The 140,318-nt window shown below is 39.2% G+C and overlaps 12 protein-coding genes and 1 long non-coding RNA gene across 18 annotated transcripts; 9 read left to right on the top strand and 4 right to left on the bottom strand.

The window, feature by feature from the left end:
• Positions 1-1,609: 1,609 nt before the first annotated feature.
• cdc23 (CDC23 (cell division cycle 23, yeast, homolog)) lies at positions 1,610-7,969 on the top strand. The gene is made up of 16 exons (XM_084942246.1): positions 1,610-1,753; positions 2,181-2,253; positions 3,294-3,431; positions 3,568-3,610; positions 3,701-3,806; positions 3,911-4,043; positions 4,258-4,435; positions 4,536-4,633; positions 4,838-4,919; positions 5,088-5,241; positions 5,371-5,490; positions 5,618-5,693; positions 5,793-5,854; positions 5,982-6,060; positions 7,257-7,376; positions 7,460-7,969. The coding sequence occupies exons 1-16, from the start codon at positions 1,641-1,643 to the stop codon at positions 7,610-7,612; spliced, it is 1,728 nt and encodes a 575-aa protein (XP_084798372.1). The 5' UTR covers positions 1,610-1,640; the 3' UTR covers positions 7,613-7,969.
• A 135-nt stretch (positions 7,970-8,104) lies between these two features.
• kif20a (kinesin family member 20A) lies at positions 8,105-15,893 on the bottom strand. Its single transcript, XM_084942245.1, has 19 exons — positions 15,688-15,893; positions 14,429-14,606; positions 13,828-13,938; positions 13,615-13,734; positions 13,295-13,433; positions 13,001-13,176; positions 12,680-12,773; positions 12,215-12,427; positions 11,707-11,818; positions 11,539-11,613; positions 11,289-11,432; positions 10,825-10,993; positions 10,578-10,730; positions 10,265-10,404; positions 9,976-10,078; positions 9,663-9,861; positions 9,485-9,576; positions 9,241-9,378; positions 8,105-8,767 (listed from the first exon to the last, which is right to left on the bottom strand). Exons 2-19 carry the CDS (start codon positions 14,594-14,596, stop codon positions 8,390-8,392), a joined length of 2,724 nt encoding a protein of 907 aa, XP_084798371.1. The 5' UTR covers positions 14,597-14,606; positions 15,688-15,893; the 3' UTR covers positions 8,105-8,389.
• Positions 15,894-15,987: 94 nt separating this feature from the next.
• Positions 15,988-17,733, top strand: LOC146379005 (uncharacterized). Its single transcript, XR_014801546.1, has 3 exons — positions 15,988-16,311; positions 16,469-16,609; positions 16,756-17,733. It is a non-coding gene; the product is annotated as an uncharacterized LOC146379005 (long non-coding RNA).
• A 2,255-nt stretch (positions 17,734-19,988) lies between these two features.
• Positions 19,989-27,078, bottom strand: LOC146379006 (cationic amino acid transporter 2). Its single transcript, XM_084941645.1, has 11 exons — positions 26,709-27,078; positions 26,435-26,590; positions 26,077-26,233; positions 25,852-25,985; positions 25,342-25,564; positions 25,024-25,160; positions 24,775-24,877; positions 20,797-20,930; positions 20,537-20,703; positions 20,241-20,349; positions 19,989-20,131 (listed from the first exon to the last, which is right to left on the bottom strand). The coding sequence occupies exons 1-11, from the start codon at positions 27,076-27,078 to the stop codon at positions 19,989-19,991; spliced, it is 1,833 nt and encodes a 610-aa protein (XP_084797771.1).
• Positions 27,079-30,180: 3,102 nt separating this feature from the next.
• On the top strand, positions 30,181-34,428 carry casr (calcium-sensing receptor). Its single transcript, XM_084941318.1, has 6 exons — positions 30,181-30,365; positions 30,448-30,754; positions 30,938-31,777; positions 31,870-32,100; positions 33,087-33,210; positions 33,293-34,428. The coding sequence occupies exons 1-6, from the start codon at positions 30,181-30,183 to the stop codon at positions 34,426-34,428; spliced, it is 2,823 nt and encodes a 940-aa protein (XP_084797444.1).
• Positions 34,429-37,190: 2,762 nt separating this feature from the next.
• b4galt4 (UDP-Gal:betaGlcNAc beta 1,4- galactosyltransferase, polypeptide 4) lies at positions 37,191-44,839 on the top strand. 2 transcript variants are annotated; one of them, XM_084942248.1, is made up of 7 exons: positions 37,191-37,535; positions 38,546-39,092; positions 39,269-39,501; positions 40,916-41,103; positions 41,248-41,370; positions 41,461-41,565; positions 41,644-44,839. In XM_084942248.1, exons 2-7 carry the CDS (start codon positions 38,831-38,833, stop codon positions 41,777-41,779), a joined length of 1,047 nt encoding a protein of 348 aa, XP_084798374.1. In that variant the 5' UTR covers positions 37,191-37,535; positions 38,546-38,830; the 3' UTR covers positions 41,780-44,839. The 2 variants fall into 2 exon arrangements, with proteins under 2 accessions (XP_084798374.1, XP_084798373.1); XM_084942247.1 differs by having other exon boundaries at positions 37,191-37,274.
• Positions 44,840-49,847: 5,008 nt separating this feature from the next.
• arhgap31 (Rho GTPase activating protein 31) lies at positions 49,848-64,191 on the top strand. Its single transcript, XM_084942249.1, has 12 exons — positions 49,848-50,708; positions 54,060-54,162; positions 54,537-54,681; positions 55,898-55,980; positions 56,082-56,189; positions 56,289-56,425; positions 56,515-56,722; positions 56,821-56,942; positions 57,173-57,220; positions 57,420-58,052; positions 58,152-58,300; positions 58,621-64,191. The coding sequence occupies exons 1-12, from the start codon at positions 50,609-50,611 to the stop codon at positions 60,619-60,621; spliced, it is 3,837 nt and encodes a 1,278-aa protein (XP_084798375.1). The 5' UTR covers positions 49,848-50,608; the 3' UTR covers positions 60,622-64,191.
• A 4,985-nt stretch (positions 64,192-69,176) lies between these two features.
• On the bottom strand, positions 69,177-70,794 carry gsx1 (GS homeobox 1). Its single transcript, XM_084942250.1, has 2 exons — positions 70,168-70,794; positions 69,177-70,061 (listed from the first exon to the last, which is right to left on the bottom strand). The coding sequence occupies exons 1-2, from the start codon at positions 70,544-70,546 to the stop codon at positions 69,709-69,711; spliced, it is 732 nt and encodes a 243-aa protein (XP_084798376.1). The 5' UTR covers positions 70,547-70,794; the 3' UTR covers positions 69,177-69,708.
• Positions 70,795-104,659: 33,865 nt separating this feature from the next.
• On the bottom strand, positions 104,660-110,421 carry LOC146379011 (cilia- and flagella-associated protein 100-like). Of its 2 annotated transcripts, XM_084941481.1 has the most exons (14): positions 110,338-110,421; positions 109,927-109,979; positions 108,730-108,867; positions 108,569-108,633; positions 107,693-107,856; positions 107,486-107,569; positions 107,219-107,358; positions 106,961-107,048; positions 106,616-106,658; positions 106,374-106,519; positions 105,985-106,114; positions 105,665-105,867; positions 105,352-105,445; positions 104,660-105,052 (listed from the first exon to the last, which is right to left on the bottom strand). In XM_084941481.1, the coding sequence occupies exons 3-14, from the start codon at positions 108,848-108,850 to the stop codon at positions 104,933-104,935; spliced, it is 1,398 nt and encodes a 465-aa protein (XP_084797607.1). In that variant the 5' UTR covers positions 108,851-108,867; positions 109,927-109,979; positions 110,338-110,421; the 3' UTR covers positions 104,660-104,932. The 2 variants fall into 2 exon arrangements, with proteins under 2 accessions (XP_084797607.1, XP_084797608.1); XM_084941482.1 differs by lacking the exon at positions 110,338-110,421 and having other exon boundaries at positions 109,927-110,324.
• A 2,406-nt stretch (positions 110,422-112,827) lies between these two features.
• Positions 112,828-118,899, top strand: wasf3a (WASP family member 3a). 2 transcript variants are annotated; one of them, XM_084942251.1, is made up of 9 exons: positions 112,828-112,997; positions 114,218-114,428; positions 115,809-115,943; positions 116,045-116,198; positions 116,296-116,413; positions 116,505-116,689; positions 117,148-117,369; positions 117,449-117,753; positions 117,889-118,899. In XM_084942251.1, the coding sequence occupies exons 2-9, from the start codon at positions 114,290-114,292 to the stop codon at positions 118,044-118,046; spliced, it is 1,416 nt and encodes a 471-aa protein (XP_084798377.1). In that variant the 5' UTR covers positions 112,828-112,997; positions 114,218-114,289; the 3' UTR covers positions 118,047-118,899. The 2 variants fall into 2 exon arrangements, with proteins under 2 accessions (XP_084798377.1, XP_084798378.1); XM_084942252.1 differs by having other exon boundaries at positions 114,225-114,428.
• A 542-nt stretch (positions 118,900-119,441) lies between these two features.
• LOC146379013 (V-type proton ATPase catalytic subunit A-like) lies at positions 119,442-127,208 on the top strand. 2 transcript variants are annotated; one of them, XM_084942253.1, is made up of 15 exons: positions 119,442-119,566; positions 120,104-120,212; positions 120,646-120,774; positions 120,938-121,152; positions 121,235-121,372; positions 121,452-121,603; positions 122,017-122,179; positions 122,307-122,415; positions 122,653-122,775; positions 124,014-124,128; positions 124,344-124,407; positions 124,511-124,714; positions 125,962-126,056; positions 126,222-126,393; positions 126,507-127,208. In XM_084942253.1, exons 2-15 carry the CDS (start codon positions 120,131-120,133, stop codon positions 126,597-126,599), a joined length of 1,854 nt encoding a protein of 617 aa, XP_084798379.1. In that variant the 5' UTR covers positions 119,442-119,566; positions 120,104-120,130; the 3' UTR covers positions 126,600-127,208. The 2 variants fall into 2 exon arrangements, with proteins under 2 accessions (XP_084798379.1, XP_084798381.1); XM_084942255.1 differs by lacking the exon at positions 119,442-119,566 and adding an exon at positions 119,763-119,968.
• Positions 127,209-128,501: 1,293 nt separating this feature from the next.
• On the top strand, positions 128,502-136,089 carry LOC146379014 (palmitoyltransferase ZDHHC23-A-like). Of its 2 annotated transcripts, none has more exons than XM_084942257.1 (5): positions 128,502-130,353; positions 131,438-131,565; positions 132,536-133,174; positions 134,742-134,822; positions 135,018-136,089. In XM_084942257.1, exons 2-5 carry the CDS (start codon positions 131,447-131,449, stop codon positions 135,289-135,291), a joined length of 1,113 nt encoding a protein of 370 aa, XP_084798383.1. In that variant the 5' UTR covers positions 128,502-130,353; positions 131,438-131,446; the 3' UTR covers positions 135,292-136,089. The 2 variants fall into 2 exon arrangements, with proteins under 2 accessions (XP_084798383.1, XP_084798382.1); XM_084942256.1 differs by having other exon boundaries at positions 128,504-130,353; positions 134,655-134,822.
• Positions 136,090-138,367: 2,278 nt separating this feature from the next.
• LOC146379015 (lipocalin-like) lies at positions 138,368-139,794 on the top strand. Its single transcript, XM_084941287.1, has 6 exons — positions 138,368-138,501; positions 138,894-139,033; positions 139,162-139,241; positions 139,346-139,459; positions 139,572-139,673; positions 139,775-139,794. Exons 1-6 carry the CDS (start codon positions 138,409-138,411, stop codon positions 139,792-139,794), a joined length of 549 nt encoding a protein of 182 aa, XP_084797413.1. The 5' UTR covers positions 138,368-138,408.
• The last annotated feature ends 524 nt before the right edge of the window (positions 139,795-140,318 follow it).

Genomic DNA, 140,318 nt, shown 5'->3' on the forward strand with positions numbered 1-140,318 from the left:
TGCTCACACTGCCCTCGTGTGACAGATGTGAAATGGTCTTGAGACAGTGTGTAAACTTTTTACTGCTTCCACCATTTAACCTCAATCCATGCATGTTTTTGGACTGTGGGAGGAGTACTGGGGAGAAATCATGCAGACATGGGGAGAATATGCATCTCCACACAGAAAGGCCCCAAAACTGGACTTGAACCCAAAACCTTCTTGTCTAGCATTAGGTCTAGTGGTGGTCTCGTATTCTTGGAAGGTCACATACACCACCACATGTTAGCCAGCAATATCCTCACAGTTTCTAGGTGCTGGGATTAAATCCTCATATCCACTGTCAGTGAGCCCTGGGGTCCTGCTGGTACAAGACAATGCCAGGATTCATGTGGCCAGAATATGTAGGCAGTTCCAGGACAGTGAAGGTGTTCAAGCCACTGACTAGTCTTCATATTCATCAGACAAGAATCCAGCTGAGAACCTCTGATATTACTTATCGGTGCCTCCAACACATTAAAATAGTCCCACAAACTGTCCAGGAATGGAGAGACCTCAGAACACCATCCACGTTTTCAACCAGACCATGCTCTGATGTTGTGAAGAGTGGTGATATGTGTATGATTACTGAGACGGATTGTGAAACAAGTTGAAGGGCCATGTGATTTCAATTTTTGGTAAACCTCCAGTCCTTACTAGGTCTTAAAATTACGTAAGCAGGGAATAGAACCTGAAATGAACTACATAACATGACATGTAACAGCATTTCTTTATTTGTTTGACAATAATGTTGCCAAAATGCAGAAATATTGTATGTCTAGGTACAGAGTAAATGATCTTCCACAGAAATTAAGAGATTAAATAGCATCCAGGTGCTTCTAATCAGCACTTGATTAACTGATCATCAGCAAGTGTGAGCACCTTTATAAAAATCAAGTCTTGGCAGTTTGCGGTGGAGCATTCAGTGTGTGTACTGAACTCAAACAGTGGTGGAACGAGTGTGCTAAAGCTCCTTCAAAATAATGTGAGAGACTAATTAAGTCATACCGAAAAAGATTTCTTCAAGTTAATTTGTTATTGCTGCAAAAAGTTGAACTACAAACTATAAAACCATGGTGTGTAATTAGTTTTTCAAATACCACTTTGCATTTAGCATTTTATTTTGTTATCATTAATCTTTCACTCTCTTCCACAGTGTGCCTTTTATCCTGCCTTCTTCAACTCACTCCTAACCGGTGGAGACAGATGGCTGTCCCTCCCTGAGATTTTTTCCTGTTAAAAGGAAGTTTTTCCTTCCCACTGTCGCCAAGAGCTGGCTTACTGGGGGTAGTATGATTGTTAAGGGTTTCTCTCTATTATTTTAATTCTTCTTTGCCTTGCACTATAAAGGCTTTATGTTGTTGTGATTTGAAGCCAAATAAATAAAACTGAATTGAATTTTTCTCATTTTAAAATCCAGGACAGATCCATTTTTTATGTCCTTTTAAGCAAAAACTTAGAAATGAACGAGGGTGTACTTTCCTTTTTACCAAGTTTTTACCTTTTTACTAGTTTTGAGACGGAATATTGACAGAGGGGGTTTTATTTTGGAGGAAAAGCGGAAGAGGAAGAGGGACAGCCTCTTTGAAACTTCCACCAATAGCGTACTTGCTTGGTAAAATATGAAAATGGCGGCTCTCTGTAGTGAGTTTGGGGATCTGGTACAAATAAAAAAACAGCTAATATCGGTGATATCGCTTTGCAAAGAAAGAGGACTTTTACACAGCGCAAAGTGGTGAGACTCCCAGTGAATAATGTGCCATTAGCTGGCTGTCTTTTTGCTCTTTACAGTAAGCGTTGACGTCTAGTTACGTGTTAGCTGCGTTAGCACTGATTAAAAAAAAACAGTCTCTGTATTAGCTAGCTGTTTATTGCCGTTAACTTTGCTGTCAGTGTCACCTTAAACATAAGCAGACCGTATATGTAGATTTACTAGTTGTGTTGACAAAGTCCACTATGTGTAACGTCAGTGTTGCCTGTGCCTGAGGCATAACTTGGTTCAGGTCGTCTCTCTAGTCAGTTGTTTTTGATCACTAAATTAAAACTGGAGAGTTTAGATGAATGGAAATAAACGAACTGATGTCAGATGAGGAAGAAATCTAATGCTAAATGTTGCACTTAGGTGTTAATATTAAAATTGCGGTTGTTCCTTTACATTTCAGGGCTTCTGAATTGGCATTTGCTTTGGATCCTCTGCCAAAGGATGAACTGCCACCAACATCCCCTTTAACAGAGGTTTGTAAAACTGTCATGACTGAGGACCCTTCTGGGTTTCAGTTGTTACTGATGTTTTTTTCTTATTTCTTCGTTCTTTCACATGCAGTACAGTTTGTTCCAGTTCTTCATTCGTGTCTGTGAAACGGTGCAAAATTGTCACTTGTAAACACGTGTTTTATAGCTCCATTATTACTACATTACATTGGAATCTGATATATTACCTGTGGCATGACTCCCGTCTTGTGGAGGACAACCCTTAATGCTTTATGGCTCAGGTCTAGTTTTATGTTTGGACTCCTCCAGAAATACTAGTGCAAGTGAACTGCAGATCCAGAGTGCTTAAGGTTTTGCACAAACCGGTCCAATGTCGTACAAACCTCCCTGGAGTATTATTTTCATAGAAAAACCGACACCCTGGTTGTGCAAGAAAATTGAACTCTAGGCTCATCAGTGAGTTTTAATGCCACTGGAGTATAATCGAGATTTTAACTGGGTGTTAAAAGGTTAGTACATTTACTAAAATGGATCGAAATAGCAATTAGTAATTAAAGTGCCGTATTTGTTGTATTTTCATTAATGACACTTGCGTGTTTGTGTATACACCTGAAGGATGTTGTGTAGGATCTCCAAATAAACCCCAGTGCCAGTGTCTATTGTGATAAAGGAAGAAGTCACTCAGTGGCATTGTGGGAACTCTGATGTTTTACTTAGTTAACAGGTGTGTGGAACAGGAATTGGCTATATCAAGATTTGTCTGCGCACACAATCTTTTCAAAATGTGTTTGTCTTTAATTTTGATCGTTTAGGATATGTGGATATGGGTGTGGTGATAATTTTCATACTATAATATAATATGAATAAATAATGATCTGGAATTTATCTAAAGTTTGATAAGAATTAAAAGACAATAAAGACAGACAGATTTTCTGGCAGGTGGCAGAATATTATTTTTCACATGTGTATATTGCCCCCTGTTGACAGTTCTTGCAATGTAGATATTAAGATGATCTTGTAATAACTTAATGTTATTCAAATGGCTCTTATTTGTCATCATGCAGGAAGATGCACAAGACCTGGATGCACTTACACTGGCCAAATCATACTTTGACCTGAAAGAATATGATCGTGCTGCTTACTTTCTGAAAGGCTGTCGCAGTCAGAAAGCTTATTTCCTCTATATGTATTCTCGCTATCTGGTAAGATTCTGTAGATGTCGAGCATGCCCACGTCCTTTTGATCCTTCCTTTTTATTTCATAGGAAGCCCGATTTTATTTTGATCGTTGCATTTGTAACACATTTTGTCATTGTCCTACTGTTTTTTCTTTTTTCAGTCGGGCGAGAAAAAGAAGGATGATGAGACTGTGGACAGCCTGGGTGAGGAATTCTTCTTTTAGACCCATAAAAGATAAAAATGAGGAATTGTATTCGTCTTTATAGCATATTTGTATATTTTCTGTGTTTTAGGCCCTCTGGAGAAAGGTCAGGTGCGCAATGAAGCTTTGCGCGAGCTAAGGGTCGAGCTCAGTAAGAAGCATACTGCAGGAGAGTTGGACGGCTTCACCCTCTATCTGTAAGATTGCTCTTCCATAGTGAAAAACATTACTGCCATTATGCAGACGTATACAGTGGATTACTTACAGATGATATCATGTTTGTGTCTGTGTGAACACACAGGTATGGGGTGGTTCTAAGAAAGCTGGATCTTCCGAAAGAGGCCGTGGACGTGTTTGTTGAGGGAATACATGCACTTCCACTGCACTGGGGCACATGGCTGGAGCTCAGTAACCTTGTCACCAATATTGAAATGGTAACAGGCCTTATGTTCTGACACACAGAAACTGTGGAAACTGATAGCATTTATTTCCATAAGCTAACTCGCCAAATCCACAGCAACAGTTTCAATTAAAAAATCAGTCCTTTTTTAAAAATAATTTTAAAATACAGGGTCCACATATTCAGTAAATGTTCAGAAATATTTACACCTTGAAGTAACTCTGTCTGCTTCTACCGCTTCCCCTCAGCTGAAGTCACTGTCTCTGCCAGACAGCTGGATTAAAGACTTCTTCATGGCCCACATGTACACAGAGCTGCAGATGATCAAAGAAGCATTGCAAAAATACCAGAACCTAATAGAGGCTGGCTTTTCAAAAAGTACCTACATCATCTCACAGATTGCTGTGGCCTACCACAATATCAGAGGTTTGTTTTTTCTCCACTTTTTCAGTGGAAATCTTGAATTTCTGATGAATGGCATGTAAGCGGGCCTAATCTTACAGCACGCTGTCTCCCCTTCTTTCAGATATTGATCAAGCTTTGGCTCTGTTCAACGAGTTGAGGGAGCAGGATCCGTATCGTATCGACAACATGGACACATTCTCAAATCTGCTTTATGTCAAAGTAAGTGTATGCCAATTGCAATGTGAGATCTGAAGAACATTAGTCAATAATCAGTAGGACTGATGTGGTTTGCACAAAGACATGGGGGCCAGTTTCTGCATTATTTCAGTGAGGGGTCAAAGTAAAAAAAATTGTAGAAAATAGGAAAGTCAGTATCATATCTGAAATTTTGTAGTGTTGCTGATTGTAATCATGTTTCCACAGAGCATGAAGCCAGAGTTGAGCTATTTGGCCCACAACCTGGTGGAGATTGACAAGTACAGAGTGGAGACGTGCTGCGTTATCGGTAAGCATTGAACTAATGAGATTAGAGGTCACCGGCTGCAAGAGGACGTTACGTATGCTAGTTTTAAAACAAATGGATCGTTCATTATGTACATGTAATCCATAATATATGTTGTAAAAGAAAACTAGTGTTTCCTGCACTGCAGTAAGTCGTGTGTCTGATCCACAGGTAACTATTACAGCTTACGCTCTCAGCATGAGAAAGCAGCTCTGTACTTCCAGCGGGCCCTCAAACTGAACCCTCGCTGTCTCGGTGCCTGGACACTCATGGGACACGAGTACATGGAAATGAAAAACACTTCAGCTGCTATTCAAGCCTACAGGTCAGTCTGGATATCTCATAGTCGCGCTCAGCATCTGCATCATCAGGATGTATTTATTATCAGGTGACACAGGTCTGGAGGTTTAAACGGGATTGATGATTTTAGTCTGGTGTTCTTTTTCTTCCTCAGACATGCCATTGAGGTGAATAAGCGAGACTACCGTGCCTGGTATGGTCTGGGTCAGACATACGAGATCCTCAAGATGCCCTTTTACTGTTTGTACTATTATCGAAAGGCTCACCAGCTCAGGTTTGGACTTAAGCTAAGCAGATGATATTTCATGCTGCTGTTATAAAGAATGGACGTTTTTGGAAGAAAACTTAAATATTACATTTAAAAATACATATATATAAACACTTGTTGTTTTTTTTCTCAGGCCAAATGACTCTCGCATGTTGGTTGCACTGGGTGAAAGCTACGAAAAACTGTCACAGCAAGCCGAAGCCAAGAAGGTACACATCTACCCATTGCCAGTAATTAGCAGTTTCTGTAGTCAGTTCCAAAGCTTTTGGCTTGATTCTAACTTGTGTCATGGATTTATTTTTGTGAAGTGTTACTGGAGAGCATATTCTGTCGGAGATGTAGAGAAAATGGCTCTGCTCAAACTGGCAAAGTAAGTGTTTATCACTATATTGAGCTGAACAACAGTGCTCTGAAGAAACGAGGCTCTGATCTGCTGCTCGATATTTATTTTCCTTTTTTATATATTTATTTTTCTGGTTGTTTGTTATTTTTGTCAGGCTCCACGAACAGCTGAATGAGTCTGATGATGCTGCCCAGTGTTACATGCTTTACATTCAAGACATTTTCTCTTGTGGGGTAAGCACTTTAAATTAAGCTCTGACACTCATATTCTCAGGGTCTAGGATTGCGATGATTTGCTCTTTCAAGTGAGATCACGATGCTTCAGCTTGCTATTATTATGTATTAGTTATTATGCATTATTATTAATTTGTTTCATGTGATAGAGCCTGACTGGCCAGCAAAGATGACTTGGTAAACTGTAATCCAGGTTTTGTCTCCCAGCGTCACTGAATGCAGCATCCTGTCATGTTTCTTCCCAAACAGAAGGGGCTTTAGATCCAGTCTATTAATGCGTGTGGATTTGGAATCGGCAATCATTAATGGGTTTCATTTTATCTACTACAAACAAAAATGGGCCAGCATGTTTCTTTTCCTGGGGACCAGACAGAGTTTTAGACAGTAAACAAAGGCCAGATCTTGAAAAAGGCATTTCACTTTTTTAAACTGTCTGGTTTACAGTGAAAAGGTTCATTAAATAAAATAATCCCTTTAAATGCTATATCAACTTTAGCCTACGTCCACACAGTGTCTGTCTGATTATCACTGCTGCGCAGGCAACTGATTTAACACAATGTTTTATGTTGTAAATATTGACTCCAGACAACTGTTCAGCTGTCATCAAAATCCAGCATTACCCTTACAGGACATGATCATAAATATGAAGGAAATCCAATTATGCTGTTATTTAGGTGATCTCTATAAACCGATTCTTTAATATAGAGAAACTGTTGACAGTGTTTTGAGCATTTGGACAGGCTTCAGTTGCATGCAAGTGAAGCCTGTGTAGAGGAACGTGTCACATGACTAACATAACTTAGCTATTGTTCTGCAACAATTTAGCTTTTAATACTTTGTGTGTATTAATAAATAATGACCAGAGCAATGAAAATCTTGACCCAAGTATTGGTTAAATTATTAGAAGGCCTCCAAAATTAGCTGTTGCCCCAGCCAGGGGCAAAGCCAGCAGATTGTTTTTGCTTGCAGAGATAACTCAGACTTAAATATCAATGAAATACAGAAATGCATCATTGCATTAGTTCATTTTCTGCTGTTTTACTCGTGTGTTAATTAGCCAAATGGGAACAATTAAGATGATGACATCGGTGGCTGGAGGTTCCAGCCCTCTGGCTCTGTTTTTCCCACTTGTGCTCCAGGTCATGTATTGCATTAATATAAAGGAATATAGTTCTAACCAAACTAAGTCTTGTCAGGAACAACTGGAGCATGCTGAGGTGAGCACAGCCCTGCGGTACCTGGGCCAGTACTATTTCAAGAACAAGCTCTATGATGAGGCATCCCTTTGCGCTCAGCGCTGTTGTGACTACAATGACGTAAGTGTTCCTGTACGATTTGAGCATCTTGTTTTAGTTGCTGTTGTGTGGTCTGTACTGATCGGTCATGCCTCGTCTTGCAGGCACGTGAGGAAGGAAAGGCTCTGTTGCGGCAGATCTCACAGGTCAGAGATCAGATTGAGACGCCTTCAGCAGACCTGTTTGCACCACTCTCAAACAACAACACTCCAGTCAGGAGGGTGTCTCCCCTGAACCTCATCTCATTTACACCCTGACACCAACTCTCTTCTTCATTGGCTTAAAAAAAATGGACAATTTATCTATCCTGTGACATGAAACTGCTCTGAAGTTTATCTTGACGAGGGCTGCGTTGGAGTTTACATAATAAACTGCATTTGTTTTTGTAAAACTAGCAATCCTGACCATTTTTGTCCAGCCCATGACATTGTCTTAGCTGGAAATGTGAAAACAATCAGCGTACCTGCAGTAAGCACTGGACAGGTCAGTATGCACGGTGCAGCATCGCATACAGTAAATACCCATTTCTTGTTTTTGGTAAGGTTTAATGGTCAATAGTGCAATAGTACAAAAAGAATCCCAAATAAAATGTTCAAGAGCAAACAGTCAGACAAGATTAACATGTATATATGAATGAACACACACACACACACGGGAATTTGACTTCTCACTTCATTGCTCATCAGTACGGTTTATGTCTAAATAGTTTACAGCACAGTCTTTGCAGGGACTGACTGGAAAGGGTAAAATAATTTACTACAGTTTTAAAGCATGATTATATTCAGGCTGCTCAAATGTGTTTGTAGGATTTATATTGAGTGGTGGAGGGAGAGTACAGCACAAAGGCACAAAGTGGAGTTGCAGAGGCAGAACAGGTTGATTAACACACATGCACTATTTTAACCATACAGTCACTAAGCAGCTTTACCTCAGCTTAAAGCATTAACAGTTCAGTTGATGCCAATAATATAGTTAAAGTAGAAAAACAACATAAAAAAATATAAAGACAACAGCAACTTAGTTTGCTTTAAAGCTCAGTACTTCCCCCTGAGATTACGAGGGGTGACGACCGGACTTGGAGGTGGAGATGGCTGACGGGACCGCAAAATCCTTGAGGAGGGGGTCAGATTTGCATCCTCGGCAGCACGGGTGTTGTATTTACGTGTTGGGGTGCGAGATGGGAACAGAGACTGGAAAAACTGTCGTTTTTGCGGCAGACGGTTTTCGGGGTCGCTCGGTGCGCCGGCGCCACAGCCTCTCTTTTTGCAGGAGCCCAGCATGCTGGGGGCAGCAAAGCCAGACGGGGGCAGCTGGGGAGGGAGGGACTGTGTTTGGGCCAGGGTCTGCGCTTTCCGCCTCAAGTCGGCTTTGACCAGCATCAGGTCGTTCTGGAGCTCCATAAGGATCTGGCCCTGAGAAGAGGAAGTCAGTTGACAGGGGGTGGGGTTAGACAGGAGCAGAGAGGGAGGGGAGGGCTGTTTAGTTTCAGAAGGTGAGGCAAAAAGCATCAGCTGAACATGCTCTAGCTCATTGACAGCTTTGTGCAGATGTTAGAAACCTTGTTTTAGTTTAAAATCTGCCGGTGCAAGTGAGTTAGAAGAAGAAAACGACAAAGAGTTTAAAATGAGAACTGCTCATAATATAATGCAGGTTTTTTTGAAAGAGTTTGTGCATTTTATCCTCACAAGCTGCTTCTAACTAGGAAGAAAAAGCGCTTTTAAACTCTGCACTGATGGAAATTTAACATGCAGTTTGCAAAATGTGTTCAATACTTTTTCAGCTGTTGCAGAAGGGCTGAGCACCCTGTTAAATAATTTAAAGAAAATCTTAGTTTACAAGTAAAACTGAATGTGCAAATTGCACACTGCACATTGCTTGACTCTACCTGTTTGGCTAAAGTCTCATCTGCAGCTGTTAAAGCGTGGCGCAGCCTTTCCCCTCCAGTGTTGCGACAGCAGGCTCTTTCACCAGACTGCAGGTCCACCCCCAGCCTCTGCAGATTGAGCCGCAGCTGACGCAGGTTCTGTTGTAAAAAACAAAAAATATATACACACACATACAAATTTTAATCTTTCAAACAGTCCAGAGACTCACATGCAGCAGTGAGTTTGTGTAGAGCATGTACTGACCCGCTGACCCTCCTCCAGCTTGCGGTCAGCAGCAGAGGTGAGAGTGCCAGCACTACCTGGCACTTCTAGCTGCATCTTAAGCTTTGTCACCTCTGCACAGACAAACAGAACAAATCAGTCAGCCATCATGAACAATATTCTTGTGCATATAATCAGAAATCTTCCAGTCAGACTGTACCTTGAGTCTTGGTGCACAGCTCAGTGCGGCACTGGTCGAGTTCAGTGTGCAGTCTGCCGAGTTCATTCTGCCTACTGACGCGCTGAGAGCGACGAGGGCCCTCAGAGTCTCCAGGTGGCACCGTCATGGGGGCTGCTTCATTTGCCTTCTTTTTTTCCTCAAGAGCAGCAGACAGAGCTTCAATCTCCTGATCACGTTCCTGGGAGAACGGAAATAAATTTGGTAGAGATTCAGGGAGAGCATCGCAAACCGTTGCGAATGCTTAATTTGCAGAGAATGCAAAGCATTACAAACTTTCAAGTCATTAACTGACCTTTAGCTCCTGGGTGTAGAATTTCTTCAGGTGTTTCTGCAGGCTATTTATCTTGTCTTCATACCTCTCTTCAATGAGCGCCCTCTCAGCATCCAGTGTCTCACTACAGGGTGAGAAGATATAAAATGTTGCTATATGTAGTCATTACGAAAACAGTTAAACAACACATTTCTCCTAAATCCCTGCTAAGAAAACACTATTAGATGTGCCTACTGCTCCTTACCACTAAAAAGTATTACAAAAAAAGCCTTTAAATTGGCATTTCAGATTCAAACAAGCACCCACACACCTGAAACCATCTTGCATTCTAGAGATGACCTCCATCATCTCAGAGACCACCTGCTCTCTCACATTTGCTTCTAGGACTTCTTTCTCTTCCCGCTGGCGCTGCACCTCTCTCTTCAGAACATCAATGGCCTGCAGCAAAGCCTTAATGTAGAACAGTCGGCTGTTAGAACAATAGACTTGACAGTTTTTGACACATTTAGGGTCTTAAGTTTATTTGGTTTAAGTAGTGTTTCAAAATAAAAGGTTGATTTATTTTGTCAGTGAAATAAAAGTGCTTAATATTTAGATGTTACATAGAAAGCAGAGGATGTTACCTTAGTATCTAACATGGTGATATCTCCATCGTCGACATCACTCTCATCCTCTTCCTCCTCCATCACTGTGCTGTCATTACCATTTCCTGTTGGATCACGAAGTAAAGACAAGATGTAGGCCACTCTGGTCTTCGTGGACGGGCCGTGGACGAGCTTAAAGAAGAGAAACGGCACATTTGATTGGTCTCACACAGGACGCAAAACTAAACCAGCCACTCAGGTACTCGTGTACAAATGAGTTTCTTACTTGGGTAGCAATAGCAGAGAATTTGAGGGCCTGGAGGGTCTCGTCATAGATGGATGCACATGGATTGATGTTGACCACCATGGTGGAGGTTCCTCGCCCACAGAAGAAACCCTGCAGGACACGGGTCAGCTTACTGTCCCTGAAAGGCACCACTTGAGGAGGCCGTGACCTGTTGATGCAGTAGGAAAACATTAAAACCCATTTGGTCATTAAATCTTTATATGTACACTAGCAAAAAACAAAAGCGCCCTACAAGCTGTAAAAGTTGATTTAGTGTAGGAAATCCACACGCCATAAATTAGCGGATCAATAATTTAATTACTGCAGAAGCTGACGTGAAGAAAATTTATAGCAATTTAGCATTTTCGATCTTGAGAGCAGAAAAGCAGTAAAAAGCTCCACAAGATGATCTGTTTCAACCATTTCTCTAATTTACTACACCACCTAAACATTTTAAAACGTACTTATTGCTCTGGTTGTGCCTCAGGGCAGCAATGCAGCGCCCCAGTGTTAGGAGGGAGGTGTTAATGTTGTTGGCCTCCTTCATCCTCTCACCATTACGCTGATCTTTACAGCGTTCAGACCCAGCCAAATCACACACAGTCAGCCTAAAAAGGAGACAGACTTACATTATCACCTTTACAAACCCTAATCAATGTAAGTTAAAATGACCCGAAACTGAAATCAAGACTGGGTAATTAAAAGCCAACTTACTCGCTGATGTGCATGGCCTGGCCTGAATTTGCTCCAGGGTGGACGTGCAGGACACGGAGGGAAAAGATGCTGTGGCTGTGTAAGCGATACGTTTATGATCAGAGTGTCCACAAGTGTAAATCAAATTGAGGTTTCAATATGTAAACACGTCATTTAACATGCTCCTACCTGCGACTGGAGTTCTGGTTGAGGTGAGTGCTGGCGAAGCTTTGGTTGCGACGCCCAACTCTCAGAATCCTCCAGGCTTCCTCGGCGCTGCAGATCTGGATCCAGGTCAGGTCTGATACAACAGGAAGAAGCACAATGTGTTGCACGTGAAGGAGCTGCAGCAGTAGTTACACATGCTGTTATACAGGAAACACATGAATAAAGCTAACGTAGTGTTTAAAGTCGTGACCATCTTTTGCACAGTTCTTTATTCATGCACTCATTCATTGTGGTGTGTTGTTGCACTCCCACAAACACAAAGTGTACAAAGACTGCAGGTAGAATTGAGGTACAGGCAGGGGGAAAATGAAAGAAGCAATTTACAGTTTTTAAACATCATTTCCTGCCTGATGAAGCGTAGCATACATCAGATGAGAGCGGCTGCCTGGTGGGAATGAGCCTCAGGAAGTTCAGGCCGACATACTTTGATCTAGTTTTAACTCCATTCCTGTGAATGAGCCACTGTTACCTTTCACGTAGGGGTTGCCCTGCTTGTCGTCGCTTAGCCGCAATGTGACTCTTTTCCGGGGCTGCTGGGAGGGCGAGGCGTCCAGTAGATCGTACAGGAACTCGTTGTAGATTTCATAAAAGGACACCCAGATCGAAAACTGCACTCCTTCCTTGAGATCTTCCCCTCCGCTGTGCGACAGGCTGTCCGGCTCCAGACAAACACTGTCCGTGTCTGCAGAGGCAAATTAAAAGTCACATGTTTGTTTGTTTTTTTTAAGGCAGTAATGATTTTAATATAAAGAAAGCGGTGTTTAAACTGGAAATTGGTATGTGCTGCACAAACAACGCTGATGTTGACTTCTTTTTGTGTTCTTATATTGTAAACAGTGCTGTGTACTCATCAAACACCAACTATTCTACTCCGAATACAGCATGTGGTGTGTTTAGCAGAAAGTTTACTCCATTTAGGAATGAAAATCCTCACCTTCCAGCTGAGTGCCAAAGGTAGTGGTAGCAGACAGTCCTCCGATGCCACTATCCCAGATTGTGGTGGTGCCAGTGCAACGAGAATTCCCATCCTGAAATCCACAAGAGGAAGGAGAATCAGAAGATGCACAATTCATCTGCAGGCAAACATTTAACCAAGTAGCAGTCTGCAAGGAAAAGAATATGTCAAATATACCAAAGTGTAGTCACATACGTTTGGAACACCACAATGTCCAAATGCATCCTAAAGTTCACCTTGTTGCTACAATGTGTTCCAGAGTAATGCTGTAAGGCCTTTAAAAGTCATATTTCTGTTTACCTCTTTGAGCAGAGAGTTTCTGCGGATTTCCTCTGCCTTGACCTCATTGGCACTGAGCTGCCTCACATCCTGGTACAAGACAGGCTTCAGGTTCATGCCACCGTACAGACGGCCCTGCAGTTTCCTAAACAGGGACACTAAAGCCCGGGGCAGCAGGCCTGCCTCTCGACCGCTGCCTGCAGGCAAAAGTTTGAGAAGCATGGTTTATGTTGTGCGATTACATAATAAACAAACCTCGTAATTAACCCTGGGATTTATGTCCAAGTAATATCTGCAGAACAGAAAATAACTCACCCTGAATGGTGTACGTCTTTCCAGAATTGGTTACACCATAAGTGTAGAGAAGTCTATTTTCTCCTCGAAGCACATCGTTTATCATCGCCTTCATTGTGCTCTCATAAAACTGTTGCTGCGCTGTCTCAGGACCAAATATCTAAGGGGAAATTTAAAGAAAAAACATCTTCACTGGTCTGTTTCACTCCAGCATTCTCATTTTCTTCAAGTTCTTCTCTGAAAATATTATTACGTGATTACTACAGTTTCTTTTTCTGAATGGGTTTTCAGTTTTGGAAACAGTATGTTTAAGTAAAGAGGAGCTACACATATGACTCTACCTTCGTGAAACTGAACTTGTGAATACTCGGAGTGATGCCTCGTTCTGCTGCTCTCATGTTCTGAGAGTCATTTGGAGCTTTAAGCAGCAGGGTCTCTTCGTCTTGAATAGCCACACAACCCTAAAAGAAAAACAAAATAGACTCATGTACAGTTACAGAGTACTGAAAGCTTTTATCCTAGAAGAAACAAAAATGTTGACCTTAATGTCTTACCTGCTCTTCCCCTCTGGATCTCTCCGTGTCAGTAAGTGGTCGGATGCGCAGGAAAACCTTCACCCTCTCAGTGGCCCCTTCATCGCAGCTTTGAGATTTCACTGCTACTTTCTAAACACACAAGCATCTTTGTAAATGTTTTGATGGTAGAATGGAAAAATATTAACAAGTGTAACACCACCAAACTGCAATCCCAGGGTTTAGAATTTTACATATTGCATCTCGCTCTACTGCAATACCCATCTGGGCTTTTAATGCCTATTTAAAGCCTGCCAGACTGAAGAAAGCAGCAGTGTTTAAGAATCAGAGAGGTATAGCAAGTGAACTGGAAATGTGTCAGAATGATGTAGTTTAAACAGAATGTTTCCCTGCCTCCCTTTCTTTTTTTTCTTTTTTTTGGGGGGGGGGGCTGTTATTCATCTCCTCTGAAGGAAAAGCGAGGTATGAAATTATGGCTTTGAAAAACAGTTACACCTCTGGCAATACTGATCAATTATATATATAGACACACACAAAAAACCTCATATAGATTTGTTCTGAACATGTTTTGTTATACCTGAGGGACATATGATTTTTTTTTTTTTTTATTGGGAACTCTTACCGGCCCTGTAATGGATGGCCTGGTGTCCAGGCCCGGGGAAATAACAGAGATCTCTGGTAGACGTGGTCTGGCCAAACCTCCGTGCTCTGCTGCTGTAGATTCAAACACAGCCATTTCCTCCTCCTCATCAGAGGGGCATCCACACGGAGATGACAAAGACAGCGCCATGCCCGTCTATCTGTTCCAAGGATAACACGTTTTCATTAGTATGTAGTAATTCTATTAAAAAGGGATTACAAAATGTTTCAAACATGGGCTTGACTGAGGGCTTGTGCACAAGTCACTTTGAAAGGATAATATAGGCTTGTGTTGGAAAAGCAGCAATATACAACGTAAAAGATGAAAAACTAAACACACTCACACGAGTGTGTCTGTGTTGTTTGTAATAATGATGTAATGATGTCCAGTAGTAAATGGGATTATTCTCTGTTCAAGCATTTCATTGCTATGAATTAGTTAAACATGGGTGTGTCGTCATCAAACAAGCTGACAGGTAAAGGAACACTAGTTTACTGTTTAAAGCCAAATTGAACCTACTTAAGTAGTCAAACAGGAAATATTTCCCAGGCTTTCACCAGACCAGGCAAGTTTGGCATTAGTGCTGATCAATACAACTGCTCTACAGCAGGTCCTGTCATGCTTAGTCTTTGTAGCTATTAAGATGAGCGAGTTTAGAAGTCTCGGTTTTTCAATTTCATTCCCTTTTTTTAATCTAAATGGTATTTCGTGTTACACTGAGAAGCATTTAAAAAGTATCAAATCCACGTTTAGCATTCAAGAATCACTCGAGCCATCTTCACCTTTCACTGCTTGTTACAGCAAGCCAACTTTGTGCTTTCAAAAGAAGGTGTCTCAGCACTGAGTGCAACTAAAATAAAAACCTCAGTGCTGAACCTTTACATGTGCAAGTAGCCATGTTTAGCCTCCAGTAAGCACGTAGTAAACGGAGCCTATATTGCAGTGAATTAAACAGAGTCACTTTAATGTTTATACTAGCTAACATACATTTAATAACAATGATTTCTACTACAAGTACCAATATATGCTAACAAAGAGATTTGCTTCCTGGTTTTAAATGGGAAAATCGTGCAGTCACTCAAAACCAAAAACAAGCACACAAAAAACGTAGATATTGCATTTAGCTTAACACACACTTACATAACTCCGTCAAACAGTTATAGTTACAATCTAATATTAATTTTTGTAACTATTACGTTAACTTGTTTAACGTCGTATTGCCCACATTTAAGTAAACTCACTTTAACTTTCCTGGAATGTCCAAAATGTGCCTGGTTTCCAGTAAGCTCGTTAGCTTAATGTTTACGATAGATCGCCAAAAGCCAACGTTGAGGTAAAACTGTATCAGTTCAGCAAACCCTCCTCGTCTCGAGCTCTTAGCACCAGCTGAGCCGCTTTACCCGATTGCTTTTTGGGTTTTTGAACAATGCGCTTCCCCACAGGGAGAGTCGCCGATTGGTTAAAGTGTATCGCCGTCTTCCCGTTGATTGGTTAACAGGGCCTCGCATGGCGCATGGGCTTTGGGACGTGACGTCGTGAGAGGGGGTGCGGCCAGGATTTTTGGTCGAGGTGCCATTTTAGTAGGCCAAACAAAGCGAGCGAAAGCACACGAATAATATCAGCTATGGTTCGTACTTGCTGTGTGATGGGTTGTAACGTTAGATCGCACGACCGGCAAGGGAATAAGCTTGAAAATGGGCTGTCTTTTCATTGTTTCCCCACCTGGAAGCAAAACCAGGGAGCTCATGTGTCGGATGTTACCAAAAGAAGGCGTATAGCCTGGATAGCAGCTGTGAGACGAGCTGATATCCAGTTCTCTACCACCCCCAGATATCTGTTGGTATGTTCCAGACATTTTCATTCGGGTAAGTTCTAAATAAGTTCATATTATTCTGTATAGCCTATTAGTTTTATTTGCGATGCGCTCTGAAGTCATAGCAAATTTGAACAAATATCTCAATGTGTGATTTTGCAGGACTGCGTTCTATTTACAGAGTTGCTAATTACTTAGCATAATTGCAGGCAAACCAGCCTATGAAATGGATGAAACAAATCCTGACTGGGTTCCAACGCTATACATGGGGCACTCCGAAATCCCTGCTTCAAACTTGGACCGTCACAGACGACGAATGCGACGAAAGCAACAAAGAGCAGCAGTCGGAGGTAAATACAACTCCCACCACCACCAACATAAAAAAATGCTCTCACTGTCCGGTAATCAGCTCATAGCTTTTTGATGAGTCATGCACTTTTAATTGGGCTTCTGGTGAACATTTGCCTTATATGTATGCACTCATTGTATCTGACAGGCTTTAGTAATGGAGGAGCAGAGTCTGAAGGTGAGGCCTGCATAGAAGTTACATGAAGAGCTGCCAGAGATGGACACGACAGAAGACCGACACCTTAATCACCACGTGATGGAGGCTGTGGCCAAGAGTGGAGGCTGAGGTAGTAGCAGCAAATGTAGAAAATGGAGATCGGACAGAGAGAGACGCAGAAGCTAAAAGACAGCCGATGGATTGTGTGTGCTGTGAACAGAGCAGAAATAAACCAGCTGTTGGAGGAGAACAGAACGCTTGAATCACAGTTGAAAAAGACAGCTGAATGGAAAAATGTTTTAAAGGATGACACCAAAAAAGTAAAATATTATACTGGAATACCTTGTTTTGCTATTTTACTCTCCTTATTCAAAAATGTAAAAGCTTTCCTGCCAGCATCAAAGAAACCGTGGCATTTCCAAATGCTTTTACTCACTCTTCCGCCTTACATTTGATCTTCCTGTCCAGCATCTTTGTGTGCAGAGGTTAAGATCCCCGCGTTTACAAAAGGCTTCTGTCAACTTGATGCCAAGGACATTGAAGGACATTGAAGATACAAGAGCTATTGCCCACCTAATAATTCATGTCGAGCGAGTTGTAGGTAGTTTACGCAACAGGTATAAAATGCTGCATACCACCATGCCATTCAATTACTTCTTTAATGTGAGGGTGAAAAGGAGGCCCTTCAGGATAAGATAGTGAAGGTTTGCTGCGTTTTGGTGAACATGTGCCCCATTGTGGTAGTAAAACCAAGGGAAAATGAAACTTGCTCTTAAGTACTATTAAAAGTCTTGTGCTGTGTATATGTAGTTATAATTTTTCAAAAGATACAGTAAATTTACAGAATGTTAGTGGGTGTTATTATGTAAATGCTGTCATTATTTTATGTAAAAATTTTGTCATTTGTAAACCATAAACGACATTGATTCTACATTGTAACTGATTTGATGTTCTATAAAGTGGTTTTAATAACAGGCAAAAATTTGTTTGTTTCTTTATTCAACTTTTAAACAGTGGTACTTAGTAAGTACATATTCAGTAAATGAAAATTATTTGCATGGCAATGCACTTCAGGCATCAATCTAGACCCCCTAAATAAAAGGTTATGGGGCATTCAGAACAGAACTATGCTTGGAGAAATATTTTCCCACCAGTTCTGGAAGGCACACTTTTCTTTTCTTTTTTTTTTGAAGAATTCTTGTGCTCTCTTCAAACGTGGTTCCCAGAAATCTACATCAGGGAAGATGCGTACCACAGCCATGTCTCTTTGGGTCCATGCAACGAGGTCACAGTGGTTGGAGCTGGTGACAAAGATTTGTGTTTGCACCTGTGAGTAGTAGGGGTGCGCCCTCTTTAAGTGAAGTCCATTTGCAGCTGACTCCAGGCAGAAGTCTTTATCCTGTGCATCCAATGCCTGCTTAATGCTGTCCGTTGTGTATTTAAAAGGACACTTAATCTCCAGGCACCCCTCCCCACAACAGTCACACATTGTGAGATGCTCCAAGTTCAGGAAAAATTGTGTTCACAATAAAACTGCATAAACGAACCTGCAGTTTGTAGTGATGTGCTGCAATTTTTTGGGTGTAGGCCTTTCATGCGTCCTCTTCATGCTCCACTCCCCATCTTTTTTGTGTAACAGACACAGTTTTCAGGGTAGCTCACACAATTAACAACACTTTGGGCTGGTGTTTCCAAACTTGTGGCAAATACAGCGTGCATCACCGAAGCTGTGATTCTTCCTGCACACCATCGAAACCAACTTCTTGTGCTGGATTCTTGTGTGTCCTTCAGTAGCTTCTGCCTGCTCTTCAGTCACTGTTGCAGCATTTTGACACTTTACACAGTGCAGCTGTAGATCTGTAAGGCCAAGGAACTGTGTGCCTTTGTTGTGTAAAAATGCCAGAGACTGGGGTAATGTAGGTGAATATACAGTGTATTTAGTGTGATATTTCTCAGTTCCTGACAAACCCACAGCTTTACTGTGTTCCAGCAGTGTATCCAATAGCGGTGACAACTCCTCCAGAGTAGCAGGTGGAATTTTTCTTTTTTGAGGACGGCTTCTTTTGCCTTTCACTACAGACGCCCTGTTTATGTTTTGATCGAGAGCATTTTTTAAAAACGGTGCCTGCTTAAACAAAGCACACATTTCATTGGTTCCTCTCATATCACGTGCTGTAAGTAAATGTGGCATTTGATCAGTGGAGGCAGCATGGCTGTGTATGGGCATGTTTACAAAGGTTGTCATAGGGAAGGTATGTAAGAAAGAAAAAACTAAAATTGAAAATAGGGAGACAGGAGTCATAAAGTGCAGAGTATCTCATTCAAAACTTATGCCTTTTTAATTTCATGCATATCAAATGTTTATGGCAATAGAAAATTATTACTTTAAAGTCCATTTAATAACACAGTATTGGCTATATTGGCAGTTAAGTACAAGGCAAACAAACTAAACCCATGCCATTACAATGTATTCTGTACAGAAAAATAAAATAGTTGAATTGCATTTAAACATGAAGGAATTGTGAGTAATATGACTCTGTCACATAAAAGAAATGGGCATCGTGAGTACAATTCCTTTTGAACAACTGTAACAGGATGATCACAAAATCCCCCTTTAGGGCTCAGCATAGGGGATCATCTGCCTCCATCTCACCCTGTCCCTAGCATACTTTTCTGTCCTCCTATTTCACTACATGAACCTTCCATAAACCCTCTCTGTGGTCTTCCTTTTTTCCTCCTCCCTGGAAGTTCCATCTTCAACATCTTTTGTCCAGTGTATCCACCATCCCTCTTCTGCACATGTCCAGGCCATTTTGGCTCTCTGACTTTGTGTCCAAATGGCTCAACCTGAGCTGTCCTTCTGTCCATTCTGGTCACTTCTACTAAAAACATTGTCATTTTCAACTCTGTTGTTCACAAAATCCAAATTTCTTTAGATTTTCTACCATTTAATATATAAGCTAAATGTTTTGGGTTTTTTTTTTGTTATATAATACTAATAACTATATGATTATACTTGAAATACTTGCTGAATCCTTCCTCATTCTTTCCTTTAATTATGTCTTATACAAAACAGTAATATAAAAGCAGAGTATTGCATAAAGCCTTGCATTGCTGGATGCTGCCAAATAAAAGTTTGTGAATTCCTGAGACAATCACCATTGTGAGATTTATGCAAATCAGGTATTCTTTTTAAAATTTATGTCATTAAATACACTATGTATTTATCCAGTTACATCTTGTCCGGGTTTCGTGCTTTGTTCCATAGCAGCAGCGATGCTGTGAATACTGACTCGATCGTGTGAATTTTCAAGCCTTTGTTTCTGCACACTGTGGCGAACACCATAACAAAAGTAGATGATCAAACCTGTTCAAAATTTTAAAAGAAACGTAGCGGTCACACATATAAAAAGAGATATTTTTGCACACGTATAATCTTTTTTATGTATTTTGTAACAGAAATGTGCTGCACATACCTACTCCCATCCACACTGTATAGCGGATCCAAGTGTCTGATCCAAGCTGAGCCATTAGATGGACATTGACAAAGGTACTAAAAATAGGAAGTAATGGGACAAAAGGAACCTGGGGATATAAAAGAGGAGAAGCATTGTTAAAAGATATTAAAGAAAAAAAAAACCCAAACCCCCCAAAATTCAGAACTTTAGAGCTTAAAAAATAAATAAACATGTAATGATAATACAGGTTGGCTAAATTTCTGTTTCTGTTTCTATGCTTTCATTAATCAGTCTTCACTGTCTTTCTTTCATACCATGAAAGCAGCTTCTGCTGTATTCTGCGGTTGCCTCCAGACGATGAGGATGATTAGAAAAATCATTGCTACTATCACAGAAAGAAAAAGTATGCTCCACCACTCCAGGGCTTGCAGGTAATCTACAGCCTCAGATACAAAGACGCTGAGAACAACTGCTAAAAAGACTGAGGAGAATCAATAAATCAATACGTTTGAGTTCTATTAATCAAAAATTAAATAAATAAAAAGTACAGTACAACAGAAAGATGATGACTCACTAATAACAAAAGTTAAAAGGGACACATTTTTTGATGTCCTTGTAGTGGCTTGGTATGGAGGACATAATATCCCTCCAATGGTAAAAGGTTCTGCTTTGCTTAGACTAGAATCATCACTGAGGTCAGTTTGATACCTGTAAAATTAAGGAAATATAATTTAAAAAAAAAGTGAAAACAAACAAGCACCAAATTATTATATTCCTGTTTTTTTTCTTGTTCACATCCTGGAGTCTATTTTTAATGTCTGAACAACACACATCAAGTCAACAGCACTTCATTACATGATCTTTTGTAATTATAAGTGACTGATTAAAGTAAAGAAAACCTGATGTCTTCATAAACTCTTCAAACAAGCAAACCCTGAGTCATTCATCTGTTTAATTTCATTACGCTCATTAGTGTGCATTGTTATTTCCCTACCTAGCGTACCCACACATTTTATGACAGTAATATGACCGTATCATAGTCAATATTTTGAGGTTGTTGAGCCATTTTGTGACCGACCTGTGTATCTAAACATATTATTAGGTATACTGTAAGCATCATAGAAGGCAGTAATAATATTAATTCATTTGTATAAACAACTTAATTCCGTCTCTTATCACAGGTTCTTCGTAACCACTCATAAAAGGTAAGCTTCTTTCAATAACAAATATACAACCTTGTCTATGCATATATGTCTTGAGTGACCGCTTATTTCTCTATACAGTGGCTTGCAAAAGTATTCGGCCCCCTTAAACTTTTCCACATTTTGTCACATTACAGCCACAAACATGAATCAATTTTATTGGAATTCCACATGAAAGACCAATACAAAGTGATGTACACGTGAGAAGTGGAACGAAAATCATACATGATTCCAAACATTTTTTACAAATAAATAACTGCAAAATGGGGTGTGTGTAATTATTCAGCCCCCTGAGTCACTACTTATTAGAACCACCTTTTGCTGCAATTACAGCTGCCAGTCTTTTAGGGTGTGTCTCTACCAGCTTTGCACATCTAGAAACTGAAATCTTTGCCCATTCTTCTTTGCAAAACGGCTCCAGCTCAGTCAGATTAGATGGACAGCGTTTGTGAACAGCAGTTTTCAGATCTTGCCACAGATTCTCGATTGGATTTAGATCTGGACTTTCACTGGGCCATTCTAACACATGGATATGTTTTGTGTTAAACCATCCCATTGTTGCCCTGGCTTTATGTTTAGGGTCGTTGTCCTGCTGGAAGGTGAACCTCCGCCCAGTCTCAAGTCTTTTGCAGACTCCAAGAGGTTTTCTTCCAAGATTGCCTTGTATTTGGCTCCATCCATCTTCCCATCAACTCTGACCAGCTTCCCTGTCCCTGCTGAAGAGAAGCACCCCCAGAGCATGATGCTGCCACCACCATGTTTGACAGTGGGGATGGTGTGTTCAGAGTGATGTGAAGTGTTAGTTTTCCGCCACACATAGCGTTTTGCATTTTGGCCAAAAAGTGCCAGTTTGGTCTCATCTGACCAGAGCACCTTCTGCCACATGTTTGCTGTGTCCCCCACATGGCTTGTGGCAAACTGCAAACGGGACTTCTTATGGTTTTCTGTTAACAATGGCTTTCTTCTTGCCACTCTTCCATAAAGGCCAACTTTGTGCAGTGCACGACTAATAGTTGTCCTTTGGACAGATTCCCCCACTTGAGCTGTAGATCTCTGCAGCTCGTCCAGAGTCACCATGGGCCTCTTGGCTGCATTTCTGATCAGCGCTCTCCTTGTTCGGCCTGTGAGTTTAGCTGGACGGCCTTGTCTTGGTAGGTTTACAGTTGTGCCATACTCCTTCCATTTCTGGATGATCGCTTGAACAGTGCTCCGTGGGATGTTCAAGGCTTGGGAAATCCTTTTGTAGCCTAAGCCTGCTTTAAATTTCTCAATAACTTCATCCCTGACCTGTCTGGTGTGTTCTTTGGACTTCATGGTGTTGTTGCTCCCAATATCCTCTTAGACAACCTCTGAGGCCGTCACAGAGCAGCTGTATTTGTACTGACATTAGATTACACACAGGTGCACTCTATTCAGTCATTAGCACTCATCAGGCAATGTCTATGGGCAACTGACTGCACTCAGACCAAAGGGGGCTGAATAATTACGCACACCCCACTTTTCAGTTATTTATTTGTAAAAAATGTTTGGAATCATGTATGATTTTCGTTCTACTTCTCACGTGTACACCACTTTGTATTGGTCTTTCACGTGGAATTCCAATAAAATTAATTCATGTTTGTGGCTGTAATGTGACAAAAAGTGGAAAAGTTCAAAGGGGCCGAATACTTTTGCAAGCCACTGTATTTTGTTAAGCCCTAGCAGCCTTTACTAATGAGCCACCACTGGTTGCCACTCAGTTTGGACAAGATCTCCAACAGCACTGGCTATAATGCAGCCCCACAACATGACAAGGTCTCCACTGTGTTTTAGCTGCAGACATCACTCCATAAGACCTGTTGCCACTGGTTTTTAGTCTAGCTCTTGTCTTGTGTTGAGGTATTTGGCAAAGCTCAACATTTACTCCTTGCTCCCTTCATTAAGAATCACTTTTGAAGGGGAGCCATCATTCCAGTGAGATCATCCATTGGCTGGAACAACTGAGGGGACAGATGAATCTCTCAAATCCTGTGTTGGCTCTTTGTATATTTTTCTATGTCTTAAGGACATGACTTTCAGATACTGTTCATTAGCTGTAGGTATTATTTCAAGCCATGTCTTCTTTTGTCCTCCACATTTCCAGTTTCTTCACTTATTAAGGACAAACTGGACGCCATGCCAAGATTGTGGTGTAGTGTTGTTTTTGGCATGCTGAACCTTTATGCAGGATTCAGAGGCAGAACTGGACTCAAAAAGCAGATTTATTGCTGGACTTACAGGAAAGCCACAAACTAGAAAACCTGGAAACTCAGAATGGAATTAATAATCAACTAGGCGAACAAAACACGAGGGAGACACAGCATGATGGTGGTTGGTACAAGGAACTAAGGAAACTGAGGTCTTAAATATACACTTGAGGCAAACAGGGAGATGAAACACGTAAGTGAACACAGCTGAACTAAATCAGGGAAACAAGACAGAGCAAAACTGACACAGGAGGTGAGACTATCAAAATAAGAGAGGAAGCATAAACACAGGGACGGAAACACAGACTCAAGACATACAACCCAAGACAAGGAAAGGGTAAACAAACACAGAGGCATGACTGAGACAAGGGAGAGAGAGCAAGCACGGGACAGAAAGAGAGAGAGAGAGAGAGAGAGAGAGAGAGAGAATGGACACGAGGGGTGACTAACATAACGAGAAATCAAGAACTATAACCAAACTGAGAAGCACAAGAGAACAATACACTCATTAACCATATATACATAAATCATCTTATACTTCTCCAAAGAAATAACTAACAAGTCCAAGCAAACTGTAATACTGGGTCAAAGACAAAGATGTGCCAATTTCTGGCTAATAGCTCTTTGTGTTATCTTTGGCATTAACTGGAAAAAAATAGCAACCAATGATGTTGGGGGGGTCTGACAGGCTGCTAGGAACAAAGCGCGTCAAAATACAGTTTTAAACTGATGCTTTGTCTGTTAGACATATTACCATTTCATCCTTTCAGTTAGAAACCCTTTTATATTTGAAGGATTCATAGGTTAGTGATTGAACAAACAAAAAACATTCCTCTGAAAATGGTCAGGTACAAGGACTGAACTAAAACTGAGTGAAAGCAGCCAGTGTGCAAAGAAAAACTTTGAAAGACCTTCAGAAAGCTGGACAACTAATGGTGAAGAACACTTTTAAAAAAACGCAAGAAAGTCTTGTTTGTTAGGTGCAAAATATAAAGAAATAAGTTGATTTTTTCCCAGTGCTGTAGCAATTATTTTGGATCAGAGTGATAATAAATGCTAACACCACTACTAATAATAAGCAGTAATAAGTGCAGTGCCAACATGCATACTTGTGATCATCTGTACCTTAATATGAGAATGCAAATGGCAACAAGTGTGTAGGCAAACAGGGTTCCAATCGACATCATGTCAACCAACGACTTCAGGTCAAACAATAAAGCCATGATAGCTGCAAAGAAGTAGGAGAAATTACATATGTTTATAAATTCTGCAACCATTTTATCAGTGTAGTAGCTGATGGCCTTAACAAAATCAAATAATTAAAAAATGCAATTTAAAAAATGATATTATAATCTCTTCTAAAGTTAGTTATACCTGCTACAACCCCTGAAGCCAGTGTAGCAATGACAGGACTTTGTCTGTCACTCATGTTACTGAGAGGTCTGAAGAGCAGTCCATCCCGGGCCATGGCAAAGAGAACACGAGGCATCGGGAACATTGATCCTAGAAGGCTTCGGAAAAAAGCTCATAGCTCATTAACAGCAATTCAGTTATTCTCGTGTCCCTGTTTTAATTCCTAGTAATGATCCCAGTGATTTTATTTGGTGTATGTGCTATAAATGTCACCAAAGGAATATTGTAATGTATAAAGAATTGTAGGTTTGTTTATACGTGATACTTCATGCATTATACCTTGTTGAGAGCGCACAGAGTGATCCCACAGCAACTGCATACTTTGCGGGGCCCCAACCGATGTATGTAAAGGCCACAGGCAGTGGGCTGTGAACGCTGAGCAAATAGTATGGCATCAAAAGAGTCAGGGTAGCAGACACACCAAAATAAGCCAAGAAGCAGATAAGGAGAGATGCCACAATCCCGAGTGGGATTGACTTCTGAGGGTTCTGAACCTCCTCTCCTAAAGAAAAACACAAAATTATCCCAGTGTGGTTTATGCCATCATTTAATCTTTAGATGCGTTTTTATGACATAGCACCATGTCTATAAAATAAACTATTTTACAAAATGTATATGCTGTAGAGAATATTCTAGTGTGCAAAGATCTCTGTGTTTTTCTGGACAATTGAAATTGCCACAAACATCTTCTGAAGTCATTGTGATGAAATTTTCACTTTCCTTATGCAGTGCATTATAATTACTGGCTTTGCACTTAAAGGGTTTTGAAACACAAATTCTAAAAGTTACCTGTCGTTGCAATGCAGTCAAATCCAACAAATGCATAAAAGCAAGTGGCTGCTCCTGCTAATGTCCCCTCAAAACCAAAAGGGAAAAATCCTCCACTGCCATATGTGGTGGTTTTATTCAGGGTCGTATAGTTCCTGTAAACAGTGATCAACAGTCAAGCAGCTAAAAAAAAAGAAAGAAAAATACAGCAGAAGCCAAAATAACGGGGGAAGGGGGAGGCCATACTCGGATTGGTTTGGGAGGGTGTCTTCATATCTGTACCAGTTGTTGATGTCCCCCTTTATGAACCCAGAGAGGATAACAAAGAGCAACACCAGGATGTTAACTGCTGTAAAAACTTTATTTACAATGGCCGATTCTTTAACACCAAATGCAAGAATCCCTAGAAAGAAAAATATATAAGAATTAATTTCACCATGTCAATGAACCTAGTGGAAACTCATTTGTCAAATATTTACTTTAGTCAAAAATATGTAGGACGCTTCAACCTCTTGTGTTTTTTATCATTTTCTAAACTTACAATAAACTAAGAGTACCTGTATTATGTTAATAAATAATTAGGTTTTTAGTATATGAAACTTACCTGCCAAGAGCATAATGATACCTGCTGCAAAGAAGTCTGGATAGGGAGCCAATCCAGGTAAATCCATTGCAACCTGTTTGCCTAAAGAGTTGGCAATGACATTTCCAATGAGATCATCAAAGGTCCCACTCCAGGCTCTGGCTACACTTGATGTCCCTTAACAACACAAGCCATTAGCAAACAGTACCTGGTGTTACTTAAAATCACTTGACAAATATTATTTTAATCTATGATTTTTCCAGGATTAATATTCATTCAATGGCCTTATTGTTACCTATGACATAAGACAGCAGGAGGTTCCAGCCCGTGACAAAAGCCCATATCTCACCCACAGTCACGTAGCTATAGAGATAAGCAGAGCCAGTTTTGGGAACACGAGCTCCAAATTCAGCATAACACAGTCCTGCAAAGATGGAGGCCACTGCTGCTATCAGGAAGGAGATTATGATACTAGGCCCGGCCACAGCTCTGGCCACTTCTCCTGAAAGCACATACACACCGGCCCCCAGTGTGCTGCCGACCCCAAGAGCCACCAAATCAAGGGTAGTCAGACACCGGCGAAAGTTGGACACTTCACCCTCAGGCTCCAGAGGTTTTCTACGTGAAATATTCTGCAGGAACTGCAGCACCTTTGCACCGGACATCTGTGATAATTAGGAATTATTCAGTTAATTGTGTGGGTACTAGAAGAAAATCAAAACTTGAGAACTGGCAGTGAGAAAATTGTGAATACAACCAGGACTAGATTTTAATTCTTTTTTTATGCTGTTATCTGATCAAACAAAGTAAATTTGTTTTGTTTTACAGTTCATTTAATCCGAGTTGGTAAATAATAAATGGACTAGTTCTTACGTAGCACTGTTCTGCTCTACTTGAGCACTCAAAGCCTTTATGCATTTAATAATAATTATCATTAGTGTATAAATCACCATATAATGAAGCTCACATTTCATACCATCTACCAAACTACACATACAGAAACTTTACTGAACAGTAGAAACTATAAGCACTAATTTTTACTTTGTTATTCATGCAATAATTTGACAAGTATATTTCATGGTCTATTTGCTGAGTAAATGAGGGCACATAGTGCTTTATCATAATAAATTTATGATTTTACAGTGTTTATATAATGTACCGATGATTCAACGTGACTCAGATAAGATGTCATTACAAAATAAGCCATGCAAACTAATTACACAAACTAACAAGCTGAGGTTACAGCTGATATATTAAAGCCACATCAATAAAAAAAAAAGAGAGAGACATTCCTTACCTTTCTAGCTGAATGCTGAACTCTGTGTGAGTCTGTTTTGATCTGTCCCACTCCACACTGTGTATGAGAATAAATTCATTCACCGTGAACTCTTCACAGCCCAACATTTTTTTACACATTATGTTACATTTCAGACTTATGTGCCATTTCTGAAAAAGAGTGGATCCGAATGATTTGTGTGAGCACTCACATATCAAGACTTTATAAAGGTGGGAGCAAGCGGGAAAAAAAAAATATTTTAGCTGTTTTTTGTGCGTAGATGACACTTATACTAAAGATGTTTTTACATTTGAATTAAACGGAATGCTATAAAAAAAAGCTATTGAAACCTTAATGATGAATTGCTCTTACTGATTCATACATTCGGTCATAAAGACGTGCTGGTGAATTTATTAATTCACTTTATAATTTATTTTCGCTTCAAATCTAGAAACACATTTACTCATTTATTGTCATTTCTTTCAATAATATGTGAACAAATTAACCATGCACTAATTTGCTGTAAGATTATTGGCCTCATTTACCAAATGTTACTGTTAATGGTTCTCACTGTACTTTATACGCCTGCTGATTAGCATGCCAAGGTCTGCATGTAGTATGACGACCTTCCTCTAGCTATAAAAAGTTGACTGAAACTTAGAACAGACTTATTAGACTTATTGTAACCTCTGGAGAGCTTCCGTGTGCCTGATGTCTCGTGAACACACAGTCACCTTGGGACCCTGGTAAGTCAACACGTTGTAAAGTGAAATGGTTTTCACTGGAGACATCTCCTCAGCAACAAATTGACTTGTTCATCAGAGCAGGAATCAACTAATTGTTTGGAGAACAATTAGTTGAACATAAGGGTACAATCCATTGCTTCCAGGAGTTCATGGAATCACAATGCAGATGAAATACAATAAAAATGTAAACGTGAAAAAGGCATTTAGTTATTACATAATAAAAATAGTAATACTACTACTACTACTGCTACTGCTATTACTAATAATAATATTACACAGAATCCTGTTCCAAATCCAGTTTAAAATACCATTTTTATCAAAGCCCGTACAGAAAGGCAATCTCCACAACTCGTCTTTTTTAATCCAACAATGAGGCTGTGTACTAGGAAAAACATTAATTTTCATTTGTAATAGCATAAACAAAAGAATAGATTTTAAGCCCCAACCTATCCTCTGCCACTTTAGATGTGATTTCTTTCAGGAGGAGTGAACTGTGAGCTGACTTCATTAGCTGAAGGAAATGGCCTATCCTTCTCTTTGTTAATGATTCATCTGCAGAAAGAGGTTCAGAAGCCAGCAGCACTGTCTAGTGAAATCATTCAGCAGTCAGGATATTTTGGAAAAAGTCCCTAAAATCGGTGAATAGCTGCAGATTGACTGTTTCACATGTCTTTAAGTAATACTCGGGAATTTGGGAGGTAAGTTTTATTTGAGTTTATATGCCATATTTTTGTTGTTTTAAATGGATGTTTAAAAAGCAGGACATTATTTTAACCAATAGACCCATAACTACTTTCTGATTTAGGTTTTTAATCATTTGAAACCAGTAATAAAACCATGGTTAGTGGCTTTATTGGTTTTAAAACGCTTTTGAATCAATTTTTAATCACAGTTTAGTTAAAACTGTTCTTTGAATTAACTGAGTTACTTTCTGTTTTTTTAACATTTAACTGCAAGATGTAATAAATCCTAATTGTAGAAAATTGATGTGTTTTTTTTGTTTCTCCTTAGTGCAATAAAAATTCTTCTTCTTCTCCGTAATGTGGCAAACAATGGCTCCTAGGGGTTGTAGTTGCTTCATTATCACGGCTCTGCCCCAGCATTTTTCCAGCAGTATTAACCAGCTGCAGCAGGGCCACTATGGCTTTTCTCCATGGTGACTGGGTTCACTGGCCATAGCATTTGCAGGAAGGTCATTAGAGTGTGACTTCTCTCTTGGCTCATGTATATCCTGTGCTTGTTTCAGTTTATCTAGGATATTTCAAGAACACTATGACACTGTTAGTGAGGTGTGAAATATTTAAATTTATCTCTTCTTAGAATTACAACTAAAGAAGTCAGCTCATTAAGAAAAACCCTAACTCTTAGAAAACTTCTGTATCTGAGTGGTCTGGCTCAAGCAAGAAATATAGCCTTAGGCCATGATGGCTCATTACAATATTTTGTCCCTGCTTAAGCTGGAAAATGAACTCAACAATTGGAGTTAAATCAGTATTACACACTTGGCATATTCCTGTGTTTTTCTGAATTAAAAACGGAAAACTCTAACGATTTCACCAGTGGTACTTATTTCTAACCAATAAGTTGTTCATCTCTATGTTTCAAACAGGTAGACCTTCATCAGCATAAACATGAATAACACAAAACAACCCAGCAGGCAGATTGATGGGAGAAGTTAATATTGAAATTTTCTTCACCCTGGGAAGTCACAGAAAACAATCGTATCCAATCAAAGACAAAAAAAGATGAGACTGCTTCTGTATTATTTGACACTGCTGGGGTCCAGTTATGTGATTTCAACGTACGGACCCCACCAGAGAGCACAGATGACTGGTGATATTTTACTTGGAGGTCTTTTCCCCTTACACTTCGGCATTGCATCCAAAGATCAAGACCTTGCAGCCCGGCCAGAATCCACCCAGTGTGTCAGGTAATTTATGCTCTGAGGTAACAAAAAAACCCTTTTGCAAACCAAGTGTGTCGTACTCATGCCTTTTTTTTTCTTTGCACAGGTTCAATTTCCGTGGTTTTCGTTGGCTCCAGGCCATGATTTTCGCGATTGAAGAGATTAACAACAGCAGTACGCTCCTTCCCAACATCACGCTGGGCTACAGGATTTTTGACACTTGCAACACTGTGTCAAAAGCCTTGGAAGCCACCCTAAGTTTTGTGGCCCAAAATAAGATCGACTCTTTAAATTTAGATGAGTTTTGCAACTGTACTGATCACATACCATCAACCATTGCAGTAGTAGGAGCTGCTGGATCTGCTGTCTCCACAGCAGTTGCAAACTTGTTGGGTCTATTTTATATCCCTCAGGTGAGTTGCTGGGTAATAGCTATGTCAACAACACATCATTACTTCATTATCTACATCCATAAAAATTAAGTCTACATATAATGATTTTCGTGTTTGTTCAATAAATGATTTGAAAGTGGTTAAAGATAATTAAGAAGATGCAATGAAAACCTGATAGATTAACTGAGCAATTTCCTGTTTCAGATCAGTTATGCCTCGTCTAGCCGCCTACTGAGCAACAAGAATCAGTACAAGTCCTTCATGAGAACCATTCCTACAGATGAGTACCAGGCCACAGCCATGGCAGACATTATTGAGTACTTTCAGTGGAACTGGGTCATTGCTGTGGCCTCCGATGATGAGTATGGGCGTCCAGGGATTGAAAAGTTTGAGAAGGAGATGGAAGAGCGAGACATCTGCATTCATCTAAATGAACTTATTTCTCAGTACTTTGAGGATCACGAAATCAAAGCTCTGGCTGACAGGATTGAGAATTCCACAGCTAAAGTAATCGTTGTGTTCGCCAGTGGCCCAGATGTCGAACCTCTAATCAAAGAGATGGTTAGGAGAAACATCACAGATCGGATCTGGTTAGCCAGTGAAGCTTGGGCAATCTCCTCCCTTGTTGCTAAACCAGAATATCTTGATGTTATGGCAGGGACTATTGGTTTTGCTCTAAAGGCAGGTCCTATACCTGGCTTTAGAGAGTTCTTACAGCACGTCCAACCAAAGAAAGACAGTCATAATGAATTTGTCAGAGAGTTTTGGGAAGAAACCTTCAACTGCTATCTAGAAGATAGCCAGAGATTCCAAGAAAGTGAGAATGGCAGCACTAGTTTCAGGCCTTTGTGTAGTGGTGAGGAGGACATCGCAAGTGTTGAAACACCATACCTGGACTACAAACACCTTCGTATCTCCTATAACGTTTATGTGGCAGTTTATTCCATTGCACAGGCGCTACAGGACATACTCACATGCACACCTGGACGTGGACTTTTTGCAAACAATTCCTGCGCAGATATTAAAAAAATGGAAGCATGGCAGGTACAATGTATTTAATTTATGTTTAATAAAAGGAGTTAAATATTAGATATGCCAATGTGTGAATCATGAAAGCATGTTCTTCTATTTCTCAGGTCCTTAAGCAGCTTAGGCATTTGAACTACACCAATAGCATGGGAGAAAAGATGCGTTTTGATGAGAACTCAGATATGGAAGCAAATTACACCATTATAAACTGGCACAGGTCTACTGAAGATGGCTCTGTGGTTTTTGAGGAGGTTGGATATTACAACATGCATGCCAAGAGAGGAGCCAAGCTGTTCATTGACAGGACAAAGATTCTTTGGAATGGCTATAGCACAGAGGTCAGTGAAACTCTTTTGTATGTCCGTTAAAACACTGTTATTTCTTGTCATTTTGCAGAAACAAGGGAACGCAGCTCTGACATATCAGTGTCTCAGCTGCTAAATGGTACTTTTTAAGGTAAAACAGCTGTCTGCATAAGTACTATCGGAGCAATAAGAGTGAACCAAAACTAAAGTTGTGATTTTATGTGAAGCTAAATACAGATGTCACCTCTGTGGTTGTGGATTACCATTTTTCAGCTCCGAGTTTTGCATTTTGGCCTTTGCCATCTGGGAAGTAGTCCCCCTGTTGGCCTCCTTTCTCTCCACCACTGGAAATGCAGTGTATGGCCCACCTTACAGGGCCAGTATTTGTTACCTTTCCACTTTGTATAAAATGAACATCACACTATATTTAACCCATTAGGACAGAGTAAACACTGAGACTCACATGTATGGTATAGTTTCCAAATCCATAAATCAGGTGGTGTCTGCTTCAGTCTCTGTTATGTAAGATGGTGTGTGAAGCCCCATGCCTTCCGCTTCTGTAACGTAGACTTCTTTTTAAATTAGTACTGGGGGATTTCTTTAAGTGCCATCTGCAGATTTCTGTGTCCGTGTCCACAACACAGTATAATCCACGCTCCAAGATAGTTCCACTGGTTTTACATTTCAGAGACACAGGCTACAACCATCTTTTATGCACGATTATCACACAGCTTTCCTGTCATCATTCAATATGCTATTATATGCATATTGATTCGTGACTTAAGGTAAAGAGCAGAACTTGGATTTGATAAAGCTGGACTGGTCTTTAAAAGGTAGACAGATGTACTTCACGTCTGTCTACCTTTCAAAGACAATAACTTTTTATGGTAATGTTAAAAACAGCTGCATACATAATATACATGATCACAGAGAAACATTTAAAATTTCTATTTTACATTTGAATGCCCATCTAAATCAATCCTTCTCATTAACCTTCCTGTTTGTTTTATCTTCTAAAGGTGCCATTCTCTAACTGCAGTGAGGACTGTGAACCTGGCACAAGAAAGGGGATCATAGACAGCATGCCTACTTGCTGCTTTGAATGCACAGAGTGTTCTGATGGTGAATACAGTAATCATAAAGGTATGTAGGTAGATGCAAAACACTCTCTGCTAATGTTAGACTTGATGAATGATAGAGTTTTAACACAGTTTCTCTTATACAGATGCCAGTGTTTGCGCCAAGTGTCCAAATAACTCCTGGTCAAATGGGAACCACACATTCTGTTTCCTCAAGGAAGTCGAGTTTCTCTCCTGGACAGAACCATTTGGGATAGCTCTGGCTATATGTGCAGTACTGGGTGTTGTCTTGACAGCCTTCGTGATTGGAGTCTTTGTCAGATTTCGCAACACCCCAATTGTGAAGGCCACAAACCGAGAACTATCGTATGTGCTCCTTTTCTCACTTATCTGTTGCTTCTCCAGCTCTCTCATCTTTATTGGAGAGCCACAAGACTGGACATGCCGTTTACGCCAACCCGCCTTTGGGGTCAGTTTTGTTCTCTGCATCTCCTGCATCCTTGTCAAAACTAACAGAGTCCTTTTGGTATTTGAGGCCAAGATTCCAACGAGTCTCCATCGTAAATGGTGGGGATTGAATCTGCAGTTTCTCCTGGTGTTTCTGTGCACATTTGTCCAAGTCATGATATGTGTGGTCTGGCTTTACAACGCCCCTCCTTCTAGTTACCAAAATCATGACATCGATGAGATCATTTTTATCACATGCAATGAGGGCTCTGTGATGGCTCTTGGGTTTTTAATTGGCTACACATGCATATTGGCAGCCATATGTTTCTTCTTTGCATTTAAGTCACGGAAACTTCCAGAAAACTTTACAGAGGCCAAGTTCATTACTTTTAGCATGCTCATATTCTTTATTGTTTGGATCTCTTTTATTCCTGCATACTTCAGTACTTACGGCAAGTTTGTTTCAGCTGTGGAGGTCATTGCTATCCTGGCATCTAGCTTTGGGATGCTAGCCTGTATCTTCTTCAACAAGGTCTACATCATCCTCTTCAAACCCTCCAGGAACACGATTGAGGAAGTCAGATGCAGCACTGCAGCCCATGCTTTCAAAGTGGCTGCCAAAGCTACATTAAAACACAGCACAACTTCAAGAAAAAAGTCCGGCAGCCTCGGTGGGTCTTCTGCCTCAACTCCTTCCTCATCCATCAGCGTCAAGACCAATGGCAATGACTACGACACTGCTTCAGGAAAGCACAGGCCAAGGGTGAGCTTTGGGAGTGGAACGGTTACTTTGTCCTTGAGTTTCGAGGAGTCCAGGAGGAGTTCTCTGATGTGATTGCTAGGTGTTGATGTGTCACCTTCACTGATCCAAATTAAGTAGGAGTGTATTTTTTTTAGACTTTGTTTTGGAATTTATTTTAATGTAGATTTTTTCTTTAAATTTTTTTCCCTCTCCATATTTTATCAGAATGATCAGTCGAAACAATATACTGTCTATGAATTCTGTTACTTTTAGTATTTCTGATTAATGTTAACTCTGCTAATATGGGAAAACACAGCATTACAAGCAAAATTTCCAATTGTTGCTTGTTCTTTAGAGGATTATCCACTTTCTAAAAGGCGTTCACACTGTTTTACGGCACAATGCTCCCTCCTCTGATAAATATCCTCCTATAATCCCTCTATTGTATTTTGTTATGACATTATGAGCTTGTAAAATACAAACTACCTATGATGTGTTGTATATAATAAAAATGAACCAAGATGCAAGTAAAACTTACCTAAATTCTCTTGGAAATAGATCTTATTACTAGAAAATCTGGTGAACACACTGACTAAAGGGGATTCTGATCTTTCTAAGAACTTGCTCTGTTTGTGGTTTGCTTATCACAAGTATCTGACAACTGCAAACAGTGCAGGCCTATCTCACATGTTAATGTCATTCGTGCAGTAATCCTGCCCTGCAGTCATTTCTTTACAATGTGTGTGAGATGTAAAGTGGTAGGAGGAGTAGCCATCTGCTTGCCAACTGTAAAATCTGTAACTTTTCTAAACTCTATGGGACGTGTTTATTTCAGGGCTGCAGAGATAATTTTACATATAAAGCTGTTTAACAAATCACTGAACATTTATTGAACAGACGATACAGTACACCCATAAATGTACATGTTCATGGGTGTACTGAGCACAAATAATAGTATAATAGTGGCTATGTGGAGTCTGCTCTCAAAAAAAAATCCCATCATTTGTTACCAGAATATTGTGAAAGAGCACCTTGTACCTTTACAAAGCTAATGATATTTTTTGTGAACTTACTTTGGAATGACCTCAACTGGTCAGTAAATGACAAACCACAATATAGTTGAGTTTCAGCAGTTCAATCTGAATATATAGTCAAAAATGTCTCTTGTCAGTTCATCAAGTCTGAGCTACACCAGAAGGAAGTGCATGTTTCAAATGAATACTGTTAATGGATGTTTGGCCGGTTATGAAATGAAATTGTTTCTTTAATTCTCCTGTTGTGAATGTTTAATGTGTGTATTTAATAAAGGCGGAGATAGCCACGATGGTTTACATATTATTAGTGTCAGTACACTGACGTTGTCTATTTTTCTGACTTAGATGAAAGTCCAGTCATATTTTATGACTAATTAAAACAGGAATTATATAGCCCACACTGTGTGAACATGAAAGCCAAGACTTGGAAAATTTATAGCTCAACACCACCATCTAGGAATGCAGCCAAGGAAATATTCCTCTGAAAAGTAGTGACATCTATTGTTTCAGTGCCCTCTACAACTGAAGTCAAAACCACAACCCCACATCCAAGTCTCAAAATATAATAAAATCCCACGAGCTATGTAATAGCATATTAATATAATATAACACATGTACACTATGTTACAAAAATAAGGTAAAAGGGCACCTCACAAGCACCAGACCTCCCACATGTCTCAATAAAAGGTCAGCGTGCTCAGTTATCCAGGACCACACTCGACCTGAAACTGACTGAGGTGCAGCTGGACAACCAACTCCTCTGTTGACGAGGAGAAACGAGCTTTATCTGTAGAGGCACAAATATAGCTCTGCAGCACGACCAGCATGTTGCTGACATCTGAACTCTAGGGTGGGATGAACCATAGACTGAACAAAATAACCAGGAAGCATTGCATGCTGTGCACATCTGTCAAAGCTTGCCCTAGCTGAAAAAGGAGAGGGTTTTGTCAAAGTACTGTAATTATTCAAATGGAAAACACTGGCACACCTGCAAGTGGAAATAGGAAATTTGACTGAATTTTAACTACAGTGGAGTAGAAATTTACCCTTTCACAAAGTTTATTTAAGCTAAATCTTTCATATTTTATTCACATAAAAATCTCACAAAATTAACTGTGGAAAGAGAAAAGACTTGAAAGCAAACTTTCAAAGGCTGTAGTGCAGTTGTATTTAGCTTTTCTACAAGCTGTTTACCTTTGACTCTCCATCAATGCTCAGAATTAGCAAGAAAACAAACAAAAAAACAAAAACAAATTAAAAACCCCGAGTACAAAATCCAAATTCAAATAAATAAACAAGTCAATATTATAGTCCATTTATACCAGTTTGCATAGGTAGAATAGACACAAATTAAGCTAGAGTCATCTTAAGTGGAAATAAAGATAAGATAAAACCTTTTAATCTTGTTAGAGATTCTTCTGCTTTTTTAGAAATATGAGCAGAATCAGAAGCACTGTGTGTAGAGCAATATTGCATAGTAGTGAAAATTTATGTACCAACGTAACAACAGCTAAAAATGTATCCGTGAGTTTTGTCCTCCAGTAGTTTTTGGTGTCATCAAAAGATCGCAAACTTCAATTTTGAAATTTTCACACCGGAAGTGTTTATGTGACGCACATCATCATCATCAACTCGCACACTTTCTGCCTCAACAGAAAAACAGCGCTTATGAGGCATAAACAAATAATATAAAAAGCAGAAATTAAAGAAGATTTACTCATAATAAATAATATGACCGTTAAACCCCCCGCCCCCCGAGATCTCTTCAAGCTCTTAAAGGTAAAACTTTATTATGAAATGCTTGGAACGGAAGTCCTTACTAATTTACGTTTACTTGACAGGTGGGCTTGTAGACGGGCTAATGACAGCGATGTTGTAGTCTGTGAAAGGCTACTTAAGTATCAGGTAAGGAAATTGGTGTTTTGCGCTAAATTTTAATAAGGCCAGACTGTACTCGGCTTCCAAGACACGTGTCTCTTTTAATGCTAATGTTTTATTTTTAATAAATGTTACATCCGCATTCGTCAGCTAGCTAGCAGGTAAGCTATAACTACAGGTGGAGTTTATGTGAGGGCATCAACGTGTAAGTTGTGAGCTTCTGTAATCATAAAAAGAACTGCAGTCAAAAGAGAGAGGAGCTGGCACCAGTATAAGGAAAACACAAAGGTACTGTTTGGTTGATCTGCACCTCGTGTTATGGACGAACTAGTCGACGTTAGCTTGACTGTGTTCTCAAAATTAACTCAGAGAAATCTTACTAAAAATGGCAGAACATTAATATTTAAATTGTAAAACGCTTTCCTGCTAACGATTCTGCTAGCATCCCAAGAGAGGACAACCATGCTAGCAATAGCATAATGGCTTTCATGTGTTTTGTTTGTCGCTGGTTGTGAGTTAAAAAACTTATCATAATAATGATAACGGAAAAAAGAGTTAGCGTTAATTGTTATGTCAGCTGATGGCATCTGTGTTTGATTTAATGGAGCGAGTGTATTATTATAGTAGTATGTCAATGAAACTGGAGTGTTTCTCTGTTTTACATGTTTTTGGTTTAAATAGGAGACCTGGAAAAAAAAAGCCCATTCATTAATCTCCTCTGTAATGGACATTTGTCTTTGGTCTATGTCTTTTGACTTATTTGAGCTACCCTACTAAATCCTGATGTACTCAATGGAGGGCATCCGGGGCTTTCAATTGGTCTCTCATGTGTTTGGCTGGGCTCTTTTAGTTCGAAAGAGGAAGGAAATCACAAAAAAGGTTCAGCTTTTTTTTTTTTTTTTTTCCTCGGTTCTCAGGAGGATCTAAAGAAAATTACTGCTATTAACAAGCAGTCGGCAGTTTTGATCAACTTATCAGCTGTTTTTATATCTTCGGGCATTTTCTGTTTTTGAAACGGGATAGTTTGTTTTATTATGCAGTCATTTTCTGTAATGAATACTTTACCAGCGAAACTACCATCTGAGCAATAATCTGCTCAAGTGGTAATACAGGTTCAGAAAGTAGAAGCATCAGTTCAAGTAAAACGGTAAACTGGTTCCTTAATGTGGCTTTTCCTGCTAATGTGTCACATATTGTTAGCTAAAACCTGCCCTCAAAATGTGTTGCATGTTTCCAAGAAAAAACGCACCCTCTTTTTTTGGTTCTAACATTTTTATTTTCTGTTCATCTATTCCCAGTTGGTGGAGTGCCCAAGCTTATGGCCGCCCCCCCTCTAAAAGTGGAGTTTTCTGATTCACCAATGGAATTTCACAAATAAGTGCTTGCTCTATATTATAGTGATTATAATAATTAGTTTCTATATAGTCAAGGAGCATGTCTCATCAGCATGGGATGACTGGTCAGCGAATCTATGGCTGTCACTGTTTTTGCTGAAACGTTCTTTGTGAAAGAAGTAGCGTAACTATAGCTTACAGAATCTACATTCACTTTTTCTGCCTTCACATCAGCAAAGTCACATAGCCATGGGCTATTGTTCAAGTTCGAGGAAGATTTCACGCAAGAGCAAGTACGTCATACTGCTGATTCTTGTGCTGTCAGTACTGGCATGGATAGCAATATTTTCAAGAGAGATGGTGAAACCTATCTGGCATTTCCCTGGCACTCAACAAACTCATGTCAAAGAAGAGAGTCAGAGGAACGAGGTCGACTTGCAGATAGAAGCAGCTAATGAAATAAATACGCAACCACAAAAAACCAAGTGCCCTCAGGAGTCACCATTGCTGAGTAAGTATAGAACAAAATGCTATTTAGATGCCTTTGTATAGATGAAAGAACTACCATGTAACTCAAGGAATCCATCAATCAACCCTTTATGTTGAACATGTTATGTCATGTTAAGAAGTGTTAATACACATTAAAACAAATGTTCACTGTTAAACATGTGAATGTTGTTTCTCTAGTGGGGGCTGTGAAACTGTCCTTTGAGTCGTCTCTGAAACTGAAGGATGTAGAGAAAGACAACAAAGAAGTAAATGAAGGCGAGTATGAGCCCTCGGATTGCACAGCGAGGCAGAGCGTAGCAATCCTCATCCCTCATCGCAACCGAGAGCGACACCTCCTCTACCTCCTGCATCACTTGCACCCCTTCTTGCAGAGACAGCAACTACACTATGCCATTTATGTCATCCAGCAGGTATTTGTCACCTTTGTGCACAGCTTTTATATAAGATCATGCTAATTCAGTTCTTATGCTTGTGGAACAGACATTTCTGGGTTATTTTGCATAAAGCTGTTGAAACTTCCTGGTTACATACATAGTGTTACTTTGTAACACTATAAACATTACTAGGAAAAATATAACCGGTAACACTGAAGGAACTGTGTTCCGAAAAACCAACAGGCAACAGTTCACACTCTTACATGATCTAATACTTTTATTCAGAGTTAACTTTAATTTAGCTCTTGAACTTAACTGGCAGAGTGAATCTTAAACTGCCTCTGCTCAGTTCTGCTGAGAATCATTAAAGCCATGGCTGAGACTTCCAGCCAATCACTCAATCAATTAAAAAACATTATTATAGCATTCAAAATCTTATTTGGCTTTCATATGTACCTATTTTCAGTGATATCCACTTTTAATAGCAAGAAACTAACTAGCCATATTATTATTTTTTTCTCTCTCTCTCTTTTTGCTATATTTTTCAAGTAACCTATATTTGACAACAGCATAATTAAACTGGAAATTCTGTTTTTTATGTGCCAGCCGAATGGCCCCATGTGCCCATCCCAATGAAAAAATACTAGAGGCACCCCTGCTAGTAAAGTACTAGAATTTCAATCACTAAAACTGAAGCACAAACCTCTTGGACAGTCAGTACCACACAGCAAGTTGTAGTGTTTGTTAACTGATTCCATTAAAGGTCCTCCAAAAGGGACTGGCATCTTGACATAGATTTGGTGGGTGTGTCTGCATGTATGTAGTGACTGCAAACAGGAAAAGCAAGTATGTCAGATTTGATCTGTTCTCTCATGTCTCCAACGTTTCTTACAGATGTTTCCGGATGTTAAGAATAAGTAAAGATGTTAATCTTATCAATGCTAATAATAGTTCGCTGTCCAACTTAATAGCCCCACTCAGTGGATTAAAATTTTATGGCCTATGCATGTGGTTTTTCTTTCTTTCTTTTTTTTCTTTTTTATATGATTAAGTTCGAGCTGGAGTTGGACAGCACAGTGGTTAACACTGTTGCCTCACAACATGAAGGCCCTCAATTCAAACCACCATCTGGCCGGGGCCTTTATGAGCAAAGTTTCTGTTGTTCAGCCTAACACTAACCCTCTGTGTTCCAGCTTCCTCTTACACTCCACAGTTAGTGGGGTTAGGTGAATTGGTGTTTCTAATTTAGCCACAGATTTGAATGTGGGTGTGACTGGTCATCTGTCTCTCTATGATAGCTCTCCATCAGACTGCCGAGCTGTCCAGTAAAGTACCCTGCCTCTTGCTCTATGGTAGCTGGGAATAGACTCCAGCCCCCCTGGATTACTGTATTTGATATGCATGTTGTGATCTTTGTACTCTCTTTTTCTTTTCTTTTCTTTTTTTAAAGGCTGGTGATGTAACTTTTAATCGTGCCAAGTTACTAAATATTGGATACTTGGAGGCACTAAAAGACTACAACTGGGATTGCTTCATCTTCCATGATGTGGACCTGGTACCTGAAAATGATCATAATTTATATGTTTGTGACACGCAGCCCAAACACTTGGTGGTTGGCCGCAATGTAACAGGATACAGGTAAGAATGACTAAGAGGAAATTTACTGTAAGTCATGAAAAAAGCAATGCTTTCTTTTTCCACATGTGCCATTCTCTTTCCTATGATGATGCATTCAGAGGTTTTATTGTCTTTAATTTTTTTCTCATGTTTGTTCACTTTCAGGCTGCGTTATAAAGGCTACTTTGGAGGAGTCACTGCCTTGAGCAGAGACCAGTTTTTTAAAGTGAATGGGTTTTCAAATGCATACTGGGGCTGGGGTGGAGAAGATGATGACCTTCGAATCAGGTGAGGCATGAATAAGTGAAAACATGACTACATTTTAAACATTGCTGGTAGTACGTATTCATTCAGCATGCGTGTTTTTGCCTCATGCAGGGTTGAGCTACAGAAAATGAAGATCGTTCGGCCGCCCGCTGACGTAGCTCGCTACACGATGGTGTTTCACAAACGAGACAGTGGCAATGAAGTAAACCGGGACAGGTCAGTAGTGGAGAGATGGCAATAACGTGTGTGTAGCATGTTACAGGTCATTTCATAGTATGGATTTGTGCTTTTCAGGATGAGGTTGTTGGGTCGAACACCACAGTCATGGAGGAAAGATGGACTCAACAGCTGCTCATATAAGACTTTATCAGTTGAGAGGATGCCTCTCTATGTGAATGTTACTGTGGACATTGGCAAGCCATTAAGTTGAAATCTTAAATAGAAAGCCTTCCTGTGACCAAAAAATACTTTGCTATATTTACAGATACCAGAGTGCAGGAAAACTGCTACACATGCAGAAGACAATATGTTGAGCATGCAAAATGCACATTGTTTTGATTTAGTTTAAATACTAGAATCAAATTAAACCAGCAGCTGCATTCAGAGTTAGCTGAAACATTTGAGTTACGTCTAATCTTCATGGTGTTACCAGCATGCAAAAAAACCAAAAGATTTTTCTGACAAGGAAAGTTTAGCTTTTGTCAGAAAAGTATCCAAATCCCTCATTTGAAATTGTCTAAACCATTTAAAAAGTCATATATGATAGTTAAAATCAGTGCACATTTTTCTTTCTCCATTTAAATAATCTTTGTGCCTTACAATGGCTAACTACGCATTTTCCTCATCAGCCTTTATGAGCTTATCTACTATAAATATGCAACTTAGTCCCGACCCCGGCATTTCACAGTTGGCTGCTAGGTTGGCAGTTGGCTAACTCTTGATTTATGAGCATTCCTCAACTCTGCTCTTGTGAGAGACCCGACTCGCGTCCACACCTCTACAGTCTGTCATGTTAAGAAGCAGAGTAAAAACAAATGCTTAGGGGAGAGAAAATATCATGGCGGACATCAGTATTGACAGTGCCAGGAGCACACTGGATAACTGCTTGGTTCTGGTTAAACTAAACTAAACTGTGTAGATGGATTTACAGTCATTGATATTTATTACACATTTATTACATGTAATAAGTTCCCATCAATTCGAGAAACACTTTCTTCACCTGTCTGGCCTACCCTCTGCTTTATCCGTGTCTCTGTAATACAAGCCGAGCTCAGCAGAGACACGTACACAGTGCAGAGGAGTGGAGAGGAGCAGTGGAGAGGAGTTGCGCAATTAAAGTAAACTGAAACAAGCTCCCACAGAAAACAAACTGATGGCTTATAATGTGCTGCTACTGCTGGATAAACCTCTTTTCTTATCTGCAGCTCTGCCTCACCCTACCTGGCAATTTCAAATATATTGATAGGGCTTCAGCTGCTTGATTAATTTACGCTCCTGCCTTAACATTTGTTAACGGCGTGTATCTTGTGTGTTTTTATTATGAGTGCAATATCATATAACTCTTCCTACAGTTACAGTTTGGCAGTTACGATTGTTATGATTTTTTTTGACATGCATCTCGATCTAACACCTCTTAGATGTTTGCTTCTGTTTTTCCACTCCACTAACACAGCACGTCACAGCATATTTTCCCCCAGCTTTAACTTTAACTTGAGCAACTGGCTCATGAGTCAGATAACTGAGAAGACATCTGACACGGTTAATGTTCAAGTCTGATAGCAGTTGATTATTGGATTATGAATGTAATGTGCACTAAAGCTGTATTATTAATTTTGATACATCCCCAAACTACAAACTAGCTTAAATTACTACTTAAAAAGTAATTTAAATACAAAAGCACAAAATGCCTAATAAACAGCACACATTTAAATCATCATTTAGTTGTTTATAGATAAATTACACCTGTATTTATGGGATTCAACACTTGGTTTCTCACTTTTCTAGCAAAAACAAGGACATGTTTGGAATGTTAGTAAAATCACAGTAATCATAGTAATGATGCTATCTAAGGTCTTCCTTATTCTAAATTTGGCAGCAGTATTCTAGCGTTCGTATGCTTTTTATGCTTGCTTTGTTCAGTGAGTGGTAAACAACCACTTTAAGTTCAGCATGATAATCGTCTTTTTCACCACTACTACATCAGATTAAGCAGAAAGATTAAAATCTCATGCAATAATAATATATAAAGGATTCCATTCAGATATGTTATTTTGAAATTGAAAGGACTTAAGAGTTAGGAGTTAGGAAAAAAACAGGGTGATGTAATAAAGGAATTCAAAGAGTTAATTATACCAGTCATTCTGAAAACAAGTATAGGACAGTAAGCTGTCTTATTATCACGATTGCTATTGATGAAACCTGTGCATTTTCACACCATAATACTGTGAATATTGGTCAATTAGAAGGTCAACTATGCTTAAGTTGTGTTTTTAGTGCACACTGTAAGCTCCTCTAGGATCACAGTAAATGATCCTACATTAAAATTGCTATGAAAAACAGCTTTGCTGCATTAATACACACAACTACAAAATTAGCCCCATGAGCCATGTTTTCTGATGCAGCGTGGTTCTTATAACGACTAACATGCTTGATTTTTATCTAGTAGAAAATGTTGGGTGGTGGATTATTTATTTTTATTATTATTATTATTATTATTATTATTATTATTATTATTTACTGGCATCTCAGACTGGAGCAAATTGCATACGTGCTTTGATCATTGCATTGTTTGATGCACAAATTTGTCATATGTTTTTATTTTAATGCAAGGTAGTATAGCTGTTAACTTGCTATTAAGATATGTTCTTATTTGTATCTTTTTCAATGAGCAATATTAGTAACTATACTGGGATATAGATTACTTCTGCTGTTACACGATTGTGAGTTACAGGTCGCAATGAATTGTGTGTGTGTGTGTGTGTGTGTGTGTGTGTGTGTGTGAGTGAGTGAGTGAGTGAATTCTTGCACTGTTGATCAACCAACTACTCTTTAAATCTGCGGTGTGTTGTAGCCATTATGAATACAAGTTCTCTGTGTTGGTGGCCATACTGTCTGTTATTGTAGTTGTAGTTCTATTTCCACTCCTTGATGAATGTTATGTTCGTTTGTTTGTTTTTATATGTACTGTGGTTTTAAATCTTTTATTTTATATGACTGAAACATTTGAAGTAGTTTCATTTTCAACTGTAACTTGATCAGGACTGACAAAATCATGTTGTGATATTGTAGCATTAAGAACCTTAAACTTAAATTCTCTCGAATTCAGTTTATACTTTGAAATTCAAAGTAGTTTTATTGTGTAGTTTTTGTGTTTAGAATTTTTTGTTTTTGTTTTGGATTATGGGATTTCTGAAGAAGAAAAGGGATACAATTTGATTGACTTGAAATGGTATTTTCTCTTTAGACAACGTAATAAAAATATTTTCTCTTATGAACAGTCTTATGATTTTGTGTTTCAGTGTTTTAAAATACAGTTTGGGATCATCTTGTGCAATATACTGTATTGTTTAATTTCTCTGTTTTAATATAAAAAATACAGTCTGGCTAAACTAATAATACAAAACCAGTTTTCTCATCTTTACTAAAAACACTTTTATCATTTACTGGCTGAAAAATTATAAAACCTTTAGATTAATGAGTTGTTTATTTCCAAGAAAGGAGGTGTCAAATAAGGGTGTGAGAGTGGAGGTATGGGTTATAGACAAGTTACTCTAAATGTAAAAACAAAAAACTGTCTGCTTGGAAAGCCAGAAGGAAAGAGTGATTCATTTATCAGAACTTAGAAATTATGTCAATATTTTTTGTGGTAATTCTATTTTAATAGAGAGAGAGCGAGAGAGAGAGAATATCAAATCCCCCCCAAAAATTACAAGGTTATGAAAAGATTTCCAGAAGGACACATCCCACCCAGCATGCACCTATTCCAGGAAGGCAGTACAATACAATAAAAGCTAAAACAAACAGACTGGGAAAAAAGTATATTTGCCAGGGCTGTTACAATAGTAAGTAAACAATTAATGAACATCCGTTTGTCCCCCTTCCACTAACCTGTTCAATCAACAATTACTCAAACACGCATGCATTTATTTATATTTTTATGTTGTATTTATTAGATACTCTTGATTTGTGTGCATGGAATGAAAGATTCTGATTCTGAGTTGCGTGTCATTGAGTAAAATAAGCATTTGATTCCCTACAACTTAGCTAGAATTATGGCTGCCCCACATTGCCACACAGAATACAATCAATCACAATACTTCTGATCTCAACTTGTGTTTATAAAGCACAGCTTCCTATAGAATCAGTTTATTCCAGTCCAAACTCAATTTTCATGGGTAGGGCCAAAGAGCTCGAGATCATGGAGTGGCCAGGCCAGTCTGCAGACCTCAGTCCCATAGAACATCTGTGGAGGAAGCTGAAGCTTGGCTAACAAAACTAAAGGATTTAGAGTTTCTGTGAAGAGAAGTAGACCAAAATCCTTCCTGAGATGTGTGCAGACCTGGTGACCAACTTATAACTTCTATGTATTGTTTTTTTCTGGATTTTTAGTTGGTTTAGTTTATTTGGTTTTTCTTTTTCTCGCCATTAAAATTAAACTAATACAAAATTAGAGACTGTTTATTTCTTTTTAAGTGAGCAAACTTACAAATTCACCAGGGGATCAAATAATTATTTCCCGCACCGTAAATATGCACAAAGCTGGAAAAGACTTCAAAGGCACGTCTGGAGAGCAGAGTGTTTATCAGTTTCACAGTAAGACAAATTATGTACAAATGAAGGGAACTCGGGCCTGCTCTAAATTATTTAGTAACAACAGTCTGCAAAGATCTTATGAAGTGCACGCCATGCACATCTGAGAGAAATGAAAAGCTGAACCTGAGGATAACAGGAAGAACAACTGTGGAAAATGATTAACCAAAAGCAAGTGTTCATCTGCAGCTCATCTCAGAGGACGAAGGAAGGAAGCTTTGCTTTTTGGAAATGATTTCTAACATTATACCTGGAGGAAAAGTGCACTGCACATCAACACAAAATACCAAAATGTCCTTGTTTGGGCCTCCTGTGATTACCACAGGACCCTGATCTTATGCACTTGTTAAAAAAAATTGGAACGGTCAAGTCAAAGTACTATTAGGCACTTAATGTTCATAATTAATAAGAAGGTAAAGAAAATGCAGGTTATTGATACTAGAGGTCTGTGAGTTACCAGAATCACTGCCCTACACAGTGAATGGTTACTGAATGTGTTTAGTAAAGACCTGCAATGTCCAGCTGTTTGTGACGCATTCAATTTTGAACATATCTATGCATATTTGTTGTAACTGTGCATTACATAAGAAGCACAACCTCACTGTGCAACTTGCTGTAGTGCAAAGATTTGACCAGAGGAGGGCGTGGAGAGCACAACTTCCAGCTTAAAGAAAATTGCATTTATTGCCAAACAACTTGGACAACAGTGGCCTCAATTCATTATAATAATAATAACAGGATTAAGTATTTTGGCTGTGCAAAGACACAGCTCAGACATGGAACATAACAATAAAAGAAAACAAAACAATAAATAATCTTTCTTGATGTTCAAATAATGTAAACTTAGATCTTATTTTCTAGGATTCTAATATTCCTGCTTAGTTAGAAAACATGGCCTAATCAGGTTTGGCATGAATAGGCTATGCAAACAAAGAGTTAGACTCTCTGTTGATATAGTTTAAGCAAATTGACATAGCACCTCACACCTATTTAAATCACTAAAGCCAACATAGCCACCTGTCTCGCATCAAATACAGCTGAAATATCAATCTTCTGTCTTGAAAACCTTATATCCTCATGCAAAATCAACAGTTTTTTGTATATGTAAAGAACATTTTCTCCCTAGTTGTGTCATTTCCCTTCTTCCACATTTAGCCGGAGCCAAATTGTGCTGCAGATCTACCAAAGCATTGCATCACTCTGAGAACATGTTCTAAAAGACTCAAAGTAAGGACAAGAATAACTCCTTATTAGTCGCACACACAATGAAATGGTCTCTTAGCATAGACACTTTTTTTTATTATTAACCAGTGCAAAGAAAGAGCGGGATGTCTGAGGCTTTGTATGAACAGCATGATGTCATCTCCTCTTCCTATGGTGCAGAATGAAAGCTTTGTCTTGCTGAGGCCAAGCTTGGTCATGTAGCTCACATGTGACATTCACAAAACACTCACAAAAATATCAACTCTGCAAGCTGTGATCTACTCAACAAACCACACAGTTCAGATATTTTAAAAAAAAGGTCCACAGCTACCTACAGTGTGTACCTCGTTGTTCTTGCTTTTAAATACTATATGGCTTGTGTAAGAGCTCCTTTGTCAGATGTTCTCATCTCTATTTGTAGCAGAACAGTCATTTAAGTATGTGGAAGTTTCCTCTTTTTGCTCCAGTTGTTTCAAACTGTTCAGTTACGCAGGTCAGATGAGTTGAATCTGAATTTTGTGTGTGTGTGTGTGTGTAGGTGTGTTTGTGCCTGAATGTCAGTATCAGACATGTCTGTTTGGAACAAATAGATCCTGGGAAAAGGATTCCTTGTTTTCATAAATACGTAGAAGTGAGAACAGATGGATGGATTAAGAAAATGTTCTCAGAGGAGAAAAAAAAAGAAAGACATGGAAATTGGCATTTTTGACAGCTGTAGTAAAAAGTGGTGGTTAATGTTTTATAGAAACAAAGGATTATTTGTATGTAAAGAATCCGCATAGAATCATCACCCAAGTCTGCCGTTTTCTCTCTGCTCTACTGAGAATTCGAGCTTCTGTCAACTCATTGTTTTGGTTTTCCGGCCTGTTATTTTACTTTGGTTCACTCACACTGCTCGTGTTAGCGACTGGGCGGGGGGCAGACAATGTCAGCAATGAGCTGGTAAACAGAGCCGAGCATTTAACAGCCAAGGAGCCAGATATTTCCCCAGGGAGCAGGAGGAGGCCAGAACACAGCTAAAAGAAGCATGATTATTAGACTTATTAGGCTTAAGTCATGGGGTGGACAAAAAGCAAAACTCTAGATTAATGCTAACGTTACTGCATATCTCCTAGACGTGCAAAAGGCGGCACTACTCCCTATCTGGTTTACCATTAAAAAGTGATACCAGGTTTATGTTTTTAATGTTTGGTTTGCAGCTTGTTATTTTATAGCTTTTTATTTCTGTATAGGAAAAAGTTGCTTTTACTCCAAATCAGTTTTTCAAGTTATGTAAGGCTGGTTTAACATGCTCTTTGGTGTCTGCATATGCATGTTTTTCTGGCAGGAGTAAATGGTTTTAATTCGATAAATGTCTACAGTTAATAAATCACTGCACTCGGTGGTTTGTCAGGGGGAATCGGCGATTATGTCCAAAACTGTCACTTCATGGAAAATTCAGTTTTTCACGGCTTTAAAATTCCAAGCCTCATTTGCGGAATATGTTTCTTGGGGTCTGTAATTTTCCCTGTTAAACCGTCAGAGTTCCACAACGCTCAAGAATACACTCACTGGCCATTTTATTAGGTATAATCATATCACAGTGACTCAACGCATTAAGGCATGTAGTCATGGTCAAGATGATTTGCTGTAGTTCACACCGAGCATCAGAATGGGGTAGCAGCTGATTTCAGTCATTTTGAACATAGAATGGTTGTTGTACAAATCGCTGATCTGGCATTTCGTCCCACACAATCACCTCTATGGGTTACAGAGAATAGTCTGAAAAACAAGAAATTGTGGATTTAGAGTTCGTAATGATGTCAGTGGTGTAGTGATCTATGGGCCTCTTAGTAACAACTGAGCATAAACACCACAGCCTACCTGAATATTATGCTGACCATGCCCATACTTTTATGGCTACAGCGTACTCATCTTCTGATGTCTGGAGAGAGGCAGGAGATTCACCTCATGGATGTACAGCTGACAAATCTGCAATAACTGTGTGATGCTGTCATATTTATACGGACAAAACCCTGGAATGTTTCCATGAAAAATTAAGGCAGTTCTAAAGGCAAAAGTAGGGCCTAAGCCAGTACATATAAGGTGTACCTTATATTGTGGCAGGTGAATGTATAGACTCACTATTTATGGAGTTGGGCATAATGACCCCCTGCAATTGTGTTTGTATTACATGGAAAATATTACATAGAAATCATTTACATTCTATAACTAACACGACTCAGTGTTTTAGCCATTAATTCATTATTTGTTTGAATAGAAACTGAAGTCCGGCTGAAAAAGACAAAGATTACATATGTAGCAGTTAGTAACAAGAACCATGTGTTGTCCATCTCGTCACGCCACCCCTCCCCATTTCCCCCCATTTCCCATCTGTGCCCTTCAGGCCCTTACTTCAGTCAACTCCCACTTCCCTCTTCCTTCAGAACCCGTCTGTTTTTGTTTTCGAGCCGGGGCTCTTTGCACAGGAAACTGTATACATTGGGAGCATTCAGGAAGGCAGAGAGAAGTTTTCCCGTTAGCTCCAAGTTTGGGCACATTAAAAAAAAATAAGGAGAAGAGGAGAGTAATTACTAAACTAGGAGAGAAACACAAGTGTCAGCTGTTCTCACTCCCTTAACTTCAAATCCCTCCCCTTGCATAGTCTCAGCATTTATAAAATCCCAGGCATACCACTGCCACAAATCAACACGTTTACGTGAATGTATTTATTTGTGAAATTAGAGAAATCTGTGTAAAACTAGGGCCATTCTTCATGGGGGGGTCTTGCCCCTCTTGACGCATGTTCGCCTTAGCTACAGAGAATCTGTGAAGAAAAGGAGACAGTGTGGAATGAAGGAAAAGAGGAGGAGAAAGAAGGAGCAGAGCGAGTCTGGTTGGGGGTTAAAGAAAAACGACAGGAAACCGACGGATCCTAACGCAGTTTCTGCAGAGCTTTCAGAGATAATGCCACATTCTAGAGAACCAACAGTCACACCGTGTCTTTTTTGTGTTTGGTCTTCTGTTGAAGTGACAACACTCTAAAGGACTTCAAGTTTAAAAAGTGACGTCACTTCTCCTCTCCTCTTCCAGCAGTGTGGTCAGACAGAATGTGAGCGGATGCAGATTTTTTGGGAGCTGTTTGCTGGGATTTCTATGTGGCTGCTTTTTGATCTACTAACTCAACTTTCTAGAGGTCATATGGATCATTCAGTGTGCTCTCAAGGAACTTTTTGCTTTAATCATCTGGACTACTAACTGGATCCACATGAAGAATAAAGGGACGAAGCAGAAGACCAAGAAGAAAGGAAGTGAAAATGCGTTCGGCTGTGACCTGATAGAACATCTCCAGAATTCAGGACAAGATGGTAAACTCTTTTCTTTCTTTTTAAAAATTGCTTCCTTGAAATCTAATTCTACTTTACCAGAGCTGTTACTAAACTTCAAACTATTCCTATTACTAAGTATTTCCCATACAGATAGAGGCTAATGAAGATAATGAGGGTAATAGGCTTTACTAGTCGTTTCTTATGTTGTTGTAGCTATTTTAACACAAAAAATTGTATGAGCAAAAGACAAAACATTCCTTCATGTAATAAACACAGTCTTTGTTCAGCGGTTACATATACACACTGTATGTATCCAAGTATTTTACATTTAGTAAGGTCATTCATTCACCCACTGACTAAATTAAATGGTCATTTGCGACGTTGGGTGTGGCTCTTACATTTTTGTGTCAGTTTCCTATGGTGACTATAGTTCCTATGAGTAATTCTGTGCCCACCAAAAGACTTGCTAGGACTGCGGCTCCCTGCTTCTGTGAGAAAATAACAAGCCAAGAAAAACAGACCAGAAACAAAGACTTCCTGACTCGTTCAACAAATTGTTCAACTAACCGGGTTTTCATTAGCTTTCTGGGGGTTTTCGTGTCCGTTTATGTCATCCTCGTTCTTTTATCACGACCGTCATATGCGAGGTTTGACATCATATGTTAAATATGAAAAGAGTGGAGAAAAAACCCTCCCACGTGCAGATATGAATAGCTACGCAGAGGGTAACTTTAAAGATGACCTGTTAGAGTGGACACACTGCAAGGCGGGGTATTCAACACAGGAAGTGAGGGAGGAGGTATAGGTTGTACTCCTATGTCATGGAAGCATATTGGGCTTTTGTACTCTTAGTGACTCTCCATGAAAGTAGCTACACACCCCTGAGAGCAACCAGCAAATTCACAGCAACACAACATAGATGATAAGTTGAGTAAAGGCTCAAAAACCTACATATTTTGACGCATTTGAAAGTGTTTTCTGCATTGCTCTTCTTGGTATGGTTAAGTGCTGAAACAGCTTTAAAAGCACAGCGTTGTGCACAAGTGACAATAATGCATTCAGCACACTTGTACATCTACAATAAATGGTATTTGACAGAAAATACTCTCAACTTTTGCATTTTTAAGATTAACTTTAATCTAAACTGTCAAAAAAAACCCCAAATGATAAATAATAGTTGATCATATTTAATGAATAAATATTGATTTGATGCCAAGAAAGTTTAAAACATACACTTCCTGTCTAGATGAAGTAAGGTTTTTTTTCAGTTTTTCACATTAGGAATGTGATGTTGGCTGTGTAAAATAAATATTGCCTGTGAAAAATCACAGCATCAAATACTTTGGTCCACGTACAACACTGTTTCTGTAACATGTTCAGTGTTTAATGAAACATTTAAGATGACAGTAGCAAGACATGCAACTGTTTTTTTTTACAAAGTTTTATGTATTGATTTGTTGCCACATGCTGTCAAATCCTGTTTCAGAGGCTTCATTGTAAAACATATGAAAATCAAATTGCATTTTGTCCTTCTGTGAGAGGCAGAAATCTTCTCTAAGTCGGGAAACGCGGAGGCACAAAATGGAAACTCCAGAGTGCCTCATCGTCCAGAATTTAACCACAAGCATGCTATTAAAAGTCCAATTAAGTCAGAAGGAAGAGAATTTAAATAGCAGATTGTTGGTGTCTGTGGTGATGAATGAGAGACTAACTCCTGCAAGTAATATTCAGGCATTCATTTTGTGGAGGACACAGTCTATGTTTTGTTTGCAAGATCATTCGTTTTGTACGAAAAAAACTGAAACATTACATAAAATTCAATATCTAAAAAAGCTAAATGTTGATTAAAACTTTTTAATTTGTTTTATATTCAAACTTTTATGTCAGGCAAACAAAAACATGGTATGCTTATTTTTTTTTTTTTACTATTTTAGCCCTTATCAGTCAGAGTCCTAAAAGAACACCTCCCAATCAACAGATATGAGTAGACTTTTAATTTGGAATGTAACCTTTAGCTTCCTGAGACCTGTGTTTATGTTTAAGTTGCATTTTTTTTCCAATGCTAATTTCTCTAAGCTATATGGAAGTAGTTAATGAGTGAGTATAAAGATAAGTATAAAGACTAAACTTTGTAGAGACTAAAGAAGTCTGTCCTTCTATGGGGCAGTGTGTTTATTTTACAACATAACACAATAATATCACAATATTGTAATAAAGTATATTATGGCCTCTTCTTTAAGTTTGTATTCAACCTAATAACGTAGTTTTGCAGCAATGGCAAGTGTGTATATGTAAGTATCTATGAAAAAGCAATTCTTCAGGAACTGTGGTGTTGAAAAATATGCATGGCTTTTTTCCAAGCTACCAGTTCCTTTGGCAATAAGTCAAAAAGTTGATTTCAGACACTGCTTTCAGTTTCCTGTCACACTTTAACTATTTAGCCAGGATGAAACTGACAAGACACAGTTAAACAGTTCAACACCTGCCACTATCATAAGTTTTCTGATAGGCTAACATCAGCAAACGTTTACACTACTGTACAGCCAATATAACTACAAATGGAATAAGTTGGGGACTGACATTCAGTCATAAGTAGCAATATACTTTTAAGACTTGTAAGCCAATATAGGAACCTTAAATACTCATTTAAAATAATAATGCCTTAATTATATTCTTTCATCTTTAAGTATGACAAATAAACATGTCAAATACATTCTATAAACCTTCATTAATGCACAGCTAATTAATGATAATAATTAATGACAGCAGTTTGCTGATCTGCGTGAAAATCTGATTAAATGTTGGAGGTCATTTCTATCATTCAGAAGTTTTTTAAAGCAAGAGTAAGCTGATCCAGGAAGTGACCTGCAGTCAATTGTTATTTTCATAATTAGTTAAAGGGAAGCTGCGATCGGATCGTATGGCTCAACAAACACTGGAAAATTGCAGTCCATTCTCATAAGGTTTTAAAATAGTGGAGCAAGACAAAGTTGTGTTCAGAAGGTGATGTGCCGTCGTTTAGAAAGCTGCGCAGGTCAGTGGTAACATTTCAAAAGCCGTTTTCTATTAGAGGAAATGTCGTAAGTAATCCCAGCTACAAGGACTGGGTGTGTCAACTTTCCTCTGAAACAAACAAACCATTTTTAACTTCCTGTCCACCTACAATCACCAGCCCCAAGGAGTCGAAAACAGTCATAGTGGCACAAACCACATACCATGAAGTCAACCGTATGCATTGTTACTGTGGAAAGTTAAACGTAGGGCAATTTCCTCCTCTTGCTTTTCAGATTAATGCAATGTGGATATGTGTAAAAGGAAAAAAAAAGGTGAAACACGATGAAATATAATCGTTCAGGTTTCTCTACGATTAACATTGTTTCTTTAATGAAGTTCCTCAGGTCCTCAAGAAATGTGCAGAGTTTATTGAGAAGCATGGGATTGTGGACGGGATCTACAGACTGTCGGGGGTTACCTCAAATATCCAGCGTCTCAGGTACTCCTACCATACTTTTTTGAAGATTTGCAACAATTAGACATGACATGCTAAGAATTACGATTTAAAATCTTAGACTAATCCTGATGGTCTGTATGTATCGCTTCTGTTTATATGCAGCTTCTCTGAACAGTTACTGGTGTATGTATTCTTCTTGAAAGAAACAACACACATAAATCATCTGCGTTATGCAAGTGTTTCCTTAGATCTTTTTTGCATCTTTTTTAGCATCTTTGCTGGTGATTTTCCCCCCAAAATAACACAAGTCAACTGAATAGACTTAAATCTTACCAGCTACATTCTGCAACCGTAGTTAGCAGGGGTGTTAAACAATCAAAGCATTCAGCTAAGTCTGTGTGTGTGTTTGTGTGTAGGCAGGAATTTTGTTCTGAGGCGTGCCCTGACCTTACAAAGGAAGTGTACCTCCAGGACATCCACTGTGTGGGTTCCTTATGTAAGCTGTACTTCAGGGAGCTACCCAATCCTCTGCTCACATATGAGCTTTACAGCAAATTCACCGTGAGTACATTCAAGTCACATCTGCTGTCGTGATGGGGGAGGGGGGATCCTGTGTGACACAGAAGTGGTTTGACTGCACGTTCAGCTGGTCATATGTCACTCACAAGAGACCCTGTAGAAAACGGTAGAATTAGCAGATATCAGCTTCATATTGGCTAATTTGCATTTAAATGGTATTTTTTGACCTAATGACACTATTCATAAAGACTTTTTCATGTTTATAACAGCTGTAATTTTACAGTAATGACAAAAATAACCATAACCACTTCCAAAAAATGTGTTACTCATGAAAAAAACTTAATTTAAAGATGAAAAACATCTTGTCTGTTTCACTGTTGCATCAGATGCACAATGAAGTTAGAAAAACACAGTTAAAGTGTAATCACATCTTCATAAATTCAGATTTTTAGCACCGAACCTTTGTGAATTTTATGGATAAAATGCAGGCAAGAAAGTAGGAAAGAAGGAAACAGGAATATCAAACTCTAAGACCAGGATCATATTTTCTGCCCAGCGTTCTGTGTACTTTCACGGGGCATTTGCATGCCTTGGCATTCATACATTTCGTGCCGCTGGTTCCTGAAAAACTGCAGGACTCCAGTGTTTTAGGAAAAATCTGCCCTTCGCACGGTGCACTAAAAACATCATAAGAACAGTTTAGAAAACTTTATTGTTTTCTTTAAAAGAACAAAGTTGGTGCAAAATTGCTTTCAGATTGCAAACGTTGCTCCTTTTTTTGCATAAAACGTTATTTTTAGGTGGACTGTTTGTACTTTGACTGTTTGAGTTAAATGCAACTTACAAAAGCTCAGCTGTTTGAAGCTCCACTGCATTAGTTTTACAGCAAACATACCAACCTATGCTTGTCTGTTAACAGGGCTAACAGCCCTGACAGCTAGATTTTTTTTTACCCTACAGATAATTATAACATTAATCATATCGAGTGTAATCTAAGATAAAAAAAGAAAATTCAATGTTGTTTTAATGCAGAGCAATCTAGTCGTTCTGCAGCTATATTAAGGTTTTCTCTGATTAATGATTAGAGAGCTGCAGAGAAAACGCTAATGCTTTTTTTAAAAATATAATGATACTCTATAATTCAAACAATCTTCTAATGTACTTCCTCTAACATATACTTAAAAGAATGCTGGCGTTCATGTATCTCAAAGTAACAAAATTAGGCTGACGTGAATTACTTTGTGCGGTTCGCATGCAGGAAGTGGTCTCAGTCCAGGACGATCATGAGAGACTTTTACACATTCAGAAGGTCATCAAAGAACTGCCGACTGCTCACTTCAGGTGAACCTTTAACTTCTTAAACTTTAATGGATGTGACAGTCGTCCTGCTGACAAACTCTTTACTGTGTTTGACTAACACATTTTTTCTCACCTATCCTTAGGACTCTGGAGTACCTTGCAAAGCACTTGTCCCACCTCGCTACTCTGAGCACCCAAACAAACATGCATACACGTAACCTGGCTTTGGTGTGGGCTCCAAATCTGCTGAGGTGAGTTTAGATGTGGTTGAGACACATTATACGCCATCAGTGTCAATGCAAGTTTTTACTGTTGGGTTTCAACACTTGTTTTTGTATTTCCTTTTTTAGATCTAAAGACATTGAGGCTTCATCTGGTAATGGAGACATGGCTTTCCAGGAGGTGCGGATACAACAGTCGGTGGTTGAGTTTATTTTAAACCACGCAGATCAGATCTTCAGCAGTGAACAAATTAAAGTCAAAGAAGGTATGACACTTCTTTTGCTGAGGAGAAATGTTGAGCTGAAGCATTTTCTCAGTTACCAGCGAAAAAAAACAACATTTTATATTCTCCAGGACCGGTTTCGAAGTGTGGGGAAAAGTACGCCACGCTCCCCATCAGTGGCCAGTGTGGGCCAATGAAGTTGATGAGTTTGGAAGAAGCTCAGGCTCGCTCCTTAAGTCCAGACCACCCTCTCCATAAAGAACGCCAGCGAGAGAACAGTTTGCCTGATACAAGCACGGCCACGCTCTATCACACCGTCATAGACATATCAGACAACAAGTAAGATTTGGGCTCAGCCTCACATGTGTTTAAAGTGCTGTGATGCTGTGACATGTGACGGATGCCAGTGAGCTTAATCTTCTCTCTTCGTTTGTCAGGAGAAAGTTTTCTGGGAAATCGAAGAAGTGGAAGTCTATCTTTAACATCGGAAGGTCTTTGGACCCAAAGGGAAAACTTAGCCGGAATGGCAGTGTGCTCATAAGAGCACAGGGAATGACAGGTAAAGACAGGAGAGAACTGTTTAAAGGAAAAATAGCTAAATATACGTCCCCACCACTCTGACACCGGGCAACATGAACAGCCAAGCAAGTTAGAAACAGTTGGACAAAATGATTTGCCTTTACCTTTGACCTTCTTTAATGATGTTTCAAAATTATGCAGGCCTTAAAGCAAATATCCAGCCCATGCTAGTTAGTGTTAATTTAATATTTCTTTTTTGTTTTCTTACAGAAAAAGCTGCTCTCCGTCCATCCAGGAGCATGGAGTCCTTGTACACAGGTGGGGCTTAAACCTTGTTGTAACTATTTGCATGGAACTGAAACAAACTGCATAAATTTTGGGTGTTTTAATTTAGCAAAAGACTTTCTCTTTGCCTCGTTATAAGAGAGTACCATTGCATATGCTGTAGTTCTCAGAAATCGTGTGGCACGACATTTTCTTATGCTAATATTTATCACTTTTGGACTTTGAATTGCAGATGATGACAGAACAGGAAGCAATAGTCCAGCTGGTGGACCAGGCAGTATTTTCATTCCGGATGTAAAATCCAGAACGCTGGGATCCGACTCGCTCTGTGACATCAGCGAACATGATCAAAACTGGGAGTTTAAAGGGAAGAACACTGGGGGGGCAACGGGTGGCTGGAATGTCAGCGAGAACCAGAAGGGGTCTGAGCCCCCTCAGAAAAACCTGCCAGAGCAGCTCAAGGTGTTTAAAGGTGACGACCTCGGTGGCTACAAGCCCACCTCCCCAAAAAACAGGAGGATGTTGTACTCGGCTTCCTCGCACAACAGCTCCTCCCGACCCTCCTTTCCAGGAAGTTTCTTCCCACTGGAGTCTTCGCCGAGGCATCAGCGCAGAGCCGTCAACATATCTGAGCCTTTTGCTGTGTCTGTACCTCTGCGCGTGTCAGCAGTTATCAGCTCTAACAGCACGCCATGCAGAGGGCACGGCAAAGAAAAGGCAGCTACTCTGAAACCCTGCAAAGAGACTTCAGAGCAAAGCGGCAACAGTGGAAAGAGCAACACTTTCCCCCAACTGGAACGGAAGAGGCAGGAAAGAGCAGAGAAGAATAACGTAGAGGAGGTGACGTCCAGGGTATCGTCACAAGGTAAGGCCATCTTCCTTTTTTTGTGTGAATTGTTGCTCACATCTAAAGTCATACTTGTGTAACCGGTTGCAATGAAAATAAAAAACATGTTTTATTCAGATATAAGGAAAGAAATGGTCCAAGACGGTCAAGGAGAGAGGAATATTTCTCAACTGGAACTGCAGTCCCTTGCAAATGCAAGAGAAGGCAAAGATGCAGCGCCATCTTCTGGGAAAGAACTGCACAACCTGCCCACAGAGAAGCAACTGGTAATCATCTCCGATTACAGATGTTGTCTTTTATTATAGTTCAGGTGTAACACTCCATAATAATTTGTGAAATTAAATTTTTTTTAAAGAATAAGTACTGTATTTGCTAGTATTATTAGTATTTTGCGTCACGTTATTTACTCGGGTTTAGCCCCGATTCGTGCAACGTTTAAAAAAGGAACTAACCAGACCCAATAACACTGCTTTAAAATATCAGAAATGTTTTAGTGTGGTAACCCAGTTGTTCTTGCTCATGTAAATTTGCTGTAATTTGTTACTCTTTGCTAATCTTTGCTTGCTTATCCCTTATAACTTCTCAGGATAAGAGATCTTCTACCGGCAAAGACCTGTGGTCTGACCTAAACCAGGAACTGAAAATAACTGAACCCGAATTTGACCTGCCGGATGAGAATGTTAAACAAGTTAACGTCTCAACAAGCACTTGTGTGAACACTAAGTTAACAATGGATGTTAAGGCGAAGCGCAGCCGCAGCTCTCCATCTCTGTCTTTGCTATGTAGAGAGCAGTCTTCAAATACCTCTCGGAGTGATTGTGAAGTCTCCGCAAAGAAGCAGCCTTCAGAATCAGACATCTTACTGTCTCTTCACAAAACTGCACCGCCTACTGACACGATGGATGAGAAAGAGAAGAAACTGAATCTTAAAATCCCACCCTTAAACAAAGATGACTCAGTTTACACCAAGCAGAGCCAGCTTTGTCCAAAGGAAGCCAGTTCAGAGCAAGTCATAAATCATTTAAGAATTGAGGATGTTCTTGTGGTTGCAGATAATATAGACAGGAAATCTCACAAACACGAAATTCCTCAGGAGAACCAAAATGCCTTCAGTGATGGAGCGAAGAAAGTTGTGATTCCTGAGTTGGAGATCCCTCAGAGGCTTCCAGTGTGTTTGGAGGAGAAACGTAACACACTGGAGCTGCCGAACCTCGACGATGATGAAGGAGGGACTTCAGAGGAGCTGGACCTGGTGGAGCCCTGGGAGGATATTAGCTCCACTAAGCAGTGGGTTACAAGCCCACTCCACTCACCTGATGTGGAGCACTTATTTAACCACCTGTCACCCTTCAGCTCACACGGGGAAACTTTGAGCTTAGAGGTGGAGAAGAGCTCATCTCCTCAAGCTGATAACAACAAGTTCTTCAGGAGCACCGAATGCTCTCCAGGAAACCTTCTTCAGACTACAAACAGCAAACCAGAAACAACGTGGATGTACGTTCCTTCAGCACCTACACGGTTGAGCTTGAACAGCAATAGCACAACACAACCTCAAACGGAAAAGTGCAGCACAACAAAATCGAAGAACACAGCGTCATCTCAGAGGTTTAATAGACAAATGTCGTATGAGGCAGCAGCTTCAGAGAAAAGAGAGGAGAAATGCTTTTCTAAACACAGGCCGTGTTCGCTTAACTTGGATCTGGGACATAGGTATATCAGAGACATTTCTAATCAGCAAAACCGTACTTCATCAGAGTTTTCCTCCTGTCAGAGGGGGCTAATGGCCTCATCTGGAGCTGTGAACAATGGGCTGCCCTCAGAGTTGGAGCTGTTTCTGAACGATCGGCAGGCGCCTCTCCGGCGAAACTCGGCCCCGGTCAGCGTGTCTTCTGTGCGGACAGCCTTCATGATAAAAACATGCCAGGCCAAAGCTGTCCCTGTCATCCCCCCAAAGGTGCAGTACAGCCAGATACCTCACTGCAGACCCGAGAATGAATTTGACAGGGTGAAGGAACAAGAAAAGGAGAATCCTAAAGTGAGCACGGAGAAAAGCAATGCTGCACCTCCTCCGAGCGTGTCAGACCTAAAGGAGGAGCTGGAGAATAAAGAGCCAGCCCCCATACTCCAAAAACAGCCAAGTGTTGAGAAATCTGCCGAGTCTTTGAAGATCTCATCCACTCCAGAATTGCCTGTGATAACCAGGAGGCACACACCCAGCCTGGAAGTGTTTGTGGATTGTCCCAGACCCAGCAGAGGGAACCTCTTACAAAGACCGTCCTTTAGGAACAGACAGAGACCTCAAAGTCTTATCCTGCTCAGCCCTCCTTTTCCCATCATGGACTATCCGACGTCGGGGGATGACGGCAAGCTCCTTTCACCCATCAAGAGCCTGAATGACGCGTCAGCAGCGAATGTCTTTTCTAAAGAGATGGCCGAAAATTTCAGGACAACAGAGGGGATCGCTCTTCAGAATAAAATGACTATCCCAAAAAGCGGACAGAGACTGGAAACATCAACCAGCTGCTTCTACCAGCCACAGAGAAGGTCGATGATATTTGACAGCAGGAGCCACAGGCAGATTGAGTGACTGGAGATCCACTCAGTGACCATGTATGTAAATAGATGCGATACATCAAGATCCTAAGGAAGATGATATGATAACCTGTTGTAAATTGTATGACTCACACATTCCTTGAAAGGCGGTTTAAAAACAGGAAGTAAGTGGGAAAGAGGAAAAGGAAGCCACGATGTGCCTGAGTGCCATTTATCCTTGAGTGACATCTGCAACCAATGTTTTTTTTAAGTCTCCATTAGTCTATTATTTTGGTCTCTATTGTGTTAGAGATTGATTTGCTGTCATCTATTTGTTTTTAGCTCATTTAGGAAATTTATTTAAAATTCATTTTAGGATAACAGACATTCTGTCTCATTCCCAAGGTGTGTTACGATATATTTGAGATTTAAATCCTACCCTGTCAAAGAGAATCACTGCCAGACTGGAAAGTATGAAAAGCATCCTTTTGCTATTAAAACTGCAACTTGCAAACTGGCTGCTGGGCAGCTTTTGTCATAGATGAAATAGTGAGCTGTGCTAAATATTTTCTGATGAATGAAAAATCACTATTGACCTTTTAAACCGTAAAAAAAAAGGAAAACAAAATCTTAACTCAGGGTTGAAAAACTGGTTGTTTATCCAGAGGCTTGAAGTACCATTTTAACCATACACAGCTTCAAAATCCAAGTTATACATGAAAGTAAAATGTTACCAGCAACACAGTCCTCTGAAAAAAATGTCCCTTTTAAATTTGTATGGAGTCATTTGGTGTAGCCGTGTCTAAACCACATTTTACTACCACAGTTAGAAGTGAAACCTGAGGGGTCTGGAGATGATTAATGAAGTAGGAAAGAAAACGAAGGGAATATCTGTTGCACTGATTAGTAGATGTTTTTGTGCATAAAAGGGTTAGTAGCCGTATCTGTCTGATATAACAGAAATGTAGTTCAGTTAAGTAGAAGTATGGAGAAGTTTAAAGATATGAAATGGAAATATTCAAGTCAGGCACACTTAGTTCAAAATGGTCAGGAGTAAGTAGGTAATCCATCCTCACACGCATATTTAAAGAAATACATGGACAGCAGATAGGCACAATGTACCATAATGAAGACATAAATAATAAACTAGAGGATCCACACAGCAGCATGTAGGATTTTAAAATAACTATACTATGATTTGCGTGAATGAGTTATCGCTGCAGGAACAAAGCTGGGTTTTTTAAAAAATGTTGTTCTGCACTTTGGGACTCGGAGCCTTTGTCCAGAAGAAAGAAACTGAAACTCACGATGGAAAGCGGTGCCGTAGACGCGGCTCACCCGTCAGCCTGTTAGACCATTTGATTCAGTGAGTTTCTGTTCTTTATAGATAAATATGACACTGAGGAAAAGGGCAAAGCAGCCTCAATGAAAGCATGATACAATAAACTCAAGGTGGCTTTATCAATGTGCAAATATGACAGATGATAGAATATGGGTTTGTTTTTTTTACACGCAGCTTTTTACAGTTTATTAAGATCAGCTTTAAATCAATAATTATTCCAAGAAATGTATAAAACTGAAGATATTCCCTCTTAACCCCTAGTGAATGGATATTTGATGCATGAGTTTTGGGGAATTGTAAAATTAAAAAAAAAATACATTGCACAATACAAAAAAAGCAAATTAAAACAAATGAGAGCTCATTTATGCAAAATTATATTTAATTTTTGTTTAGTTAAGTCAATAAACACTCTTTTTCCCCATAAAGTTGAATATTTTAGTATCATTTCATTTTTCAGGATTTAAATGGATGTTGGATGTAAACATCTGTGTATGAGTACATTTTCTAAAATCATGGATCATAATATTTATCTTCAATTTTTAAAAATAGTAGAATATAATGAAATCATCAATGTACCAGCTTGTGATCAGTCTCATTATCCTGGAGTCATCCAACAACAGCAGAGTCATCTGGATACTTTAAATTGTCCTGTGTTCATACTCGCCCTGTCACATGTTTTTGCATGGGATAAACAATAACAGTGAGATAATAATATGAACATTTCAGTTATCCGTTAGTTGCATCCAGTCAATTTGCAAGTCAAGAATCCAGCCCACAAGATTTTTATTGAGGCCAAATTGTTCGAATAGTTTGCTGATTTAACTCTAAGGCAGAACTGTGCTGAAGGTTGAAGAAAAATTGACCCACAGCAGACGAGCATACCTTTACGATTTCTGCTCCTCTATGCGGTCTGTAAGCAAGCTCCACGGGTTGCATTGACTAACCACTGATGGTTAGTCATTTGTTATGGAGAGAGCTGAGTCTGCAGGAGCGCTGTCTGGATTCTGGTACACTCATTTCTAAAAATGTCAGAATACAGACACTGGAAAGAAACCTGTCCCATACTCATGAGCGATGTGATGACACCGCATGAGATTATGACCTTTTTACATACTTGTGTCAACCTAGTTTGTTCTCAATAGCCTGAATACAGATCTCAAGCCTGATCCTTTACAGGAAAATGACTTTATTTATTCCTTTATGAAGTTTCACGTGACTTTACGTAAACCTGATACTGTATATTACACATGCAACGACAGGCTCAGTGAAGAGCTGGTGGCTGTTTTTTTTTTTTAAAGAAGTATTTAAAAGGAAATTTCTACTTCCAAAGTAAATATATCAGCACATGAATTAAGAGCTTTAATTCCTGTGTCACTTTTTTCTGTAATATGATTGAATGGATTTCACTTTGGATTTAATGAGAGGGTTTTATTTGGTCATCTGATGATGTGATCAGTGCTGCTCGTCAGACAGTAAACTGGAGCTTGAGTTTGTGCGTGCTGACTGTATTCACTGTGCTTGGATCTTAATGGTGCTTTGTGTAAAAGTCGAATAACACCATCTCCGTTTTACATTTTCTGCTATTTTTGAGTGAACAGACCAAAAAAAGAAGATTTTTTTTTAATCACTTTGTATGTTAAATTGTATTTAAGATGTCCTTCATGTAATTAAAAGTTGCAGTGTTTTTATACTGTAGTTTGGACAGCCTGGATGTGTGATTAGTGTCATAGTGTTTAATTACTTTGTAACTCATGTATACTTGTTGATACTGAAAATTATTGATTGAATTGCGTGTAATCATGGAGTGGGGGGAGCCTTTGAGATGAGCTTTGCCTTAATTATCTGATTATGGCACCTAAAGTAATGTACATAAGATGAGTTTTGTTACAACAGAAAGCTATGAAAATAAAATGTTCAAAAAAAAATATTACATAAATCAGCGTGTCAATGACTGTTATTAAATCACGGCATGTCCAACTCACCACTTCAGAGTTAGAGTTTAATTATTTGTTAATTATTAGTTTACTGACATTTCCACTTTGACAGCATGAAGTGTTTTGGTACCCCCTGAAAATGAAAGCAACCAATCCCAAAAATGCAAAAGAAAGAAATACTTCTAAATATTTTAAGGAAGAAAACTTTTCATTTGGCTATATTTTCCAAAGAAAAAGTTTGGGTTCCTTAAGTTCTTAGTCATAATTCCCCTCAGAATCACAGCTTTCAGCTCTTCTTTGTTATTTCAAAAGGCTTCTAGCTCTGTGATCTTTCACCACTGCTGTTTTATATTGGTAAACATTTGGAAATGATCCCCTTTCTGTCTTTGGTGTTTTCTCTTTTTTTACATACTCAAGAATTTGCTGATATCCAATAAAAGTCTGTTCTTTTCTCATCCAGTAAATTGTCCCCTGACCCAGTGGCTGCAACACCAGCCTAAATTCAGCCAGCAAATTCTGTTTTCATTTCAGAACTTCACAGACTCCACAAAAAACCCACCAAACATGTTCAGATGCTTGTTGTTTATTTTATTTCATCATCAAAGTTTTTGGTGATGACTGTAACAAGACCCACCCATACAAAGCTGATTCAAGTCTGAGATTTTGGTAAAAGTTATGAGTGCTGCACATATTTTGTGTAACGCTCCTTTTCACCACTTTGACATGGCACAAAGGATCAGTACACCAAGTTCACTTTAAATATTGAAACAAACGCTTCATCTTCAACTTTGTAACTTTTTGGTGATAACTTCATCTTCTACTTTACAGTAAGAGACCACCACTGCTTCTCTTTCACTTTGAAAGGTGCAGGCTGAATACAGTTTAATAGGTTTTTAAAGAGTGCCCTCCTGACTGTTTTTCTGCCCTACTTAAAAAAATGTATCTGGATCTTAGTGCCAATCTTCACAAGTGGATGGTTAGATAGGAATTCTCTGTTTTCCTCTCCTTTTCAAAGCAGCTCCCTGAAAGGAGAATAACAGAGCTGACCGGTGCTGCTGCCTGAATAAGAAGTATTCCTGTAAGGGGGCCCCCCGAGATTTTTCATGTCAAAACTCTGTAAGCCTGGTGGAACACACGCTTCCATTTTAATCTCCTGGCTCTGTGCTTTGCCACCAGGTGACGCTCCTGCTTCACAGTGCACATCAGCGCAAGCCACCCAGCTGCGGAACAAACAAACAGACAAACGCGCTGAAAACGGAGAAAGTGTGCGCTCCAGGCACGTGAAAGTGTTTCAGCTGCTTGGCATACAAGGCGATGGAGATGGTAGAGGTGTGGTGCCCTTTATCTGTCGGCCGAGAGAATCACTGCCTGTCACTTTGGTTCCAGAGTGTTTTTAGTGCGTGTACTTTGCGCGTGTTTGTGCGTCTTTAGGGGAAAGACAACCGCTTGTACTCTCTCCTGACCCCCTTTTTTATTATTAAAAAAGGGTTTCCTTCTGCATGCCCACATAGTAGCAGCATAAGGTCTACGTACTGCAGCAGCATCTCAGCAACAATTCTGCTACTACCTGGAACAGAAACTGACAGAATGCTTTAAAACGCAATGACACACAAGTCTGTTTTAACACCATCAAAAGCAAATGAAAACTCTGTAATTGATTTTTTTCTTCTTTCTAACCTAGACACAATAAATAGGCCACCACCACCACCACGTTTCTTTTTCGCATCTCAGTGCGCACGGCACAGTTCTGTTATCCCCAGTTTTTATGTCTAAGTCTGATATTTACATCAGTGGCCTGTGTGCAGGTGCCACAGTCAAACGCCGACAGAAAACAAATAAGTTTCTTTGTCCAAATGTCAAATCTCATACCTATTTAGACAGAAAAAAAGACAAATCATCCTCGGAGGCATTCAGGTTGCGTCAGTGGTGGCGCTCGCAGAGGTCTCTTCCATGTCTGAGCAGTTCATTATTTCTCAACCTTTGACACTGCTTGTGTATGGGCCGAGAATTAAAAAGGCGTATTCTGAGCACACTGAAAAAGGCAAGCAGAGCACAGTGCGCACATTGAATATTCAATTAGCGAGGGGCGACTGAGGAAAAGTGAAGCTGCGTGCCAGTCCTTCATCTTACACTGCTGATTAGCTGTTAAACAGATTATATACAGTTGAATGGGTTCAAATGTTGCAACAGAATGCAGCCGGAGTTCAAGGCAATGACGAGCGGTTTTCTTCCTTGCCACTTCAGCAAGCTCAACACACTTTGTCACCAACAACAGCTCCGTAATGAAACGTGTTGCTTTTGCGGGGTTTTTTTCTTTCTTTTTTTAATAACATTCATTTTATAACACAGCGTGAGCAGCTGAACCCATTTCCAGTCCATCAGTGCAGGTCGAGATGTTAGTTGAAGCTGCAGCGAAATATAAAATGATAACCGTGATAGACTGCAGACTGCGGGGATAATATTTTTCTGCCTTCTAAATGTTAAAACAAAATTAAACCTTTTTTTTTTTTCATTTATAACCACACAAACAAACCCACTATAGTTTTATCAGTAAACGCGTTCCTTAGGCTTACTGACAAAAACTGTTACAAGTCTTTTAAAAACGCCTCACATCCCCAAGTGATGAAATGTTAAGCTAAAAGTGTATTAAAATCACTAAAGTCCTGATTGAAAATTATCTACTGGAATTCATTTCCCCCCCTTCCAGCAGTAAGTCTGGACTCTGCATTTATAAACCAAGTTGGAAGTGTGGAACAGCTTGTATTTGTTTCTTAAGGCGAGAGTATACAAACACGTTAAAGTGTGTAAAAGTTTACAAACTGTTTTGTAAAAAGTTAGTGAGTTAACTTGTTAAGATTTACTACACACTTTTTACTAAGCTGGATAAGTTTAAAGTAGTTGAATGTGCAGTGCCACAGCAAGCCACGCGGGTCCAAAAGAGCTCTCATTGAGAAGCCACGTGTCCGTTTCCAAAGCCTCTCCAACTTAACCACCTCCTTTGTACGACTAACCCACATCGGCAGCGTCCCTCCACATAAAGGGATTTGCAATTTCAAGATATTTCAGCTTAAATGTTTTTGACAGTTCCCTCGCTTTTACCTCGGCTTGGTTATTTTAACTGTGCCAAATGGGTCACCTTGGGTTGCTGTCTGCGCGCAAAGGGCTTTTGCGCGCATTCAGTCTGAATTTTTTCCAACTTTCCTTGACGGGGAAACCAGCTGCTGGTCGTGAAAAGACGGCTTATTAATTGTCCTTTGTCATGCAGAATTGCTTGATTTCTAAAGAAACGTACAAAGGCTCTTTTTCAGGATTCAAGTATTTTGTTTCGTGCGTATTTTCAAACCATCGAATCAGCTGCAGCGCCGCGCCGTCTACCAGACTCTCAGGTACTGACTGCCTGCTCCCTTTGTCCCCTTTTAATGCTGTTGTAAATCGTGCAGACTGATTTGTTACAAGCTGTTCTTTTAATCTGATAGATAAGAGACATGTCAAAGAAAAGCCGTAAATAAAAAATTAGCCAGAATAAAGACAAGGGCGAGTCTGCTAGATGGGCGCCTGTTGACTCAAGCGGCTCTCCAGCGTCAGGGGAGCCCTCTCCTCAGCTCCGTCAAGGTTACGTCCACAATTCCCTTTTCTTCTTTTTAAAAAGACACCGTAGTCCTTTTTGCTTCAATGAATTGATCGGCACAAAATTAAGAATAAATAAATTGAGCATTTGAAGCACCGAGCGTATAAGCTCCCCCAGGGCGCATACCCCCGGGCTATTGAATGGATAAAGGGCGCTTTGCAGAGGACGTTGTGAGCAAAATGGAGCTCTATGGTGCAATTAACAAAATGGTCTAATCCCATATCTTAACAAATGCAAATATTAGAGTTTTGTTAAAATGGTTAAGTGAACAATTAAATGAAAGTTTACAAGTGGAACTTCACATCCAAATAAGGCACGCTGATGCAGATAACGTGCTGTACGCAATTTAGGAACAGTTTTTAGTCTCTTTAGAAAACTCTAGCAGTACGTTTATACGGAGTAAATATAATTTAAAGCCTATTCAGTCTAATAAATATGACTTGGGCAGTCAACGGCTCTAAAGAAGAGCCGTTGTTGCGGTGCGTAAAATGGGCAAAGAAATATGGAACTATACACCTAACTCATAGTTTGATATTTTGGACGTGTTTTATTTATAACATAATATTTATTTTAAAGTGAAATAAAAAGAAAATTACACATACACTGATTTTACACTCGTTTTTCACCAGGAGAGCATTTTAGTTTTTTCCTAGAAGACTGGGTTTCTTTTTTTTTTAAGGACTGCCGTGTATTATTTGACAAATAATTCATTTGGGTGGTTTAAATCATTAACAATTTTTAAAAAATGCTATGCTAATTAAGATTTTTTTTATGTTATCAAGTTACACGTGTCGAGTTTTAAGAGGTTTGTATGGGGCTAACACACAGAGTTTATAAAACCGACAACAATCTTGTGCACAGTGCTCCGTTAACAATTAGAACAATCTGGGTCACGGACACTAAACTGCGTCCTTTTCTCATTTATTTTCATGTTAGATCGATATCTTAAGTTATGCGCATTCCTGATGCACCATTATACACCCACAGTGATTATTTACTCGGTCACACGAGACAGATCGTTTCAGCTGGGATGAAACTTTGGGGGGGAAAAGCTCAGAAGGGCCAGGCAGCTATAGCTGGGTCGAGTGCCCCCCAGGGAAAGCGCGTAAGAGGTGTCCACGATAATGCATTTATCGCTTCTGAGTGATAAAGATTATGAAGTACTTAATTTACTCCTTCTTAGGCACGTAATATCCAACGCGCTTCTTCGATGAACAAGAACATTTTATTTGTGTGTACGACGCAGGGCAGTCTGGGAATCTCACGGGGGGAAATAGTAACACCAAATTTGTTTTGGGTTTCTGTGGGGAAAAAAATTAACTCTGTTAAGCACCTTTAAAATCTCCCCAAAGCACCAACACACCCTGCAACCAGCAGCTTTAACGTTTCGTAAGGGAATATTAAAATATGCGTGTTTAATTTGCACAGAAACAGTCTAAGTTCTGAAAAGCCGAGCAAAGCGAACGTTTTCACGTAAGCGCAGCTATCCAAAGTTTTAATATGTGAATGTCCCTATATCTTATTTTACTAGTTTAAATAAAGGATACTAGATACAATTTCGAATATTTGTAATTGTACCTTTTTGGCTTTTTCCTTTTAAATTAATACCCAAACTAATATTTTCAGCCGGAATTCATGTTCGTCCCCGTGCGCATTCAGTGGTGCGCAAAAAAACATAAAATAATAACCCACAAGACAACGTAGTCTACCGCTCAGAAATATTTTATTTAAGTATGAACATTTTTAAATAAATAAATATTTTTTTTTTCAATTACACTGAAGATATAATTTCAGAGTGGTGTCGGCGGATTTCTCTCCAGCTTTCCATATTTTAAGTCACAGTTCCATCCACATAGAATGAATCTAACCAGTATTTACCAAGTATAGTACAAAATACTGTCTTCCCCAAAATACTCATTAACAATGTTGCTATTGTTTGCTTGGGGTTTTTTGTTTTTGTTTTTTTTTTTTTGGGGGGGGGGGGGTATCTTTACAAATATGCCTACCATATTCATCGGATTGGCAACAACAAGTGACTGTTTTCAGAAAAAACTACATACAAAACGTACAACATGTATACAGCTATACAATAATTCAGGGCAGTCCCCTGATTTTAAAATATTCTCTGTCTATGTACAGTCGACTGAACACAAGTGGAACAGTCTGTTTGTTTTTGGCTGTATTCAAAATCATCAGGAGCAAAATCTTTCAGAAAGGGGAGATCAAAGAGGGGGGCGTTCAGGGGGAGACGGACAGGTCCACATCTTCCTTTTCGGACGAGGAAGGAGATATGGGAATGTCATCATCCTCTTCCTCCGAGCACCTGGCGGTTGACAGGGACGAGCATTTGCAGTTATGTGATCCAGTCCTTTGGCCGCTGCTCTTTCCCTCCTTTTTGTGCTTCACTCTGCGGTTCTGGAACCAGATTTTCACCTGCTTCTCGGACAAGTTCAGGTACGTGGCGATCTCAATGCGCCTCAGTCTGGAGAGGTACATGTTGGAGGTGAACTCTCGCTCCAGCTCCAAAAGTTGCGTGCTGGTGAAGGCGGTGCGCATGCGCTTGCTGCTCTGAAGTTTGCCGTTACTGTTTTCTGAGAAAACAAACATAAACTGTGAGCCACGGGGGGGAAATTGTGGAAACAAATTTAATAAAGCGTTTTCTGAACTCGATCAGTAGTTAAAACAGCCTCTACTCACCGATGGAGATGCAGTGGAACTGTCGAGGGTCTGGGACCGAGTAGGCAGCCTGGTATATCCCCGGTCCGTGGCTGAGGTTGACGCTGTTGGATGAAGAGTGTTGCCTCGACAGAGCCGAATGGCAGTACTGTGAGCTGAAGGGAGGAAACGATGCTTTGAGAAGCGGCAGCGTCGGTGGAGATGGATGGAGCTGGGAGGCGGTCATGCACAGCGGGCAGAAGCACAAAAGCCCGGCTTTCCTCGAGTGGCAGGAGCCTGGCAGCCCGTGCGCGTGATGCGGCGAGTGCACAGCGTACGGGAATAAAGGTGGGTTGTTCTCGTTCCCTTTGTCGTTGGCCTCCCTTAAAATCAAGGAATCCACGAGAAAAGATCTCGGCATGTTTGCAAACTTGTTGCTCGGCGTGCTCGAAAGTTTAAGTCGTTCGTGCTCGTTTGGTTGCGTCAGCGTGCTCTCTCCGGGACTGTGGACAGCGAAGTGGTGCTGAAGGCGCACAGCCTCTCCTTAAATAGCTGCCGTGGACTCGGTTCGGCCATGTGACGGTTACGCTGTAAGCGGCCAAGAGCTCTCAATAGGGTTTTGTGCCTTTCTCTCGGCATTCCCACTGCACGCTTCCCCATTATTTCACTTGTTAACTAAATGAACTGCATAATGTAGTCTATTCTTGTCAGCCCCACCCACGCCGCAAGAGGCGGCACAGCCCATTCTCCCTTTTATCATCATTCTCATTTTATCATAGAGACGAGCTTAAATTTGCGAGAGAAAACGTTTCTGTCACATTTGGAGAGCCGGCGTGCATTCAAGTTTTGTCTTAGACATTAACCAGTGTGTCTGAGTTAAAGTCTAAAGTAGGTCTGCGTGTCCCGGGGCGAGAGGTTGAGGTGGAGAGTCGCTGGTACACATTTACATTTATTCAAATATTTCAATCCAGCAGGTAAATTAGAGAGCAATTTCCCCGCAGTTGCTTTTAAAAATCAAAAGTCAATCGCGTCTATATTTGGTGGAGCTGTCAAGGCAAAGCCGTCAAGCATTGTTAAAGTTTTTCTTTTTTTAATTAACACCAGAAAACACCCATGATTCCAAAATCTACTTCTTTTCTTTCTTTCTTTTTTTCCTCGTTATTTGCGTCTACATCCCGGCAGGTCTGTGTGTCTGCTTTACTGACAGTGCAGAAAGAAGAAGAAAAAAACATAAACGCAACAGCTGAATGTAAAGTTTATGCATATCCATTTTAGGGTTAATGTGTCATTTCTGGGCACAAAAAAAGGGACAAGTCATTGCCTGAAGCCAGTGCTGTTAAAGAGCAGTGATTAATTCCTTTGCTCGGGCCCCTGCCGAGTCGGGGGAAAGAATATGTAAAAATAACCAGGTTTTCACTCCGCGGCCCTTATTGAATGTCATTGTGGAGGGTTTTCAATGAGAGAGAAAGAGAGTCGAATTAAAGTGTGTGACAGCGGCGGATAGACCCAACAAAGGCGACTCTGTCATAGAGGAGCCCAGTGCGCGGTGCGTGAAGCCCCCGCCTCGCGCTCTGATTGAATTAAGTAATAGGAAAACATTTTCTTTCACTTTAAGGCTTTCTGAACAAGACCTTCAAAGAGACTTGGAGCCGTAATATGTGAGTAAATAGTGGAATGCGATTCTTCTTCTGCAGAGCTGCTTCTTTCCTAAGCACACAACGTTAAAGTACGACTAGACGTGACATAAAGGGCGAAACTCGACGCTTGTTTTCCCCTCTTTTTCTTTCCCTCTGATGTTCCTATACTTGACACGTAGGCCATCTTTTTTTTAATGTAAGAAAGGCTCCTCGTTGTCGCTTTATTGTTTACGTGTTCTGCTTTAAGCATCATTTGCCATAAATTGTCACGTCCAGGGAATTAGTCCTTCAGCTCCACACAACACAGCCACATGACGGTGTGATGCTATCTGTTCTCTCCTCATAAAAGAGGCTTAATGCGCTCAGCTTCACACCGCTAATCTTCCATAAAAAATAAAAAAACAAGACCTGTAATTAGGTGGCGCCATTAAAGTAGTTACAAATTAGGAGCAGTTAAACCCTTTAACGAGATCTCGTCATTAGGACAAAAACCTGTTATATGCGCGAGAGCCATTTTCAGATTTATTTATTTTTTGCATTAGTCCATCCTTTCATTTCCTGCCAGGAATGAGCCATTAACTAGTCTGTCAATCTTGCTGCAATCTCTGAAACCTGTAAATACGAATCTGCCGCTTTTATTACGATTCCTAATTAGTTAATACGTTAATGACATGTTTTCATCATACCTCAAAACACTCACCGAGAGCTTGCCAGCTTGTGCGCTAAAGCCCCCCCAAAATAAAATAATAATAATAATAATAATAATAATGATGATGATGATGATGATGAAAAAGGAGGGGTAAAACGCGTCTCTCTCTTTTTCAATTCAGGCCTCTAATCGCTTCAGATTTGAAAAGAATTATGCCTCATATCAAGCTTTCTCAGATATGCAGCCTACGCGGTGGCAGCTTGACGCATTGCTCGACATAAAGATGTTATCAGAGGCCCTAATTTTCAAATTATGTGCAGCAGTCATCCCGTGGATAGGAATAGAGGTTTCATGGGTCCTCTCGCAGGGGAGGCTCATCCTAATTTGCAATCCCAACTGGAGACTGACAAATAGTTTTGACCTCCCTCTGGAGGCGCGGGCCAGAAGTGCAAAGAATCTCATCCTCCATAATCACTTGTTACTGAGATAAGTAATCGAGGGAAAATAGCCTGCTCACATTATAACGGCTCATTTTTGCAATAGTTCCAAGCTACAAAAATACACCTGTAGGCACTTACAGGGTTTATGCATCATCACCTCCACATCCACATGCACTTTTCTTTTTCTGTTAATTTATTTAATGGTTTGTAACAAACCAGTGAGCCGGACTAATTCAGCATAGCTTCATGCGTTCAGTAACTAGCAGCTGTGGGTTGGTAAAGCTTCTTAACATTAATGTTTGATGGGGAGGGGAAGCCATACCCCTGAAATAGTAAATTATTTATAAGATATTAAGTTGGAACAATTGCCATCACTCAAATTCATCCCTGATGATAACACTGACCAGTGCCTGCTGTGCTGTTGGAGAAGCACATTTTCAGGGGCTTTTACGCAATTATACCCAAAGATCTCGTGCCTGATGACATAAAGAGAGCAGTCTGTTTATGGAGATGTAGTCAATATCTCCTTTTCTTTTTGGTATGAATAATTCATAGTTTAAGACACTATCCCTCCCTCACTTAATATGTACACACACTTAAACACCCACACATCTCTAATACAAATGATGGTTTTAGCTGACAGTGTAACAGGATTTAAGGTCCCAGTGGGGTTTGGCCCAGCCGCGGATGGGCGCTGTGACTGTCGACGTGACACAGAGGGCCGGCTGCCCCTCCTAATCTCCCCCTGAGGCAACATCACAGGCTGCAGATCCTGCTGCACCTCTATGGACGCACAAAGGCCTGATTATCATTCATATGCTCACCAGAAACACCAGTCCAATAGATAACAGATGACACGTAAGTACCAGCTGAATGGTGCAATATGTTTAGGCTGCTGGAGTCTATAGGGACTAATGAATCCTTAAGAGAGAGGGAGACGGACAAAGAGAAGCTGTCAGTCAAGGTACCATAATGTGACAGATATAAGGCTCTACAGGTGAATTGGGACTTGAGCAGACCAGAGAAGTTTTGTGTTAAATATTCTGTTGAAAATGTAAGTGTCATGTTTTTATGGGTTTTCAACATTCAAACAGATCTGTAATGAAAATTTCAAATATATATAGATATATATATATATCTATATATATATATAAATACCTTTTTTTAGTAGGGGCCTGTCAGTAATTATTTTGATTTGAGGAAAAACTCGAAAATGACAAAATTTATGTATAATCACAACTTAACTCAGCTTGGCCTCACAATTAAACAGATCAAATTTAACCTTTACCTAAAGTTTCAAGAAACTGCTAAGTGAGACTTACATTTTCAACACTTCTGATGTACAGTTCTTAAAAAATGTCTTTTTTTTTGTTGAAATTTGTTTTTATTTTTATAGTCTCAAAAAGGAATGTTTTGTCCTTGAGTCGGGTTTGTACGTTTGTTGACATCTGGTTGCCTTTTTACTGATGAGAAAAACTCAAAATACCATGTCTATGAACTTTTTTACATTCTCTGTTTCAATGTTGCTGCATCAGGAGTGGAGATCAGGCAAACCAGCAACATTTTACAAATCAGTACATTACAAAACATATGCATTATGGTTTGCCTTTTTGTAAAACAGATTTTTAAAGGAATCACATTCAGAAGATCAGAAATGTGTCGAAATGTGATTAAAACTGATTATTCCATTCTTGTTTTGCAAGCCTGAAAATGGTGGAATACGTGAGGTTTTCTTTGGAGTTTCCTGGTGTCTTTGGCCCAACACTGATATGTATAACTTGGACCACTTTTATTGATATGAATGTAACATTTCCAGAAACATTCAATCCAAATGCTCTGCCACAATATTCCCACTCAATCAGTTTTCATCTGTAAACAAGTACAAGTACACAACCCTTTTTTTCAGCACAAATCAAAGCTTAGATTTGTGTAAACCATGCACAACACTTTTTATTGTAGCTTCAGATCTCTCTAAAGATGAGACCATAAGTACACATAACTGCTTATGAATGCTTTTTAAGATGCTATTGTAATTTCTTTTTTCTCTTTTCCTCTATTAGTTTATTTTAGTTGAAGAGGACTGATGATTAAGGCAAGTGAAGTGAAAAATATAAACAAGTCAAATGATGATGAGATCAGCCAAGCGGTGAAAATGTATTTGGAGTAGACTGTGGCATTTGTGGTCTGAATGTAACCTCATTATTGGCTGATAACTGATCAGAAATCATTGCATCCTGATATGAAGCATTGCCTTCTTATCTTGCTCTCCTAGCTGTTAGCAAAGTCCCAAGTAAATATATAGTATTTTTAATGTTTTAATAAAACCTTTAAAATCGTGTATAACTTGTTGTCCCTCCCTTCTTAATTCATTTTTTTGTAATTTTCAAATGCTTTCTGATTGCTTGAAATACTCCACTACACTCTCTAATCATCAGTAACATGAGCAGAATCTTTGTCACTTAGTTATTTTTTATTACTGTAACTAGGTTCACAAATTGCAGGATAAATGTCTGACATTTGACCACAAGCTGAGCCTGAATGTCTGGGTTGCGCGCTAGTATATTTAATATTCACAATTAAATCTGCTGAGAATTTTAAAATATATATTTGTGTCAAATGAAGCGGTGTGAAAAGGGAAGAGTCGATTGGACCCAAAAGTGCAGACTCTCAGAAAACGTAACTTAAAAGCAGCTTTATTACTGGAATGCCAAAATTACAAAACTAAACTATGAGGCACAGGAAAACTAGACAAACAGACAGCACACACAGCATGGAAATGATGGAGATTGCAACACAGGACAGAGGGAGACGCAGACATTAATACACACAAGAGCTGTGTCCCAAAGCGTAGGCTGCATCCTTCAGAGGCTGCATTTCAAGGCCGATTACGTCACAGCCAGGCGACGAAGACTGTCCCAATTCATCGACTCCTTCAAATACGGCCGACAAATGCGTCCTTCATTTCCCCGAATTTGAAGGATGGGTCGGGTGTGTCCTTCGTGGCCCACCATATCCCAGAATTCATAGCGCGGCCCAGCCCATTCCAGTTTCCAACAATGGCAGCCGGGTCACAAAATAATATTTTCAGGCGAGAAAGTAGCCGTGTAAACTTCAAATATCTGCTTGGTTTATCAAGACACGCATATTTGCCAAAGTGCTCTGACGTTTTCGGAGACGTCTGTTACCCACCCGCTTGATAGCTAGCCGGGGGGTTCAATGGTCACTTGAACCGGCGAGAGCAGCGTACTCCCGGCTTCATCATTTTCAGACCCCCGCTCTTTCGCTACTCAGGTTAAACATGATATATAAGTCACTCGGATAACTTAAAAATGTTTGGCTTTTTTCTGTGTTTTATTTGTTCCGGAGTAAATCGGTTTGGCTGAGATCAAAATTATTAGATTGGATTAAATAAAACTTTATTAATCCATCGGGTGGGTTCCTCCGGGATTTTCACACAGCTGAATAAACGCCAAACAGAAAACTGATTAAACAGAAGTGTGAGACGGTCGAGAATTTACGCCAGTGTCCTGATATATTTTAGATAGCAAGGAGCAGACGGCTGAGTTTATTAAACTCCACCGAGACAGCGGTGACGCAAATCTGAAGGCTAGACTGTCCCATTTCACAGCCTCGCACTTCTGTCCTTCTCGGTCTTCGAAGGACCCGGCCTTCGCGGTCTATGTGGGCCGGGTCCTTCGAAGACCGAGAAGGACAGAAGTGTGAGGATGCAGCCTACGTTTTGGGACACAGCTATTGACAAACGAGGTAACACACCACAGGAGGGAACACAGCTGAACGTAATCTAACTAACGAGACAGGAACAAGGCTGAACATGAAGATCATAGGACAAATGACTGTCAAAGTAAAGCAGGAAGTGACAAGCACACTGATACAGAAACTAAGATACAGGAACTTGACAGGCAAAAGTAAACCACAAAGAAAAAAGTGACTTAACACAGGAGATAACACAGAAACACATAGGGGGCACAGGAAAAGCTAACTTACAGGATCAAAATGAGAACATAACCTAAGAAAAGAAAAATATCAAATTGAAAACCAAGTCCAAACAGGAAGACACTGGGTGCAAACCCAGGATCACGACAACTTGATCCAAAACTCAGATAATCCCCTTCGGTTTTATGAGGAGACTTATATAAAATGACACATCTCTGTGTTTTGTAAATATGACAAATGACCTGTCATACGTCAAGCTGACACAAATAGCTGGAACACCCAGAGGTGCATCCTGCAAATCTTTTAGAAAACCTCACAGTGAATCAATATTGGGATGAACATAAAAATATACAGAAGGTATGAACACATAGGTCTAAAAGTACAAATCTAAAGTGTTTCTAGAATGAGCAGCAAACCAGCGGATGTGTTGATGACATGTTAAAATGTTTGGCTCTTCCCTGATGGTGAATCTGCTTGCTGCATCCATCCCTCAGTCAGGCATGTAGAGCCTCTCTGATCTGGTTGAGTCCAGGTCAAGTGCTGTTGCTAGGTGCATCGTCAAAGCTATGTCTGTCTCTACACAGCTGGCCACACAGAGCGTCTCGCTGACAGCCACACTGTGAGTGCCAGCGACTGGTGCAGTTATGAATTACTGCTAATTATGACAAAAACAGATCCTTGTAATGTTTTGAATGGATGAATAATCAGCGATGAATAACCTATTTATTTATAAACTATTAAAAATGAAAATAAGTGGTTATTTAGATTTATCTTTTACATGAATATGTGGATGAAGTGAGCTATGATGCATTTTCTGTCCTGGCTGAGAACGTGGCAGTTAAAGGTAAAAAGAAATACATGTGGACCAAAAATCAAACAGAGGAAGATATAGAAGTGCCAAAAACCCCATAAGACTAAGACATGCTCAACCTCCCTGTCAACAATAAGCTTGTATGAGTGTGTGTGAATGAAATGATGAACATATTTACATACAGGTAAAAATTCAATATACCTAAATGTTATCATAGAGCCTCTGAAAATTACTGTACATCATCTTTTGCCCTTGACTAACTAGAGGTTGCAAATTTTGATACCGTTCAATCCAAAAATCCCTGGTTTGTGTAGCTTTTATTTTTAGCATTGTGATTAGTTTTGTATACTAATGCTGACGCATCAGAAAAATCCATAAGAATTTACAGTTTCCTCCAGTGAATATTAAATATTATTGTTTCATATTGAAGACTTGTACAGATCATATAATTTAATCACGAGCCTGGAGCTTTTGGCATTTTTCTCACTCAACCTAATGTCATATATAGCTAAAAGGAAAAAGGGGCCTTTGCCTATTTTGACAAAAAACAAATGAGAAATAGATGCTAACTTGGCAGCCTGGCCTCAGTAATGAGCCCATTTACATCTAAATGTGACGACGCTATGGGAACTAAAATGGTCAAGCGCACTTTTCCCTGAACTTTTTGACTTCTACCGACTTTGCCGTTCGTTCCAGTATACAAAGCATTTGTTTGCTAATGAATTTTCAAATTGTGCTGTTTAATGTCAAAGTTGCCCCAGTCCTTGCACTCACTCCTCATAAATGAAAAATAATTAGAAATCGTGCTGTGCTCAGAATTATTATTAGACAAACCATTAGAGGTCTAAATATCTTTGGATGATTTCAAATTTCCTTTTGATGTGAATCCATTGGTTCTGCTATAGTTATGTCTCAAACGTTCCCTTTGACCCTATTCATGTGAAGGCCTTGAAATGTTCTTCAAAAGGGTTTGTTACCCTGCGGAGGTCAGTAGGCTATTACGTATGGCTGACTCACATTTTTCCAAATCAGCAGACTTTTGGCCTAGAAATAACAGGTCAAACCAATGAATTTAATGAACTCTCCCAGACACAATGAATGCCTCTTGCCATTTGAACCCCAATAAAGGGATATGGGCAGGTCAGCAAGCCCTTTCAAGGGGTTTGTACACAAATGTGACAGAATGCAGTTGCTTCAGTGTCTGCGCTGACAAGTTGTTCAAAGTGCTGGGGATGTCAGAGATAGTGCCTTCATCCACACTGCTCCCTTTGTTCCCTATTTTGTGTCCGTTGCGCTTTCACAAGTCCCACAAGTACAAAAGCCAAAGAATGCAAAGCGTCTTTTGCGATGTTGTGTTTGCCTCATTTCTCTTCGCCGAATGTTATGCTGTAGGCGCGCATGTTGGAGACTTTTTTGTAGAGAAAACAAAGCTGAATTACGGCGCAGAGCAACTTCTGATGGTGACGCGCTGCTCCTCCCTCCTTTTCACCACTTTACTTTTCTGATCCTCCCCTCTTTCTCTCCCCTCATTCACTTTTTTTTCTCTAAGATTTGATTTTTGATCCTTTGATGTTTCCAGTGGGATTTCTTCTACAGCTTAGAGATGAAGATTTTCAGCTGAATTAACAACTATTTTACATTTTGTGTTTAACTTTTTAAAAATGTCCGTGTATTGATGGAGCTGCCTGGCTGGTTTTCGCTTGGTAGAAAAAAAAAACAATCTTGCAATCATACAGTGTTGGAGTGTTCACTTAATTGAATCAATTGGAAACCCATGGGAAATCACAGAGGGGGGTAAGTGTTTGGGAGGAGGGAGGTCAGAGACTTAGAGCAGCAAAAAGAGGGGGAATAGACACCCACCAAAACTACCCATGTTCCCATTAAGTACTCAGTTTTAGCTCAGCAGTTTATAATTACCCCCATCTCAGTGTTTTCCTCTAAAGGAGCAAGACGAGGAAGCAGAGACTAAAGCCACTGTGATTCTTTAAAGTTTGTTTTTTTTCATTAATGACCTCCTGCAGCTTGGCCCATTTCCTCTCCATTCATCTCACATTAGCCTCCATTCAAGAGTCACTATTGTTTTTGGAATTGTTTTCATTTTTTAGGATACAAAGGTTTGAGTGTCGACACTTTCAATTACTTTTTTTAAAAAAACTCTGATGGTACAACTTTTTATGCACATGATGTTTTAGACGTGTAATGAAAACAGAGGGAAAAGGTTTTAATGATTCTGTTTAAAACCTTAAGGAAAAATAGATTTTTCAAGTGTAACTACACTTTTTTCAACTGTAACTACACTTTAACTGTTTGAGATTCCTGAGTGGCAGGCATACTTTCGGGGCAAAGAGCGAGAAAGTGAAGAACATGAATGAGAGTAGACGTCTGCGTGTGGTTGTTGTGGTTGCGCTGGTCTTAACCCTCACCCCCCACCTCATTCTAATGACCTCTGCAATGGCTTTTAACTCAGTCTGACACTCTGCTTTTGACAAAAACTGGGAATATATGGCTCCGTCTTAACGTCTCTCAAGAGTTATGACGTAAGCAGTGTGAAAAAGAGATTTAGGCTAATTCAATGTCCATAATATAACCATATATGTGAGAGCTAGTGTGATGACGGGTCACTGCCCATCTCATGGGGTCCCCCAGTTTTCTGCAGATGCGCTCTATTGAGGAGGCGACACGCGGCGGGACGCTGCTGGGAGTTAGTTACTATTTCTCCATTACCATAGAAACTAACACACTGGCTTTCAGCTGGTCTAGGCCAGGGGTCCACTGACACCAACTTTCACACCACTCGAAGTCTTGACAAAATCCCAAATGGATCTCATCACACAGAATAATACCCATTTGTACCCAGTTCACACACAAAATGAGCTGCCAGCAAAATGCTATAACAACAAAAAATAAAGTGGCCCCATTTTTGGATGAACACATGTTTAGGAAAATATGTGCACTGTTACATGTTTGCGTATAAGCCAAGATGCAAGCAACAAGTTATAGATGAATGTATGAATGAATGTATCTACAGTATCTAGATGAATGCAATGTTATCTCCTCCCACTAAAAAATGTGATACAATGAAAAGATGTGCAGTTTTGTTCAGCCTTAATGGAATAATTTTCAATAAGCTAATTTATTTTCTTGTATAAGGGAAAAATAATGCCACTTCAATGTTTCTGTGGTCGTTAAAAAGCTACTGCAGGAAGTTGGGTGTACTTTTAGTCAGTATTTCAAGGATTCTATTGTCATTCGCATCACATTAACATGAGGTGGAACGAAATTATGTACACGCGGTCCTGGAGCGAAAAGAAACAAAACAATGAAGAAACAGATTTTTTTTTAAAGTAATAAATAAATAGTTGGTGTTTTTTTTTAACAAACAGAAAAAACAAGTAATAAACGGCCTGTATTTGTATAGTGCTTTACTTAGTCCCTATGGACCCCAAAGCACTTTACACTACATTCAGTCATTCACACACTGGTGATGGCAAGCTACATTGTAGCCACAGCTACCCTGGGGCGCACTGAGAGAGGCGAGGCTGCCGGACACTGGCGCCATCGAGCCCTCTGACCACCACCAGTAGGCAACGCGTGAAGTGTCTTGCCCAAGGACACAACAACTGAGACTGTCGGAGCCGGGGCTCGAACCAACAACCTTCCAATTACAAGACGAACTGCCAACTCTTGAGCCATGATCGGCCCTTACATGAGGCCAAATCTTGGCCTCAAGTAAGACTGTGAGGCATCTCGGAGTCATTTTTGACCAGGATATGTCCTTTAATGCTCATATTTAACAAATATGTTGGCCAGCTTTCTTACATTTGTGCAAGATCTCTAAAATGAGAAACATCCTGTCTCAGAGTGATGCTTAAAAACTAGTTCATGCATTTATAACTTCCAGACTGGACTACTGTAATTAATTCTAACCAGGCTGTCCTAAAACTCCCTGAAAAGCTTTCAACTGATCCAAAATGCTGTGGCAAGAGTACTGACAGGGACTAGAAAGAGAGAGCATATTCTAACAAACTGGCTTCTCTTCATCAGCTCCCGGTTAAGTCCAGAATGTAATTTAAAATCCTTCTTCTCACACACAAGGCTTTGAATAATCAGGTCTAAGAGTTTTTAAAAGTAGAACAGGAGTCGGTAGACAGACATCCTCTACTTTCAAGATTAGTCTTAAAACTTTCCTTTTAGATAAAGGCTGTATCAGGTGACCCTGTATCTCCCTTACTTACATTGCAATAGGCTAAAGTTGGTGGGGCAGTGTTGCTTCTTCACTCATCTTTTACACTCACTATGTGTTTATACACCATTATGCATTTAATTATTAGTTATTATTAATCTCTCTTCCACAGTGTGTCTTTTATCTTCTCTTCCTCCGCTCACCTCCAACTGAAAGCGGCTGATGGATGCCCCACCCTGAGCTTGGTTCTGCCGGAGAGGTCTTCCTTTCAAAAGGAGGTTTTTCCTTTCCACTGTCACCAAGTGATTGCTCAAAATGGGTCATTGTTGGGTTTTCTTTCTATTATTGTGGGGTCTTTACCTTATAATATAAAGCTCACTGAAGCGCCTGCTGTTGTTATTTGGCGCTATATAAATAAAACTGAACTGAAATGACTTGAATTAAAAACACACTGACATCTGCTGATTCAGTTCAGTTCGGTGCATCCCTGACTTGGATCATTCTAACGATACAAAAGTTCACCTGCTATTGAAGGAAAACAGCTTCAGACTTTGCTGTTCCTGACACACCCTTAATGCAGCTGGGGTGGGTTGTGCCACTTTCTCCACCCAAGCTTTCAACCATCAGATCCATTTAGGTTGATTTTGAACTCTCTCTCTGTGATCATTTAAACTGGAGAAAGGTGTAACGTTAATGATGGACCTGCTGATCATCATTTGTCCAAATACTTTTCTTCTGGTATTTATTGGTGCATGTTGATTGTTCCTCAAGGGAAACTCATTTATTTATTTATTTTTCACCTAAAATGTTTATTATAACTGTGCTAAAATATACAAATCAGATACAGCTCAGTTTACCATTTCTGGTATAACCTTATAAACCTAAAGATTTTGCATTTAATATTTTTTTTTTATTTTTCTATCTTACATGCTGTCCATTCATGAAAGTGAAATCTAGAGCTGCGCAACAATGTGGACTTCATGCCAGTGAATATACATTTTTGTCCATTCTTAATGTATATATTGCACGGTGTGGGTAATAATATAGGACTGTGGAAGGTATAAGGTCAGAGTTCACAATTGATCCTCTCACCCCTGGCAGGTGCAGCTCACAGGAGTGAGAGGAGCCGGCCCCTCATCTCTCCCACCTCTTCACGCTGCTCAGCAAGAGAAAAGGAGGAGTGTAAATGAGTGCACTCCAGAAAGCCATCACCTGCTCCCTCCACCCTCAAATCCCCACTAACTCTGCCAGACAGATATCCTACAACCCCAGCTCAAATTTCTCCAAATCTAGTTAATGACAGAGCCAGGGAGAAAGAGATGGACAGAGAGATGGCGAGAAAGTGACTGGGGAAGAGCTGAGCAGTTGAAGTTTCAGCTGTAACTATGCCCTCATTTTTTTTGTTTTATCTGTTTTGTTGTTTTAGTATGGAAACTTTTATCAGCAGCAAAATGTACATTTGTCATGCCCATAGAGAGAAATGAATTGGACTGGAAGGGCCATTGAGTTTGTGCGCACAGAGAGCCCAAGGGTGAGGTTGTGTATTGATGGGTGCCCCTCCCAGCTTCTCCCAGAATCCCCCTCTATTGTGACTTTGAGTGAATGTATCCTCTTGCTAAGGGCACTGGAATGTGTCTTCTCAACTCATGTGATGGATGGGGCCTTGTTTTGCACTCCTCCGCCCCTCCCTCTGAATCCCTCTTTCTCTCCCTCAGCCTTTGACTCTTTCATCACATCCTTTTATTCAGCACCAATAAAAGTCAGTGATTCTTCATCAGCTGTTGTGCAGATCTGAGGGCCGCTGTTATTTTTCATCTGGAGTGTGTCACACATCACCATTCAGCCACTCCGTCACACAAATTCAGACATTGGCACGGAGGCAGAAGCAGGTGGAGATACACCATCAATGAATTATTCAAATGAGACACAGGGCATATCCTTTAAATTAAATTTAAATACTGGGATAATATTGTTTAGTGGGTCTCTATTGTCGTGACATACCATTTTATCCTTAGCGAGTTAGAATAAAATAGCATTATTAAAAATCAATAGGGACACTACAAAATCTTTTATAACATATTTTTGAAGGCATCAAGAAAAACGGGACCTTTCACACTAGAACATAATTAAGATAATTTGAAAACATTAATACAAATTTCACTATCAAAATAAAAAGTAGAAAAAATAATTAAAAAAATTTTTAATCAATGAAAACTACATGGATGTGGCATGTCTAGGCTACATATACTTACTGGCCACTTTACTAGGTGCATCTGTTTATTAAAGCATATACCTAATAAACCAACCACTTGGCAGCAATTCAATGCATTCACATCATCTTGACCATATAGACAACCTGCTGAAGTTCAAACTGAGCATCAGAATAGGGAACAAATATGATTAAGTGAAGTGTTTTGAGTGTGGCATGGTTGTTGATGCCAAACGAGCTGATCTGAGTATTTCATGAACTGCTGATCTACTAGAATGTCCTCACATATTTCTCACACAGGTGTTAAGAAAGAATGGTCTGAAAAAGACCAAAATATCCAGCGAGTGGAAGTTCTCTGAGTGAAAATGCCATCTTGATGCCAGAGGTCAGAAGAGAATGCTGCTCTAAACTCTGGAGTACGTTCTTATTGACCTTTCCAATAGAAATGTCACAAGGCTTATGCTTTGCAATGCAATGGTTTTGAAGCATTTATTTTTTTATTTGCCCATGAGTAAGTTTGCTGATCATGTTGGTGGAAGCTAATAGAAGCAGTCAACAGAAATAAATAATAGCGCTGTTTTAACAGCACCCTGGTTCAGCTGCAAGCAAATGCACCCTACTCAGAGTGCACCCAGATGCAGCAGCAAATCATTTACTCAAACTCATAACAGAAAGAAAGAACGGCAGTAGCCTATGTTCAGAAAAAAACAAAAACATTTTATTTAAATAAAAAAACACAATGGTGGGGAGGGAAATGAAGAGAAACTGGCTTCTTTTTTCCACTATAACCGTGTTTACAGGCCGTTCTCATGTTTATTCATCTTACATACTCGACCAAACAACAAATACAAAATTAAGCAAAAAAGTTAAAAATCAAAATGTCTCTTCCAGCGAACAAAAAGAAAATCTCCGACATGAAGTTAAGTCTTTTGCACGATTTGGCGCATCTCAAATAAATAAATAAATAAATGAATAATCCAAAAAGTAGCTATATTAATACTAAAACAAACAAGAAAAGAAGGTAAAATATTCCCTCCAAACCAAACGTATAAATTCTTTGACAGGAAAACAAGCATGTTTACTGTATCATGTTTTAGCAGTGTGCGCAGGTGGTTAACAGTATTACCAGCGCTGCTGAAGACGGATTCTGAACGTGTGCTTGTGGCTGGTATAAACAGATATGTTTTACATATCGGCCAACCTTGGTTAACACCTTCATGAAAACTATTTCGCAGGTGATCTGAAAAGAACACATGACCAAGACTGCACAGTGTAAATAAAACACATACATAATTATCTGGGACATGAAACAATTTTCAGAGAGCTCTTGAAGTCCCCTCCACCCCCATCTTTTTTTCTGTATAATATACGTACTGAAAAACATCGAACAGTTCCACACTTCCAACTGGAAGCAAAGTTGTATTTCATTACAGTTATGTCCATATATATTTGGACACTGTCACAAGTTTTGTTTTTTTTACCTGTTTACTGAAATCTATTCCAATTATAGTTCTATCATAAACATGGACATAATGTATAGACTCTCAGCTTTCACTTGAGGCTATCCACATTGAAACTGGATGAATTGGATGGGTTTAGGAGTTTCAGCTTCTTAACATGTGCCACCCTCTTTTTAAAGGGAGGGTGCCAAAAGTAATTGGGCATTTGACTCAAAGGCTATTTTATGGGGAGGTGTGGACAATTCTTTCGTTATGTCATCAATTAAGCAGATAAAAGGGCTGGAGTTTATTTGAGGTGTGGTGCTTGCATTTGCAAGATTTTGCTGTGAACAAACAACATGTGGTCAAAGGAGCTCTCCATGCAGGTGAAAAAATCCATCCTTAAGCTGCAAAAACAGAAAAAACCATCTGAGAAATGACTAAAATATTAGGAGCAGCAAAATCTACAGTTTGGTACTCCTGAGAAAGAAAGAAAGCACTGATGCAATGCAAAAAGACCTGGATGGAAGATCACAGTGGTGGATGACTGCAGAATCATTTCCATGGTGATGCGAAACTCATCCACAACAGCCAACCAAGTGAACAACACTCTCCAGGACATAGGCGTATCGATATCCAAGTATACCATAAAGAGAAGACTGCATAAAAGTAAATACTAAGGGTTCACTGTAAGGTGCAAGCCACTCATAAGCCTCAAGAATAGAAAGGCTAGATTGGACTTTGCTAAAAACATCTAAAAAAACAGCACAGTTCTGGAAAAATATTCGCTGGACAAATGAAACCAAGATCAACCTCTACCAGAATGATGGCAAGAAAAAAGTATAGAGAAGGTGTGGAACGGCTCATGATCCAAAGCATACCACATCATCTGTAAAACACGGCAGAGGCAGTGTGATGGTCTGGGCGTGCATGGCTTCTGAATTCTAAGCCATTCAGAGACATACTGTCTGCTCAAATCCAGCTAAATGCAGTCAAATTGATTGGACGGCATTTCATAATACAGATGGACAATGACCCAAAACATATAGGAAAAGCAACCTGGCAGTTTACTAAAGCAAAGAAGTGGAATATTCTTGAATGGCCAAGTCAGTCACCTGATCTTGACTCAGTTGAGCATGCATTTCACTTGTTGAAGACTAAACTTTGGACAGAAAGGTCCACAAACAAACAGCAACTGAAAGCTGCTGCAGTACAGGCCTGGCAGAGCATTAAAAAGGAGGAAACCCAGCATCTGGTGATATTCATGAGTTCAAGACTTCAGCAAAGGGTTTTCAACTATGTACTAGAAATGAATATTTTATTTTCAGTTATTATATTTTAACCAATTTCTTTTGAGCTCCTGAAATGAAGGGTTTGTGTTAAAAGACAATGCTTGAATTCCTCACATTTTTATGCAGTCTTTTTGTTCATCCCACTGAATTAAAGCTGAAAGTCTGCTCTTCAACTGCATCTGAGTTGTTTCATTTAAAATTCATTGTGGTAACGTACAGAAGCAAAATTAGTTGTCCCTGTCCAAATATATATGGACCTAACTGTATGTATTTTGCATCCCATTTTGTTTTTTGCTCTTTATGGTGGTTTTGTTTCACTGTAAAATCTCACATTCAGACATAACATCCTATCAGTGGTTGTGGAAAGTAAGAGTGTCTCTATTTAAAAAGTATTATTCAACCGAGTGTTACATAAGAATCTCCAAACAGGCCTCGCAAATGAATCACGAGCTCAGTCATCATGTCAAACAGTGATCCACTGGCACTTAAACCACTTTGTGACGTTTCAAGCAATATAAAAAGACTCACAGACAACTAAATACAGACAGAAGTATCACTTGGGCTTACATTAATGCTTCTGTAATAATATGATGGTTTCAAAATGACTCACCGGCAAGTTTTAAAAAGAGATTTACGGATTACGCTTGCATAAGTCTTATTTACAGATAAAACCAAATTTCAATATATGCTGATCTTATTTTCAAACAACAGACTTGCATTCATTGTACTAGCAAAGCTACATTTTGATTGTTTTTCCCCTCTGAAAACAGGGTTCGGCAAAATGGGTTTTGCAGTTCCATTGAATTATTGTGCAATTCAACATAGGAGTGAAAAAATCCTGCCTTTGATAAAGACACATTTTTCAGTGTTTGTTTAAATGTTTCTACAGTTTTGAATGAACTTATTTATCACTGGTTTTAAAACAAGCTTGTAAAGTTGTATGCACAATCATTTATACACATGACAATGACAGAACACTGCGGGCGCAAATTAAAATTATAAAATGATGAAGACATAAAGTTCAGCTGAGATTGTGAAAAGAGTGTCATTAAATCTGAGTCACACACAACTAAAAATATTTGAACAATTGGTAAATGTGAATGGAAGCACCCTCTGACTAAACACTGCAAACTGTCTCAAGTCAGAAGACTGACTAAAATGTGCATGTTATAAAATCATATTTGTTCCCAGATGAAATGGGTTAAATTATGATCTTCATTTTATTTCAGTACAATCTACAAAAACAGTCCCGATTTCCTGTATTGTTGTCATCAAAAGACACCCATAATATAAACGGGAGATAAAAAATGACAGAGGATTAACCATAATTGATGTTACTGTTATTAGATTTAGACAGCAATGAAAACAGGGATGTGACATTTTTATACTGCACAAAAATGCAGAGCAAAGAGCAAATGAATCCTAGACATACAGCATACATTTCTTTTATCATATTAATAATCTTATGTGAAGCATTTTTCCTGCACACCTGTGGTCGTTGTTGAATTCTTCAATTTATTAAAAGTACTCTTAAATGCTTTTAGTCATCTTGTTTATCTACTTACTATAAAAGCTTGATGATAAGTGACAAGACTTTGAGTTTAACAACATAAAAATTTGATTTATATTTCATTTTTATTACTGAGCACTATAAAAGTCCTATACTGAATTATGTCTTGAGTTTATTAAAATAAAAAAGGTGGTGTGGGGAATATTACAACGTGTGCAAAATGGAAACTGCAAAGTTCCTAGACTACAACATCAAGTGTAAATGAATAATAAAGTCACATATGTTTGATGCAACTCATTTTAAAACAATATTTGTTACTGTATGCAACTGCCATAGGCACCTCATTTTATTTACTAGCGCCCTCTGCAGGCTGTTATATTCACTGAGGCAACAGTCAATGAGGAGAGCCCTTTCAACTAAAACACAGTAGAACACAATGAGCAACAGCTGTATAAATTTCATTTCTATTGAAAATGCAATATGCTATAAGTTTAAAATATTATAAAACATTTTTCTATAATCTAGTATTGTAAAAGTGTGTAAGATCATTTGGGAGATAATAAATTAACGATTAGATCAAAAATATCTAGAACAGTCCCATTTCAGTAATTTAATTATCAAATAACTGCTTGTTAGAGTGTCTGCTTTAAAAACAAAAAAACCCCAGCAGATTAGATTTTGTATTTAATATTGCTGCCCTCTTCTTCTTCCTTGTACTTCACTCATTATTGACAGCACAGTGAAGGAATGAAATGAGAAATTGCTCAACTTGACATCTTGATTTTGGCCATAAAGACTAATTGTGAGTAGAACTGAGATGTTTTGTCAACATGCGGACAATGAGCCATCAACTGAGGTAAATTTAGAATCATCTCCAAGCCGCTGCCTCGTTTATATCCGACTGCAACAGAGCCCCATTGCTCAAAATGTAAAGACTTTTTTTAACTTTAATTTTTTTATTTCTGGCAATTTTTAGTGATCTTTAGCAAGATTTTATTAATTCTGTGAAATAGCTGGAAAATAAATTAGTACATTATGCTTTTATATATATTTTTATGTTGCCTCTGGTTTTAGAAATAAAACTGGATACATACATTCAAATAAAAAAATGTTAAGTTCTTACATTTGTTTTATAGTACTCTCTGATGACGTTCCAGTAATGACTTGTATCAGTTTAAGCACACTTTTTAAACAAATCGACTTTACTGTAAAATGACTTTTTTTATTCTAATTTTAAAAAATCATATAAATAAAAATGAAAAAATAATTGACTGGTTTGGATGAAAATTATTACTAGAAAGACTAGGTTTTTATTTCAAAGTACAGTCATTATTTTGTGGATAATTAATTCATGCACTGCTCTTTTGTATTTAAGGAGAATGTAATCTTTTAGTTTGCATATACTAAAAAAATATGGAAATTAATTTTTTATTTATTAAAATTTCATTTTAATAAATAAAATACATTTTTTGTATTATTTCTACACATACATGAAATCTTTTTAAAAAATGTATATGAAAAATTATACTTTAGTCTTTCAAAGCTAAATTTAAAAAGTATTTTCACATGATGTCTGTGAAATACGGATGATACAGGTATGTAGAAAAATACAGTACAATATTAAACAAAATTAAAATGTGCAAATTACAATAAATAGCGCTATAAAATTCATCTTCTAGTAGCAGTCGTAGCAATGTTAAATGAAAACAAGTGGCCAATTTAGATTATTTACCATTTTATAATTTATAGCTGATACTGTTATTGTTTTTGTTTGTGGTCTAACATCACTCTAGCAAACAGAAATGATATTTCAGGCTTAAGAGACACTTTACTTGTTTAGGAGGAGTGCTGATGTGAGGCATATCTTACAGATTTCAAATGACGTGTTTATGTCTGTATGCACGTGTGTGTATGAGGCGAAAGTATAAATGTGCATGTTTTTAATCAGTCCTGGTATAACCTCTTGAAGCACAGAAAAATGGCAGAGGCATTAAAAACATAAAAGGGAAAAAGGGCAGTAATGAATTTAGAGGAAAATGGACATTAATGGTATTAGCATTACTCATGTTCCATATAACAAATTATTGGAAATTTGACAAGCACACCAAATTATCTCCTCATGCCTGACAGGAGTGTGGTGAAGTCCTCTCTACCTGCTGAGGAAAGACAATTTCTGCTCATTTTACTATTTTTAACAATAGAACCAACCCATTAAGACAAATTAATGTCATTATCAAGTCTCTATGAAAATGACAAATACCACAGTTTCGAGCAGCTTTAGAGGCTATTGACAATAATGAAATTCGCTGTACAGGTACTGAAAAGAAACACTCCAAGTAATTATTTTCTAGTAGCTTGTTTGTCTGCCATCCGTTCATTTGCTTTCAGCTCAATTATCTGACTCTGTGAGCATGTGGAGGCGCATAGTGCTCTGCAGCCCACAGAGCGAGGGCCCTAATTGGGCAATTACCGTTCTGTTTCGGGGCTTTTAGCTCCTGTGGAGAGTGGAGGGAGACCGCGGTGTGTAAAACCATGAGGACCTTACATGCACAAAACCACACATATACACTGTTTAAACAAAAACAAAACCCCGCGTCCTCTTTCTATACACACAGCACAGACCTATACGGTGAGGCTTTAGTGCAACAAACACTAAAAACATCAAAAGTGACATGAGCTACAGGCCAAAATACAGTCCTCTCTGTAACACGTAATGCAGGTGCAACACTGAATTACATGTACAAAAACTTTTCAAACATATGATTATGTCACCGCATGCTAAGCTATGTCATGTAGATATGCATTCTTCCCGATTTCCCTTTAAAGAACATTTCCTCTAAGTAACCACCAACTATAAATAGCTGAGAGCACTCATTGTATAACATTGCTGAGTTGGGGGGGAGGGGGTTGAGGTAGCAGGGCTGTTGTATAGTAACTCCAGGGTCAACAGTAGGTACCACTTAGAAGTGTTGTGCATCATCAAAAAGCTGGAAACTAGGAGATTCATTTCGATGCTGCACAATCAGGTTGCAGCAATACTTTTGCTATTTGCAGTCATTTCAGGTGGAGGTAAAAAGTCAAGAAAGTTTGCAATGGATTCCTCGGTCACTGTATTTGTTCAACATGGCAGGAAAATAAAGTACAGAGGAGCGACAGCCTTGAAGAAAAACTTTATTAAATGAGTGATTATAAGCGGGTCACTTAATGGTTTGCTGAATTATATTTGAACACCTATGGAATATTTAAGCAATCTGTAACATGTGTAACACTATCAACGCAGCCATCCATCCAAATTCTTCAGCTTATAAAATATAGGGTCGTCTGGGGACCGGAGCCTATCCCAACTGCCATAGGGCGAAAAGTGGGTTAGACAAAAAAGCGGGGTAGACAACTTTTTTGCCCTGTCGCAGGGCAAAAAAGTTGTCTACCCTGTTGTCTGTCGCAGGGCTAACACAACGAGATGGACAACCATTCACACTCACATTCACACCTAGGGCCAACTTCGAATCCCCAATTAACCTACCAAAACTAACTTTCAAAAAGATGGCATCTTTAGAAAGAATGCATCCCCTCCAGTACCAAGGTTATCTTCAGTCTGTAATAAATATTATTAATTATTACGATCATTTCAAGTTCCTCAATTCTTAGCTTTCTTCTGACTGACTTCTGACTGGTTGCCCCTTGTAAACAGAAGGTCTGTATAAGTTGGTGGGTGGGTAGCGAGGCATCTCTGCTCATAGCCAGAGCTGTGGGCCTAAGATTAGCATGTTAGAGACACCTGCTCTCGTCTACATCATAGAGAGCCAAGAGTACAGAACACTGTCTGAAACAGAGTGTTTAGAGCTGTCTAAAGCCTCATCTTTTTGCACATATGCTGACGTCAATTTTGCCATTTTAAAATAAAGTATACAGACTAAAGTATTGGGCCACCTACGCATTAGACCTAAAGGAGCTAGTTGGCCATGGAAACCCATACCATGAAGCTCTCGGCACACAGTTTTTGTGCTGATGTTGCTGCAGTCAGTTGCTGTGGTTCTTAAATGGTTTAAACTTGTAATAATACTACTTATCGTTCATTGTTCAATATCTAGGAGGGATAAAAATTTCACTATGTTACAATCGTGGTTGCTTACACTATACCGCATATAGTGTAAACATTTACCATAGTGAGCAAATACAATGGTAAATAGACTGTATCTTATATAGCGCTTTTCTACTCTATCTTGACCACTCAAAGCGCTTTACACAACTTGTGCATTCACCCATTCACACCAGCACTTTTCTCTATTGTTTCTAAGTGCTTTCTAACTAACATCCACACACATTCATATTCCAATGGATGCACTGGAGAGCAACATGGGGTTAGTATCTTGCCCAAGGATACTTGGCATGCAGACTGGAGCAGACTAGGATTGAACCACCAACCTTTCAGTTAGCAGGTGACCTTCTCTACCACCTGAGCTACAGCCAACATCAAAGAATGTGCATACTCTTTGATGTTCATTTCCCTGATAGCAAATATTACTATTTCCAACATGAACAAAAAGTCTGACTAAATATCATCATTATCAAGTTTTGAAAATTCCTTAGCCAGTGATGGTACCTTGATCTGATTTCCTTACAATGTCAAATATTCTACGTAGCATGAATATGCAGCATGAGTCGATCAAACCGAGCTATATTTCGAGGTGTTTGCCCAAAGGCTCTGCACTCATGTCTTTTATATTAGTGTATACATGTGTTATTTTGTGACTCACTCTCATTCCTGTAGTAATGTGAGAAACCAGGAGCACATTTCAGCCTTTAAACCTGTGAAATAAAAGTTGGCATACCGACCACTCCTCCCCACCTCGCTCTCCCCCTCACTAATTTTCATACTATCCCTGTACTGCGTGCTCTCCCCCTCACTTTAACATTCTGTCATGCGCTCCCTGGATCATGTAGCTTGTGTTAATTAAACCCTCTTTCAGATCATTTTCTTGCTCAAGTGGCCTCAGTGCAGCACCCATTAGGCAGAAAGCTCTGTTATCTGAATTTCCAAATGTAGCTCAACATTTATTAAAGTGAAATTCATCCAGTAATTGCCCGCCTCGGTATGCCCCATGTCTCCCTCTTACCTCCAGGGCCACCTGCTCAGAGACACCTCCAACTATTTACCAGCATGACGCAGGGTAATTAGACCTCTCTGACCCAGTCCACTAAGAGCCCGGTAATTGCGTTAATAAAAAAATTAACAGCAGCGGCATGAGGATCATTATGTAAAAATACCCAGTAATGAAGCATTAGCCTTGATTTTATTTGGATTAAAAACAGCTATAGGTATTTAAAGGTTACAGTGTCTGCTAAAACAATATCAGAGGAGAAAGTTGTCTTTTTTTTTATCAAATCTCTTTTTAACAAAGAAATAGACAACCTGAGGTTTTAGCACAAATATTAAAAGTCCCCAAACTCAACTCTAACATGCTGGTGCGATTCAATGCAAAAATCTTGTTTATGTTTGCTGACACGTGGAGGACATGCCATTTAACTGCACCCTGCATAAAAACATGAAATTAGTCCTATCTCTGTTAGATATGACCTCCTAACTCCTTCTTGGGAGGATAAACAGCAGCAGCAGCAGTCAGGGGTAGTACATGAGGAACACGTGCAGATGTAGGCTTTTTTTCCCCTTAATCTTTAGCTCAAAAGTTATCTTTTGTACATAATGTATTTATCTTGCACCCCAAATAAAAAGAGCACAGCAAAGACAGTTTTAGTTATACCTCTCATTGTTAAACAATGAAATTCTAGCTGCTCTTGCATGATACATACAAGTTTAGATTGTTACCAGCAGGAATCTTGCGCTGGGCAGACTGACACGGTTTCCTGCTTTGATCCCTGTTTCCTGTTTTGAATTCTTAGTTCACATATTCAAGTTTGACTTTCTGTTTAGGCTTTCCGTTCTTCTGTTTGAAGTTTTGGGAATTCAGTTAGGGTTTTTTTTGTTATTCTATTGTGACTTTGTTTCCTTGTTATATAATCATCTCTCTGGTTTCTGTTTACTTTATGTTTATGCTTGGTATGAGTTCAGCCTTTTGGGTGTTTTCTGGTGTCTGAATTTGTGTTTAGTACTTGTAGCTGTTGTCACCGTACTCCCTCTGTCTCATTCTGTGTATACCTTATCCCTCTGTGTTTCCTTCTGCTATTAGTCTCCTTTGGTTTTTTCCTATTTTAATTTAAAGTTTTCATGTCTTGTGTTGGTTCTGCTTCCTGTCGTTCCCTGATTTCTTGAATTATATTTTGATTAACTTTATGAATTTTGTATTGTTGGATCTGTATTACTTTTTGTTAAACCTTCCGCTGTCCATATTTTGGCTCCTTAACATTTCTACAATCCACACTGCCACCATACTGCGACATAGTTCATGTGCAATACAGTCCTCATTACTACAGTGAATGTATTATGTCCCATGCAGGAACATAATAAACAATCTGTTTTATTCACATAAGATAAAAACAATAAAAATCATCCTCTGGGACTCCATGGTTTTGTGCATTCCATTAACAGAGTGGTTTTTACTTAGACCTGACATGCAGCACAACACCTCATATGTTGTTACTGTTGAGATAGTACCTTTTACAGACCATCACTGCCAAATTGCTGACCTAGTTTGACACTCACTTACATCAGCGAAAAATATAACAAGGCTCAGTATACTGGAGATTAAATCTCAGAAACTCCAGATATGTAGAATTATTTAGCAATAATAAGTGCAACAAGTGATATCTGCCCCTTTTATTTTGTTCTTTATTTTGAGTGTTCAGTTTAATATCTGCACCACAGCTAAATGGCCTGTTATGTAACGCAGAACCATGGTGCTTTTTTATTAATTATTTTACTTTAGTGCTACTCTATTTACATTTACTCTGAGTTGAGTCAAATGATTAATAGCATCCTGGAAATTCTGTAGCATTGCATCGGTGTACCGTCCTTTCTTTACAATTATTTTCATCCCAAATATTTCCCAATAATGTAAATGAATAACTTCACAGTAGTGAGAAACAAGCAAGTTTCATTAGCTCTACAATAAGTTGCCAGGCACAAGTACTCTATGCCAACAGATGATTTAAGATAACCATATATATAGTGACATCCTATGGGGAAACAGTGCAACTGCAGTTAGTCAGTGAGAAATCTGACAAAAAGGTGCAGCCAGCGTGTTTTACTATTAACCTACTAACTCTTCACTGACTGATTGTCAGGGGAGAAAATGTCACAACAAGTTCTGACCAATCTACTATACAGATAAATATAGTACTATATAGACAGATAAATCTGCTGGTCGGCCATGAGTCCGGTTTTACAGAAAAGGATGCGGGACAAGTCTTCTAATAGAGTACTAGGTTCTACAATTGTCTTGAAAAGACCAAGCTGCATGTCCTCGGGTTGTCTGCATTGACATGTATGCTCTCTGCCAGGTTCAGCTGGGACATGGGGATTAGTTTAAGATAAATTTTCTTTAAAAACCCAGTAATGAACCATGCCCGTGGCCAAATATATAAAGCAAGTTTATTTAATCCAGATAAAAATCAAGCCTCCTTCATTATCATATGAAGGTAGTTGTATATAATGATCCTCATGCTTCATTTAACATCAGCTTGGCAGATCTCCACAGGCTGCCATAGGAGCTCCAACTCTAGGCAAACTGCACAGTCATATCCCACAATAGCTATCTATGAAATACTGTAGTTTAGGCAGACAAGAAAATGACATAAAAATAAACTCAAGACAAAGGTCCATAAATCCCCAGGTTAGTGCTTTACTATTGAAATAAAGCACAACTGTGTTATTCTCCTTTCCCTTAGCTTTTAATCTCCAGTTGCCATCATAGTAAGGTTAATTCTGCTAAGAAGAAAATTAGAGAGGTTTTTATTTGGTCAAAATATTAAAAAAAAAAAAAAAAGAAAAGAAAAAAGAAAAATATTTAATACTCAAAAATCAAATTTTCTTTTCTTTTTTGTTAACTTTTTGAGCATAGACCAGCACATTTTTCACATCACAAAATCTCTTGACGAGGATCAGTGTATCATTGCTAGCTATGGGCCTTTTAAACACTTATTTCTATGAGGGAATTTACTTATGCCGCTCTATATTAAAGCATTAAATTCAACAAAATGCCAGCAGCTGAAGTTACAGACAAGATTAATGTGAGATCAATGGCAATTAGTTTCTCTTTTTTGTCTGTTTTAAATGTATCTCTTTTTATGTGTACCTTTGTTCAAGAAAACAAAGGTACACATCCCTGTTCAGTTTCTTTTGGTTAAAGGGTTGAATAGAGAGCTCACCCGTGGCCTCACTCATTACCAGCAGGCCCTGTTAGTATTTACAGCATCACGGTGGGTTGACCTCACACCTCACACCCATTCAGTGTTAGAAAATAAACACGGCTGCACCGGGCCCCGCAAGGGAGCCATTTCCTCTGAAAAGACACACAGGGTTTTGTGGCTTAACTCAACTTTTTTGTTGGTTTGTTGCAATGACGTGGGATAAGGAAGGAGAATCCAAACGCTAATTAGGAAATGAGGAACATCGTCCTTCCCTTCTTGAATGCTCTTTCTGGGATCTTTTTATTTCTGATCGGTCAACCATGCACAATCATCCACCTGCTACTTCTAAATGATGGGTCCTTTTTTTATTATTTTTGTTTGGATTCACCCTAAAAGAATTTAAATGAGTTTTCAAATATTTGCACTGTGTTCCCAACAACATGGAAAACACCACTAAGCCACTAGGGAGGGGAATTGTGTTTGGCAATGTGTTCTTTCATCATAAAAGTTATTTCACTGACTGAAAAGAAAGAAAATGTACATTTTGCTTTAAGACTTACACTAAGAAACTCATCTTTTCTTCCACTGTTACTGAATAAAGAGCATTTTGAAAATGAAAATAAACTGAATGAAAGGATGCTACATATGGCATCTTAACGTTTACAGCTTTACTGTGCAAAAAGAAGTCATCAGAAGTCAGTTTCAACATCAAACCAAACACTTCCCCCAAAACTAAATGTGCAGACCTGTGTGAACAGGTGATCACTGCTTTAAAAGACCAAATGTTTAGTCGCTGCATAGCCTGATGCTAAGCTCAAAGCCAAAGAAGAAACATCAACTTCTTTCTGGGTTGAGCTTCTTTAAACATATTGCTCTTTTGCCCTTCATTTGACTGCGAAACCTTCGGAATCACTAGTTCCAAATTGTTTAGCATCCCTTACGGAAAGTTTAGCAACATTTAGACTTCTACTCATGAGATAAAAGTACAACTCAGTGATTTGGAGATATTTTTAAATGAGTAAAAAACATATAGTTTTAAAATGTTAAGTATTAAAAACTTTGGAGTTAAGCTAGCAACAATAGCCTCTTCATTCAAACCACTAAAGGAGCCGTTTCTTTGAAGGGCAAGCCAAGAGAAACAATTCTGTCAGAAGGTCTATAAAGGGCTGTTTCTGAAAGGACGAGGAGTTCTGGGAAATAATAGAAAAGCAAATGTTGAGAAATGAGAGCTTAGAAGACTTGAATTTTTTATAGAATGTCTAAGGATAGTATTAAATGCAATTCCCTGGGGAGAATGTGAAAACAAAGGCAGGCAGAGGGGGTATCAGCTGAGGTCAAATTGTGTCAACCTGAGTTACGTTCAGATGACTGCACTGAAGCTGACCTGTGTGCCAAGTATTAGACTCCACCGGCCGGTTGAAAAAGCCCGCTTGCATTTCAGCTCCTTGATGTCAGTATATCTCCAGTGGGCCATGTGCCTTCACTTGACAGCCTCCTGGTTTGACGACATTATTTTTCACAGCCGCCCATCGGTGAAAGCATTTGCAGCAATGTGCAATGGCAAATTTGTGATCTGGCAACAAATTAGGGCATTCATAAATCCTGAACAATGACAAGAATTCCAGTATTCACACTGGTCTGTGATGGTGAAGAACAGTGCTATAGGTAGCACACTGAAGGAGATAGCTTTTAGAATAATTTTTCTGTAAAAGTTGTTCATGTTATGTAAAAATTAGCCTTTCATATATATTTTTAAAGTGTTATATGTTTTTTCACCACTGAAATGGGTATTGCAAGTAAAGCTCTAGCTCAGAGTTATTTCCTGGCAGTGCAAACCATCCCAATCAGCAGGGAATGAAAAACAGCAGATAATATGATTAAATGAAATGCTGGAATGCTGGTTACTTTTAACATAAAAATAATCACCACTGTTGGTTTCATATGCAATAAATCATCAACATTTAAATCCTCATTAATTTTCAGTTATGGTACATAGTTAACTGCAAACCTCCGGTCTGTTCGCTCAGTTAACAGATTACTGAAGCAGTGAATCTTGCAGCTCATCACAATGTTATTCAACAAGGCGTTGGTGTGTTGCTACAATAGGATGTCTGCCAGAAAGTATATTCAGTTGTAATATAAATAAGGAAACATATGCAGAATGTCGAAACAATTTTCACTCAGGGATTGTAACAATTTAACTGCCCATACCTGATTAATGTGATGGTTATTGACAAAGGGTCCACTTTCAGCTGCTTCACTGCCATCTTGGCCTAGGTGAGGGCTGTTTGCTTAAATGCCTGGCAGGAGTTTCAGTGACAATAAAGCACAGCTCTAACTGAGCACAAATTTAGTAGGAGTGCAGCTCCCAATTTGCTGGCTGCATTGCTAAGCTAACCTGAAAATTAGCCGGGGTGGGGGGCTGCAAGGAAAGTATATGTATAAGTGACTTCTGTAATTATTTGCATTTATGTGTAAATGTGAGGTGTTTTTTATCTTGACTACATAATTCAAACCAATATGCTGTAGGTTAGAGCAATTACTGTATGCTAACCACTGTCTTAAGGTTACTACTGTTGTGATGTGGCGCTATATAAATGGCACTGAAATGAACTGAGTCTACTTCAACTTCATGACTTCAACAATAGCTAATCAAGTCAGGAGCTAACAAACCTGGGCCTTATAAATTAAACAGTACTGGTGCTGTGTTATTGTAGCTTTCTAAAACAGCAGATAATACTGGACATAAAAAAGGGATTTAGAAATGCCACAGCAATAATGTATGATACATAATCATGGTGAATGACAAAATTTAGCATATATTTTAAGTATGAAAAGGCACACAGTGTGAAACGAAAAGCCCCCACAGGGGACTTCAGCATCTTTCCTTTGTGTGTAGTTTAAACTCACGGCTCATATTCGGGTTTTTGCGTTATGGGTTCAGTAACCCAGTAAATGCAACATTAGAAAATAAATCATGTGTAAAGGGCCTATACTTTCAATGCCCATAATCTTTCTATAAGTTGTGCCAATATGAAAACCAAACAGCTTTTGGACCTATGTACTGAAACCAAAAGCGATACACTGTAGCTGTTTAGTGCACATACATTGTACACCTATATTACCAGTATCAGAAGTTTACATAAAAAAAGTGTGGACGAAGAATTAAGAGACTTACTGTAATGGATTATGTAAAATCATTTTGATGTGATGAAATAAGAAAAAGACTCTTACTTCAAATTATGCATGTTTCCAAAAAACAACAGAACACCAGAGTTTAAAAAGAAACCTAAAAATTGGCTGAAGCGTAAGGATACCACTCCACCTAATGAAGCTCAATTCATTTAGTTAGGTATCCACCTTGTGGTAAATAAGTGGTACTGCACCATTTTACAGGTCGCGCGTATTTTGCTCAACTTTATAGCCACTAAAAGCCATAGAGTTGGAACTGTTACCTAACCATTATGTAATATGATGCAAGACTGTCACCTTGCAACATATTTTGGTCTTTAAATCTAAACACGCATTCAAAAATAAATCAAATTAAATCATCTAAACATGCCAGCATCATACCTCAATATTTTTTTCACTCAGTCTGAAAGAGAAGTGGGTGTTTTACGTGTCTACTTGACACTTCACTTCACTTCAAGCTTCACTGCAAACGCACCCAACTGTAACTAAAGTTTACCTGTCTAAACTTATCATCAATTAAAACTTCTTCGTCACTTTCTCCTCTTTATATCTTTATTACAACCTAAATGCACAGAACTCTCGCGTGCCTCCTGAGTTCTGCATTGATGGTGGACCTGTTTTTTTCTCCATGCTGCACTTCATGGCCTCCTCTACTTAGCAGATATATTGTTCTTCCTACCACCCCCCCACACACGATGAGATTCCTTGGCGCACACAGTCACACAGGCTTTTAGACACTCATTAGCTCTTACTAATACAATAAGCGTCACCTTCCATTACATGGTGCTCGGCTGGATATCAGGATTGGAAACCCACCAAATCTCCACACAAGCGGTGCTACCCCCTCAAGCATGGCATTGTCTTTCAACCACAATGTCAGATTGTTGTCTCTTTTCTCTTTAACCAGTGTCTAAAGTGTAAACATATACACTTAATGTAGATAAGTGCACATACTGACACCTTTCTCCGACACACACACCATCTCATGGATGCTCTTTGAAGGAGTGGCTAAACTGACACACATTCTTGCATTGTGTGGATCCTCACGTCAACTTTGGGGTTTGTTTCAGTGCAGGCAGCTGTTTAAAAATCCACCGTGCCCCCACCCTGTTCAAGCCTGTTGTCTCGCTTTCGAACAGCACATGTAGAGGTGTAAGAAAATCTTAATTAAGACTCCTAATTCTCCGTGCTGTCGCCCGACCACGGCTGTGGACTCGCGTGAACCCTTCTGCGCGCAGCGTGAGGATAGACGTCGTTGGACCAGGTTGGCAGTTTTGTTCTATCATCTGTACTCTTCAAACTTCAACCAGGATTAACAGATACTTATTAAAATCTATTTAATAAAGTTCTCATAATAATATAATTGTGTAGCTTGTTGCAAACTTTCCATATAAAAACACTACTATGTAGCAAAAAAATTTCAAAAGACCTAATAGCAAGTAGTTTTTCATTTTTGAGGCAAGGTGTAAATTGAATAAACATGATTATAATAAAAGAAAAGTTTTCATGTTTTTTAATAGTGTCATTTTTCCTGTAAACAACAAACTTGTCTAGAGTCTGGCCTTTTCATCAGGAATCTAATTTGTTAACATAACAGTTAACACGCACATGTTAATGAATTTTCCTCATTATACTGAGAGGCTACAGCATGCCGTATGTCACCGCACAGATATATAATGTGTAGTGACAAGTGCTTGCCACTGTAAAGGTGATTTCAGCTCTGGGTTTTGTATGTCGCTCTTGGGTCTGAGGCTTCTCCCTCTGAGCAGTGGCAAAGGGCATGTGATCCTCGGCGTGCAGCAGATGCCCTGAAGAAGACTTGCAGCAGATGAGTTGAAAATGAGCGTGACATGTGTTAAACAGGCGAAGCCCCGCAACGCTGACGTTTGACAAGATGATGGGCGTAGGCAATTATTATTGTCTCCGCTTAAAAAGCAGTCAGTATTCAGGGCTGCAGTCTTTGAAAGCAAAAGTCATAATACAAATCAGCTTGACCAGATTTTCATTACTAATTGAGATGCCTGAAAGGAATATGATCAGGCTTAAACAGGCAAGAACCAGATTTTGAAATCCTTAAAAGCCCGAGGGTCCATAATGGTGATTTTAAGGAAATTGATATAAAACGACCGCTAAAATGATTTCAGCGACATCCTTACATTGTAACATGTAGGTGTCAGCGTCTATGAGTTCTTTCTTTACACACTTGTAGTCATCTGCACGCCCTAACAGACCTCCGACCTCAGTCCTTCCTGCCCGACAAAAGTACCAATGATGGTGCGTTAGCCATGGGGTGGAACATGCCAAGGGGGCGCTCCACTCCACCCCCTTCCCTCTACCCACCCTCCAGAACCATTTGGACCACAGGGAATGGGTTAATCACATTAGAGGCCCAGAAGAGAGATGGGAAGTAGACAGTACCGTGACAGCCGGGGTAGCACTGGCACGACTAATCCCGTTAGGCCGAGGAAAAAGGGGGACGCCATCGCGCCTACGAGGCTGAGAAAGAGAAAAACATTTTCCCAGGAATGAGTTCACCTGTATGGTAACACAGCGAAGTTGGCCTGTTGATGCCTATTAGAAGAAACAATCGCACTTGGCACATACAAATGTTTTTTTTCATGCTGGGCACCATTTTATTGTCAGTGCCTGAAAAAAAATCAGCAGCAGACAGTGGCATCGCATGAGATCCTCTTTCATGCCACAGTGAAGCCCCCCCTTTCAACCCACTGCTATCTGTCTGCCAAACAGTGAGAAGATGGGGAGGGGTGCTGTAAGAAGGATAGAGCCTATTTCATCTGCCATTGTAAGTGCACCCGAGTTCAACCTTAATGTAAACCTTTGCAGGCAGGATATGAATAGGATGCTCTCTATAAAAATATATCCTGCTGGGTAATCCGGCAGATGGCCACAGCAGCGGACACTACAAGGGAGGGTGTAGCCACTGCAGGGGTAAACGGGGAACGTCCGTTCAGCAGCCACTCTTCAGACTGGGAGATGTGGAATCAAGATTCTTAACTCCCCTTGGCAACGCTGGGAAACAGAGCCGTCAGTTTAGATCCATCAAGTTTCTACTTAATCTCACCCACCATTTTTTTTCTCTCCAGTTTCTCCTTCTTTTTTTTTGTATCTTCTCCCTTTGTTGTGGGGATTAAGCCAAGTGGTAAAACAGTGATTTAATGATCTTTCCATGGCTATGTGCACCACTTAAACCATGAGACAAACAAGCTGAGGCATTCTAAGAGTCACCCCCTCTGAAGGCGGCTGTTCAGGAACTGTGAGGCTTTTGATACAGCTTTAAGCTCTGGCTGATTATTTTTCCCACTGTGGTGTCATGTGCTGTGCTCTGCTATGGGAAAATTGAAGTTTTTGTGTTTTGTGAAGGCCCATTGTAAACAGGATAAGAAGAAAACAGTTGGATAATTTAATGATAGCTTTATAATGATAAGGTATGGTAAATTGTAATGATTTCTTTAAGCACAAAAGAAGCAGTGCTGTTAAACTTCAGCATCGCCATTGCAAAGCATAAGAAAATTACATAAATATTGCAAATTTTTTTTTTTACAGTCGGACAAGGCAAAAGGGGGTCCAACCCAGTACTAGCCAGGTGTACCTAATACTGTAGTTGATGAGTGCAGCTCACCACTATGTAAAGACTAAAAACTACATTTTCCAACTCAAGAAATGATGCATTTAAATGTTCCAATATTATGCCACACCAGGAAATGATTTCTTCACCTGTGAGTGCCTTGTCTATTACTTTTCATGTATTACCTCTTCAAATTCATTCTCCAAACTCACATGGTGCAGAGCACTGAATATATCTGTTTGAGAGGTACAAACTACATGGGGAAAAGCACATACTGACCAATGTCTTTTTATCTTATTCAGAATATGAAAGAAACTTCGCTTTCCTTTAAGAAAACTCGCACATTAAGGATTACTACAAAAAAAATCATTTAATTGTGGTAAATTATATATCAATACTTCTGATACAGTTTGTGTTTGTGTCTGTGTGTGCTTGTATATGTGTCTGTATGTGTCTGTGTGTGTGTGTCTGTTACTCATTTACTGAGAAATAACTGCAAAGGCATTGGCAGTGACCAGCAGAGAGTAGGACTAGAAAGCCATAATAGGGCGACAAATATCAGAGGAGAGGCAGTCTGTGTGTAATGGATGATGGAGGTGTGAGTGTTTAGGGCAGTGTGCAATAAGTGGGTAAGCTGGTGGTTGGCTACATTGGGGGACACCAGTAGGGTCAATGATGATGATAATGGGGAGGGTAAGCACTCTATTGAGGTTAATACTTCTGAGCTGGCTAAGAGATTATGCCATTGTGAAAAATATTTAAGACCTCACAGATTTTACACCGCTAAGAAAGTCAGAAAGAGAGAAGACAGTTTTCAAACTACACATTAATATGAAAAACTGTAGCCATGACCAAGCTGCAAGTGAGCTGACATTCAGACACAAATGGCTGATCATTAAGTAATAATGATTTTAGATGGCAACATTCAGGTTATTGAGGAGTCAGTATGACCCCTGCTGTAATTAGAACATCAGCTGTAACTGCTGCTTTATTACAACCCTAATTCCAAAAATGTTGGGAAGGCTGTGTAAATAAAAACAGACTGCAGGGATTTTGAAATGTCATACACCCATATTTTATTTACAGTAGAATATAGAAAACATCAAATTGTTAAAATGTACAATTTAAAAAAAAGAAATGGCTATTTTTTTATTTGATGGCAGTGACATATCTCAAAAAAGTTGGGAAGGGGCACGTTTACCACTGAGAAGAATCCCCTCTTCTTCTAAGAACAATCGTCTGCAAACTGAGGAGACCAGTTGTTGGACTTTTAGGGCAGGAGTCTTGCCCCGTTGTCTGATTTAGGATTCCGGCTGCTTTTTATTACCACTTACGTGTCATTATCATCCCAACTTTTCCGAGACGTTTTGCTGCCATCAAATTCAAAATTTCATGAAATACTAAAATATAATATGTTTTCTATGTTTTACCATAAATAAAATATTGGTCTGTGAGACTTGCAAATCATTCCATTCTGTTTTTATTTACATTTTACACATCCTCCCCAGTTTTTTAGACCAGAAGTTGTGATTATCACACAATCCCTATGAAAACATGGACTCAGACAGGTGTAACAAGAAGAGCATTTGTACTTATTTTTAATCTGAGTCCTCGGCGAAGAGGTGGGAACGGAAGTCCTCCATGAAGGTGATGACCTCATCAACAACTTCAATCTTCTTCTTGACCGGGAAACATCTGGGCATGAGCTTTCGTCCATACTATAAGATTTTAAAGGTGGAGCCTTAACCATCAGTAGGAAATAACTTGCTATGAGATTTTTTTTCTAAGCTAACTAAAATTGATTTGTTGGTAGAGCATTGAGAGGCTAAGTGTCTTTATTTCTCAAAGCTAGAGGTAACATGGAGTAAGAAGAGCATTCTGTGTGTTTGTGTTGAGCTGCATTTTTACAGATGTTCCCCCTAACATCACACAACAACCACTTATATATGTGGCACACTGACTTAACGTAAGTACAGAATCTATTTAATGTTGTATGAATCTATGTTAAATGACTCACTGTTTTCTTGGCTTCATCCAGCGATCTCTGAATGCACTTCTTCATCCTTTCTCTGTGTTGCTCCATCTCCAGTTTAAGTTTTTCCTCTCGCTGTCTGGAGTGTGTAACAGCATGTAATAAGAGAGGTAGTTATACAGTATACTGGATTTTTATCAATGCACCAAAGACAGGAATTAAAATATAAACAGTAACAAAACCCATTTTATCTTTCTGGATTGTTAAAAAAACCTGGAGATTAAGGAGGTGGATAAAATTTACTATCTATTCACAAGTTAGCCCTGTTTACTAAACATCTGCGTTCAGTGAGACAAACCTGCTCCTCTTCTCGCTGTCCTTGATGTTCCTCAGTGTTTTCAGCACGTCCTCTGGGATGCTCTCAACTTGCTGGAACAGCAGAGACATACGGTGCTCAAAACCAGTCAGCATCTCCAAAGTGGTGAGTTGGGTCGGCCGTTCATTGATGCATGAGGAATACACCTTTGCCACCTTAATTGCCAAATCATTCAACATAATATCCTGTATGTAAGACAGTTGTAGAAGATGAGAGAAAAAAAGGTTCCCCAAGGCTGCTTTGATTTAAAATAGGATGATATATTAAAAAAGTCGAGCATAAAGTCCACTCTGCATCATTACCTGGTCCTCTGTCTTTATTGATTCATGGAGATGAACACTCTTTTTAAGCATGGCCACTCTCTTCTTTTCGATGTCAACTCTCTCCTTCATATCTTCTACATGCATGTTTAGCTGCTCTTCTTCCTCTTTCCTTGACACAAAGAAGAGTTTATTTACTATCTATCTATCTATCTATCTATCTATCTATCTATCTATCTATCCTTGGTGCTTTCCTTTTGCTTGGTTAGCAGACATAGCAGCAGTCACATAAATTGTAAGTTCAAAAACCAACTTTGAACCGCTGTCACGAGAGGTCTGCAAGATACTGTGAGGACTTCTTCACAAAAGCCAAAATTCATGCTGTGTACACCTGGCTTTGAAAGAACTGTTTGAAAAACCGTGATTCTCACATTTTCTTTATGGTGACCTCGAAAGTGTGCTCCATTTTCTTATCCAGCCTGGTGATATTGTGAATCAGAGACAGGTTCTGGTCAGTCAGCTCTGACAGCAGGACGATTACCTCCAGGGGATCGAAGTTATATAGTTCCAGCTTGTCCTGCAGGGAAAGGTAAGTGAGCACTGTAAATAAAGCCTCCTGATGAAAATGGCTGTTGCTTTAATGATCTTTGGTTTTAGACTCACTAACTCTGACCTCATAGATTGTGTTGTTTCCATCCAGCTGGGAATTCTTCACCCTGAAATGAAATAGATTTTAAGATCATAGTTTTAAAAAGTTTTATTCTGCTGGAACTCCTACCACCTTCTTTGCTGTTGTTGCATTGCTCCCTGTTGCTCTGATAACATCACAGATTCAATTCAATTCAATTCAATTCAATTCTATTTATATAGCGCCAAATCACAACAAAAGTCGCCTCAAGGCGCTTCAGATTAAATTATCCAACAAAACTAAAACTAATCAAACTAACTAATCAAATTAAATGATCTGAGAATTGATAGAAAAGAACCAACTGGTGATAGTGTGTGTGTGCTTCCTTACACGGCATCACTGTGGTTTGAGGACAGTGTAGACTCACTGCTGGGAGGCAGCACTCTATCTGGAGTGGAATCCAGATCTTTCTCCAAGCCTGTGTTAAAGTTCATACTTACAGATCAGATGTATGTGAGCTTCTATGCCAGCAGTTATAATGCATTCAATAGTAACTCAGACACGGTTTATTTTTTAATAAAAGGCTGGTCTCCCATTTGAGAAACCCACACCAGTCTGACCCGTATCCATTTAATGTTGTTTTCCTACCATCTGGTCTGTCTGGCAAGCCTTTGGTTGTTAAAGTCGCTGCTTTCTGGGCTTCCTGCCACTCGGGAGGAGAAAGCTTGAACAGAACTCTCCTGTACCTCTTATATTCATTCAGAACCTTCTCAATCTTGGCAACTTCACTACAAAGAAGAAAGCTTTAGCATGCCACTTATTCCAAATTTGTCACTTTCTTTTACAGATCTATGCATTAAACCGATGCGTACCGCATTTAAGTGACATGCATGATATTCCTATTGTTAGCCATACCTTTTTAATATTGCTGTTTCATCGGTGACCTTCTCAATCTTATCACTCATTTCCTGTATGGAGCTACTTGAGTTTTTCAACCTGCTAAAAAAGCAGTTTTACAGTTATTACAACAGGAAATTATATTTAAATCAACCCATCCCCTATTCAAAACAATATTTATATCAAAATATCCCATTTTGATATGGGGAATTTTCTGATGCTTACAGATTTTGGGCATCCGTAACTTTCGTCTCGACAGAGGTGAGGAATTCTTTCAAAAAGCAATCTTCAAATGCCTTGAAATCTTCAAGTCTTTGTACTACATACTTCTGTGCAGTAATGGCCTTTGTGGTCGTCTTAATCTTTGAACTGATCACCTTATCATCAAACTGGATTATTTAACAACATAAGATTAACATACTGTAAATTTGTCATAATTAAAAGACAGAAAAGCTTTGATGACTGTTTTCTAACAGAAAACGCATTTATTAAAGAAATAATGAATTATGATAGACTTTATGTGCATACAATTGAAAAAATAGTTCCAGATTTTAGGAAATATAAATCAAGGAAGAGATAACGCTTAAGAGCCAATACGTCCTTCTTTTTTAACAAACAAAATTAGATTTTATTTCCCCCGCTTCCAGTCTCTCCAGGCTGTAGCGAAATCCTGAGTAAAGCTAATCCCAAACATTTTTTCATTAAAATTAAAAGTTTGTCAGATTAAAATCTCTATAGCTTCCTTTAAGAGCAGGATATTTGTACTTTTGCTCACATGAATTTTGAAAGAATCTCGACCTCAGGATTAGTCCTGAGGGATTCTTCTTGGGTCTAGAAAAACAAGCTAAACATTTTAATAGAAGTATAACAATGTGCAAAGGTTTTGAGCCACCCCTCAAACAGAAATTAGTTTCAATGATTTTTGAAATATGCAACCATAGTTGTACAATTATAAGAACTAATGTAAGAGAAAATAATAGTGTCTGTATCTCTATCTATTTTTGATGGGCTTATGATGGACCTCTAAAGTTTTCTTTTCTTTTGTTTAATGCAACTGCTGATTTTGCAAAAACTATGCCTTAGACCCTTTAATTACATTACCTTTAGCTGCGCATTCTTCTCTGACATGAGGACCCAGTTCTCACTGCTGTCTCTCTTAGAAATGTCTAAGCAAAGAGAATAAGTCGTGTCAACACTAGAGAGCAATCCTTCAAACCAAATGTAACCTTTAAAACACTGCATTCTGCTCTTTCTTCACCCACCTTGATTAACCTCAGACGTTGTCATGCCTGTGAGGTCTTGAGTAGGGAGAGATGTGTTTTTCCTCTTCTCCCTTTCCTCCTGCTCTTTCAACAGCAGACCTATCACCTCATTTGTGGACATGCTTTGTCTGTCCTGCACTGAAGACAGTCAAAACAAACCCTAAAAATAGTTTTCAATACAGTGCTTTGAAACAGTTTTTGTGTATGTGTGTGTGTATTTTTCACACTTGCATGTTTCACATCATTAAAGAAATGCTGCTGATCAAAAGGAACTCAAAGGCTCATCTCAAATTTACCAAAAAACATTCCCCAAGAATTTTGTGAAAATATTCTGTTGACTGATGAGACAAATTAAAAGGTTTTGGAAGGTCTAATTCTTGTTACACCTGGGATAAAAACAAAAACATCATACCAACAGCCAAACATGGTGCTGGTTGAATGTGATGGTCTGGGGCTGCTTTGCCACTTCAGGACCTGGACGAGTAATTGATGGAACCATGAATACTGCTCTCTAACAGAAAATCCTCAAGGAGAATTTCTGGCCATCAGTTTGTGCCCTGAAGCTCAAGCTCATGAAATACAAATTAAGATTTTCAAATGTACTAGTCAAATCTGATCAAGATGCTCTGGCATGACCTTAAACGGGCTGCTTAAGCTTGAAAACACTTTATTATGTGAGAATAAAAGCAATTCAGTAAAGAAGCATGGACCATAAATTCATACACAGTGATGTCAAAGACTCGTTGACAGTTATTCCTAACATGTGACTGCAGTTCTTGCTGCCAAAGCTGGTACAATCAGTTATTAGGTTTGGCCGGCAATTATTTTTTTACACAGGTTTAGATAGTATTTTTTCCAAAATAAATTAATTCATCATGTAAAAACTGAATTTTATATTTATGTGGGTTATCTTTGCCCAGTATTCAAATTTATTTGATGTTCTGAAACATTTAAGTGTGACACATATGACACAGGAAAAGAAATTAAAGAGTGGGCAAATATTTTTTCACAACATTGGAGTTAAGTGCTATATTTACATTTTACAATTTCACAACACTTTTTTTTTTTTTTTTTAACAAATAAGGTCCAGATTTCTAAACAAGTATATATTTCATCCGATGAAATGACACTACAAATATCACCAAAACTTTGTGAAAAAACTAGCAATTAATTTTTACATATGATTTGGGTGCTTACCTGGCTGTTGTGGCGAAGATATCTCTTAGCTTGATGCTAGATTCGCTGTTGTTCTTACAAACAGACATTTAAAGTCAGGTTTAGCCCAGTTTCTTCAAACTACAAACAGCAACCAGATAACAACACACTAATTCATAACAAAAGAAAAACACTGACTGCCCTACGTTGTCATTCTTATCATTTTGTAATTCCACCAAAATCTTAAACTGGAACTAGCGTTAGCTTAGCTTAGCTGACTTAACCCTGTGTGTAAGTAGAACTGCTAGCTTATCGACACCGTAGAAGTTAGCCTTTATGCTAACTTAATGATAACACTTTTTATGCATGCTTTAATTTTAAACATGGTGAATTCAGAAATAAAATAAATTACCAAATACATAAAAACTCAATGACTGCACGCTCTGAACATACTCTTTCTCTTTATCACATGGATAGGAACACTGGAGCTTCAAACTTTGATGTTTAAGATTAAAAGTAACAGATGACTGTCCTGGTTACTGTTGCCTTGTTTTTCTTCTTCTTTGTGACTACTGTTTAAGACTGAGGAAGTGGACAGTGTTTAGAGGAACTGTGTAAAAAAAACTGCAAGAAATGTTTTAAATTTTCTGATGTTTAGATGCAAATGTTAGTTCGATGTGCAAAAGATGATTAAAAAATAAATAAACGCTCATAACAGTTTCTCATATTTTATGTATTCTTCAGATTATTTACAGTAATGTGCAAAAGTCTTGAGCCACAGCAATTGAAACTTGGGGTAACATAAATGGTTTTCAAACTGAGTTTGTATGAGTCTAACAAGCTTGGATGACAATATTTGGTATGACCACTTGTGTTTTTGAATATTGCCTGAAAGATAGAAAGATAAAATTGTTATGTTGTCTGTTATAATTGGTACAACAGTGGTTCATCCCTTGAGCTGGGTGTCATGTTATGCTTGAATGATTCATAGATCACTGGTAAGTGGCATAACAAATAAAGAGAAAGAAATAAACAAACCAAAATCCCCTTTAATTAGTCAGATACAAAGACTGTAAAAAAATGCAACTGGTGTCAATAAAAAAGAGAAGAAGAAAACTTTGAAAGACCTTCAGAAAACCTGGGGAACTATTGCTAAAGAGCTTCTTTTTTAATTAAAAAAAAGTCTGACTCCTTGGAATCAAAACCAAAAAAGAAAGAGATGGGTGGCTCAAAATTATATATTACTGTGCATCTGAGTGGCTATGACTAATAAATACAGCAAAAAAAATTATATTAATGTAATCAGAATGTATACAGCATGAGACAATGAGGCAATACATGAGAATCGTTATTTTGTGGTGCAGACCCAGAAAGAATTAGACCAACACCAAGGAGAGCTGCAACTCCGAAACTTCAATTAGCCCCAAAACTCAAATAAAAAAAGCATTCAGAGCAAGTGTTGGGATATGTCACAGTGAACGAGCCTGCATACTCATATTGAGGAACCAGCTGTCAGCACCTTTTATTTTAAAAGGAAATATTTATCATGTAAAGAGTGGCAATGCTACCCTCAGACTACTCTTCCGTAAAAGACTCTACAGGAGGCTGGAAAAAAGTAATGCTTCAGTGCCCTCTAGAGACAAAAAGAACATGAAACTCTATGTGTCTTGGTGACGTTTTCTGCAAATCATGAAACACTTTAACAAAAAATATACATGAAAAATTACAGATTCAATAATGAGCTACCCCGTGCACATGTATTAGACAGCAAGCGCTTCAGGTCAGATGACAGAGCTCTGGTCTGATAGTTACCAGGGAATGATGAGTGACAAAGGGTTTGCTTTTAAGTCATGATTCCAGAGGACTGCAGCAAGCAAGCAATTCATTGCCCCAGAGAGGCAGTTATTCCACAGTAACTGGAAAAGACATCGCAAGATGACAAAGAACCACCTTTAAAATGTATTTATTTATTGTCATTTGTGAATTGTACATCACAATATAAATATATATATCATTGTCTCCTTCCTTTTCTTCATCTCAATTCTCCCTCTATATTTTAAAAAAATTGCTCAATCTGGACAAAAAAAGAAAGCAAAAATAAGGAGTTAACTTTAAACTATCACTTGTACAAACTGCATTGAGACAGCTGGATTAGACAATGTCTCAGAATAGGGTATGCTCCTGTAATAACTGAATCATAATTTCACAGTGTGCTACTTAAAAAGGTTTAAGCCCTGATATGTGGGTTACAGTACTCCCTCCCACAGGCCAGATTATGCCATCTGTGAGAAAAAAACAGTATATCTGTGTGTGTGTGTGTGTGTGTGTGTGTGTGTGTGTGTGTGTGTGTGTGTGTGTGTGTGTGTAGCTTTCAAATAAAATTCTGAGTGTCTCATTTCACTCTTAATCCAGGTCATTCCTACTGTGATGTTAATAGCCTAAAGGGGACCGACACACTCCTGTTTACGCCAAGTAGTTGATCTGAAGTGAAGTGATAACACACACACAACAGACACCCATACACACAAAAACATAAGGAGCAAAAGTTAAAGAATGCACAAAATTAACCCTTAGAATTGAGAATACTATGCAGATTTTAACCACTGTATATATTAAAATTTTCTGCTAATTAATCACTGTGTTAAAACTGTCAATAAAATTTTTACTGCTTATCAAAAAGTGATAAGCAGTGTCTGTGTCACACTAAAGTTAAACTTTTCATTTGGTCTTGATTTGATGTCAAAAACTTGAGGTTGGCACATGAATATCCAATTCATAGAAGGTTGACTTGTGGCCCTTAAAAATAGGACTAATACATCCTGAAATAAAATACTGGATGCCATGGCGACTGTGATTGGATGACAGGAGTAATCTGCTGACTAAATCCCCTCATGGCTCAAGCTGTGATTTGGACCGGAGATTTGTTTTCAGAGTGAACTCCGCCCTGCAGAGATGACTGTCAACGTAAAGTACACTACAGACTGCAGCAGGCCAGCAAATAGTCTGTTTAATTTGGAGGAAACAGCTTGGACTCGACTTTGACAGCTTCTTCCCTGCGTGCTGACGTGAACAAAACGAGCCAACCGGCAAGCCAACGCTAAAGCTATTCTATGGTAGGACAATCATGACCAAGTTTTCAGCTGCTGCTAATGTAGGTCTGTTGTTACAGGTTGTGTTTTCTGTATTAGTATAAGAAAAACTTTTTTTTTTTTCCCTGTACAAGTAATTAATAAAATAATTTTAAAAACTGAAACGTCATACTCCCACCCCCCAGATTCTGTGATTGAAAACATTTTTTAAAATACAATGTTATCATAGAATTGAACAGTTTTGTATTTTAAGTGATCAGTTTGTTGTTTCAGTGAACTTTTATTAAATGTTACCTGTCTAAATAGGAAGCCTGGGTTATATGGTCCAGCTAAAGCTAAAGCAGTCTAAGGAGGACAAATAAAAGTTGTATTTTCCAAGGTCCAAGTTTTAACATGAACATGCTACAAAGCAGTCCTTTTTTCCTTTGTCCATTCAGTTATTGGTTATTAATTGATCATAAATAAATACATGAGGCTGAGCTCAAATTAATTGATAATATGCATGATAATAAGAAACTAACAGACAGCCCCTTTACTCTAACCAACAATATAAGCATGTAGCTTTTTGGGAATTGAAGAATGGACCTCTGATGCTACACCAAAATCATTCCCTCAGTGTCAGTCAAGCATTAAATGAGCATCCACTCCATAATTTAACATTTTCTTTGAGCTTCAGAGCTGCAAAAACAGCTGTTAAAATTACATATGGTAGTTTATGTTCTTGTTGTTACCTATATTAACAATGTGCTGGCATGGCCATCCCTTGTTTTCATCTGATATAGATGTGTAAACAGAAATGCAAATTCACTTAAAAAACAGTCGCACAGTGCCTGTGTTAGCTCCCCTTTTGTCACAATAAGGTTCCTGAATAAAACAGATGTTGCAGCAAGTACGTTAACCTCTTTGCAAAAATGGACAATTACATACAATAGGCGTACCACTTTGACAGGTAGTGATAAACTGGGACATTCAACAGCAAGTGGCCCAATGTACAAAGCAGCAAATATTGAAAAAAAAAACCCTCAAAGGTGTCATTTTTAATTTGTCTCTCTATTACACGTTCCCCACACACTTTTTAAATTGTAAAAGCATGGAAAGCTAACAAGCATACTAATGCATTGTGCATTATGCATTACAGAGTTGCTTTTTAAAAATAAAGACACATTTAAAGTGAAATTATTAACTTAATTTGAGAACATTAGTGATTGCGTTGACTTTGTGCATTAATATGTTGATTGTTCAAGTCCACAGGTTGCAGTAAGCAGTGAGCTGTCAGCTCTGTCCTCTGACTCCAAGCAGCTGGGGAGATGTGAGAAATGGTCATGCCTCTGGTGAAGAGGAACATTGAGCCTCGGCACCTGTGCCACAGTGCCGTGCCCGATGGAGTTGGCAACGAGCTGGAATGTGTAACCAACAACACGCTGTCCGCTATAATTCGACAGCTCAGCAGTCTGAGTAAGCTTACAGTTGATCAGATTCAGAATAAAATATCAATGTGTCTTTAACCTGTGCTCATTACATGCAATCAAGGTGTTGCCACTATTAAGCAAATCGAAATTTAAATCATAAGGAAAATTATACAGTAAAAAACCTAAACTATCTAAATATTCAGGGCATAATTACTTCAAGTTGTGAAAGATTGTTAGAAGTGATGGGGTGGGAAACTGATTTGCACACAGTGATTTTTAGCTTGATTTATTATGCATTTAACAGATCGATTTGTCACAACTAATACATAATATGGACCAAAGTACTTGGCCTCCTACACCTTACTTCTAGAGGAGCTGCTCAGCCATTGAAACTCAGACCATGAAGCTCCCAGCGCAGTTTTTGTGCTGATGTTAATGCTAGAGGAGCTTTGGAGCTCTGCACTTTCTCCCTGCTCTGTAACTTTACATGCCACTTACAAATGATTGTGGAATATTTAGGAAGGAAGGCATTTCAAAAACGGACTTTTTGTAACAGTAACATCCTGTTGCAGCACCACACTCAAATTCTTTAGGAGGATTGACACTTTTGAAGATGTTTGTAAAGGGAGACTGCTTAGTGCTTGAATTTATACATCGGTGGCAGTGGGACTGAAAATACCCAAATTCAAAGATTAAGAGGTGTGACCTAATCCGTTGGCTACATAGTGTATATCAGTCCTGTAACACAACACAATACGCATTGAGTTTTCTGGGGATAATAATTTGACATATTGACATATACCCTCTATGTCATGGGAGTGCTTATGTTTTCTTAATCCTTTAAAAGGGATTATGAGATAAGAGTGTCACTTAATTGCTAGCTTTGAATGAGGGGAGAAACAAACAAAGAACATATTTTAGGGGTATCATATTTGTCAGTGTGTGATTTGTTGCAGTCGTTGCTAAAATGCATTTCACTCTGTACACAGGTTTGTGCAGAAGTACAGTGGTTAATGTTAAACATGCTGTTGCAATGTCTGTATCCTAGAACATATCCTTTGATAGTTTGTACATCCGTGTGTGTGTGTGTGTGTGTGTGTGTGTGTGTGCGATTAGTAAACTTACCGAAGCTTAGAGCTTAGCGTACAGATTTGTACAACAGCACGATAAGATGGAAAGTAACTGGGCGGAGACACAAACACAGGCAGTCTAATTATAGCTTTTACATTAAGCAGACTAGAGCTGTTTGAAATGTGCCCCTGACTGTGTAATGGAAACAAACATTTTGAGCAGTTTAATTTAGATAGTTGATATCAGCACTCTGCCTTTAAGGTGCCATTATCTTTTAAATGTTATTGAGATTTGACACACTTTTCCATTTATTGCTTTTCCTCTATTCTCTCCCGCTTTCTTGCTCTGGTTGCAGGTAAGCATGCAGAAAATGTTTTCGGGGAGCTTTTTAATGAAGCCAACACCTTTTACGTGCGCGCAAACTCTCTTCAGGATCGAATTGACCGCTTGGCCATCAAAGTCACCCAACTAGACTCCAGTGTGGAGGAGGGTTAGTTCATTGGGTATCAGTGAATCTTCTTCTGTTTGTTGCTATGGTTATTCCTACACGCTTTATATCAAACTTTCCTCCTTAATTTTGCTTTTTTAAAGTTTCCCTTCAAGACATAAACATGAGGAAGGGCTTCAGAAGCTCGAGTGTCCAGGACCAGCAGGTTTTATCCAAGAGCAGCCTTCCTAGTTCTGTAGCCGACATGTACAACAGCAGTGACAGACCTCCTCCTCTCAGCAACCTCACTGCTTACAGGTGCTGCACTGTTTTTCTTTCTTTTTTACTGTTCTGAAGTTAGATATCTGATCAGTTATGTCTTCAGTTAATGTTGGAAATTGGTTTTTAAATACAGAGAGGATTCTACTGATGCAATGAAATACTACTCTGACCCGTCATACTTTTTTGACCTGTGGAAAGAGAAAATGCTTCAGGACACAGAGGAGAAGAGAAAAGAAAGGCGGAGGCATAGGGTCAGAGTGCATTTTACCCATCTTGTTTACGCATTTACGTATTTACTTACTGACTGCTTACTCAAACTCTGTATTCCTGTTGTTTCTGCAGGAACAGAAGCGATGTGTGGACAGCAGCACCATTCAGCGTGAGGTGAAGAAGGTCAGAAAGGCACGAAACCGCAGGCAGGAGTGGAACATGATGGCGTTTGATAAAGAGCTCCGTCCAGATCACAGACATCCACAGAGTCTCAGGCGAGGAGCATCATCTGAGGGCTCCCTTTCGCCAGATGGGAGGTTAGAGAAGCTACTAAGATTGTGTTTTGGATAGGTTTTCAATGCATTTTTCTGTATAATACAACACTACAGAGGGAATTAAAGAATTTCCCATCTTTGGGACTAATGATGTAGATCTTATTTTATCCTAGTTGTATTTTTATGGAGAAATTTGTAAAATTATTGTAGATTTATGATACTTTTAAAATAAAACTTAGCAGATGGGGTGTGTGTGTGTGTGTGTGTGTGTGTGTGTGTGTGTGTGTGTGTGTGTGTGTGCGTGTGTGTGTGTGTGTGTGTGTGTGTGTGTGTGTGTGTGTGTGCCCAAAAGGAGGGGTAGATCTGTTTTCACAAATAGGACCTTGCGACCCAAATTGTAATATCTTTGTTGTGTAAAGCGTCGGCTTTGATATTGTAACAGCAAATCTACCATCTGGATCTGCATCTGCATGACAAACTCTCTTTTATTGTTTATCCAGGCCTGACCTCTTAGATTACCCCATCCCTCCAGTGCCTGCCCATGCTGCTTGTAACTCTGCCAAGTCTCACGATTACGTTCCTGGGAACACGCATCCCTCACCACCTGTGGAGCATGAATACCAAAGCATTGATGTCAACTACAAGAGAGTAACCTATGCCGCAGCAGAGCCTCGTGCTGCAGACCGAATGAACGGTTCAATTCGTCTCCCTGCAGATTACAAGTATGTGAGAGAAATTGAAATATAATATACTCTTTTTGAGCATCTGCAACTTAATCCTCTTTCTTTTACTGTCACACAGGTCTATCCCACCACCTCCTGCCCCCGGCCCTCCAATCCCATCAGCCCAGACAGCCTTTGGTTTTCCACTGGGTGCACATCCTCCAGCGCCACATAATGGCGTTGGGCACGCGGGCCCGGGCTGCCCACTCCCACCAATCCCTCCTCCAGGGAATCACACGGTCCCTCCACCCCCAGGTCCCCCACCTCCTCCTGTCCCTCCGCCATCTGCACCCTCACACCTAGCGGGACACAGTGAAGGCTGCAGACGTGAGACCAAACCTGTGAGAGACGCAAGAAGTGACCTGCTGTCTGCCATCCGCATGGGTGAGTCAGCGTGCTTAAACGCAGTTGGTATTGCTTCCAGCTGGTCAGATGAGCACAGATGTGAGCAGCTAACACGCTGTGCAATACAGACATATAATATTCTGTCCTCTCTCTACATGTGTGTGCCCTCATTAGGCATCCAGTTGAAGAAAGTCCAAGAGCAGCAGGAGCAGCAGAGCAAGCGGGAGCCGGTGGGGAACGACGTAGCCACCATCCTTTCCCGACGCATTGCAGTTGAGTACAGCGACTCTGAGGAGGACTCTGAGCTTGATGAGAATGAGTGGTCGGACTGACAAAACACTGAATTGGTCTTTTCTCCACTGGATCTTCAGCACAGATGAAAGAAAACTGTGAAACACTCCATCTAGCTCCATCTAGTGGAGTCTTTGTACCAAGCCACTACTGCCAAAATACCTCTACCTTGTGGTTTTTATTTCTACTTTCATAATAAATATTTCATGAGCAACTGAACCACTAATCTAGCACATCTACACAGTTCGCACCAGTTTGTTTTGTAACAGGTTAATATCCTCATTTCAAAACAGAGTCAATGTGTGATAAATCACACAGTTCTATCACATGGAAATGTGACCCATTAGTTTCTTAAGATTGTCTTTGTATACTGCTTGTTCTAGCAAAATGTCCTTACGTGATGACCTCCTATCTTTGTCCAGCAGCATCCCAGCGGAGAGCATTTCAGTGTAAGAAAAGCATAGGAATAAATAATATATGTTACCATTGGCTGACCTCCACATAGCTTCTTCAGTTTCAAGGTCTTTGTATTAGGCATGCTGGCTCATTGGCACACTACCTAACTAGCCAGCTCAAACACTCAAACACACAAGTAGAGCAAGCCTGTGCTTTCCCTACTATGACAAGTTAAAATATGTGCTGTGATATAAACAAGCACTGAATCATACCATAATATTGAAAGATTCAAGGGTTTTTGTTTTAATTTAATCTTCCTAATCTCACACTTAATTCCATTAGTTTTGTAATAGCTACCTCAAGTTGTAACAATTTCTCAGTTCTGATTGTGTGTATGAAGGTATCATGTCTGACATTAATTCTATTTGTTGTGATGTGTCTTTACAAATACTGATATATCAATAAACTTTCCAAATTAGCAAGAAAATCATGCTATCATTAAGTCCTTGTCTTTTTTCTTTTTTACTTCTTTCTTTTTAAGTTAAACTCCACTAGATACTAGAGGTCAAAACCCACTTGAAAATTATTTATAGATTTTTGCACAACCTTAATGGGGACAGGCCAGATTAGACATAAATTACTGTGAAAATTTTTCAAGTTACAGTACCTGGAAGGACAATGAGGTGATTCAAAAGTTTGTGCTCTCAAAACTACAACCAAATCAACTTTACAGCCACTTAAGTTACAGAAACCAAAACCGTTTTTAATTCTATAACCAATTTTCAGCTTTAATCTTATAGGCTATATCACAGTTTCAATAAAAATAGAATATAATATTAAAAATGCTAAATTAATTATGGAATATAACTATTTAATAAAATAAAGAAAACAATGAAACAACGAGGCCTGTAAATTCATTCACACCCAGCAGAGGTCACCCGATGCCAAAGTGTAGCTCAACGGAACTTGAGAAACTGTTAACTGTTAGACGCCATGTTGGCTCTGTAATAACTGCCAGCGTTGCAAGACAGGAAGCGAGTTGAGCCGCAATGGAGATGTTTTCGTCCCGTGACAGTGTGCTGGTTGGCAGGTGATTAGCACAGCGAAGCTCCTCCTCAGTCTTCTACAGTAGACACAAATCTGGACAGCTGACCATTGTAATAAGGTATAGTATTTATACAGGCTTTGTAGGGTTTTACATTCCCACCAGCTTGCCTTTCAGTTATGGGGCAAATGTCGAGTGTAAAATTCTTTGTTTAGCTTAAACTGTGAACGATGATGATGAAGATAGCTAGTGTGTGCTAACTAGTCACCTGACTTATACGTGCACACGCTCAAATCAGCTTTACTCTCAGCCTTCCGTATGGAGGAACAAACAAGCTACCATCTGGCCAGGAATGGCAGCGCTGACTCATTTTACCTCATCTTTAGTTTCTGATGGGAGGAAAATGAAGCTTTAGCAGAGTTAGCTCACGACCTTACACTGTTAGATGTGGTCATTCATTCATGAGAGAAACCACCAAGTCACAGTGCTCGCATAATTCTCCCTGTCACACTAGCATCTAAAGTAAGTCTGGAAAAATAATAGTAATACAATAACTCTACCCTGGCTAATGATTAAGTATTGCACGATGTCTTAACTTGTGTGTGAGTGTTATAAAATGACTTGAAAGCATATTTTGTCCTCTGTGTGCCCCTCAAGGAATTTAGTAAGATATAAACTATCAAGATGGATACCTCAAAACTTCCCAAGATCCAGGATGAGGACCGAGAAAGCCAGTTTGGATATGTACACGGTGTTTCTGGACCAGGTCTGGTTTATTCTCCTTGTCTTTTAAATGGCTAGAATCTATCAGGTTGAATGTAGTTAAACATAGTATGGTTGCAATGTTTAGTTAAGTAGCTGACAAATTAAGGAAGTTGATCACATGATGACAAAATCATGACATTTCCTGTTATTACCCAGCAGGGGTAACAGGGTATAAACTGGGTATAAAACATGTCTAATCTCACTAAAGAATGCCTCTCTTGCATAGCTGTAGAGTATATAGTTATCCTGAACTGCATGACTTCTGCTTAAGGATATCCTTGGTCTGTCACATATGTTCAAGCTATAACATTTGTCATTTTTGTCTTAATAATCTCTTTGAAATTGTCCCAGTTGAAAATATAAACAAGTAAAACTTTTGATTGTTTCTTAATCATTTCGGTATCTGTAATTTTCTTTCTTGCTATTGCCATCAGTGGTGACAGCTACCGCCATGGCAGGAGCAGCCATGTATGAGCTGGTTCGAGTCGGTCACAGTGAGCTGGTGGGAGAAATCATCCGGTTAGAAGGGGACATGGCAACTATCCAGGTCTACGAGGAGACATGTATCCTTTCTGCTGCCGTGTTTCGTTCCTCTTTTGTCAAACATCAAAAGTAAAAAAACCAAAAACAAATCAGACTGAATTGCATTAAGAAAAGCTGCTTGGCAGATATCACATGTTTCAGACATTTCGTGGTTTGTTTGGTGACCCTAACTTTATCATACAGCTGGCGTGTCTGTCGGGGACCCTGTCCTGCGAACTGGAAAGCCCCTGTCAGTAGAGCTGGGACCGGGTATCATGGGCTCCATCTTTGACGGTATCCAGCGCCCACTAAAAGACATCAATGACCTCACTAACAGTATTTACATCCCAAGAGGAGTAAACATTGGTGCTCTCAACAGAGACAACAAATGGGAATTTACGCCCGGGCAGAACCTTCGGGTAAGGAAGGCGCATTGTTGCGCTCTTTTCTATACTCTTTTCTTCTTAAGTGTGCTGACCAAAAATGTGATCCCCTCGCCAGGTCGGCAGTCACGTAACTGGTGGAGATATCTATGGTATGGTATTTGAAAACTCCTTAATCAAACACAAGCTAATGCTTCCACCTCGTAGCAGAGGCACCATAACCTACCTGGCTCCACCTGGAAACTACGACATTTCAGTGAGTGTTGCATTTGAAACAAAGTGCTTTTTATTTTGGATAAAAACAAAACTGATTTTGGGGGTTTTCTTGCATTCAGGATGTGGTTCTGGAGCTTGAGTTTGAAGGCATTAAAGAGAAACTCAGCATGGTGCAAGTGTGGCCAGTACGACAAATCCGCCCCGTCACAGAAAAACTACCAGCTAATCATCCACTGCTGACCGGCCAGAGAGTTCTGGATGCACTTTTCCCGTGAGCACATTTGCTGTGCATTATGACATCTTTATTTAATATACGCCGCTTAACAGATTTATTAAACCGCCTGTCATAAAAACAAGAAAACACTTAATATTTTTGAAATCTTTCAAAAACATGTTTAAAACAAACTTTTTTATAAATCAGTAAATTTGAAACTATTTTCAGCATTAAAAATATAATTTTGTTTAAAAATCGTGCACATACTGGTGGATTAACCATTACTTAACCATAAAAAAAGGATTATAGTGATTATCAATAGTCTTCATTTAGGGCAGCCCATAAGCCTTACAGTGGGTGGTGGTACTGCAAGTACTGCATATCACATATTATAAAAAGTGGGTTTTTCACTGGTGGATTGTTTAGTTATTTATTACATAGTGAGACCGTGTGGCTGTTGTGTTTTATAGCTGTGTGCAGGGTGGCACTACTGCTATACCAGGAGCCTTTGGATGTGGAAAGACTGTGATCTCGCAGTCATTGTCCAAGTACTCCAACAGTGATGTCATCATCTACGTCGGCTGTGGAGAGCGTGGAAACGAAATGTCTGAAGTGCTGCGAGATTTCCCCGAGGTTTGAAGATTACGAAGCTTTCGATTTGTTATTTAGGTTTTTTTCTGTCTACTGTAACAAACGCACTACAGCATCACTTTTGACTCGCTTAAGCTAAGGCTGTTGTTCACACTGCTCTTGCCACTAGCTCACTATGGAAGTTGACGGCAAAGTTGAGAGCATCATGAAGAGAACAGCGCTGGTTGCTAACACCTCCAACATGCCCGTGGCTGCTAGAGAGGCTTCCATTTACACAGGTATAAGCTGCCTACATTATAGAGAACTGAGTCATTGTTAACCTTAACTTTTACTACATACTTAAAAAAATAAAATAAAAATTCAGAGTAATTGAAAAACTTAAAACACTCTAAAATCCTATTCAGAACTTTATGAAAGTAGCTAGTAGTGAGCTAGTGTGTATTTTGTTGGTTTTTTCCCTCTTCCTGCACAGTATTTTGAAAGTGTCATCAAATGTCAAACTGTTGCCTGTGCAGGGATCACACTGTCTGAATACTTCAGAGATATGGGCTACAATGTGAGCATGATGGCTGATTCGACGTCTCGATGGGCCGAAGCTCTGAGAGAAATCTCTGGAAGACTGGCTGAAATGCCTGCTGGTGAGTTCAGTGGTCACAGTCAAAATCTCAAAGCATGTTTGTTTGTTTTGTACCTGCTGATCTAGATTAGAGATCAGCAGGTACAAAAGTCACCTCCTACTGTAGTTCAGTAACGTTTATTTCAGGGCTTTTTTTTGTAATATATTTGGTTTATTTTACTAATTCCATTTTGATTCATGTTCTAAAGCACTTTCTTTTTCATTTAACTAGTGAGGATGTACTATTAATCAGGACTTCATTAGGTAACTTCAGAGTTAGCTCTGGGGTTTCTGTACTGTGAAGGTGGTTTATTTCTTACCAGGGTATACTGCCAAGGTAACTTATGTTGTGAATTTAACCTGCTCTGGTTCTAGATTAGAGATCAGCAGGTGCAAAAATCACCTCCTACTGACCATTCAGTTCTCCAGAAAATAGTGTCACTATTCCTGAAGGATCATTTGGACATCTGTGTGGAGATAGGAGGGTTTAAAGTTTTTCAATAGTGTCTAATGTTTACCAGTTTCCCTGATGAGCGTTGGTAATAAATATATATTCTTAGACAAAACATTTTTTCCCTTTTATGTAGGGCTGCAATTGTACAGTAATTTTATTGTTCTAGAAGTTTTAATATACAATCCTAAAACAGGACGCCTACACTGTACTTGCAGACCTTCTATCAAATTCGTGTGTAGTCTAATCCCATGTTTGAGTTATTTAATCTTTACTCTCAGATGTTAAACAACACTGGAGCTGCAGCTGAAAGAAAGGCAAACGTAAGAACATAATATCACATAATATCGGGATGTCGAAATTAAAATGGTATATATGAAAATGAGAAGAATTGCAATGAATGAATCGTTTTAAAAACATATAGATGTTAATAATCGCATTGTGTGTGGCAATGTTCGTGTTTCCTTCAGATTGGCCCACCTATTAAGAAAGAGATGGGGTGCATATATATATACATACATACATACACTGCGATTGTTATAGTAAGAAGAAGATTGTGATTGGTTGCCAACACCACCCTTTTCCTGTGAACGTGCAGAGGAAACACTGGGTTAACTTAGCAAGGTGATAATTAGCTTTGTCTGACTGCTTATCCTGAGCACCAGTGCTAGTGTAAGTGAGTCCAGATAACAGAAGGATACCCTGGGTATGTTGAACTCACTTCATAGTACAGTTCATTCAGATTTTGTTAAGACCCTCTCACACAGTAGGTAAACTCATGTGAAGCATTTACCTTTGTGTGGCTGCAGATAGCGGATATCCGGCTTACCTGGGCGCCAGACTGGCTTCCTTCTATGAGCGTGCTGGACGTGTGAAGTGCCTGGGAAATCCAGAGAGAGAAGGCAGCGTCAGCATCGTAGGAGCGTGAGTTCACATTTATATAAGCAAGTTTGTGCTTTTTGTTTGTTTGTGCACATTCTGTAGATGGTCATTGACTGCTGCACGTCGTTATATTGAGTTTGCTTCGGTGGGAAAATTAGTTCGAAAATGTAAAGTTTTTCATGTGAAACCTTTAAATAGAATCCAGCAGGTGATTATTTTATTAGTAAACTTTACTTTTAATACTGTGAACTCCTTAGTGTGTCGCCTCCTGGTGGAGACTTCTCCGATCCTGTCACTTCAGCTACACTGGGAATCGTTCAGGTAAGTAAAATGTAGAAACTTAATGCAAACATTTGACCGAATTCACCTTAAAGTGAAAGTGTCTCTCTTTTACACGGTCCTGTGTTTTTGTTGTCGTTTGTAGGTGTTCTGGGGGCTGGACAAGAAGCTGGCTCAGAGAAAACACTTCCCATCTGTAAACTGGCTCATCAGCTACAGCAAGTACACACGAGCTCTGGATGAATATTATGACAAACATTTCCCGGAGTTTGTTCCTCTTCGCACAAAAGCAAAAGAGATTCTACAGGAAGAAGAGGACCTGGCTGAGATTGTGCAGCTTGTTGGCAAAGTGAGTCAGTTTATATTAAATGGTCTAAAACTGTCCCCAGCGGCGCGATGGATCGAACCCAGAATTTCATTACCATAAAGCAACAGTGCTAACCACTGCGTCACTGTGCAGTCTGTGCTCCTTTATGTGTGGAGTTTGTATGCTCAGTCTCTCTGGACACACCATCTCTTTCCTACTGTCCAAACACAAGCATGTTAGGTTACAGTATTGAGCCCTACTCTAAAAGACATTGTCACAGATTAAACTCTGCCTCTGAAGCTGAATTTAAAAAATAAATGTTTAAAGTTGAAGTTTTTAACGTAATTATAGCGTTTTCTTGTGAGATACAGAATATGACGTCACAAGGTTGATTATTTTGTGTTTGCTAACTAGTCACATACTGGAAAAAACTCAGAGACTAAAACTAAAACAGTTTAAGGGCGTCACTTTTCTGTTGCCCCTGGCTGCTGCAATCACTTTTCTTTTTTTAAGCTACATGCACTCAAATGGGAAAATCCACCTTTTGGTAATGCACTGGTTTATCCATTGTTGTGTTGTGTTTACAGACTGAGTGACATAATCAGCTGGCAGAGCATGTCTCCTCTGTTGAATACTGCCAGGCCGGTACAAAAGTGACCCTGCTTTTCATTTTAGTTTCCATGTTTTCCACAAAAACTAATAGACTAATGTAAGTGTATTGGCAGCAACCAACAAATTGACTTAGTGAAGTAATATTCTGTACTGCCACATGATGGCGCCACAAATGCTCTACTACAAACACTTTTTTTTTTTAAAATCCAGCTTCACGATAGTGTTTAATCTGTGACAGTTTTTTAAGTAGTGTTCAAAGGTGTAAATTAGCGTTAATGCATGTAGTGTTTTATGTCCATTTTAATGACCAATGAACAGTAAATGGTCTGAATTCATGTTAATCATCACAATTTTTATTCAGTTTGAATGCTTTGTTACTATGGACTCTAAATGGGTTTAGATCTGTTGATCAGTTTTACCAGATGAAGGTGGGAGATTGAAGAGAGTGAAGTCTGTACATGAGACTGAAGGAACATGTGTTGGTACAAAAGGCCCAGTGTAACAAATGCAATCTAATGCTTAATCTCTTTTCTTGTATATTTTTTCTAAGCCAAGTTAGTGGATACATTATATGTAAAAAAAAAAAAGGCTCTTCTGTCAGCGCTGTAGAATGCTAAAACAAATATGTGGAAATGACTAGAAAAATATAACAAGAACTCGTCTGGTTTTGTTCCCAGGCTTCACTCGCTGAGACTGATAAAATTACTCTAGAAGTTGCTAAGCTCATTAAGGACGACTACCTGCAGCAGAATGGTTATACTCCCTATGACAGGTGAATACAAAGCACTTACATTTAGACAGATTACATTGAAAGTCTTAAAAGAACATGCTGACTCTTGTAATTGTGCATTTTGGATGTTGTATTTTATGATATTACTGTAATTCCCATGAAAACAGGAAAAGGTATTAAACAACATGTGTGTAAATATTCTTTTAGGTTTTGCCCCTTCTACAAAACTGTTGGCATCCTCTCAAACATGATAGCGTTTTACGACATGGCCCGACATGCGGTGGAGTCCACAGCTCAGAGTGACAACAAAATCACCTGGGCCATCATCAGGGAAAACATGGGGGAGATCCTGTACAAGATCAGCTCCATGAAGTTCAAGGTACACATTTGTTTCTCATGTGGCAGGAGATGTTTGGTTTTGTTTTGTTTTTTCTTTGCCATATTGATCATCAACCCGCTTAAAAGATTTTGTGCCTTTCATGTATCGTTCAGGATCCTGTCAAGGATGGTGAAGCAAAGATCAAAGGAGACTACGCCCAATTGTTGGAGGACATGCAGAATGCTTTCCGAACCTTGGAGGAGTGAGTTTCCTACCTCTCAGCTTGTCTCTCAGATATCCAGACCCCAGTGCAGTGCAACATAGTAAAGACTGATTGGCCCATGTTCTGAATGTCTGCCACAGTCACATAGTCTTTTTTTTTCTCCTTGATGTTTACGCCCCTTAAACATTCCATGACCTGCACAAATTGTATTTCATTTTGCTGATTTTCGACAAGTTTACTCATAAAAAAAAAACCAGTACTGAAATCCCCTTAGGCTGTCTCAGAATATTACTTAAATAAATTCGCCCCAATCAAGTGCTGCACTCGCACTCCACTAGTAGCTGCGAAAAAAGAGTTGATGTCTCTTTCCCCCAGATGTAACAGTGATCAATGCAGATATTTAATCAAATGGGAACATGAACGTGGATAAAGGGACAGAGGCAGTGTATTCAGGGGATGTGAGGAGTTCTTCCACGTCTTACCTCTAAAGTGTGATTGTGATGCTGTGGAATATATACTTGATATTATGTGTAAAATGTGAATGAATGAGATTGTTGGTTTGTGTTGTAAAAGAAGTCTTGCTGTTTTGTCCATGGTACATTATTGTCTCCCTAAATAAATGGGAAATAAATAAAGTAGATGGTTTCAGTAAGATTTTATTTCTCATATTTCTTTCAAAACATAAACCAGCAGTTTGAAATCTTTCAAACTTTCATACACAAATTTTGATAATTGATGTAAGAATCGGTCATTGGTGCAACCTTATAAGCACACCTCAATTCAATAAAGGACTCGTTACTGTAGATGGTGCGCAGATAGATTTCGACATATGAACAGATGAGCAGCGAATTATTAGCCCTCGTATGAAATGTAAAGTTTTGTCAACATTTTCTCCAGTGGTTTTCTTTTTTTTAAATAAAGCAAATTAATTTTCAACATAGCATTTGCAAACATACTAGTTTTCTTTAAAAAGCATTAATTGGGGTCAGTATTATAGCTGAACATTTTGTCACCACAGGACAAACCAGTGTTGTGTAATGATGTGCTGAGTTTTAAACGGGTTGTCTTCCAGTTTACACAAAGTATAAAAACTTCAGTGAGGGTTTGAGCTGTCACTGAAGAAAACGTAATCGTAACAGTAACCAAAGAAATCAGTTTAGACTTGAGAAAAAGAATTGTTGATGCTCACAAACGAGGAGTTGTATATGTAAAGTTATCAAGTGTCAAGGACTGGAATTAGAAGCATAATCAAGGAATTCAAAGAGAGCCACACAGTATTGAACAAGTGTGACTCTGGAAAGAAAACTAGTGAGAGACGTGTCTAAAGACCCCAGAACAACTTCAAAAACATGTGAATGACTTGGAAATTGTAGTCTCAAAGAAGACAATCACCAGAGCTGTGTGCAGGAATGGATTTCAAGACTACAGACCAAGAAAAACTCAACTTTTGCACATGAGACACCTTCAAGCCAGACTGAAGTTTGCTAAGAACCTGGAGAACAACTATCTATACTGGAAGCAAGTTCTTTGGTCAGATGAGAAGAAACTAGGGCTCTTTGGCCACAGAGATGCTGCTTATATTTTTAGAAAGACGGGAGAAGCATACAACACAAAGAAGGCCATCCCCACAGTGAAAAGCAGTGGTGGGAGTATTATGCTGTGGGAATGCTTCAGTGCATCTGGAAATGGAGGATATGCCAGTTTCAGATGCCACAAATCTGAGTCACTTAGTCTTCCTATACAACAACAACCCAAAACATACGTCACTCCTGGTGAGGAACTACCTTCGAAAGACCAAAATGAGCATTACTGACTGGCCTGCACAAAGCCCTGACTTGAATCCTGTTGAAAATCTGTGGGGTAAACTGAAGACCATGACAGAAGATCATCAAATCTAGAGGAACTTGAGAGATTTACCAAAGAAGAATTGGCCGGGATCGCTGTTATCCTCTAAAAAGGATTGAGAATTGACTATAAGCACCAGTGGTTTTCCATGATGTTTGCAGCAAACTACCTGCAAAGTAAAACGAAAAACTGGTTCTTCTTTTCTCTTTGTCAGTTGACAAATAAAGAGAATTCATGTTATTCTCTTTGAAAGCATCTTAACTCGATATGTGATGCTTTAGTACATTAGAGCACAAATATACAAAATATACAACAAGGAGATGGACTGATTATTACATTTATTTGTCATACTGCATTATCAGCATCTTAGCAGTTTGCTGATGCACAATCTTCAGCATTCACTGTTGGTTCAGTGTATTTCTCTAGCATTAAACCCTCTAAAATAGATTAGAGTCGCTATCTCAGGTTCCGGGCTCCATTAGGACTAATGGAAGCGTAACCCGCTGGAGAAAGAGCAGCAGCTTTTCTCTGCATTGATTCTGTCCATCCAGTGCAGACACCAGCCTATAGCTCATAATGCACCTGGCCCTCTTTCTCTTATTCTTGAATTAGTAATGATTCATGGGGCAGTGTGTGTAAAGAGGACATTAACAAAACTGTAAATGGATTTGCTTATGTGCAAGCGAAAGTGGCATGGACTTTCAAGGCATGTCTAACCTTTTGTTTTGCCACTTTGAAAACAGGATAACCATTATTTCATTATTTAAACTGTTCTTAGTAAAGGTCATACTGGCTATTTTGTCTCTGATAAGATATCTTATGGGTCCTAACGTCTGTCTTTCAGGTTCCAGTGTTTCCCCTTTCACTGAGCTGCAACAACATTTCATTTTAAACTTGGTTTATGCTGCAGAGTGACCCAGATCAAGCTCAAGTTGGATAAACTGTCTGCTAAAGTGTTCATAAGCATGAACATGTGTTGTAACTGATGTGAATAAGGACCTTGGCTCCAGGTGAGAAAAGAGAACTTCCCTGCATGGGTCACTGAGCGCACCGTTAGTGTCGGTATCCAGTGTCGTCGCACGAAGAGTGCAATGTGTACAGCGCAGGGCTTTATGAGTGTAAACACAGAGGCCTCCCGTGCGCCTTTGATCGCGCACAAATGCACTCTTCGAGAGTTTTCAGTGGGTGAGCCTCAAGGTCAAGTTGCTTGTGGGAGGAAATATGATGCCAGAGGGTGGGGCTGCCCCGTGGATCATCGCTCAGTCTCTCATCTTTGAGTGCCTGTCATGTTTCTCATACGCACCCTCGTTCGGCTCAGCGTGGATTATCAGGGCTGCTGTTGCAGCTTTTGAATACCTCAACACAGCCTCTCAGCTGTGGGCAGAGGTATGAAAAACTCCTGGCTCTCTCTGGCTTCCTCAACCAAATGAGGGAGGGCCTATATTTGCCAAGCACGCCAGTATTAAAATCTAAAATGATAGCTGATGGAAGCTGTAAGGCAGAAGCAGGCTGAGTATCCCTGAGAACGACTTGTGAACTATTTAATGACATGTGAGAAAGATAGTCTTTGGAAATGTGAGCTGGCAGATGCAACACAATATCAAGCTACTTGTCAGGACTTCAAGTTGCCTTCTGTTGGGACGCTTCCACCATGGGAATGCAAGAAATGAAAACCATCTCACTGCACTGATTCGGTGTCGCCACAGCACCATCGGGGCAGGGACATGCCAATTTCCTTTTTCATCACAAATGACTGATGAGAAACTAGGCTGCGCTTTTCATTTTTCCCCCTTCAGTCACTTGCAGAAGGAGCCTGGTGACAAGGGGTCATCTTCTTAAGCATTTCTCTCCTCATTGTTTGCTGAGGATGGCGTAGCTCTCGTGTAGAAACTGTGAATTTTTTTGAGCCAATGTAGCTTGCTGTTTTTGTGTTTTTGCATTGGAGACAAAAGGTAAGTCAACACAATAAGTCTTTTCTTTGTGAGTGTCCCTTATTAACAGTTAACACCTAGAAGTGTTAGATAGTGCTAATTAAGTTATTTCTGAATAATAATGATCTTTAGCAGACAAACTCAGATTGCAATAACTATTTTTGTCTTTAAAATAATTTTTTTCTGGAAATTCCTGTATAGCTATGTGTCAGATGCCACATAATAAGGTTATAACCACAGATACAAATCAGCCTAATGTAATAACTCACACAGACAATAACTCAAAGACATCTCAGAGAGTTTAAGTCTTCGGTTTGCTGGCCCAGATAGTTTGTCCCTGCGGACACCGTGGCCTTGTTTCAACAAATTGCATTAGAAGCTCTTGGGGACATAATAAGACTGAGAATACTCTGATTATGGAAATTATATATTTTTTTAAACAGGGATCTTTTAGAGTTACAAGTACAGGTCATGTACGCATTGCTATAATCCGTTTAATACTGTATTTGTTACTCTAATATATAATCTAAATATAAATGTGCTGTTATAGTATTAATAGCATCAACAAGTATGAACACAAATATGCTCTATGTGCTGTTCTACATTGCCAGGTGTCTTTTCTGGTATGTATATTGAGAGTAAAGAAATAGCCAGAGTACTTGGTCAATAAAGCTGATTCTGATTATATTTTTTGTTTTTACTTATCTTTTGCACTTGTTTATGCATATTTTTTATAATAGGTGTTTAAAACTTTTTGTAATTTCTTGTATTAAAAATATAATCTTGAAAACGGATCCTAAATTTGTCAGCACTGTTGCTAATTCTCAAAAGCAACCTACTTAGAGCCCAGTAAGCTGGGGTGAGAGCTGTGTGTGTGTGAGCATGTTTGCTTTTCTCTGTGCACTGCAAGTTAATTGTGAGGTCTTTCAAGGCCACGTAAGGAAACAAGGAATCAATAAAGGGTCTTTGTTTGGATAGTTTTTATTGATCATGACAGGATTACCTGCTTGTGTTTTTTAAGTCATGTATCATGCAAACGCAGCACGCTGTAACTGTGTCATCTGTGGCATGCAATTACCTTTTTTTGTTAAATCTCCATCTTTAGCAGGCCATTATGCAATGGCAGAAGTTAAAGCCGCCGGAGCCAGATGATCCTATTTGTTGCTGTGAATGCGATCTCTACCAGTACGGATGTTGCTGCGACTGCGAGGATCTGGATGAAGCCTTTAACAGGTATGAAGGTGTGAAGAAATGAGTGAATAAACTAATAATCAAGGAGTGTGTGCTGTATGTGTAGTACTGTTGTTAGAAAGCTACACAAGTAGCCGTTGTTTGTGGTCACTAAGAAAGGTTGGACACAAACCAGATACAAAGGAAACAGAAAATAGTGTGAGATTTTATGCTATTAGTTTATTGGCTTTCTAAAGAAAGCGAGAGGAGGTGATACCATTCTCATGTCTGTCAATGAAACATGAAACGAATGCCAACAGCTGGATAACAAGCTTAGCTTTAAGACTGGAAATAGTCCACGCACCCACACTGGTTTACTGGCAATGTCTCGCGGCCAAGAAACAGATGAAGTTTCTTTCTTTCTTTTTCTTCTTCTTTGTTTTGCACAGATAAATAAGATCGAGATGAGCCTTAGCTGTGTTGGTAGGGAGTCTACTGACTTCTAATAAAATGAATCAAACTTTCAAAGAGAAAAGCAAAGATGCAAATTTACCATATATTTATTGTGATACCTGAATCATCATATTAAGTCTTGTAGCAGGATGCTGTTATTTTTTTATTTAGATTTTTGAATTATGTAAATTCTTAATAATTTGCCACAAACAATTAACTTTACTTCCTAAAATGTGCCAAAATTCACAATGAGAGAGAAAAGGAGGGCACATATCATTCTTTCTTTCTTTTTTTATTCCTTTTTTATTTGGCAGGCCCCTCTTATCGGTTAGAGCGGCTCTAAAGGTTTTCTCTGAGATTACCTGAGAATGCAAAAGTCATATCTTATCTTTCCTATTATTCTAGAGTCAAAGCAAACTATCGTGTATGTCTCAAACCTGAAAAAGCCAACTATGAAATAATTTTACCTTGCATGCAGCTCAAGAACTTGAAAATAAATTCCATCAGTGAAAAGGGAAATGATTAGACACATGAATAAACATTTGTCTAATTATAACTCTATGACCACTGTTCTCTGTAGGTGGCTGAAAGACAAACCATCTAAAAGTACATTTCAGTCTCCTGTATTTGGTGCCATGGCTGAAAATATGGAAATTTCCCTGATCCCAGCCCTGCTGATGCTGCCTCTCCTGCTGAAGGTTGCAGCGTTGCACTACCTGCTGGGTATAACCGTCCTGACAGCTCTGCCTGGCCTGGTGCTGTGGTACTACTATGCAACGCACCGAAAGAAGAGACGCACCCTCTTCTTCCTCACCCTCGCATTGTACTCTCTGGCCTACATGTATTACCTCTTCATCACAGAGATTTTACCGCGTGGGGACGTCAGCCAGCTGCAGGTGTGCACCGTGACCTCTGGGATGATCTTCACTATAGTCTCTCTTATTCACACCAAGAAAGGCCCAGGATTTGTCACTGCTGTCCTTCACGACTCTCACAGTCACAGTCAGGAGGATAAAAAGGAGTCCACACAAGTAAATAATGGATCTATCCAATCAGCAGCCTCTCCCTCAGGGACACCAGCAGAGCTGCAAACCCCAAAGGAGGGCCTTGGAGCAAAGTGGAGTAGGTGTCCTTTGTGCAAAATAATGCGACCACCGCGGGCTGGTCATTGTCGAACCTGTGGCTCATGTGTCCAGCGTTTGGACCACCATTGTATCTGGTGGGTCTGACTTCACGTCATATTTATATATTTCCTTTGTAAGCAAAGCATTGTGTGTTTAATATTCAGTTCAGTTTAGGTTTATTCAGTTGCCTCAAGGTGTTTTATACTGTAAGGTAGAGATTCTCTCGAAAAACCCTCATAATCAAATAGTCCCTGCTGAGGAAGCACTATGCAATGGTGGGAAAGAAAAACTCCCCTCTAAGAGGAGGAAACCCCTGGCAAATGGGGCCCGGGGGCACAGACATCTGTCATGACTGGCTGTGGGGCTTCCATAGTATTGGAAAGAGGAAAGATGTAAAACAAGAGAAAAGGGAAAAAAGAGGGTACATGGAGCCTGGAAAAGCCACAGACTAAGGGAAAGATAAAGCAAAAATGACTTTTTCATCCCTGTCGGTACTGTCACTGCAGTGTTTTTTGGAATAATGGAGGCAGGTAAGGAATTTATAGAATAACATGATAATAATTAATTACAATAGCCCAGCCAAGAAGTAATGAATGTATGAACTAGTTTTGTGGCATCATTCTGAGACTGTATGGTTCTAATTTTATATATTAATGTGCACATGAAAAAAAGTGTTACTATATATTTGTTTCATATGCGCATTGAAGGACACATCCTGGTCAAAAACAACTTCCAGGCTTCTCATAGTGTTGCTGAAGGCCCTGATAATGCCATCCAGAGTAAGTGTCTGGTTAACATCATGTTTCTAAGATTTATTAGGGCCGAGTGCATAACCTCAGTTTTGTCTGAATGTAGTTTTAGAAAATTACAGGACATTCACGTCTTTATGTCTTAAACTATTAGTTTCATTTTTAGGTTGTCTGGCAGCATAATTGGTGGTCATGGTGGCCATTCTGCTGAAATAAACAACGAAATTAAAATGAGTTGTTGAATTTGTGGGTCCACACCTCTTGTGTTGTAATTAGATTAGGGGAACGAACCTGAGCAGAAGTTTGGACCAGGGGGACGTCACATTCACAGCTGATCAGCAGATGAAAACTGAACTCTCTTTTACATTTCCCCACACTAGAAAAAAAATAGAGTTTAATTTTACCATTAGATCATAATTTAGTAAACACATGATGGGCCTCATCAGGCCATAAACACATCACATGTCATCAAGTTTTCCATAATCAGTTCCTTTTGACAGATTTTGATAAACATACTCCAAAACTCATGCAGATGGATTTAGATTTTCTTATTAATATTATTATTTTGTTTTGGGGACATCTGCAAATTAGATTTTTTTTTCTGTCACACTGAAAGTCCTCTTGCAGAGCACTCTGCCAAGAGGAAAAACGAATGGGCTTATAATGATAGAATAATGTAACAAGATAAATAAGGTCACTCAGTCACTTCTAAACTAATTAAAATCCATAAATGTAGCAGTTCTGTCATTTTATATACAGCATGATAGTGAGATACACATGTAACCTGGTCTCTCTGGTGTTGTGTGTCCCTGTTGAGATGTTGTAGGATAAACAGCTGTGTAGGACAGGCAAACCATCGCAGTTTCCTGCTGACCCTCTCTGTGTTTGTGTTGACCTCTCTGTACGGGATCAGTTTGGTGCTTTGCAGCCTCTGTCCTCATCAGTATCTAATGACAGCGCTCTTCTACTGCCCCGGCGTCTACACTCAGTCTAGGTACAGCACTCTATATGTTTTTTTTCTGCTGCAGCCTTGAAATTGAATCACTTTAATCATTAAATAATTATTTCAATTCGTCAATGACCATTTTAATTACTGTTTTTGGTGTGTTTTTCTTGAATTTGTCCTGCCAGTATGAGAAGAAAAGGTGTGTTATGTTGCAGTAATGATTTGTTCTCTTTACTTTTACAGCACAGCACTTTGCTTTACCTGTGCGTGGTACAGCAGCATTGTTGCAGGTGGACTGCTTTACCTCTTGGTGGCACAAGTTCTCAATATCAGCTTTAACGTGACGGAGCGAGAGGCTCAGCTGGCTCTGAGGAACAAAACGGGCCAGAGCCGCCTGTGGGGACTCGTTGTCGACACAGGAGAGTATTCTCGTGGCTTCTATCAGAACTGGGTTGAGTTCCTCACCATGACAGATGCTTCAGCTTCTCCTCGATCCAGCCTTACCGACTTGGTCTAGTTGTACTTAATGCACTCGGTGACATCGTGGTAATAGACTGTTCGTGCTGCATGCATGAAGAATTAGATTTCATATTTCTTTTTCAATACATTCCAGGACTGTGGTACTAATATGAACATGTTTTTAATGACTGTTTAAAGATGCATAGATGTGTTTGGGGTTTGGATTTTTAGCACCATTTTCTGTTGAAGCTTTTGACCTGGACACATGCAAGACAGTCTGTGGATTTTGTGCCTTTTGTAAAATTTAATCAAAGACTGCAGACATTATAGCCTGCCTTTTTATACACCTGCAGAAAGTAAGAAGGAAATATGTTGTCTTTATAAAAAAAAATAATAATCTCACTGCATGCAAGTCAAAAAAAATCTAATAAACTTCAAAATGATACAAAAAAACATTGAGTGATTCTGGAGTTCAAATCAAAGAAGATAAACCAGAAACAAAACTGCCGGATTCAAGACTAGATAGCTGTCCTTTACTAATTTAATATCCAGTAGCAACGTGGTTTGGCCTTAAGATGGCATCAGAGGGAAAGCCAAAGAAAAGCAAATGGTCACTTTTGACCCGTTCTGCAGACATGCACTCAGTAAATACTGACACCACTGTACTGGTCAAGTTGGAAATTTAAAAAGAAACAAAGATATATTAAAAAAAATTAATAAGAAGGCAAGAAAAACGAGTTATAGAAGGATCTGCATCTGTGAGAAGAGGCCTAACTAATACAGAACAAAGAGGCTAGCTTAGCTCAGTGTAAGATGTTAAAATAATGTCTAAAATATGTTGCATGTGATGGTTAGAGCAAGAAGTTCATCACCTTGGACACAATAAAATGTGCGTTTTGTGCCTTTCTTCTCTGCAGTGTGCAGAGAAATCACTGTTCTCAGTCATATAGTGTGAATTGAAAATGAAACCCCATCTATTCTACTGTAATCTCTAGTCTCAATTTTCATTTCACACTGTTCACTAATTAGCATTATTTCTCATAATCCACATTTTGGGTGGAGCACATCAATAAATATTCTTATACCGATACATTTCTTCCATTTGAAGGCATATTTCATCCCTATAACTTCAGTGCCAGCACTTTCAGTCAGTCCCCATGAACAGCTTTTCCTCTGCTGCCACCCTCAGGCCACTCTGTGCTTAACATTAACAAAAACACCCAATAACATTAATATTGTCTGTTGCTCGGTCAGTTTGTGATGTGTATCAATGTCTTGATTGTAGGTTTAAGCAACCAGTCTCAGCAAGGGGTTAAAGTAAGTTTAAAAATACAGTTTTCTTAAAACAAATAGAATTCAAACATGGGGGGAAATCTAATCACAAAGAAAAAATATCTGTGTCCCTTCACAAAAGAGATGAGTTGGTGGGCTGGGGATAGTTGTGGTTGCTTCCTTAATGGCAGTCCTCCCACAGCTACCACTATGGGTTGAGTTGGTATCACACTTCATCCTCAGTCAGCACTGCCTTGAGATTTGGGCCACAGGAAACATGTCTGCACCCAGAAACACAGAGGAATTAAATGTGTTTGCTCCTTTCAGTCGGTTCACAGCATGTTTAAGACTTTTGAGGGAAGTCATTATATCACTGGAAGACTTACCAATATTAAACCTATTCAGCCTAAAATGAGGGAACAAAAACACATAAAAGAAAATTGTGTTGGTGTGTCCGTCACTAGTGCCAAGTGCACATAAAGAGATGAAAAAGGGGGATAAACAACATAATTTATGCATCATTTATAGCACTGTACAAAGTGTTAAAGGGAGGCGGAGCAGATGTCGATCAGTTGCCCATCAAAATCTGGCATTTTAAAAATAGGATAATTTAAAATACAATTTTAAAAAATGTCAGCAAACAAACACAAACTAACGCTTACTTAAGACGACTAAATTAGGACAACTTCTTCATTGTGAGCATTTCCCAGGGAGAGAAAACAATGTCAGACACCTTCACTCAAAGTAGGCAACATCACCCACTGCCTACAATGCAGGCAACAGCAAATGGAGCTTTTGTATAGCACAGGAGTTACATTAACACCTCCTGCATCTTCCATGTGAAGTATGGGAAACTGCTGCAGCCTTCTCACAACCAAAGCATTCACAAAGTGATTTGTAATCCTTTGTAATCTTTGGGAATGATTTCATCCGGCAGCCAGCACGCTAACTTTCTGGGCTAGTGTTTCCCTAGCAGTCAGAGGTTACCAGGGGGGTCACTGACTGGCATCTGGCCTAAATGCAACAGTAATTAGGTCACAAGAAGGTAACCCTTATGTTTTAACCAAATTACCAGAAGGCCACAATCTGTGGGTAGTGATCAAACAAGCAAGTTCACTCTGGACCCAGATAGATGGTGGATGGATGGTGTGACACTTTCATTCTTGTCACATAAAAGGTTGTTATTTCAAGAACCATTGATTACCTTTTGTAGTGAACAAGAACAGAGTGAACTTTGAGATTCTTCATCACTCAACAGCAGTGGAAAAAAGATTCCACAAACTTATTTACTTATTATTGTTAGCTTATCCAGGGAATCATTTCAGGTTACTACACAGGGAAGCGTGATTAGGAATCCAGTTTGCGAGCCATGTGTTTTGTCTGTGCGCGTTACTGTCACATCTGCTGACAGCTACATTTGATTCTGTGGTCTCAGTCGCAGAAAGCGCTGGAGTTTAGCCTTGTTTACCACTGTGGATTCAGTGTACTTTGTTTCAAAACAGATTTTTTTTTGTCTCCACTCAAGCTGAAATTTAATTACTACTTTATTTGCTTTCCAATTCTCTGACATCCCAGCTGATTTGTTATTCAAATTTTTGATCTGTTTTTGTGTGTTTCTCCTGCCAGCTGTTTGCTATATACCTCTCATATGGTTCACTGAATTCTGCCTTTGCGTGGCTAAACTTTTTGGTTGTGAAACCATGCATGCAGGTTCATGTGTTTGAACCCATCCCCGAACCCGGGTTTTGTGTAGGTGTGTGTGTGTGTGTGCGCGCTGGCCTCGAGGGAAGAGGTAATCTCCCTCGGCTATATAAAGGGAGTCAGGCAGAACCTCAACAGCACACTTCCAGATCTTCATCCACACTCTCCCACATCATCATTTCTTCACTCATCATCAGCAGCCATGCATTTACTTCTCACTCTGCTGGGAGCTGTGCTCTCCTCTCTGATGGTTTCTTCTGAAGTCCAACCTCAGGCAGACTTCAATGTACAGGCGGTAAGACAAATGGCTACATTAGTATGTTTTATTTTACAATATTTATTTCTATGATCATTGTATTTATTTAATTCCCTATATCGTTTGTAAGCCCAGCAGCAATGCATGTTCAACTTGCTTATATGGTTTTGGCTTTTCACCTTTTGACTTTTGTGTTTTATGCTGTGATAAATCTTTTGTTCACTGCCTTCATAAACAAAAGCAATGTAGCTGTCTTCAAAAACAAAGAAAAAGAAGAAGGCACACATGAAGTGGTTTTTTTTCCCTCTATCTTCCAAAGCTTATGCGAGTTATTAAAACACACTTTTTTGTAAAGGTGGTCACAGAAAGTGTTTCAAAAACGCTTCAGTAAAGTTTTCAACTCCCGATGCTTTCCTCTTGTGTGCCCACAGATGGCAGGTAAGTGGTACCTGATTGGAATTGCCACTGATGCCCAGTGGTTTGTCAGTCACAGAGCCAGCATGAAGATGGGCACGGCCATGATTACCCCAACTGCTGACGGGGATCTGGAGATGTCATATTCCAGTCTTAGGTAAGTGTGAGGGCATGAGGACAATGGACATTTAAATAAATAGGAATATATATATATATATATCTGTATATAAATATATATGAAAGACAACATGTGAAAGAATTAATGTTTTAGTGATCTCTTTGCAGCCCTAATGGCTCGTGTTGGAGAATGAACAATCTGGCCAAAAAAACTGAGATACCGGGAAAGTTCACATACACAAGTCGGCGTGAGTGCACCCACACACAGAAGCACGATTTAACAATCTAGTACGTTTGCCTTTTCTGCTTTCATAATTTCATGACCCCTTTTCTGCTGCATTCCCTTTGTCAGGCTGGGGGTATCTCAGTGACTTGCGCATGGTCGACGTGAAGTATGACGAGTATGTCCTGATTCATTCCATCAAAACAAAGGGGAAAGAAAGCTATGTTGTTAACAAACTATATGGTAATATGGCATTTAGCTCTGATTCTACACTCTGCTCAATCCATTTTAACCTGTTCTGCTGGTCGGTAAAGCTATACCCGCTGCAGCAGATTTACATCATCTGTTTTCACAGGACGTGGTGTGGATCTCAGCGCTGAGGTGCAGGAGAAGTTCATTCAGTTCTCCCTGCAAAGCAGCATCCAACCTGAAAATATTGTCATCCTTCCCAAAAACGGTATTTTTACCTCTGAGATGTTTTATTTAAAATAACTGCAATCAAGAGTGATGTTATGCACTGATCACTTTTCCATTTTCTTTCCCTTTTCCTCTCTATAGAGAAGTGCCCAGCTGCCTAACCTTGTGTCCAGGTGATCATCTCACCGAGGAGCTTTCACTGTTCTGAAAATCTCATGTCGATGACCTGAGACAGTTTGCTTTTTACTTTACTATCTCTGCTCTTTCGTTATTAAGAGGGCTCATAATATCACAAAATTATATTCATCACTTTGCATTTATCCACCTGCTGTTATAACCACAGAAATAAAAAGTATGAAATGGCTAAAATCTTTTGATTTACTCAATTTTTAAACTAATACTTTGAATTACATCCATAACAGCACAGCTAAAACCTTCTTTTTATCAAGTCTTTGTATCTACACACTTTGCAAAGATTTAGATACAAAAAATAATAGAAGAATCTGTGAATTAAATAAATATAAAATATACATAATCACAGAAGATGACCAAAACAATGCACCAGTGTTCTGAATTTGTATCTACAAACATGCAAGTTTCCCTTTCTACAGGCAAAAGTACGTAAGTAAGTCGAGAAAACAAGGAGTTCAGCCCTTAATTTTAAAACAGCAGCAGCAGATATACT

Source organism: Perissodus microlepis, chromosome 10 (genome assembly GCF_051167445.1).
Source record: "Perissodus microlepis isolate ML-2025 ecotype Zambia chromosome 10, ASM5116744v1, whole genome shotgun sequence".
Taxonomy (NCBI): Eukaryota; Metazoa; Chordata; class Actinopteri; order Cichliformes; family Cichlidae; genus Perissodus; species Perissodus microlepis.

Bases quoted from the DNA above. Each gene is read 5' to 3' on its own strand.
- casr (XM_084941318.1), top strand. From the start codon at position 30,181: ATGAGACTGCTTCTGTATTATTTGACACTGCTGGGGTCCAGTTATGTG. The intron at 30,366-30,447 runs GTAATTTATGCT...TTCTTTGCACAG, and splicing joins GAATCCACCCAGTGTGTCAG to GTTCAATTTCCGTGGTTTTC. The intron at 32,101-33,086 runs GTCAGTGAAACT...TATCTTCTAAAG, and splicing joins GGAATGGCTATAGCACAGAG to GTGCCATTCTCTAACTGCAG.
- wasf3a (XM_084942251.1), top strand. From the start codon at position 114,290: ATGGTCATGCCTCTGGTGAAGAGGAACATTGAGCCTCGGCACCTGTGC. The intron at 117,370-117,448 runs GTATGTGAGAGA...ACTGTCACACAG, and splicing joins CGTCTCCCTGCAGATTACAA to GTCTATCCCACCACCTCCTG. The intron at 117,754-117,888 runs GTGAGTCAGCGT...TGCCCTCATTAG, and splicing joins GCTGTCTGCCATCCGCATGG to GCATCCAGTTGAAGAAAGTC.
- arhgap31 (XM_084942249.1), top strand. From the start codon at position 50,609: ATGAAGAATAAAGGGACGAAGCAGAAGACCAAGAAGAAAGGAAGTGAA. The intron at 56,723-56,820 runs GTAAGATTTGGG...TTCGTTTGTCAG, and splicing joins ATAGACATATCAGACAACAA to GAGAAAGTTTTCTGGGAAAT. The intron at 56,943-57,172 runs GTAAAGACAGGA...GTTTTCTTACAG, and splicing joins AAGAGCACAGGGAATGACAG to AAAAAGCTGCTCTCCGTCCA.
- LOC146379013 (XM_084942253.1), top strand. From the start codon at position 120,131: ATGGATACCTCAAAACTTCCCAAGATCCAGGATGAGGACCGAGAAAGC. The intron at 120,775-120,937 runs GTATCCTTTCTG...TTTATCATACAG, and splicing joins CCAGGTCTACGAGGAGACAT to CTGGCGTGTCTGTCGGGGAC. The intron at 126,057-126,221 runs GTGAATACAAAG...ATATTCTTTTAG, and splicing joins GGTTATACTCCCTATGACAG to GTTTTGCCCCTTCTACAAAA.
- LOC146379006 (XM_084941645.1), bottom strand. From the start codon at position 27,078: ATGTCCGGTGCAAAGGTGCTGCAGTTCCTGCAGAATATTTCACGTAGA. The intron at 25,161-25,341 runs GTATAATGCATG...TTTTTTCCGAAG, and splicing joins CTCTGTGCGCTCTCAACAAG to CCTTCTAGGATCAATGTTCC. The intron at 20,704-20,796 runs GTGAGTCATCAT...GATTCTCCTCAG, and splicing joins CCTTTTAACTTTTGTTATTA to TCTTTTTAGCAGTTGTTCTC.
- cdc23 (XM_084942246.1), top strand. From the start codon at position 1,641: ATGAAAATGGCGGCTCTCTGTAGTGAGTTTGGGGATCTGGTACAAATA. The intron at 4,920-5,087 runs GTAAGCATTGAA...TCTGATCCACAG, and splicing joins GGAGACGTGCTGCGTTATCG to GTAACTATTACAGCTTACGC. The intron at 5,491-5,617 runs GTTTGGACTTAA...TTTTTTTCTCAG, and splicing joins CGAAAGGCTCACCAGCTCAG to GCCAAATGACTCTCGCATGT.
- gsx1 (XM_084942250.1), bottom strand. From the start codon at position 70,546: ATGCCGAGATCTTTTCTCGTGGATTCCTTGATTTTAAGGGAGGCCAAC. The intron at 70,062-70,167 runs GTGAGTAGAGGC...TTGTTTTCTCAG, and splicing joins GTTCCACTGCATCTCCATCG to AAAACAGTAACGGCAAACTT.
- LOC146379015 (XM_084941287.1), top strand. From the start codon at position 138,409: ATGCATTTACTTCTCACTCTGCTGGGAGCTGTGCTCTCCTCTCTGATG. The intron at 138,502-138,893 runs GTAAGACAAATG...GTGTGCCCACAG, and splicing joins CAGACTTCAATGTACAGGCG to ATGGCAGGTAAGTGGTACCT. The intron at 139,460-139,571 runs GTAATATGGCAT...CTGTTTTCACAG, and splicing joins TGTTGTTAACAAACTATATG to GACGTGGTGTGGATCTCAGC.
- b4galt4 (XM_084942248.1), top strand. From the start codon at position 38,831: ATGGGCTATTGTTCAAGTTCGAGGAAGATTTCACGCAAGAGCAAGTAC. The intron at 39,093-39,268 runs GTAAGTATAGAA...TTGTTTCTCTAG, and splicing joins TCAGGAGTCACCATTGCTGA to TGGGGGCTGTGAAACTGTCC. The intron at 41,371-41,460 runs GTGAGGCATGAA...TGCCTCATGCAG, and splicing joins GATGATGACCTTCGAATCAG to GGTTGAGCTACAGAAAATGA.
- LOC146379014 (XM_084942256.1), top strand. From the start codon at position 131,447: ATGCAATGGCAGAAGTTAAAGCCGCCGGAGCCAGATGATCCTATTTGT. The intron at 131,566-132,535 runs GTATGAAGGTGT...TGTTCTCTGTAG, and splicing joins CTGGATGAAGCCTTTAACAG to GTGGCTGAAAGACAAACCAT. The intron at 134,823-135,017 runs GTACAGCACTCT...TTACTTTTACAG, and splicing joins GGCGTCTACACTCAGTCTAG to CACAGCACTTTGCTTTACCT.
- kif20a (XM_084942245.1), bottom strand. From the start codon at position 14,596: ATGGCGCTGTCTTTGTCATCTCCGTGTGGATGCCCCTCTGATGAGGAG. The intron at 13,939-14,428 runs GTAAGAGTTCCC...TTGTGTGTTTAG, and splicing joins GGCCATCCATTACAGGGCCG to AAAGTAGCAGTGAAATCTCA. The intron at 11,433-11,538 runs GTAAGTTGGCTT...TCTCCTTTTTAG, and splicing joins CAGGCCATGCACATCAGCGA to GCTGACTGTGTGTGATTTGG.
- LOC146379011 (XM_084941481.1), bottom strand. From the start codon at position 108,850: ATGTCCACAAATGAGGTGATAGGTCTGCTGTTGAAAGAGCAGGAGGAA. The intron at 107,049-107,218 runs GTAGGAAAACAA...ACTTTAACACAG, and splicing joins CTTGCCAGACAGACCAGATG to GCTTGGAGAAAGATCTGGAT. The intron at 105,053-105,351 runs GTGAGTCATTTA...AAAATCTTATAG, and splicing joins TGGATGAAGCCAAGAAAACA to TATGGACGAAAGCTCATGCC.